Genomic DNA, 136,853 nt, shown 5'->3' on the forward strand with positions numbered 1-136,853 from the left:
TAACTGACCTTGATTACTCACTTCATTCACCTGCAGTTCCCTCCCCGGTCTCTAATTGTCAATCATCTTATTCACCTGCTCCCTCTGCTATATATACCCTTCAGACCAGCTATCAGGGCCAGATCGTTGTTTGATGTTCGTTCGTTTGTTTTGTTAATTTGAGTTACTCAATGAGTAACTGTTCCGTTCCTGGCGGCCAGTGGGTTGAGAGGTTTTTAGTGTTTGTCTCCTGATTCGTGTCCTGTCTCCAAGGTGGGAGTGCAGTTTTAAGTCCTGTAAGCATGGCTCCAAGGTGGAGGCCAATTTAAAATTTCTGCAATTAATCCTGGTACCATGTCTTGTCTCTGTCCCTCAAGCTCTTAGCCTGCCTGTCTGCATCTGGGCATTTCTGTCTGAGCTCTTTGCTCGAGATGTGGAACTCTGAACCTGCCTTCATGTTCTGTTGTTTCCTGGAACCCTGGATTGTTCTGTTCCCGTGTGGATCAGAACACCTGAATGGGCCGTGGACTCCTGGATTCCAGAACTGCTCCTTTCTGTTCTATTCCCCTGACCTGGATCGGATCCCTGCCTGCTCATTGAGGTTGCTGCACCAGCTCTGCGCCGCAGCTCATTTGGCAGAGGATGGACTAAACTGTTTTCTTTATGTTGTTTTAATAAACGTTTCTTAGATTTTCTCAGATTTCTTCTCCAACCCTAGATAGTCTTCATACTGTCGACCTTGTAAAAGGTGAAGGAATAGGAGCTAGGAACAGGATGTTACAGCCACAATTTTATGGAATTTCTACTACCATATCTGAATTGAAAAAATGAGTGATTAACTGACTTCTGCAGCTTGTGATGATATACTGAGGAACAAACGCAATCAGTCAAAAAAGGTTTGCTGGAGCAGATACAATCTAAAAATGCATTTATTAATCTCTGTTGCTCTACCAGACGTGAATTTGTTGATCAATACCTAGACAATTAAAGCATTTCTTTGCCAAAATTGTAGTTCTTTCGTTTGCCTCTTTTTCATTCCCATGAGTGTTTTAGCATGTGAGGCTCTTCTGTGGCAGCCACGATCTTTTACTGCACCAACAACTTGATTGCATACCAATGTTTCTGTATGACGCATCCCTCTTTCCTTCTCTGTCTCCCTGCAAAACATCTTCCCATCCTTCCTTCTCCCTCCTCTCCTCCTCGCTCTCGTCTCAATTATTTTCATCTGTCTGCCTTCTTGTTTCTCATCCCCACCCACCCCCTCCCTCTCACCCACCTCGCTTCTCATATTGTGTGTGGTAGTGATGTGGCACCGAAGCTGCTGCGGTATACACAACCCACCCACCCACCACCGCTGCAGAGTCAAACGGGAATTCAATCACAGGGAGCATGAAGATGTGCGGGAAAAAGAAGAAACCATCAGGAATTTTTACATTCTGAACTTTTCACATTAAAGTTGCAGCTGCATGTGGAGGGAGGGGACTTTAAGTATGATCTCATTATTCCCTCCATTTTTTTGTTATTTGGAGGATGATTCACGCCCCACTTTTGACTTAACTTGATATGAACGAATTACCTATTTTAACGAAGCTGATAAAAGGTGATTCAACTGTTGCAGATTATACAAGAAGTTAAAGTGGAAATATTTTTTGACTTTTTGATCATGCACTGTCACAGTTTGTTAGTAAAATTAATTAGGAAGGTGGATTGTTTCATGACAGTAAGAGGCTCCCAGATCATATTTCGGTGCTTAGTAAATGTTGAACATTTTTCTTTTAGAGGAAGAGATGTCAAGAATGCAAACTCTGTGCTCTTTGTTTCTATGGTTTCTACGCATCAAAACCTTTAAAAGAGTAACTTGATTGTTTTGGTAAATTATTGATCAGCAGGAACATCTCTGCCGCTATGCATCAAAGTTCTCCACATTCTAAAGGACAGAAGTTTACTTTGGATTAACCGTTTCAGGTTTCAAATGGAGCAGCGAACACTTAGTGAGACAGTGGGATTGGCGACACTGAGAATCTGTTGCTAGGCTCACTGTGAACAAAGCAGTCAAGTCTGACATATGTTATCAAAGCAGCCCTCTTAGCAGCTTGCTGCAGTTGCCATGGAAACTCTAATGCCAATTCCCCCATTGTTTGGATCGCTCGATACTGTGAAAGCTTTTTTCTTTTTTTTTTCCAATAGTCTTGGTATATTAAAGCTTTGGAACTTGCAGTAGGAGCGGGTTTGGTGCAGTCTGCTCATGTGTGCACAATCTTTGTTCAATCATGGCTTTCTGAAACAATGTGAGTATGTGTGAAGCTCCTTCACTTGACCTTCACGGCAGATGCAGACAGCGATGATGCATGTGTCGCTCTGTGATCACAGAGCAGCTGGAAACAGCACTGATGGGCAGCAATGAATAACTAGGCTATAATTTATTTATTTATTTATTATGAAAATGGTCTTTATGTTATAAAAAAAAATCAACTTATTTGTACCACTAAGGAAATTGTATATTTCTTTATCAGAATCCACTTTTCACAAATCAGAAAGACATGCCAATTCCAATTTTTATGACTAACTACAAACAATTAACCTTACCAGAAATGTACCAAATGTATAATAAAAAATATGCCTGCTTTTTCTAAAATAATGCATCTTGAATCGTTTGTTTGCAGGTTTATTAAGTATATGTATTTTTTTGCAATGTTTTAAGCTCCTATAAAGAATTTTTAAGAATATCAAGTTGGAATAAAGCATATTCTCTCATTTTGCAATTTGCATCAGCAGTAATAATTGACTCTTCAAAAGCTTATCTTAACAAGAATCAAAGCAGTCTATTTCAAATTCTGTTCTGTTGAATGTGTAATTGAGCTATAGTGTTCTGCAAAAGTTTCCCTCAGTTCTTTCAACCACCATCCCAGGCAAACAAACTATCTTGTCATGTAGTGAAGTGGTCTCGACCAGTTGCTTTTCAGAATTTCCGAAGGTCTTGAAGAGTTTTTCTTTGGACCTGTAGTGCTTGTTTGTTCATTTTCTGTCTGGTCGCTGACAGTTTTTATTTTTTTTTTATGCAAAAAATTATAAAAACGCAAAAAATAAAACAAATGAATATAAAGTTAAATACCCAGCCCCATAGTTTCTCCTATTCTTCACAGACAACTGTTTTGGAGTGGCTCAAATTGAGAATGTCAGCACATGTTGATTTTCAGCAGAAGGCAGGCTGCTGCTTGGACACAATACGGTAGGTTGTTGTTGTTTAATAAATGAAAAACATGGAGAAGGAAGAAAAGCAGAGGATCCAGTGACTAGTAACTGCAGGGTGAGTACTTAAATAGAGCTGCAAACAAGTGCAGACAAAGGACAAATCAGTGATTGGAATCTATTCATTAACTGAAGGTTATAGCGGAGGGAGAAAGGCTTAAACAGGGATAAACAGTGAAAAACACAAGGAAAAAGTGTTTTTCCAATTACTAATAAAACACAAGAACATGAAAACACCAACAACTAAAGATAAGCGGAGACACGATTAAAAAGTGCAGGACATCTGACGTTGAGGACTAGAATTGATTAACTCTGTTGTAGAGTACTTAAGGTGAAGAGCTCTGTGGTCCTGAGAGTTTTGATTTTATAGAATCCTTAAAACGTTTCTAATTTACTGTTAGGACAAAAAATATTGATACAAAATACTTTTGCCTTCTACTTCTACTTTTTTATTTATTTCAATAGAAAAAAGTCACTGATCAGAAAAGACAAAGACATTTTCCCAAAAACACACAATGTATAATTAGTACCTGAAGAAAGCACTCACAGTCTTTATACTCTAGCTCAGGCATCTCCAAAAATCCTAATGTCTTTCAGATTTTGAATGCATCACTGCTCCAACACAGCTAAATCAAATAAATGGTTTGTTACCATCGGCGTCGCCAGACCCCATTTACTGGGGCACGTGCCCCAGTATAAATCTCATGAATATTTGCAACAGTATTACATTTTTTTAATGCATCAATTTAGATATTTCCAACGGAAGGAGACGTATATTTCTACTCAAATGTGTAGCAAGTGTGTTGGTAACTCCAAATTGAGGATGAATTAGCGCCCCCACGTCAGCGCATGTCACTGCATGAACTGCAGGTAAATTAACACGCTGCTCTCAACTGTTTTGGATGGGACACTGTGCGGCCGCGACGCATTTTTAGTTCTGGTAATGTTTCTTACCTGTCAATTGTATTATTTTCCCAGTGAAACCACATGATTTATAGGCTACTAACTGAAAATTACTGCATTGGTTTGTAGATGATATCAGGAAATTCCTCACACGAAGCAGAGACAGGGAAGCAGTAAAACAAGATGAGAGAGAGGGAGGTAAGGTCCCGTAAAGAATTAGTGATTTAATGTAAAATTGCTTTTCTTTCAGTATTTTTTCCTGAATAAATGAAACTGTCCAATACAGGGTAGCTGAAGAAGGCGCTGATCAAAATTCTTTAAAATGTAAGGACAAGAAGCAGATGATAAATTGAGCTTTGAGAAAAATAAATGTTATTTTTAAGGACCTTATAAAGACATAATATAATAAATTGATCTAGGAGCTTTGAAATTTAAAGTTTTTATCTCAGTTTGGGTTCGCTGTCTTTGTTTCTTTGGCTAAGAGGGCAATTCTAAACTCCATTTCACGGTAAAATTAAACAATTATGAAGAAGTCCTCTGAATTCTCTGTGTGCAGTTTCTTCTATATTTTTTCACTTGTCTCTGAGGAACCCTGGGATCCCGTTCCTTGAGTCGTTACCACATATCATTACTGAAGATCTACAGATCAATCACTGAACCAAACATTTCACCCTCAGGTCCTCATCTGGCCCAGTACTGCTGATGCGGCAAAATTTTCTGCAAGGCTTGTGTTCTACCTTCAGCTGTCTATGACCTGCGGTGTCAAGTCCAACATTTACATTAACTGGACATTAGACTTGCAAACCATTATTGACAATTCAGCAGAGGCGAAAGAGATTCCGTGTGATAGGTTTCCAGGTTGCTAACAGAATTACATATGAAGCATCAGCGGTAAAGCGAACCTCTGATGGACTTATAGTATAACTGTCTGCTCTAACTTTAACACCCTTAAATTAGGATACACACATATGCATGGAGAAGGTGTCATTTTCTTTAATTTACCTGCTTAGTTGAACATTCACTTCTAATGCTGTTTTTAATAGCTGCACATCATTTACGTTTCTTATGGCATAAATCTGCCCCTACTATACAATGTTTTATTCTTGCTTTCTGTTTTTATACGCCTACTTTTGAGTAAAGTTAAATGCTTTGACCCGCCTGTCATTTTTTCCTACTATACCTGAATTTCTCCACTAAGAACCAATTACGAATAATTCTATTCTCATCTTTTTTTTCATTTACAAAAACAAATTAACACCATCACTAGATGGCAGCTCTTACTGGTATGGATGAAGCAACCAGTTATCAGGTTTAGAGGGTCAGTACTTTGCAGAGGGAGAGTTTAATTTAGCTTCTTTCTTTTGATAATTTAGGTAATTATTTGAAAACTGCATTTGGACTTTTAATGATATGATTATGCAATGAATTTTATGGGACTTTTCCATAGTGTTCTACCATTTAGTATTATAGATGCAGGTTTCTAAATATGTAGTTACAGTTATGCACTGTCACATAAATATCAAAAGGGACATGGCAACAAGTTTTCGGGGAACTTTGATTCCCCCCACGATTTTTCATATGTACTATTTTGTGGAGACATGCTTGTTGAAATTAACTGCTGTACACACGTCTTCATTGGACCTATTACCGTATTTTCACGACTATAAGGCGCACTTAAACGTCTTTTTTTCCCTCAAAATGTGCGGTGCGCCCTATGGTGCGGTGCGCCTTATGTGTGTTGTAACTGCGACTTTTGAGACCACCTCATTGAGGAGATGATGAAAGAGTGGCTGAATGTAAGGAGACCAGGTGTTTTTTTTTCCACTCATCACCATCGCTGTTAATATGTAACTCCATGCGTGCCCATCTCACAGCTGATGTGAAAAACATGGGGAAACAAATTAAGGTTGTGCTCGCTGTTCAACCGCTCGACATCGGTGTGAACCGGACCCAGCAGGTGCAGCAGAAGCAGCGAGTTTACATGCAAAGTCAATGGTTGACGCGCGTATAGGCGCAGCAAAAGGTCCCGCAGCGCGTTTTGAGCTGCAGGTGCAGCACGTCGGGAGCGTTTAAGCATCATACGCACCGCCAACGCGCTGCTGCTGCTCGAGATGGAAAAATTGAAGTTTTGCTGCTGGACGCGCCGCATCAACCAATCAGAGAAGCTGATCTGGGAGCTGACAGCGAGACAGACACAGCGCTCTGATGACATATGATATTAACGCAAATGAAACGGGCTGGATGGATGAGAAGATGATGAAAGGCAGGTGTATGTGAGGAGACCAGGTGCTTTTTTCCACGGATCACCATCGCTGCGTGCCCATCTCACAGCCGATGTGAAAAAAAGGTGAATCAAATGAACGCTGTGCTCGCCGTTATCCCGGGGGTCTGACAAAGGAACTTCAACCGCTCGACACTCAGTGTGAAGCGGCCGTTCAAAGTAAGGCTGCGAGCGGCGTGGGAGCGATGGATGGCCGACAGAGACCACAGTTTCAGGATAAGTGGAAGGCAGCGCCGGGCAAGTTACGCCACCGTTTGCGGATGGATTGTTGATGCTTGGACTAATGTGTCTGCTGGCTCTGTTGTTCAAGCTTTCGCGAAAGCCGGCATTATTTCTGAGGAGCCGCGCTGCACGGAAAGTGACTGACAGCAAAGAATGGGAAACTGGCATGTCTGATTTAGCGCAGCTGTTTAATTCAGAAACAGAGGATGATGACTTTGATGGGTTTGATTAATACTTTGTAATAAATACATGAATAAAGCACAAACATACTCAGTTTTGCTCCCGCTCTATTTTTCTACCTGAAAACTTAATTCAACAGCAGCCTCTGGGCCGGTCTCCTCCTCTTCACCGCGGTGGCTGGCAGGTGTTTTTTCATCTAAATAATCTAAATCTTGCAGCTATATTTGCTGTGATCAGGGGGAATAAAGTAGTTTTAATATGTTTTTAAGTGAGAAAGGCCACCTGAAAACTTAATTGCAGTCAGTTCATCCAGATTATCTATTTCTGTCGGAGGCGCTCAGACCCCCACATACCAGCGGTACACCGACAGTAGAAATCCCTTCAACAGCAGCCTCACCGCGGCGGCTGGCAGGTGTTTTTCATCTAAATAATTTAAACTGCAGGCACCAGGATACCGGCAATAAAAGCGAACATATTCCGTCGGCAGGTTTCAGGATTTTAAGTTAATTTAGGAGTAATCACAGCGCTGTGTCATCTGCGATGTGTCTGTTTCATGGCCAGCTCGCAGGTTTGATTAATACTTTGTAATAAATACATGAATAAAGCACAGTCATACTCAGTTTTGCCCCCGCTGTATTTTTAAATACGCAGTAGAGGTATTTAAAGGTAGTAGAGGACATGTACCTGTATATAAAAAATGCGCCCTATAGTCCGGTGCGCCTTATGTGTGTGTTAAATACAGAAATGGGACACATAACTGAGACTGCGCCTTTTAGTACGGTGCGCCTTATGGTCGTGAAAATACGGTATTATGTTTGGTTGCAGTGCTTTGAATCATTTCTGCCGTGTAAGGATGCTTATTAAATGGACTTGATAATGCATCTGTGGCCCAAAAATTAAGTTTTGTTTTTCATTCAGAAATCCTAGAAGCCTTTAAATAAAAAAAAAATTAAAAAAACGTATTATTTAATGAATGGACATCACACAGTTTCTCTTGGTAAGAAAATTGTTTGGTGGATTAAATAATAATATAAAAAACATAATTATGCGTCTTTATGAACATGTTTTATGATTTGTTTTCTTCTTTTTTTCTGCCTTTGAGAATTAATGCAATGCATTTTTACAGTCTTCTGAGGTTTTTATGGATGTTGCCTTCCTCATTTTATATTGCTTTAAAGACCTTGAATTAAGTGCACCCTCTGCGCTACTTGCCAATAGATGTTTATCATTGCAAAACATAACCTCTCACTGAAAACAACCCAACTTTAATTTGACTACAGTTGTTTTGTGGTGAAAAATGTTTAGTAAAATTATTGCTTTTAACAAAATAACTTCTAAGTATTAAAAAGATAAAACCAACTCTGATATTTGTATTGATTAGGCTTCCTTATAAAGTGTAGTAAGTAGCCCATAGCGTCCCGTTTCCCCGATGTACTACATTTGAAGTGGAGAACACATTTTTTAGTGTTACTTTTCAAGCTTCATTTTTGCTGCTTGTACCAGTTAGTTCTGACGCGCGGCTGAAGCAGCTTTGCTGCTCTGGCTGCGCGGTCCAAAAGTGGGTCTGACGCGTGTTGGGTGGAGCTTCACTGTCCTTTCTTTGCCTTGCAGCTATATTTACTGTGATCAGTGGGAATAAATTAGTTTTAATATGTTTTTAAGTAAGAAAGTCCACCTGAAAACTTCATCTGTGCAGTCAGTTCATTCAGATTATCATCCTGCCTTCTAATATTATTTCTGTTGGAGCCGCTCAGACCCCCACATACCGGCGGTGCGCCGACAGTAGGAATCCCTTCATCAGCTGCCTCTGGCCGGGCCGCCTCCTCGCGGTTCACCGCGGCAGCTGGTAGGTGTTTTTCATCTAAATAATCCAAACTACAGGCAGGTGTGAACGCAGCATAAGCCTATAGCAGCATAACCACAGAGACAGCTCAGGATAACCTGAGCCACTCTAACTATAAGCTTTATCAAATAGGAAAGTTTTAAACCTATGTTAGGACTCCTGTCTGTGTGGTTTGTGATTTGTGTGTTTGCCTTCCTTCCTTCACCAGGCGGAGCTTGGTCCTGATTCCCCTCCTCACACACCTGCTAAGGGTTAGCTCATTAACGGAGTGCTCTTAAGCTGTTGACTGCCACTACCTCAACGCCAGAGTGTTTGCCAGTTTTGGGAAGTCATCCTGCAAACTGGACGTTTCGGATCTTCTCTCCCTGGAAGGATTAACTGAGCCTCAAACTGAACTGGGGATTCAAATTGTAGGTTTGGATCCACTTTCCTCCAAGGGATCGTTTAAGTTTCACACTGAGCAAGGGATTCATCTGCACCACAGTTCAAGTACCGCAGGAAATCTGAGTGGCAGTCAGTTTCTCCGTTCTCCTACAAACAACCGCATTCTGGGTAAACCCTGTCTGCCCTCCACGGAATGAGACAAACACTGGAACACCCCACACCGACTGGAGTCTAAGAGTCAACCACTTTTCTGGAAACATGAGTCTGCAAACCATTTCTCCTCTTCAAGTTCGAGAATCAATTTTCCCACTAAACCTGAACTAATCGCAGTGTCTTCCCCTCACCTTTCAGTTCCGGTTGAGTAGTGTTCAGAGCAACACTGGAATCTCCACTAGCTTCTCAATAAACCTGTTAAACTTTTTCCCTGGTCTCTCTGTTTTGGTTTCTCTGCATGTGGGTCCGAGCTCTTGATAAAAATCATGACAGCCTACCCTTAAAAAAAAAAGATCTCGGAAGGTCACCTAAAGAAGCATCTCGGCTCATCTAGTCTCCATAACAGAAAAGGATGCTGCTTAGATGATTATTTGTTTGGAAGGCATGCTTGAAGAAAAGAAAAATACAAAGATAAATTTGTGGCATTTACTAAGCTGTCATGGTAATTTTATACAATTTGCTTAGATGAGACCTTTTCCTGATCATATTTACATTTTCACATATCTTTTATTCCTCACAATGAGCTGAAAGGTCCTGGCACAGTAGGAGGGTAGAAGCCTGAAAACCAGTGTTTCACACTTGATCTACCTCAGGAAATTATCATAAATCAATAATTATTATGAGCTGCAAGGATTGTGGAAGATTTTGAAATTGTGATATATCACAAAGCAAACAGCAGGAGCAGCACAGGATGGAAAGAAAGAGGAGAAACCAAGTGATTTCCCAGTGTCCAACTGAATTTAGAGCTATATTGGTCAGGAGAAAGGACCCAGTAAGTGACTCACAATGACTTTATTAGCATTGCAATCTACTTATGCATTTAGCTGGCTTGCATGGGAATCAAAATACAAAAACCTATTCAGATATAGTCTAAATTTCCAACATTCATAACTAATATAACGCTCTGGGAAATGCAGTGTGTTGTAAGCAATGCCCATTCGGTTCCACAAACCACAGGTGTAACTTTGTGAAGGACTGGTGTGGACATGTCCCCACCAATGGCGTAACGACACAACAATAGGTCCGTAAGCAACATTATCTGGGTGGGCACCATATGATAGATCATTATTGTGGTTTGAAACATATTATATGAGTGTATTTTTTACCAACTGTCTAATGAACTATAAACAGTTATTAACATAGTAATTAAAAGTACCACTGTTTGCTTTGCTATTGGTGTCGTGTTTAATGTGGAAATCTGCCATGTGTTGGGGTATAAATAAGGTCGGGTCAGTCAAATTAGTATCACGTGGCTTTAAGATAAATTTTTCTTACCATTACATCTTCAAAGCAATGTCCTAGTCCACAATAGCGTAGGGAGTCTATCAGGTATCAGTGACTGGGCCCCCAAGGGGCCGGAGGCCCCTAAGCAACTGCAGTCTCTGCTTACAGATAGTTATGCCATTGGTCCCCACCAACTTGGCTTGGCGGGGACAGTCCCCAACAATAATTTCTGCTAAACTGTGCATTAATGCACAGCAGGAGGTCTGGCGATGCTACGTTGATGTAGCATCTAGGTCCTGAACTGAGGAGAGAGAGAGGCAGTGTCATTTATGAATAATGCACTAAAAGGAATCTGTCTAACTATATATAAATATAAATAGCTGTGTATTGTATTACTCTTGTATTCTCAACAATAGAAAAGCATTCAATAAATATATGTTTGGGTTCATTTTTGGAAAATACTAAACCTTAATGAAAGTGTTTGAGTCACGTAACTGTAGCTCCATCAGCCACCACCCTTAGAGCTTCCCCACCAACTTTCATTACAAAGCTACACCCTTGCCACAAACCTAGGTTAATGCTCTGAAATCCCGTAAACCATAATCTAAGTAGATCTGCTTGTGTGATGGAACAGCAGCAGAAATTTTGGCAGGGTCTGGTGAATATGTGGAAAAGCTCACGCCAACTGATCTTATATATTTGAGGCTGTGGATCTATGATCTTCTCCAAATGCTTTCTAGACCTTATGAGAGACCTTGTGGTTATGAACTGTTTGAATCAAGTTTTAAGATAAATATTTGCAAAGTTGTGACACATTATACAGTAGGAATACATTAAGAGGTTTCTTATTTTTGGAAAAATTTTCTCAGCCTAGGTGTGGGATTTCTGATTTTCTAGTTAAGAGTTTCTTACAACTCTTAACTGTATTTTTTAAGACTGAGAATTAATGCTTTGTTTAAAAATGACCTTTATTTTCAAGCTTTGTACGGGTCTGTACAGAGCGGGGAATCTTGGTGGAACCCACTGCATCATCATTTATTAAGGTTTATCATAAAAAAAGCTATTTATATGTTAAAAGCAGCGGAAAAAATGTGTGAACAAGCAGTTGTGAAACTATAAGGAGGTACAACAATAGCAATATTAAATACAGTATTAACGCCAGACTTTGAGGCATGCCGAATTTAGGATTAAAGATTAGAAAAAACAATCAGTTGCATTACCTTTCCTTAACATTACATTTTAAATATAGTTCAAAAGTGATTTACAGGATTTTTTCTGTATTCTTTGACCTTCCTCTGTCTTTTCACGTCCATGCATCCCCCTGTTCACAGTAATTCCAAATGGGACTCTGCTCTAGATGTTATATAACTGAAATAGGTCAGCCTGATGCCAGTAGTGTGACTTTCTGTCCCTACGGTGTGGTTTATAGTTTGTCAATGTCTAATAATTTCATCTACTTACACTGTTTCTTCTTCTAAATGTCTCATAAAAGTGATTGAATGTTATCTACTAATTACATTGTTTTGCAAGACTAGATGGAGTGCACATAAATTTAATCTGCAATGATATTTATGGTGTATTTTGGTTATTTTTCATAAGCTGCCTTATGTAAAAGGGATTTAGTTGACGGCGGGTGTGTTGCATAAACGGTCTCATTGTGCTCCACATGTCCTTGCAGAAACCTGTCGGCGTTCCACAACCTTCATTTTGACAGAAATATTCACATCCAGGTGACTCCACCCTGTTTTTAAATGTTTATTTGATAGAAACGGAACGAAAAACATTGTTATAACTACCGATTTTATGTTTATAGGCCATGTAGGTCTTTGCTAATTCTCAGATCTAAACCTGAGCCACTGATAGCTCACTCTGTTTTTACATGATGTCATGTTTTCTGAGCCATGCATGGCCAGCAGGAAGCTGTCCCTCTGAGTGATGGACACTGAAGCTGCAGTCTAAGACTGGATAATGTGTTAAACACAGGTGTAGAACTATGGTATGTGAAAATAGGACCAAATTAATTTAAACTGGGATTCTTTTCCAGAATTTTTTATTTTTTTTTGTAAATTCAATTTACCATAAAAATAATTTTCTTTTTGGGTTGTCACCTCTCATTAATGAAAATAAAGGATGCCCATATCTGTCATGATGTTTTCAGCTGCTGTAAAGTGATAAACAAGAAAGCAATTTGTCAATATTAGTTTAAATCCTTGATTAGCAATGGACAATTTATTTTAAACCATGACTGCATACAAAGGTAATTAATATATTAAACAGTTAAAGGCACGTGCTTTAGCTGTTGCAAAAAATAACTGCTTAATGAGATACTGTTCGATCTCCCACATGGCGTTAGCATTTAGGTGGTTGGTTCGTGTGATGTGTGAAATAAGGAACTTGAATGTGATTTTATTAGAACTGCTAGTGGGGTAATGTTTTCATTTTCGTCAGTTTGTACCTTTTTCGTTTGGTTTATGGGTAAGGTTATGATTTCTCTGATATTTACCTAAATTTAGAACCCATTAAAGAAGTCATAACCTGGTATTATACTTATACGACCTTCTGAACTTGTCTTTAAATTGTTTTTTTAAGTGAAAAAATGGAAAGAGAGCTTTTTCTGAGCCCCTTTCTTTCTTACAAGGGTATGCCTGATAATTTGATTTGTGTGTATAAGAGTTAATGTGAAGTAAGTAAAAAGGAGAACCAAAATCATGCTCTATGGAGAGCAATGCTTCCAGGTTTTTCTGGTTTGAAGCGCCCACATTATAAAAAAAACAACAACAACAACAACAAAATTTTTTTTTATATTTTGGATTTTCCAGTAAGTTTTAATTGAGGCCAAACACCAGCAACATGGTTTAACATGAAAAATGTCTGATGACCCCTTTGGCGGTGAGCTAGATTATGATCCAGATTTAGGACCTTTCTAAAAAATTCCTTAACACTGAGAGAAAGGAAATTAGCTGCTTGGTGAAAGTATGTGCTTTTTCTTGTATGAATGTATGATGCACTTAGTTAAAGTCAACAATGTCCGACCTTTACCTAAATCTTTAAAAACCGAAGGGTAAAGGCCCATTAATTTCTGTTTGCTGAATATAATAAAGTGCAGCTGATATTTCTATCTTTGTGAGCATAAAATGTAATTATTTGACAATATCCATCCGACTGATCATTACTAAGATCAATTAAAAGGGTCAAATAAACTGAGCGGAGATTTTAAAAGAAGAATTACACAGGCTAGGTGTTTATAAGCCCTTTCAAAACAAAAGCAGATTCTAAGACTATTATGTCATAAAGTCATGATATCCTGTCTTGTTGTCTGTCAACAATTAAGCCAGTTTTACACCTCACCAAAGACTGAGATGGTCAAAAAAGCCCCTACCTCACACTCCACAACACATCCTCAAGACTGACTGAACTGTAGCTCCACCTCCATGGACAACCTAAATACATTCCTCCTAAAGACATGTTACTTCAGCTGCTTTTCCACCTTATCAAGATGTACTTAGCATGAGACAATTTAAGGCTTGCAAGAGAACGACCTACATACTGTAAAGAACATTAAGCTGTAGGGCTGTTCATTGGTGGTGTTGGATTTCACAGTTTTCATGCAAATATTAAGAAGGGAGACTCAATAAAGATCTTATCTTAATCTGGCCATGAAATGGCCATGCACAACAATAAACCAGCATGCTAAATAGAGCAAAGTCACATTTAACTAAATCTGTCAGTTTACAATATGCATTCACTAGTTATTCCAAAAAAAAAAAAGAAAATTAAAAGCAATCCACTGAACTTTGTTACCAAGTTTGAAGACGTTTCACTTCCCATCCTGGAAGCTTTTTCAATGCAAAATGTCAGGAATAGCGTTGAGTTCGCGGATTTATGCAGTAGCCCAACTAAGCCTTGTTTTTGTTTTGAACACATGCAAATTGAAACGGACAAAGGGGTCCACCCATTTGGAATGGGGGTCCTTTGGCTTCTTTTGTTCACCTGCAATGCCCCATACCCGTCTAAGTGTCTGAAAGGTCGGTCGTTAAAGCGAATTTTTGGCCTGGCTGAATAGGCGAAGTCCTGCGCTCTCTTGTACAGAGGCTGGGGCTGTGATGATAGTGGGAAGGGAATAAAAGGAATAGTAAAAGCTTATTGGATGGGAAGTGAAACATCTTCAAACTTTGAAATAAAGTCCAGGGGATTTTTTTTTTTTTTGGAATGACTACGACCTGGCTGACTGAGAATCTTCAGCAGCATACTGAAAAGCGTATTTCTCCCTCATTTATCCTCCTCCTGCATCATCTCTTTCACTCTTCCTAATATAACCTGATTTACTTACTTTCATCTCTGCAGCATTGGGCAAGTTTTTCCCTCACACTTTTACTGAAATGGTTCACAGTTCAATTACTTCTAAACCTGACAGTTTCAACTCTCATCTCTCCCGGCCAAAAAAACAGCAGCTCACATAATTTCATCACCAATTTAATCATCTAGTTCCCTCTTCATATCTGTGTTGCATTCATTACCTTTGCTGGCTTGTTATCACATTCTATAGAAATCATTCCTATTAACATACGAGACTAATGATTACCTTGTGCTTTCTTTACTATTTATTTCCACATCAATCCAATTGAATACACGTTCTTTCTCACTTTAGGCCTTAGCTAGAAAACCACCTTCTCAGGCTTGTTTTTTTCTCTCTCTCAGTGTTAGGAGGTCTGCATAGTATCCTAACTGCTGATATTTAATTAATTTATTCCTTTTTTACATTGTCATTATTTGCTATGTTATTTATCTTTTTGTTATTTCATTAGGTATCATGTTTATGAATGGGGTTGAGGTCATGCTTGACTATAAACTCACATATCAAGGTTTGCGGTTAAGAGTACATTCGGCCATGCATACATGTTCCTCAGTTGTTGTAGCTGTTGCATCAGGTAAAGAGGAGGTTTCTTGTAAAAAAGGTAAGCTAGTTGAAGCTTTTAAGTTTCTATTGATTCGTATAATACAGCAGCTAATAAGTATTTGAATACTTGAGAAAATCAGTGTTAATATTTGGTACAGTAGCCTTTGTTTGCAATTCCAGAGGTCAAGTATTTCCTTCAGTTTTTCATTAGGTTTGCACACACTACAGGAGGGATTTTGGCCCACTGCTCCACACAGATCTTCTCTAGATCAGTCAGGTTTCTGCGTTGTCGCTGAGAAACATGGAGTTTAAGCTCCCTCTAAAGATTCTCTGTTGGGTTTAGGTTTGGAGACTGACTAGGCCACTTCAAAACCTAGATATACTACCTCCAGAGCCACTCCTTGGTTATCCTGCCTGTGTGTTTCGGGTCATTGTCATGTTGGAAGACCCAGCCTCGACCCATCTCCAATGTTCCAACTGAGGGAAGGAGGTTGTTCCCCAAAATCTTGCAATGCATGGCCTCGGTCATCCTCTCCTTGATACAGTGGAGTCATCCTGTCCCATGTGCAGAAAAACACCGGAAAGCATGATTCTACCACCCCCATGCTTCACAGTAGGGATGGTGTTCTTGGTATGGTACTCAGCATTCTTCTTCCTCCAACACAGTTAGTGGAATTATGACCAAAATTTCTATTTTGGTCTCATCTGACCACATGGCTTTCTCCCATGACTCCTCTGGATCATCCAAATGGTTATTAGCAAACTTAAGATGAGCCTTGATATTTGCCAGTTTAAGCAGGGGAACCTTCCGCGCTATGATTTCAAACCATGATGGCTTAGTGTATTACCAACAATAACCCTTGAAACGGTGGTTCCAGCTCTTTTCAGGTGATTGATCAGCTCATCTCATGTAGGTCTGACCTGATTTCTCACCTTTCTTAGAATCACTGAGACCCCACCAGGTGAAATCTTGCATGGAGCCCCAGTCAGAGGGAGACTGACTGTCATGTTTAGCTTCTTCCATTTTCTAATAATTGCTTCTACAGTGGAACTTGTTTCACCAAGCTGCTTGGCAATTTCCCCTTAGCCCTTTCCAGCCTTGTGGAGGTGTACAATTTTGTCTCTAGTGTCTTTGGACAGCTCTTTGATCTTAGCCATATTAGAATTTGGATTCTTACTGATTATATGGAGCTGACAGGTGTCTTTATGCAGCTAATGACCTCAAACAGGTGCATCTGATTTAGGATAATAAATGGACATTTTGAGGGCAGACTAACAGGTCTTTGAGGGTAGGAATTCTAGCTGATAGACAGGTGCTGAAATACGTATTTGCTGCTGTATCATACAAATAAATAGTTAAAAAAAATCATACATTGTAATCTCTGGATTTTTTTTCTCTCACAGTGGACATTCACCTACGACGACAATTTCAGAACCCTTCATGATTTCTAAATGGGAAAACTTGCAAAGTAGCAGGGTGTTCAAATACTTATTTTCCTCACTGTACTAAGAATGTATTGTTGGAGCACACCTTGATCATGAAGAGTTCCCCAATATAGTGAAATATTGGTGATTATATACTATGTGTAGTGAACCCAATAAGTTCCCCCACTTCTATCAATAGCTGTGCAACCTTTTAACCAACCTTTGTGAGTAGATGATTGATCCCATGTATTACTAAACATAGAATTTTAACTTTGAAATGCTGACCTTTCCCTAACAGGGCAGGTACCTTTCTCTTTATCCATGGCTAGTCATAACAGTACATCTCTACATTGTGACCATATAATTTCCCCAGTCTTATTGCATTTTAAATTGAACTCTTTGCATCACATCTGTCTGGCCTGGAGACATAAGAACAGCTTCATTTCATCTTCTTATTACCAAGCACTTAGCCTGATCATATTAGCATTCAGTTATTAAATGAGCAGGGATCATGATGACTTAAAAGCATTGCAAAGGAATGCAGAAAATCAAGGTTAGTTCAAGTTCACTAAACCACTAAAACTGTCTTGGATCCCACTTAGTCCTTACATTTATTAGCTTCCTGCTGCAGATCTTCCCTGTGCATTGTTATAATGAAGAAGAAGGAAAATGGGTTGGGAAATTAAATGAGAAAAGACAGGAGGGAAAAGGGCAAGAAAACATGCCTTTAGATGACAGAGAGACCCACTTAGAGCAGTAATTATACCAAAAGGTAAACTATGAAAATCAATGATGGAGAAAAATTACATTTCTAAATAGCTGAAAGTCTCCCTTAAATCCCTGGTTTTCCACATTTATATAATTTTCTAATATTTGCTCATCACTTCGAGCTCTTCAGCACCACAACTGTTATAATTGTGACTTTCACATGAATAAGAAAATTATTGAATATCATTCATTCTTGCATCCTGCAGGATTTTTTTCCTGAGTATTGCCATTTTCACGCTCTTTACCCACAACTGCCCTGCTATTCAAAAAAGATGCAAACATTTTAATTGACTATCATAAGAAGGGCTGAGCATTACTGGATTTATATTGTGATTCAAAACTAGTTCCAGTTTTATGTGTTCTCTATAATATTATGATATGGGATATGTTGATGTTGTCTTTTCTTAATTCTAAAGACTACATTTGGCTGCAGTGAACATGGTGACATTTTTTAAACTTACAAGACAAAGCAATTTAGGGCTGAATTAATCGGATTTATCATGATTAATTGATTATTGAAATAATTGTCAACTAATTTAGTAATCAATTAATCGTTAACTGGAGTGTAGAGACTTTAAAACATGCCTTTAGATGTCAGAGCGAACCACTTAAAGCAGTAATTATACCAAAAGGTAAACTATGGAAACTAATGATGGAGCAAAATGACGTTTCTAAATAGCTGAAAGCCTTCCTTAAACCCCTTTTCCCCATTTATATAATTTTCTAATGTTTGCTCATCACTAGAGCTCTTCAGCACCACAACTGTTATAGTTGTGACTCTCACATGAATAAGAATATTAAATATTCTTGCATCCTGCAGGATTTTGTCCTCAGTGTTGCCATCTTCATGCTCTTTACCCGCAAATGCCCTGCTATTCAAAAAACAGGCATAATTGTGAAGTTTGCAGAAAAAATCACCATGGTAGTGTGATGTACACAAATAAAAAACACACTATAGAGAAGAAGCATCAAAAGCATTTCTTCTAATTGTCTTTTCTCTTAGTGTGAGTATTTGAGATTGAACTGTTACTTCAAGCTAATGGCTAAAGTTAGCTTGGAGTTATCATTTTCTAAATTGTGCTGCACAAGCTACATGTTAGAAGCTCTGCTGGTTTGATTTTCATTTCACTGATTTCATTTCATAGTTCATTCAAAAGAACCACATTCTCATTATTATGAATAGGGAGTTTACTCTTGGTAACATTTCCAAATATGGGCAGAGTTATCTTACAATTTGCATCAAGTCAGTTAGCTGACATTACAGTGCCCAAGTCCTTTAAAAGTTAAGCAAGCGATAATCACTATTTAAGATGTTCACATGACAGTTTTATTCCTCACATTGCTGGGGCTTGCTGGCAAAAAGATGCATTTAGATTTTGGTTATTCAAAGGACATTGATCTAGTGGTTTTAGGTTTAACTGGAGTTCGTCTAGCTTTATTTGTTTTATATTTTCTTATAATAATCTTTAAAAGAGAACAAATTTCCATTTAAATTCTTATAGAATCCAAACCTGATCAGTCCTTTTCTAACTGTCCTCTCTGGAAAATGTTAAGAATAACACAAAACAAGCCTTTACTTTGCCTTTAAGGTCCCAGTTATATACATCTTCCCACCTGTGATGTCTACAAAAGTCCTTTCAGAAAATAGATTCAGGTTTTTGTGTTCCACATTGGATTGGGAAAATGTAGGACTTCCTTGATGTAGCCCTTGATTACAGAGAATTGACAAAAGAAAAATGTAATTTCCATATTGATTTCACCTCACTCAAGAACGGGAAGCAAAGGGGAATTTGTGGAAGAAAATATATATAATTTAACACAAAAAAAAAAATCAAAATGTTATAAAGTGAACTTTACAGAACAAAACTAACTTTTTGGAATGCTTACATTTCTTAGCAATTTATTAAAATGATGTTAGGTAGACCATAGAATCATATTTCTGGATCTTAAAAGAGAAAATTACTCAAAAGTTTTTTTTTTCCCCAGGGGTGGGAGGCCTCTTAAAACAGGTGGATGGTTGAACCTTCAGGGTAGAGACGTGTGTGGAGAGGCTCAGGCACACTGTGATTAAAAATGACTGTCTGCTGCCTGCAGGGGGGATTTGTCAGCACAGGAAGTCTGTTCTCAAACATTACATCACAATGTGTTCAGACTGTCTTTAACTTAGGTGAAAGCATCGGTCACTCTTTGCAGTTATATAAACTAAGCTCACTATACCACTACTAAAATTAATAAAAATCATCAAAACTTGGTTTGAGAAACATTTGTGATCTATTTAAGATCGAAACTGATGCTATTAGCTCTTTTTGTATGGTAATTACCTCCTCCTATGACAGTGCAGCACAACAAGTTTGATATTGTGCTGTCATTTAAACTTTTGTATCTAGTTAATTATTAAAAATAAATGTTGTATACAAGTGATTCTATCACAGTTTTTGTAGTAAGGAAGATTTTTGAGGATTGTACTGGCTGAGCTCATCTGCCTGGTGTGTGTTTCCTGGACGGGGCCGCCTTTTACAGTTGCTTTCTGTATCTCTGCTTCTGTCTCCTTGAACCCCCGTCGGCCTCGGCGGATGGCCGCTCACACTGAGCCTGGTTCTGCTGGAGGTTTCTTCCTGTTAAAGGGAGTTTTTCCTCTCCACTGTCGCTACAAGCATGCTTAGTGTGAGGGATTGCATTCGAGTCAATCAGTTGATGCAATCAACTGGTTTTCCTTAGATAAAAAACTTTGTATAATTTTGAGTGTATGATCTGGTGAACTGTAAAGTGCCTTGAGATGATGTGTTGTGTATTCGCGCTATATAAATAAATTGAATTTTATACTGTATATAAGGTCTTTTGCATAAAGGAAAACAAATTTTTTTTTAATTATCTAGTTCATTACTAATAAAATATATATATATTTTTTACAGTTTATTTCAGTAGATTGAGATTAATCTTGCTTAAATAGTAAATTACTGATAAATTACTGCATATTTCTGAAGTTTGACAGTATTTAAACAGTGTATTTACAGCCCTTCTTAATAAATTGTTCCCGTTTTTTTAAAGCAGTATTCTGAAACTTTGGAGAAATGTGTTATATAAAACAAGGGAGGGCTGTCAGCTTCTCATAAGCTGTGGAGGGACGAATGTGTCCTTGTGGATTTGTGTAATTTGCAGGGCCGGGGGGTGAAGAAAGGTCATTACTGTAAAAATAGAACAACAGCTAAAACAACAAACAGTACCATGCATGTCTTCAAACTACATCTGTGCTCTCTACCAAATATATCGGAGGATGTATAAAGGCCATTATGCAGTTTCACCAGATAGATCATATTTATCCTTCTAAGATCCCAAAAAGTAAATACTGGAATAAAATCAGAATAAACAGACATTCATTTGACAAACTAAATGATGCCTTGGAGGACGTCAAAACCAACGTCCAGATTTGTTCGGTCTGTTTTCAGCACAGTTCTGTGGCATCAATAAAAAAATGGTTGACGTAAAAAAAAGAAGCAAAATCCTTAGGTATTTTAATGAAATGTGTAATTTCTTACCAAATGAGACACTTTATTTCTGTCAGATAATAGTAATAAAATAAAGTATCAGAATGAGGTCCCCTCTGTTGTAAAATGGCCACAATTAAACCAACACTTCTTTGCTAATTTTATACATTCCTGAACTAAAATTAAACGTTTCCATTACCTTTGTAGCATCTAGTTAGGCCCCACATTTGGACTTGAATTTATTCTAATTCCACCAAGAAGTTTGTGAGGGCTGTAAGGAAATCTCTTAAAATAAAATAAAACAATGTAAATGGTGTGCTCTTTTTTTAACAAAGCAATAAAACAAAGATTTTTATGTGGTAATTTACACTTTAGCAAAAAAAAAAAAAAAAAAAAAAATCAAAAACGATTTTCCTTCTTTTCTGTATTCAGTGAGAGAAAAATCTTCAACCTATTAAAGGTCCTATAGTGCTTTTTCAAAGCCTTGAAAAAAACATCTATAGGCAAAGAAATGATTAAATAATGCCTTTAGCACTATAGAGAATTTATATTTTATGAAAGTAGTAAAACTCCTTCAAAACGAAGATGCCCCTCCCTCCCTATATGGGTTCTGCCCATTTCAAGATGTTGTAGTATCACACCACTTCTGGAGGCTGAACAAAGTCTGAGACCTTTCCTGTCCAAAAAAAAAAAGCAAAAGAACAAAACATTTTTAATTCAGAAATCCCAGGGTAAGAGAGCCAAGCCTGACCTAGAGTAACGAGTGCATCTTGGCTCCAAATGCTAAACCAGATGTCGCAGAAAAACTTGAGGACAGGTCTAAGTCTAAATGCAGGACTGCAGTTTTCCTTAAGAGACAATGAAGTAAAACACAGCAAATTAACTATTTGCCTAAATAAACTAAAATACATATTCCTAACCACTTCTGTAAACTAAATCATTTACTTTTCTCAAATGAACAATGGAAGCCAGTTTGGTAACATAGAGATCTTACAGTGTATAGATTTATGTTATTTATATCAGTCTTAGTATTCAGCCCATCAATACAGGACTTTTTAGAAAAAAGCCTTAGTATTTCTTAAATGTTATCTACCATGAAAATCTGATTTGTCACACTTTTGTGACAACATTCTCTTCCCAGAATTCACGCCAGCAGAAAATCTGACTCTTAACTTAAATAAATGGAGAACTATTTTGGAAGGAAACCAGGGATGAACAGGTCTGGAAACAGTAAGATGTGTTCAGATAATGTAATTCACCGAATAAATGTATGTATTTGATATCCTAAATGTAACTCACTCTGGAACGCTGGGATTTCCTGTTAACAAATTCACCTTCATTTGCTCCACAGGAGCCTAACATCTTAACATCTTGGCTGTGAAACCATCCTGGAGAGAAATATCAGCTGTGCTGCTGCCATCAACACCTTTGTTTATAGATGTTCGAGATCGGCCTGTTTTTCAGTGTAGTCCTGTGCTCCTCTGACACGGGAGCTGGCTCGGAGCTCGTCTTCCTGGCTGTGTGTTTCCTGTATGGGGCCTGCCTTTTACAGCTGCTTTTTGTGTCTCTGCTTCTGTCTCCTTGAACCCCAGTCGGCCTCGGCAGATGGCTGCTCACACTGAGCCTGGTTCTGCTTGAGATTCCTTCCTGTTAAAAGGGAGTTTTTCCTCTCCACTGTCGCTAAAAGCATGCTTAGTGTGAGGAGTTGCCTTTGAGTCAATGAGTCGATGCAATCAACTGGTTTTCCTTCAATAGAAACCTTGGAATCAATTTGACTGTATGATCTGATGAACTGTAAAGTGCTTTGAGGTGACATGTGTTGTGAATTGGTGCTATATAAATAAATAGAACTGAATTGAATTAATGTGTGAGCAGTCAAGCACCTTAATAACATTAGGGAATCCTGTCAGGAAAACCTGTTCCAAAGTTATGATGTGTAGCCTAATTTATGTTACATGCAATACTATAGAATCCCTCCTTGATTTAGTTCATTTTTGTGTGACTGTTATGTGAGCTGTATCTATTTAATGCCAAATTTATGCTGCTGATGGTATAGCAAAGTGTTTTTACCAAAATTTTCAGTATCTCTTACTGCGTACAGGAACATACCACTAGCAGAAAACCTGAGCCAAACACAGATCCTCTGTGTAACAGTAACAAGTTTGGCTCTGTTCTGAGCCAGCAGCCTGCACAGATAGCAGACATCATCCCAATAAAAGGAAGTAAAGCTCAAGCAGGTAATTGCAGGGAAAAAAAGATCTTATATGAACATTTCTCTGAAATAACATATGTTAGTTTTTTTCATGTAGGCTGATAACAAAATACCACAACATGGAGATGTATCAACATCACTGCAAAAACTCAGAGATTTGATAAATACAGCAATTATAGCATGTTTAGGGCAAATTGGGGCAAGAATATAAATTGTTTGTCAGATGCTCTGGCCAGCAGTCCGGCCAAAGCAGATGACGGAGAGAAGGAAGAAACTAACAAATTTATTTCTGAGCAGTGTCACTAACTGACACTGACAGAGCAGATATAGCATCCCGTATTGAGTAAGCCCTTCTATTAGCCTTGTCAGGAGAAGGCAAACTAAATGTCTGTGGTAACTTATTTGTTACTTTAGCTTCATGTGGTCAGGATTTTCAGAAAATACAAAAAATAATCCTTCATCTTGGTTTTATTCCCTATGTCAACGATCACACCTACAAGCTCCCTGGTTTTTATTGTTCAGTGCATCCCACCCTGTCCAGTTCCATGTTCTGTCATCTTCAAGTTATTTAATTTTCATATATAAATATTGCTATTTATTGCATCAGAGTGTATGGCCCATTATTCTGATAGAGCAAAGCTTTTAGCCTGCTTGGAAACTAGTAAGATCCTGGACAACATGTGGAATAGTTAGAGTGGCTCAGGTTATCCTGTGCTATCTTTATAGTTATGCTGCTATGTGCTTAGAGTGCTGGAGGACATAGGGACCCCTTTTCATCATTCTATCTCTATTCTCCCACTTTGCAGAATCTGTTAGTTCAATCTCTAACATTATGCTCTCTCTGCCTTTTCTCATAGTAGCTTCATCATGTCTGTTCCCGTTTAGCTGTGAAACCATCTTGGAGAGAAATATTAGCTGTGCTGTTGCCATCAACACCTTTGTTTATAGATGTTGCAGTTTGGCCTGTTTTTCAGTGTAGTCCTGTTTCTCTGACTGTTACTAACTGTATGTGCTCTCTTCATCCTCTGACACGGAAGCTGGCTCGGAGCTCATCTGCCTGGCTGTGTGTTTCCTGGATGGGGCCGCCTTGTACAGTTGCCTTTTGTATCTCTGCTCCTTTCTGCATGTCGGTTTCTGTCTCCTTGAACCCCAGTGGGCCTCAACAGACACCTCGGCAGAACCAGGCTGTGGGAGGTAGCTTCTTGTTAAAAAGGAGTTTTCTTCTACACTGTCACTACAAGCATGCTTGGTGTGAGAGATTGCCTTCGAGTCAATGCAATCAACTGGTTTTCCTTAGATAGAAATTTTGAACCAGTTTGACTGGATGATCTGGTTGAACTGTCTCTGTAAAGTGCATGTGATGACATGTGTTATGAATTGGTGCTATATAAATAAACTGAATTGGACAAATGTAAAAATGTAATTTTCTCTTTTTAATTAAGGATTTTTGACTACTTATTGTATGTTGTGTGTGTTAACAAATGAAGGACTTTCAAGGTTTTATTACTTTTTTCTTAATTTATCTATTTTTTTCACGCTCAATGTGACCTTAAAGTTCACTTAGCACATATCAATTAATCAATATGTAACATGGTAATACTATTATTAAATTTATACAAAAGAATTTTAATTTCTTTAAATTGTACTTTCTCTACCTTATTTAGATTAAAAGGAGACATCCCTTAAGAGGATGTTGTTATTACTGTGTGGCCATTAAGGAGCAGTGAAGAGAAGAGATGCAATGAGCAGTGCCTTTCTTCTCAGGATATCATATAATATGTATGTTATGTGGGTGCTTAGAAGTTATTTTATCATAGCAAACTGCGTAGAGTCAACTGAAACAGAATTGGTATTTACAGCATAATCCTTAACTTAGTCTTTTATAGCTATAACTTTAACTAAAACATGGGTTTGTGGTGCATCTCTGAGGTAAAATCAGAACTGATAGGAGAAGCGTAGGGAAGCTGCCTTGGCATCCACACATCTGACAGGTACTGTTTGGTTTCCACTGAGACTTCCCCCGACATAACAAAAATATCACTGTTAGCTTTACTTTCTCTTCAGTATAAGAGTGTCTTTGCATGTTTATTTGTTGTGACCTCTGGATTAGCAGATGCAGAGAATGGATGTCTTAGTAGGAGGGTCCTGCAGAGTTTACACAAAGAAGCAATCCCTAATTCCTATTCCTACATATATTTTGTTTGCAGTTAAGAATTTGGTTCTAGCTCATTACCTTGAAGTTTCATCCATATGTTATGCATAGTTTCATAGGTTTTGGAAATGACAGCTACTTAAGAAGATTAGACATTGCCTTTATAGTTAACCATGTTTTATTCATCATCAAACTCTGTAGGGTCAAAATAGCTATATTACAGTCTAGGGATTAATAGTTTTTGCTACACGACTAAGATTAGAAACAGACTCTGAACCAGACATCCAGTTTGAGAATGCATGACCAATTAATCCGTCTCATCTCCTTCACCCTTGCACCTCTGCTCTCTAAAAGCAGTATGGTTTAAAGATTACCTAAAAATGCAGCTAATATGGCTTCGTCGATGCAGACAACAGCTCTGGATGCTTCTGCCACATCGCTTCTAGATCAGATTTCTTCCTGCACTGCTGCTTTGAGGAATTTTTTGTGAATTAAAAAAAAATCTGGCAAATAGAAATGAACCTGCTGAAAACATCTTTGTAAACATCCTGGGTCTGTCTAATACGCAAAGTAAAAAAAAAGATGTTCCTAATCAGAATTAAGGTAAGCTCAGGTTTGGCTTGATAAATGACTCCATGGCTTCAGTGACTTTGTCCTTGTAGTTAGATACAAAGAAAAATCCTTAGTAGTAATGTGCTCTGCTGCTTCGGATGATGAATGTGGAAACTTCATGTGCGTAGATCTTAGATTTCATGTGTCTTCGGGATGGACCTTACCTGCAATCCAGTAACTTCCAATATTCTCTTCAACGATCACTCTAAGAAGGGGAAAAGAACAAATGACGTGCTGTGCTGTTTTAAAATCTTGTTTTACATGGAGAAAGAAAAAAAAATCACAAGGGAAGAGAAGGCAGGACTTAGTTGCATCCTGTTAGACACGTCACAACAAGCACTGTATAGCCTTCCCTTATTTTTTTTACCATAGAAAACACATTTATTAAAGCATCAAGGCCCCACAGAAAAGGAACAACAGTAACTGCAAAATTGCAGAACATATTATGTACCATAAAATTGATAAACAACTTACTGTACAAGCCAAAGTGCCTTTCATGAAATCATGCTGTTTTCACTGCAGTACTGGCACGTGTCATAAATAAAAAGCACATTCGGTAATCTTAAATATCTCCGTTAGAGGCAAAGCACAAAAAAAAAAAAAAAAAATTAAAATCGATTTAGTTTGAGTTTGAAATGTATCCAAAAATTGTAATTAATGTACAAAAAACCTTTTTACTCCTGATAGGACAAGATAAGTACGAGGATCAACATCTTATTCATGTGTTCATATACTGTATGTGTATCATAGTAAAGCCTGTTAAAAAGGAGAACAGCCCCATCCAGAACAGTCGTTGTATTCACACTCCTGCAAAGCACAGCCAATGTTAACTCAAATTGCAGAATTTTTCTATATTTTACCACAATATGAAAGCATTAAATTTGATTTATGTGTTTTCTTTTATTTTGTAACACCCCCAATCCTCAATTTACTATAAAATAGAATAAAATATTTTGTTAAGAAGCTTTATCTTCTATGTGTTTATCTTGATAAAGACAAAAGATGAGAAAAAAATACCATAATATAAGATTTTTGTTTTGACTATATTATTAGTTTAATGAAAGTATTTTTATAGTACAATTGTAGTAATAAAAATGGTGTCTTCCTGCACTTCCTAATAAAATCAGAGTAAATCTAGTTTTGATTGCTTTCATATTTTTTTTAGCTTTTCTTTTTTTTATTGAGCAGATCCCAGTGATTTGTTACCAGATTTTCTAAACAGAAAAATAAAAGGCTTTTTATTTTAAGGCACCAATACATCAAATGCATTGCACTTTTTCTATCCGTAAGCATGTTTTAAGCTGAAAATAATCTTTTAATATGATCAACATATTTCCTCTGACTGAATTTTTTTAAGTGACCCAGCCAGATTAACCTAAAAGACTTTTTTACCAAAAAACATATAAAAACATGCCAACAGAAACATACAGGGAGCTGATCAGTCTTAAGAAAAGCAAATCGATCGCTTTAATTCCAAAGAAAAACGGTATTATTACTATTTGAGATGCTATTCTTCAATAAAATATAAATATATCACATTTTCCTTTAGAATTTGCACTCCTTTAACCTTGTTCTATAATCTTAATAGAGATTACTTTCTCATCAGAAACAAAGACGAATCATTTAAAGCCTAAGTATAAGAGGAGCATTTCTCCTCAGGTTGTAAACCTGTTTATCTTCAGGTTACCTGCGATCTTTGATGTTTCTTCTTTTTTCAGACCCAGTTTTGTTTTCTGCAATTGTTAACCTACCAAACATGTTACTGTAAATCCAGTAAACAAAACAAAAAAACAGGAATAATGTGATTAAAAAAATGAGCCGTGACTCTTAACATCCAATGCTGGCAAAAACAGATTCCCTGCATTTAGAGTCGCTGCAGGAAGATGGTCCTAATTCATCTTCGAACCCACTTCTAGACGACTTCAGAGGAATCAACCTGGGAATTTCAGGGCATGGCTCCTCTGGGATGTGCTGGCATTTATTTTTAGAATTTAATTGAATGAAGGAACTGGTAGGAAAGTAAGAAGGGCAAAAGAAGAGGAAAGAAAAATCCATATGCTGCCTCCTTAGAGTAGAGGTGAGCTATCAGCGCTAGTACAGCTTTGTTAATGCTGACAGAGACAGATTATCTGCAAGCATTAGCTTGTAGAGATGGAGAGTACCAGTTAAGGAGCAAAGACGTTTCTTTGGTAGGATGGTTAACTTTCAAATGATTTTTACTATCTGTAGCGGCAATTAGACCCTGTTTCTCCTTACGCTATAACTTTAGAGTACATGAAGCTGGTGGGAGGCAGCAGCAGAAGTGACATCCCAGTGCCCTAGTTTCAAGCTTTCAGGCTGTGCTCTGCATGTTGGTCGCAGTCCTATAGAAATACAGATAGTTCATCAAAAAATCTGTCTGACTGGCCCCTCTGGGGCCCACACAGCCGCTTTATCTGTACAAACTTCAGTCCTCTGCAGAAAAAGTAGGGCAGCTGAGACGAATATATTCCAGAGCAACCCCCCCAACCCCCTCCCAAAAAAAGAAAACTTCAAGAATTATTTGACACTTAACAATAAATATAAAGATGGAGATTGTTGTGATTTTAACCTGCAGCGAGTAACTTACCTCTGGCTTCCTTTAAAAACCTCTGTGGTTTTTACACCACCTACAAGCTCCCTGGGAGTTGATCTAAGGCACAGTATCGTCCATCACAAAGCTTTTCTACATCCATTCAGATGAGTAGAAAAGAACATTTACATTTATGTCTGTCCACATGCTAAGAGTGAATAGAAATTAAATTTTCTAAATAATTAGTTGGAGAAAGAACTGCTTAGGAGTTTGGGAAAATATAAAGTTCTGCTAGACTCAATATGAGCCAAAACATAGGAGGTTCTTTTGCTTGTAGCCTCTGTTTTACACACAAATATAAGTATCAAATATTAATGATTTTCACTTTTATTCTGTAATTCTATTAATACATTAATCTTATGAAATTGATAGATGATTTAAATATCTAACAATAATTTATCTATAAGCTGGTTATGGTCAGACTTTTATTTTCTAATCTATTACGGTAGTCAAGCTTTTTAGATCAGCCCTGGTTCTAAAGCAACGTAACATACTGGGTCAGTATTATCATATTCAAAACGGTTAGAAGGATGCAAAATGTTTAATTCTCAGCTAAAAATTGGTAATAATGCAGCAAGCAAGAGAAAATGTATCTATGAACCACATTATTATTATTGTTTGATGACGAATAGTTGCAGAACAAGCTTTAAGTTTTGCACTTTGATGTATTCCCACTTTTTAAAAACACTTTGGCGTCTGTGACATGCTATTGTTTTTAGACCTTTATATCGTTTACAAGACAGATAAATAAGCCCATTATCAGTTTCAAGTTTTAAAATAATTTTTTCTTTAAGTTTATCAAAGGAAAATACTTCAATAAAATTTGTTTTCTTAATAATTTGACTGATTTACTTATAAAGATTTTTTTTTTAAAGGTAGACAATCCAAGTAACAAACATCATCAAGGGCCTATGGTCAGTTCTGTTAATCACAGATTTACCTCTGAAGGTCTGGTGTTGTGGGCAAGGTGTACATAATCTGTCTGGTTGCATTCAATTTGTCTTTTTCATATATATTTAGAATATTTGTTCTAATTATTCTGTGTCCTTGAACTCGGTCTCACCAAATGGCTGATCACACCTAGCCTGGTTCTGCTGGAGTTTTTCCTCTCAGCTGTCGCTTTTAGTATGCTCAGTGTGAGGAATTGCATTCAAGTCAATGAGTCGATGCAATCAACTGGTTTTCCTTAGATAGAAAACTTTGAATCTGCGTTATATAAATATACCAAATTGAATTATTCTCTTTTTTCGGATTAAAAGTAACTAGTAAAAATAACTGTTTAGAATGTTTCAAACAACTTTTTTGTTTTTATGGTATTTTTTAATGAAATTTCTCATCTCCTCAGAGCTGCTCACCTAGGGATGGTCGCATTGATGTTACAGAAAAAGTTAATTCATTGTGTTGACATTTGGCTCCCAGCAGTTCACCCTCCAAGAAACGGTGAAATAATTAAATGAGTAAAGAGAATTGTAAAATTTTCAGTGTGAATATAACAAAAAAAGTAACGCAACTGTTTTGATCTGTTTTCTCAAAAATCTAAAAATGAGCTAAAACATAAGGATACAGAGTGATCTTCTCGCTGGAAGCTGGAGGAACTTCTTTAAGTGGCTTATGGAGGAAGGTATGTGGGAGGAGTGTGACAAGTGGCGGTTCGTACCATGCTGTGAACTGTGACTCCATTTCCTTGGGGTGGGTGGGCTTTGCAAAAGCCGCTAGCCGCTTAGCCGATGACATGGAGAGAGTCGAATTGGCCAGAGGTCACAGGAGCTGACGGTGGAATCATGGCGGATGCAAAAGGTGCAGGTGTTGGTCGGATGACTCTGGTGCACAGGAGGATTGTGGGTAGATGGATATGTCAGAGTATAACCCTGCCCATTCTTGATCGGAGGGAAGACGATAACCGTTTTAAAAACCTGATTGTCTTCAATTTTAGTGCTGCTCTAACATGAACCCTCAGGGGAAACATTGTACCCAGGAACCATGCTGGATGAGCTTTTATTCTGAAACTTACCTCTGAATAGTTCATCTACAGATCTAAGCAAAGCAAAATATATATAAAAAAAACCCGAAACAAAACCCTGTTACTGACTTTTCAAACAAATGGGAGGATTTACTGCTTTAGACTAAAAATGTTACTTTGCTTCAATGATTTATTTTACCCATAACCATGTACAAATAAACAAAACCTTTACAGCTTTGTATGGTCACACATTTAGCATTCATTGGTCCAAAAGAACTCCTCACGGGCGACATAAAAATTTAGACACCGACTGATTCCTAGCATCAGGCATCTTAATGTTGCTCTGATGTCACAAATGTACCATCCATTCTAACAGTTTCATTGCAAATAAAATAGTCACATGCAATGATTGAAAAAAATTACATTACCTCATGTCACATAGAAAGTAAGCGAAAAGTTCCATTATTTAGAAATAAGTACTCTTTAGAGATTTGTCTCTCTCTCTCTCTCTCTCTCTTTTTTTTTTTTTTTTGAAGTCCTACACATTCTGTCAACAGCATTGTTGGTCTCATTTGGGTTGTAAACATAAGTTACAGGACCGAGCTGCATTTAGCTGGCTGCGTACCATCTCTCAAGAGAATTGGTCAATCAATACTATCAATCAGCTGATGGAGAAGATTTGGTCAGTAGTCAATCGGGGAATACAAATGATTTTCTCATATGATCGTCTTTGGGCTCAGTTTGGGGCAACAAGACACCAGTGAGAGACTGGAGAACAGACTCAACAGTTAATCTGTTTAAAACACCCTGAGAATCACAACTACATTTCTTTTATCTCTCCTCCCTTCTTCCTAATCTCTCGTTTTCTCTGTTTCTTCCTCTAAGAGCAAATCATAGGTAGGTGGGCGTGGCGTTGTCAGTTGGGAAAAATGACTGGTTGGTTGGTTTGTTGTTGTGGAAGTCAGTTGCGTGGCAACTGGCTCCTCTGTGGTTGGCATGGAAACAGGTTAAGGTGGATTCTGACCTGGTAAAGGTAGTATGCAGCACGTACAGTAGTATGAACAATAGGATGCAGTAAGCAGCTCTGGGGAAAAGGACGATCTTGATTTGAAAATTAAAGCAATGATTTTGGATGAGTGAAATGATGTAAAATAAGTGCACCTCATGAAGATCAAAGGTTCGGTTTAGTCTGAAACTGCCGAAATGCATTCTAACACATAGAGATTTGACACATCTGCCACATCCGTTTCTGTCCCCATCCGCTGAATATACAAATTACATTTTTGTTGCACAACAACTACATCTGCTTTCGTCAGAAAAAACAGTCCCAGTAAAATTGTTCTCAGAGATATACGTGATTCGCCCTGAGCAACAAAGACATGTTCTCCTTTACTGGAAGGTTCCTATTTTAAGTGTTAGTGCATTAAGCACCACCACAGAGTAAAATTTGTTCACCTCCATGGTGCTTGAGTCAGAAATCCAAAGGACAGACATGTTAAAACTGCTAAAAACATAATTAAATTAAACCTTTGGGGAATCAAACTTGAGGTGCACTTTGTCTTGAATTAGGCCAGGCTTTGTTTGGTTTTAAACCCTTGGGAAAACACTCTATGTAAGCTTTTATCCCCAGATCTGTCGGCATGTAACAGTAGATTGTGACAGTAGTATGTTATCGATGGAGAACATCACATGGGGCTGACGTGGTGTGCAGCAAAGGATGGCGCAGGGGTAGGCGGTAGTGGTGGACAGTGATTGGTTGATTTGGTTGGTCAGGTGACTGAAGGGGTTATGGACAGTCGAGTTGAGTCAGATCACATGATGAGGGTTTTCAGCTATAACGTCAGGAGGTTCCATCAGGGAGCATGGAAGCCTGACAGGTTTTAGCTTTTGGTGGACACTGGACAGAAACACCCACCCCGAACCCCACCCTCACAGAAATCACACACACAGACACCCCATGACAGACATGCATTCAAAGGCAAGTTAGCAGAGCATTCGTTTGCAGATTCATTCCAGAGACAACACACATCTCTCTCCCGACCTTGCATTCGGTCCCACCCCGGACTTGCGATGTGTTACTGTGATGATGCAGAGTGTGGTGGAAGGTGAAGAATAAGACAACGGAAGACAGGTGATGCTAAAATGAACATTTATAATGACTGCTGTTGCTGTCGCAAAATAAGAATCCTTAAAAAAAGACCTCATATATATATTAGCACTAGATTGCCCACTTCACTGGTAATCCACAAGTCAAGAAACACAACTCACTAGTTTTTTGTTTTTTTTTTGCTTTACAAACACAATGCTACAATTACATTAAATATTCAATAATCTTTAAGTCAGTTAATGAATGTTGTTAAAAGCAACCACTAAGATACTAAAAATGAAAACAAAACAATAGTATTAATTCACCTTTTTTCCAGTCATTCCCTTTTCTTGTTGCGAAGTTATTTATTAATAGTATATCAATAATAGTCTGAGAAATAAATAGCTCATGTGGTGTTCTCAGGGCGATGGGGCAGGCAGCATAAATCAAGAGTGGAGCTGAGAGCAATGCAATGAAATGGTGCAGTTGAATCTCACTCAATTTACTGCTTTTCGAAAATGTCTCGATGTAGAGGCGGAAAACATGGAGATATGATTCAAGTTTGGTTCTGCAGGCGTCCGGGTGGTTGAAGGGCACCTGCAGAGAATCTCTGGATGTAAACCACGACTGTATTGCAGAGAGCGTCAGCAGCTCAGCCTCCTCCTTTTAAACCCCAGGAGGAACTTCTTTCTGTTTCTAAAAAATTATATTTAGTTCCTGGGATTTTTTATTTTTTCTCTCCAAAACAGAGGAGCTGAGTCATTTTATATGATTCCATGATGATATGTCTCTAACACTACAACTACGGCTTGATAATGCCACTACAACTAACTGTTAGAAAAAACATCAACAAATGCACATGAACAAGCCTACATCGAGAATGGCTTGGACTCGTTCTCGTTGTTAGTAATTGCTATCTGATGAGCACAGTTTTCTAGAGAGTTTGCAAGCCAACAGGAAAGCTAACAGTGATCACAGGAGGTAAATCAACACTAATAACAACAGCACAGGGCAACACAGTAGAACTACCAGAGCCGATTATACAGGCAGACCCTAACTATGGGATTCAGGAGTGGGATGATCGCCTCCACGAGTTTCTCTCTTTATGCTGCCGGCCCCTTTCTGCTTAACACTTCTCTCTTTACAGATTGGCAAAACTCTGACAAAAATATTTACAATGAGAGAGAAAAAAATGAAATCGTGGTGAAACAGTTGCTTAGTGTTTTTATCTTTTTTTTGTTTGTCTGCGTTTCCTTTTTTGGGATCACTTTCATGTATTTTTTTTTTTCTTCTTTTATTTATTTATTTATTTTTTTAGACTTGTATCTCAGAGAAATGTCCCCAATGATGAGCAACAAACAAACAAACAAAAAAGAAAAAAATCCAATCACATCAGCTAGCATTGCACAGTCTCAAGAGAGGTTTTGGGGATGGAATGGAGAGTTATCGTCCAAACAGTTGGATGAACACAGAAGTGGGGGAGGAGGAGGAGGAAGGTCAATAAAGTTCATGAGGGGGTGAAAGTTCAAAAAGTTCGAGAAGACAGAGGATGGCTGCGCAGCTGACGGTGCGTAAACACTCCCCACACACACCACTGCACGGAGGGCGGTGCATGTGTCGGCGTGCGTGGTTTGGATGTTAAACGACAAACAGAAACAAAAAAATCATCATTAGAAAATGGAGTTTTTGAATCTTTCCCATTGAGAAAAATCAAATGGAGCGAGAGCGAGAGGAGGGGGGAGGATTACAGAAAAAGTAAGAGAAAAGAGGTGGGGACGGGGCGGAGATACAGAGAGAGGAGGGAGGTGAGGAGAGTGAAAGGTGCCCCCAACACCATGGCACACAATCAATGGAGTCCAACAGGCTGAAGAAATGACAGAATTAGGAAAGCAGCTGGCATGAGCGGTAGGGCTGTTTTTTTTTGTTTTTTTTTTTAGGTTGAGAGGCAGGACAGTAGGTAGGTAGCCAACCTGCAGAGGGGTTAATCCTTGTCGGGTTTAGCTCTGTGAGGGGGGGTGGTGAGAAGGAGGAGGAGAAGGTGGTGGTGGTAGGGGGGCAAGGTGCTGTTCAGTTGAGACGTCATGAGCGACATCATGTTATGAAGGCGGAGCATGCTGGCTTCATGGGTGCTTCCAGGATGGATGTCCAAGACACAAGAACAACTCAAAGAAACGCTTGGAATGGTAGTAGAAGTCGCTGTTGTCATTTTTGTTTTCCTCTCTGTTCTATTTTGGCACTCGAGAGAAGAGACTCGTGGGAGGCGGAGGAGGAAAGTGTGTGCAGTGAGTGTATGTTTGGGCGAGGAGGAGGAGGAGGAGGAAGAGTGGGCAGTGAAAGTGCACAAAACGAGGGCATGGAGTGTGTACTTTGTGTGTGTGTGTGGAAAACGGGTAAACAGGCTACACACAGAAATGGCATTTTGTTAAAACAGGTTCGGGTTAGAGCATACAATACAAATCAAAACCAGGGAAGTAAGTAAATTAAAAGAGCGAGAAGAAGAAACAGAAGAACAGTGATATGACAAATGCAGTCTACAGTCGCTGGTGTTTCAATGGGCAACAAGTTTTGGGAGAAGAGGAAGGGGGATAAGGAAGGGAAGTCTTTTAAAACACTGGATGTTGTTTGAAGGGGGTCAGGGTGATAAGTGTGAGTGAGAGCAGGTTCCTAGAGGTAGGTGAAGTTGGGGCGGGGGGGGGCATAGAAATAGAAGAAGCAATGAGCTCCCCTTTCAACAAGGTTAGCGGTTAAATTAGCATTTATCTACACATCACAGTCAAATTAAAACCATGGGGAAAATAATGACTTATTGGCTATCAACAAAGACACCATGAGCACAGAGCTGATCTATAGCGGACAAACCCAGAGAGAGGGACAGAAGGAGCATGCACATCTAAACACACAAAACACCTACATCAATGCTAAAAATCTACAGTAGTCTTACACTCTGACCCCCACCTCAGCTTGGCCTGCCTTGCACAGTGTCAGCAGAGAGTTTAGTGCAAACATATAACTCAGAGCAAGAAATGGGAACATTATTCCTAGGGAGTTAGGGCCAAGATCCAGTTCCGACCCAATTACAAAACTGTCTAAATTGACAAAAATAACAGAGAGGGTCGGTAGTGAAAATGAAATACCTAAAACATTCAGGCTTAAGTCAAAAAAGCTAATAGAGGTGTTGGGATTCAACATAGATTGAAACTTCCCAAAACGGTTCATTTTGGGGGGATATAACCTAGATTTAGTATTTAACGTAAACTAGAGATGCACTGATCAGGCTTTTAATGGCAGCTACTGATTTCCTTTAAGGACTGAAATGACACAAATTAATTCATATAAGCTTAGTTTAGTAGACTGAACCCCAGTTGGCCTTGGCAGATGGCCTCTCACACTTAAAACCTGGTTCTGCTGGAGGTTTCTTCCTAAGTTTTTCCTCTCCACTGTCGCTACAAGCATGCTTAATGTGAGGGATTTCATCCGAGTCAATGACTCAAAGCAATCAACTGGTTTTCCTTAGATAGAAAACTTTGAATCAATTTCCCACCATACTGTTATCACACTTTAAAGTTCTTCTGGTGAGATGACAGAATGCTTGGAGCTCTCCTCTGATTTTCCACTGCTGCACACTGCCAGTCAGATGGTTCAAATAAAGTTTTTTTCTTAACCCAGTCAATGAAATATATATTTTTCTGAATTAAAAAATAATTATCAGCAGCAATAATAAGACAATAATGGTTTGGAAGCTAGAAATACACCAGACCACAAATCCTGGCAGCCAGATTAACCCAACAGTATGTTGGGTTAATTAACTAAGTAAATTAAATACAGGAGAGGTGAAACAAATGGAGGATATTCAAAAAATTCTAACTTATGAGTAGGTATTAAAATAACTGCCAATAAATACTGTATTGGGATAGTAATTCTAGTGATTATGCTGTTAAAATGTGATATTATCCCACAACTAAATCCAAGGCTTTTATGGAAGCAAATGCAGGTTACTGTTTTGTGGCATCCAATCATACTTAAAGCATCTCTGCCATCACCTTTGAAAGGGGGATCATATAAAAAACATTAGGATCCGTTGACCGGATCAGTGCATCCCAAGTAAAAACACAAACCCTCCTGAGTTCTTCACCAGAGGAAGACCTAAACAGGTGGCAAAAAGGACGTTTTATCTCCTTCTACCTCGGCGTACCTGGATTATTTCTGAACTGGTTTAACTGGTTGGTTCAGATGCTCCAGATCAACCAAATGCATCAATGCCAAGACAAGCCAGAGATCAAGCGAGGGGGTATAAAAGAACACACGACAGAGTGCATCTACAGGTTAGTAATGTTAGAATAAAAAAACCCACAGAGAAAAACATGAAAAGCTCCTGCAGCACGAGTTGTCAAAGAAAGTGAAGTTAATGAAATGAAGAGAACATTCGTGAACAATCTCCGTCTAGATTTTACACTAAATCCTAAGAAATATATAGATTTGTTTATGTGCACTTAAAAAATGTTTTATTCCGAGCTCGCAAACGAAAAAAAAAAATAGTTCAAGAGCTTTGTTCATATCCCTCCTGCAAAGGTTTAGTCAATTTAAACAAAAAAAAAAAAAAGGCTTTTCTTTTGTAACGACAAAATCAAACCTGTAGCACAGACATTTGGCAGGTTTAACGCAACTGCATGGAATAACAACAGTTTGAACGCATGTGAAACAATATCAAAATGCTCTACCCTTATCGACATGCAGAGATTTGTTTCAGAAAATCAACAACACACACTGCCTATTTTTTTATTCATTTGTTTTTGTTAGATTTTTTTTTTACCTTTTTTTTGTTCACGCTTCACTTTGATATCATGCAATATAGACGTGCAAAAAAGATAACATCTATTTCCACAAAATACATTTAATTTTTTGATGTAACTATAAAAGGTTGTATTTAAGAATGCTATCTTAGTCACATTTTTCTTTAGCATGATGATGCTAACCTATCGCTATATTGATCAGTCGAGCCCCAGAGTTGTAGTGCTGTTGCATTCTGGGAGTGCATTTCCCAGAGGATCGGCTAACGCTGACATGGCGGCCCCTTCTTGAGCAGGAAGGACAAAATAGGACTTTAACGCAAAGATATATTGAGGTGCTTCGTCTTTACGTCTATTTCTTAAAAACGTCTACGGGAACCTCACCCTTACTATAAATATGGTTCATTTGGCACTTTTCACATTTTCTTAATATAAAAGGAGGTCTCTTCTTAGCTAATGAGTGTTTTGACTTAACATGTTAAGAGTTTTAGCTCCTTCAAGACATATTTTGGCACAAAATTAACTTATTGTCAGCATCTACCAGAGCGGTATTTAACACTGCCCCCTAAAACTAGCTGCTCCAGCTAAAGGACAGGTTCCGATATGTTTTAAACTTGTCGTCTTAGTACATCAGTTATTATTAAATAGCAGCATTTCCACGAATAAAAAAAAAAAAAGAGATGTACATCAGTAAACCTATCCAACATCTAAACCTAAAAGCTCCTACACGGCAGACAGAGGACGGGACAACACGATATGCCGAAACGAGTATTGCTTCCAGTACTTGTCACATTTTCATTTTAGTCTCCTAATGTTGAGATAGCTAAAAGAATATTTTAAAGTTTGATCAATGATATGAAATATAACTCCTTCTCACATTAATCGATGCCTTCTTAGGTCTATATACTGTTAAAGCACTTCCCTTCTTGAACAATACTATACCGTGCTGCATGCATGCTTTCTGCATATTTCACCTCTAAGTTTTACAGATGTTTTTTTTTTATTTATCTGCCTTGGACTTTTAAAAATTAGAAATATGCCTTAAAGTGACTTGATTCTACGGCGGAATAAACAAGTTCCAGCAAGCTATCTTAGCTTGACAAATGAAGCACAGTATATGTTCGATGTAGAATGGGAGCGCACATTCCACCTACGCGCTTTTTTACAATACTATTTACCATCAAAATCCAGTCAAACCCCTGACAAACTTCAAATACTACCTCTTGATATGTGTTTTAGCAATATGGGAATCCAACTTAACAATACTTGTCTTGAGAGTCACAAAGAAAAATGCGTTGATTTAAGGTGGACAGTTTTCTTGCACTGCGTCCTGCCAGCTCTCACTTCCTCCTTAGAGGTGGTCCTCTGCAGCCCACAGGAGGACAGACTCAATCTGAGGCATTTGCTGGGGCAAGCAGCAGACATGCATCGATCGAAAACACCAGACATAGTCACCCATGGAGCGATGTGTTAGGAGGAGAAGGGGGTGTAAGAATGGGAGTGCACTGGAAAACTGAGGACGAGTGGGAGGGGTGAGGAGAGTGTGGATGGTGTTAGATGGGAGTAAAGAAGCCTCCTTACCAAGTTGTGGAGATTAAACCCTCACTGGCGCTCCAACAGAGAATGACCTTCGATAGCAATATGTCTGATTCGGGATCCAATTGTTGCCTTTCTTTTTTTTTTATCTAAAAAAATGAAGTTTAATTTCCCTGACCTCGTTTTTTGGGTAAAAGAAAAATCAAACACCCCCCTCCTCATTATTAGCATTTTACATTCTGTCTGAACTCTTGTTCAGACCTTTTATTCTTCCAGGGATTAGCCTATTGGATGTATAACACTGAGCTGCATTTAAAAAAAATAAAATTTGATCCAGTCTTCTTAACCTGCTGCTGGAAACCCAACTCTTCCCCAACACCCTGCCCTCTGATCTCAAGGAGAAAGGAGCTGACCTAAACCTCAACTGATTGATCTTTTTCATCGACCTAGTCTCTTCCTACGCCTTCAGAATTCAGATACGACATGCTTTGTCATCAAGTTCTTCATATGCATTCTACATATATTTGATATATGTGGATTTTTGTTTGTTTTTTTCCCTGCCAGTCATGATGCCATCTGCAGCACACATCCCCGACCTCGTAGGTCGGGGAAACTGCTCTCTAGCTTCACAGTGCATTAAGACAAAAACAAATTCAGTGTACTCCGATTGTAAAAAAAAAAAAAAAAACACAAACAAAATATATTCAACACAATAAAACAACAGCATCTTCAGCAGCCTTGTGGGTCTACATTGGGCAGTAAACGATAAGGAGCTCTGCTCCCTGGATGTGTGTTGAAAATTTCGAATCTGCTCTTTACCTTGTGGCAGTTGGACGGTTCCTTGATAAGGGCGAGTATCGGTGGGGTTATTCATCTCTTTCACTGATATGCATGCTGCCTTTGAAGAGCAAATCTGCACGCAAGGCTGGCAGATTTAGCAGTGTACCCCAGACAAATGACGCTCCCTCGTAACATTTCAGTGTTTTTCGTTTTCTACTCATCGGTTGTGTTTTCTCAGTAGTATGCTGTTAATCTTAAGTGCTCTATCTTGATCTAGTCTGTGGGTTGGAGGTTAAACTAAGGGGGGTTGGAAGACCACAGGCTGAAAAGCAGCAGTTCAACCGAGACTGAGTCTAAAATCAACGGCTCATCTTCATTCGTTTTTAGTTGCAGTTTTGCACTGAAGGTAGCCTGCAACATTTCACTACAGCTACATACAGCAGTGATATTTCGCAGCATGAGAAGGAGTAGCTGAGCAGGATAAACAGGTATTTAGGGTTACTATAGCTGCACTGCAGTCTGTGGTGGGAGTGGTTCCTGCTAAACTAGAAATCTTACTGGCTCCAAAGATATGATGAATTCCCTTTTGTAGCACCAAATACGGCATTGTATTGTTTCCTTTCAGCGTGTGCATGCGTGTGTGCATGTGTTGGTAAGTGTGTGCATTCCCTGTTCTGCTCTTTGACTGGATATATCGCTCTAAGGATCTTACTGCCAGGGGCTGCTCCCTTACTAGACATAAATAAGACATATATTACACTATTTGACATTACTATTCCTCTTCAGTCCACTTACATGAAAACAAAAGATTTAAACCAAAACAATAGTCTCATTTACATTCATGTCAACCTGAATTCACAGATTAAAAAAGAAGACTGCGCTCTATCCGGGCGATATTATTAATAAATAGCGACAATAGTGATAATTCCTGTCGTAATAAGACAATATAATCGTTAGTATTATTACTATAGGAGACTATAGAGATGCTGACGAGCCTGTGTGTTTGCCGGAGTTGGCAGGTTAAGGCGTCGCACTACATCTTGTCAGCAGGATGTGCTGAAACACTAGCGCCACATTTGGAGGAAGGTGTGTGCCTTTACACACCTGCAGGTTGTAGGGTGCATGTGAAATAAAGAAGTGCCCTCACCCTCTTTTTCCTTCGCCGTTGTCCCAATGAGGGAGGCGAAGATATATGCAGAGTTAGGTGGGCGGATGCGAGGACATTTCTTTCCTTACACACTCGGCTAAAGTTTGCAATCTTGTTCTTTTTCAAACTGTTAAAAAGGGGAAGGGTGAAGCAAGGGGGGTGGGGGTGGGGTTCTGCTGGACGGGGGGCAAATTTCCTCCAACAAAAACGAAAAACCTGTTTGAGGGTACAGTTTGTGGGCTGGAGGGAAAGGGATAGGTAAGGTTTGGATCCCGGTGGGATTCAGGAGGGTTGTACCCTGTAAACACCAACCCTCCACCTCACCATACCTTAATCCCTCCCCCTCCCCGCACTCTGTAGCCTCTCAGGCAGTCTGCCTGTCTAAATGGCATTCAGCTCTGTCCACACAATACACAAACAGACAGCTTAATTTACTGAACAAAACAAAACAATAAAACAAAACAATAAAAATTCCCAAAAGGTCAAGACGTTAAGTAATAAAACCTTATTTACATTTTACACATTTTTTTCTTGGTTTTTCAGCGTAAGAACTCGCTCTCCTCCCTCCTCGTCTTCTCAGCACATTTTTGCTTTGAGTCAAAAAACTTTTTTTTTTTAATATAGAATACTGAAAACACGCAGAAGAAAACGGCGCAAACGATTCCTTCCAATATTCGTTCTCTCCTCTCCTTTTTCCATTCTCCCTTTCACTTTTTTTTACTCTCCTCCCCCAAGCCCCCATTCCTTTTTTTCCTCTTTTCCTCCTCATTTCTCATCGGCTGTCAGGTTTAGCCCACCTTCTGTGGGTTGGTGGCGCGTACCCCCTGCTCGTAGGTGATTCGCTGGCTGATCAGGTACTGTGCAGCCTGTGTGGCCGCCTGGGATCCCGTGATGGTCACCTTCCTGTTCCGGGTTCCTGGGATGAACTCGCCTTTCTTGGAGATCTGGATCCTGGCTCCGGTCAGCTCCTGGTACTCCACTAGTGTCTTCCCTCCTTTCCCCAAGATGGCTCCAACAAGGTTTTCTGGGACGGCAATCTCAACCACTTCCTTTGCTCCTTCTGCCATCTTCTCCGTCGCCAGAAGAGACGACGCCATAAGTGGGGATGCTGCACTCAAGTAACCATTAGTGGCTCCCGTAGCAGCAGCCAATGATCCCAGAGAGAGGCCTCCAAGACTGGCGGCGGAATGAGCTGCACTGGTAGATGCATCGCTAGCATATGATGCTAACAAATTGGCTGCAGCAGCTGCTGCCGGGTTGGCATTAGCTGCTACAGCAGCTAAAACCCCTGAAGCGGCCGCGGGATTCAGCCCCAGGCCAAGAGAGTTGGTGTTGTAACCATAACTGGCCAAGGTGTTGAGAGCGGAGGTGATGGCGAGCAAGTCGTTGCCTGAGAAGCTGGACATGGTGGTTGGGAAGGCGCCAACTCCTGCCAAGCCTGCCTGGCCAAGCAGAGAGGAGGCTGTAGCTGCTGCAGCGGCCGCTGCTGCTGGCATTACCTCGGTGGAGTTGGCGTATGGAGAGCCAGTGGGATTAGAGTTGGCCACTGGCCCTGTGATGTTTGAGTAGGAGATGTTCAGGCAGGAGGAGCTCTGTGGATCTTCCTGAATCTTCTGGATGATGATCTCCACAGCTTTACGGTTTTGCTCGGGCTCGCCACTGATGGTGACCACACGCTCCTGCAGGTTGATCCCCTCAGGTTTCTGGGATAGTTGGACCCATGCTCCAGACTGCTCCATTACTGCCTTGACTGTAGCGCCGCCTTTACCAATGATAAGCCCAGCTGTACTGTTGGGGACAATCAGCTTCGCCTGTTGGGATGGGTGGGGGGGTTTGGAGGAAAAAAGAAAAAACATTATCAGAAGCTATTGGTTAGAAGCAATATGGTCTCTGTTTAGCCTAGCACTGCTTTAGCCATGATCAGGCTGTTTGAAAAAATGTGATTGTCTCCACCTTGTGGCTTTCCATCAGTATTGCACTAATGTAAAGTGATATTTCAGCTTTTGAAAAGAAGAAATACCATCACACAAATGAGGATTAAACATCTTCAGCCATATACGAGAGGTAAAAAAAGAAAGGAGCATTCTTTAAAAGAGTGCAAATAATGTGAAAACACTGTGAAAATGAAAAACTGTGCAAAGGTTTTTTTTCTTCATTGCTTTGGTGGAAAATTAGAGAGAGAGGAGGAGAGGTAGAAAGAGGTAAACAGAGTGGGAGGGAAGGATGGATGAGACAGAGAGAGTAGAAAGAGGAATGCTAAAGAGGCTACTTCGGTGGAAAAAAATAACATCGACTCCCGGGGGTCAGCGTTGCCATGGAAACACAGCTTCCACATTCAAAGGGTAGAGAAAGGGAACAGGGCACACACAGATGCAAACACACAATTTTCACGGCCAAATGTAGTGCTGTAAATCAAATTCTACGTGTAAATACTTGTTGGGTTTTTTTTTGGCAAGAGTTCATCAGACAGGTGTCCAGATGTAAAACTGTGTTCAGCTAAGGAACGAGGTTTACGCTGCAGAAATACTCAGAGCAGTGAGTCTGGAGAATAAGAGCATTATTTAGACATCATCACAGGGAAGATATTAATCTATTTATGGAGAAGATGGTGTCATTTGCATTGGCAGCAAACCTGAAGGAGCGACTACAACTGCAAGTTAAGATCTATCTTTTTTTTTTAAACTAAATACCGGTAACATATTAAATTAAAATAAATTAAATAAATGTTTTAAAGTGGTAAAAAATCTACCAAAAGCGACAGCTTGATTGGTGGTGGTGAATCTCCGGCTGCCACTTTAACAAGTGAGTTAAAACCTTAAAGTCTTTGGTAGAAAACTGATGATTACGGATTGTTTTACAGCATCAATGTAAAAACCAACAAAACATTGATTCAAAAGTTTTCACTGTGAGAAAATTAAAATGCTTTAAAAAACCATCACAGGCTTCAGAACCAAATAGAACATCATCTCCACACAATCTAACATATTTTAGAAACATTTTCAGGCAGAGTTAGTCTGACTAAATATGACTGAACCCCAAAATCAAAACAAAACCTATTTTAACTTAATTTTTTTTTTTTTTTTTCCATTTTAGTAAAGGTTTTATTTTACATCCCAAAGACCCTAACCAAGATTTAAGTGAATAAATTAACGAATATTATAATATTTCATAGTTGGTAATAGTGATAATCCATGTGAGAGTAATGCAGCACCACTTGTTGAGTGTGGATCAAAGCAGAACACCTTTAATTTCAATGTGGAACAGAAACAAGTGCAGCTCTGACGTCTGAATGAAGCAGAACGCCATGGCTGACGTGTGCCGGTAATGACGCAGGGCTCTGCTGCAGACCTGACCTCGCATCAGAGGAACATTTCACCTTAACAAGAGAAGCCGCATCTGCTTTCAAGTTGTTTCAAAAGTCAACATCAAAACAAGAAAACTGTTTTCCGCAGTTAACAAACATCCGCCAAACATAGCTGTCAATAGACTTAGATTCATTTGTCATTTTGTAAGTGTAAAAAAACAAAACAAAAAGAAATTAAGTTTGGAACTGCTCTCTGGACAACTTCGACTTTTTAAAAGTGCAGCCTTGACAAATAGAAAAGCAAATATGTCTTGTAATAATGTTTTTAAAATTAAGTCATAAGCACAGACAGAGGCGGCGGATGGAAATGGAAATAAAAAGTTAGCTCTAAGGAAGAATAGGCAATCATTAAGATTCCTGTTCTACAAAAAAGCAAATGTATTCCAAATAAGACATAACAAATGAAAGTATAAATTAGAAAAAAGAATAGCTGATCCTCATAAGAGGAACATGTAAAGACCATGCTGGGTAGTCGTTATTTGATGCCCTTTTTTATTTCTTTCAAACCTTGTCCTGCTGCTGCAGTTGGAAGCTGCATAATGCAAGTGTGGCAGCATCCCTGATGCTGAGGTCTATTGCCACTTTGCCTCAGATGTCTCATTATCTGCACTGCAGCTTTCTCTCAGGCAGCGGCTGAATTTACATAGAAATAGAAAATTAGTAAAGGCTGCACAGGAGGGAGTCGATACCAAGAGGAGATTTAAACCCTCATGCAGCGTCTTAGTTTTACTCCTTGCTGCTTCAGCTTGAATACCAGAGAATTATCTTTTCCCTGAGGATGTTTGTTTTGGAGACGTCTGAGCTCCTCTCTGGGATTAACAGTTTTGTTTGTTGGTTTATCTTTTCTCTAAAAGCATGAATGGAAGTTGCGACGGGTTTGTATTGATCAGTTAGTTGTTGCTTTGAGTCTCAAACACAGCGAGGATTGTTCAACACGTCTGTTTACGTCCTGCTGCTACTAGAGACTCTGCGACAATCTGCTGCACATATTAATAAGAGGAGCAATGTGCTAACAAAGTGTGAATGCTACTTTCTGCTTTGAGGAATGCATGTTTCTAGGAACCTTTAAGCTGAGAGGAAATCCAATATTTAAGTGTGCAGATAAGCACATGGCCCACACTCTCTTTAAACCAATCAGAGCAGCCTCAGCCAACATTCATTTTTTCTGGCTCTGAGCATCATTCTCCATCATTGTTTGGAGCAGTTTATTTAATACCATACAAATAAGGACAAATTAACTACATAGTTTTAGTTTTATTAAGGATTTTATGGAATCCATGAAAGGAACAAAATTAACCCCTCAGCTGTTAGCTGAATACGTACATATATTTAGCTAAATATATCACTGATTGTGAAGGTTCTACATTATTGATTACTTTTGTCAAGATTGACTTAAGCTGGTTGCGATGGACTGGCGACCTGTCCAGGGTGTACCCCGCCTCTCGCCTGTAGACAGCTGGAGATAGGCACCAGCACCCCTCGCGATCCTGCTTGGGATTAAGCGTGTCAGAAAATGGATCGCTGGATGGACTTCACCTGGTGGCTTCTACTCGCGGCATTAAGCCCCTGTCACACCTTGACGATTTATGCCTGACATACGAATAATCTGACAAAAATGCTGGCATACGTTGGATAAGTTATGTATCGGTTTTGTATAACTTATGAGCATGCTGAATCACGCTGGCACACGTCGACGTACAGCAAGTACGTCAAGAGATCTCATGCTCAAAATGTATTGAAATATGACCAGGATATGATCATATGTGGCTCATAAGTTACAGGTAAGTTATGTGATCGTTGACATACGTTATGTGTAAGTTACTCATAAGCTTATCCAAAACCTATGAGAAACTTGTGCATAACTTATAAAGAACTTTTCTCCTTGTTTCCAAAGGGGGCATTGCTGCCCACCTCAGGACATTGGCTTGTTTCATGGGCATTACGCTGTCATTCCTTATGCATAAGTTAGGCTGTCGTTGGACATACACTCAGGACTCATGAATAGTCTATCTATACGCCCAAACTTGAAAAAATGCATACAAAGTTCAGCATATGCCAGCGTTTTAGAAGATTCTGGGACGCCTTGGCTAAATTGTCAAAATGCGACAGGGGCTTTAGAAGGATTTGTTTTGCTTAACTTACTGGTCACACCAGTAGACCAACCTCATATGATAAACAAGTCAGCAAAACTTAATGAAGATTCATATAAATGGGAAAAATGTTTTCAGCCATGTTTATCAAAATAAATGAATTTTCAGAAATATTCCAGGGGCAAGGAAATTTTTATACAGTATCCATCTGGAAAGGCTCCTGTGGAAAGTGTTTGCAAAAGGGAGGGACATTCAGTACAGTCTTTGAGCTGATTGGGTAAATCATCAAGCAGTACCTGTCTTCTATGTCAAGATTTTAGCCAATCGCACCAGCAGTAGCAGCTGTGATGTATCACATTCTTGATTTGTTTCCCAACCAGTGGAGTTAACATATAAATCAAACTCTTGCCAAAATATGGTCAGCAGGAAACATCTTTCCCATCCACTAAAACACATATTCAGGTTCTTTTAGTCATTTTCAGAAAATAAATATAAGGTATTCCAGCTAAAACCAGCGCAGCCATGTTTGTTGTACTTTAAAAAATACCGCTTCTGGTTTATGTCATACAGGTCCCTGCATTTCATTGGTCTAAAACATTTCTGTATTGGTGCTAATGGATCTGTTCGCTTCTGGTAAGATGTGTTTTTAGTGGTTTGAAAATTCCCAAATTGCGTGCAATTCCTCCAAAGCCAGACTGGAAATCGTAGGAGCAGTAGTGTTGCTTTCTCCAGTGAATCCAGTTTTTAGGTCAAAATTATTGCAAAAGCAGCCTGCATACTCCTAAGCACACCTGGATGATGTAGATAAGCATGAAAGGCTCATCAGCCCACCTTTTTAAAAGCAATGGTATAAAAATTTGTTTTCTGTTCTATGGCTTATAGTCATTTCAATTTTTTTTTTTTTTTTCTGAGAAAGTTTAAGAGTAACTGCAGTTTTGAGAGGTGCAAAGTATTTAAAATTCAGGAAACAAACAGCTGACCTGTAAGTGAAAGCAGTTTGTTGGGTGTTTTTGCAACTTTAACTGTAAAACGACACACTTAGAAAACACCTCTATTTTAATAACATTATTCTTGGCCTCAAATGTAATCTTTGAGAGTGATCCTGCAGTAAAATGTCATAATATGGTTTGTTTGCGAGCAGTGAGACAGTTTCTCCTGCTTGAGGACGAACAGGGTCTGGACTGATTGAAGATGAGGGATGAAATAAACGAGAAACCGTGGGAGAGCCGGGAGAGATTTCTATCCACGAACCCTTTCATCCTCTGCACATCCTTTCACCTGTTGGTGTACAGGTGGGAGGATAAACAGTGGCGTGTCTGAATCCCTCTCGGTGCTAATGATCACATCTACCGTTTCTACATCCAACTGATTCTCTGCTAATGAACCTCTCCTTTCACCTCCACTCCGGCTTCTGTCTCCTCTTCTTGCAGTCTTTTTATATTCCAGTTTTGACTCCTCTTTGTCAAGCTTTTCACATTTCTATAAGCCATTAGCATTCCAGCTTTTAGAAATCTCAGAGTGTCTTCCTCATGTGGCATCTTGTAAACATTTATAGCTATAATTTTCCAGCGCATTAGCAGTAGTTAATTTTTTTTCCCCTGATTTTATTATCTCAGACATCAACCTAACGCACACAACATGTTCCCAGCATGAAGGGCATTATATTTAGCTGACACTGTTGCCTCAACCTGCAATAATGGATTCCAGCAATAAAAGTTGGCCTCTTTCCTACAGGGATGATTCTTAACTGTCTTTTTTTGTTGTTCTTTGCATTTTCACTCCTTTTTTACATATGTTCGGCGAAACCTTTTTTTCAAAGGGCAGGGTGTGTGTTTCTGGCTTCCATCCAGCTGCTCATGAGAACGTCCTGTTGAGGCGAATGCATGACTGAGGTCATAGTTCAGAGTCAATCTCCTGTGCATGAATCCAGTCGGGAACACATTCAGAGGGGGAAGATATGGGAAGTGTTTACTTCAGCAGGGATGTGGGCTTAGCAGATGAGTTTAAATCAATGTTGAGGGCAAATGAGGAAGGATATGAGTTTGAAACTTGGAACAGGTTCAGATTTAGCTGGCTGGAGGTTTAGGAAGGTCAAAAATGGTCAAATGGATTCATCCAGATTGGATATAAGGTGATCCTTCATAAGCATTTTACCATCATACATATGACATATGGGTCATATGCATCATATGTATGTGAAGAACGCATTAGAGATGACCTAGAAATCTGGTCCTCCGACATTATGAAATGTTACAGGATCAGTAGAACAGTTGTCCTTTTAAAAAACAAAGGGGAGCCATTAAATGTTTCATGGTGAGTTTGTAACACATATAATACATACATAGTCTTTGTGCACATGTAAATAAATATTTATATACTGTAAAGCACTTCTGGATACATGCAAACTACATTTCATTACTTTGTACTATTCTATTCTATTTTGTTCTATTCTATTCTTACAAGCAATGCTGCCTTAATGGGAGATTTAATTTGCCCCCACTGAACAAACATAATCAAATTAAATGTTTATTTGTTTTCTTATATTTTCAGTGGGAGGTTGTGTGGCAACAATAAACGATAAAAAAGTATTTTTATTGGACTTTAATTAGAATGGCAATAACTCTGCATCAAACAGCGCATTAATGGACGTGTTTCCTCCTTGGAACTAAAAATTATGATCTGCTTCCAAAGCCATTTAAAACCACTTTCAGAAATAGATCACTACAGCTCACTCTAAACCTGATATTGGTAACCTCCTCCATGATAGATTGTGGATTAGTCATTTTTAGATCTGTCATGTTGATCCGTATTCTCATCCCAGCTTTATGTTGCGTTCCGTCCAGGTCATACAGCTCTGGATGCTAACACAAACACACGGCCCGGGGGCGAGGCAGACATACTGAACATGAATCTCTGGCTTTATTTGTACTTTTGGACAAACCTATGCAGGGCACAGTGATAGCTAAGTAAACAATGTCTGCATGTTGTCTGTTATCTCTGCACACAACAACATGAGCGCAGAGAACGACTGGAGGGCAGCAGAACAACTGTTGAAGCTCTAGGAGGTTGAACTTTGAAGTCTTAAGCAGGGGACTTTAGCTTAATCTGCCTCCCACTGATCCACAGGCTTAGTCGCCTCTCTCTCTCCCCACTTCTTGTCCACCTTGCTCACCCTCTGTCTCCCCTCTCTTCCCTGAGGTGTCCTTCATTTTCCATCATCCAGGAGGACAGAAAACCCCCAGCCCCCAAAACAGAACTAAAAATAAAAAGATGACAGAGGAGACAGGCTACAATGACTGACTGGGACAGATCAACATTGAATCATGATGAAAGACACATTCACCCACACTATATATATAAATTATATAAATATATTTGTGTCTGTGTGTTTTATAATCTCTATTTGTCCCTTGTGGGGTACATAAGTCTGAGGTTGTGTCTCAATGTCCGCCCTAATCACTATATAGGGCACTATATAGTGGTAACGCCATTTTCTTTCATTAAATGACTCCATCTGTAATAGAGTGACTATAGATATATAATTAGGGGGTCCCCGCTCCATCTTTCTATCAGTTTGGGGGTCGTTGGCCTGTAAAACGTTGAAGACCACTGGTCTAGTGGATAAAAAGCAGTGTACTTTAAAATTTCCAACAATGCACCTTGAAAAATTGTGATCATCTATGGTCACTAGACGAGCAGATCTATCCCAGAATGCCTGCGAGGGGATCTCTCCTTGAAAAGCAGCATGGGATTTGTTGTGACAGCGGTCGCTAGGCAAGAGTGGCGACAAATAACGAAGATGGAGCAGGCACCGTGCGGAGAGGCGGAGTCACGTGACCAATGGGGAAAGAAAAGTAGTGATCATCTGTCTGAACGGTCAGTTAACTGAGTTCACTATAAAATCCACTATGTAGTCCCTGCTCTATATAGTGATTGAGGGACAGACAATAGAGCAGACGATCGGACACAGCCTGAGATACGTTATCAATTTATGCAACTTGTTTAAATCTTAGGTAAAAGGAGCAAAAATAGATTTAAAAAGTTCCCAAAAGTCAGGAATACAAGTTTTGTTGACATTTTGGAGAACTGAAATGACCAAATGCAAATATTCCACCAAACTTGCTTCTTAAAAGCTCTCAAATTACTTCAAATGTCTGCACTTAATTGGTAATAAAATTCTTTTTTTTATGATACTTTGATTTTCTTAAAAGGTAATGATAAATGCAAACCTGGATATAATAAGATATGGTAAAAATGCAGATTCTATGAAATTATATACAGTAATTAGAAATGTTTGTTCTTGTCAAATATAAATAGGGGATTTGAAATAGCACCTCATGTTAAGCATGGTAGAGGATCTGTGATGCTATGGGTCAGATGATAAAAACCTTGATACTGTGCATAGTGACACAAACTTTTAAAAAAACCAAGAACAAAAAAAAAAAAAGATCAAAATTCTGTGGGAACAAAAAGGAAAAAAAAATCACTGGTTCATCCATCAGAATAACAATCCATGTTAACGTCAAATATAGACAGGAGTTGGTTCTATCAAGGCTAGGACTAATTTCTGCAAGGATTGACTCCCCAAACCCTTTAGAAAAGTTGTGGCATTAGCCGAAGAAAAGAAAGCATCAGAGAAGAGCCAGATCTTTAGATGATTTAGACCGTAGGAGGAAAGGAATGCCTGTACGGCAGATGACTGTGATCTGTCCTGGAAAGCAAGAAAAGAAGGATTATTTTTAGGCTTTTAAACTCTACATGGGGGTTTGGGCATTAAATAAGGAAGGGATGTAGGACCATTAATTTTAAATCTGCTGACCTTGTTTAATAAGTAGACTTCTAGCAACTAAAAACCGTAACATAAAAACTCCATCATTTCGGTTTGTCTTCATGTCTGCGTAATTAAAAGAGCTTCCAATAGTGATTCTCAGTTCACTTGCTTGAGGGCAAGTAAACAAAGTTTGCAGGAGACTTCATTGCATGAGGTAGAAAAAGAAAATGTTTTTTATAGAAATCCATGGAAAGGTACGCATCAAACAGAGAACCTCACTAAACTAATTAGAAAGTCTGACACCTGCTGTGATTAAAGTTACTGTCTGATGTCTATAAAAGCAAAGGGGTAAACACAGAAGCGCAACAATATTCACAGATAATAAAAAAGAAGCAGATGCGTCTGTGTTCGATCATTAGTTCTCCTATCATGGTTACATCCTTCCGATAATCTCTCCTGTCCAAACATTAGAGGTCATCCTTCAGAATGTGATGGCTTTTTAGATTCTGTATCATCATTAGCTACATTTACATGCGCAAAATTTCCCCGATCCGATCCAAACCTTGGTTGATCGGAAATTCAAAATCTCCGTTTACATGGACACTAAATGAAATGATCCGATCATGACGTGTGTATACATGTACCAAGCGTTGGATCAGATTAAATCTTTTAAGCATGCGCAGAACCTCCTGCCAAACTTGGCAGTTCTGTCTGCGTCTGGTTTTTCGGAGGCCTGACAAACAATGCGCTCGGAGCGAGCGGAAAGAAAAAAGGAGAGAGGAGGAAAAAAGCGCTTGGCAGCGAAATGTCCGAGAGAAAATGTAGAGAATGAGCGATTGAACCGGCGTGGGAGAGCGAGTGGGCTGTGGAGAGAGAAAAGAGGAAGAGGAGGAGGATAAATTCCTGCTTCCTGCAGCTTTAAATGAACTTGAGTGTATAAGTCGGCGTTCCTAGACTCCTCCCGCCATGTTGTTCACAGCGAGAGCGACCGGTGGTTTCCTGTTGTTGACAAGGGGGAAAAACGTCACGCTGACGTCGAACACATGCGCAGTGAAGATTATTTTACTCTTTAGATCCGAATGGGTGTTTACATGGACGCCAATCAGAATGGCGATCGGCAAAAACCACCTCTCTCTTTCGGAATTAAATTTATTTCCGATCGGACCGAATCGGATTAGAATCTTCAGTCTGACATGTTTACATGAAACATTTTTGATCTGATCAGGCCTTCAATCCGATTATTTGTGTCCATGTAAACGTAGCTAATATCAGTTTTAACATATCTAATTGTGTTCATCTGCACAATAATGTTACAACTGGACATGGATATAATGATGCTAGAGGTTGTTCCCTGCAGCATTTCAACCAGGTCAACATCTGGACTTTGATTTGACCATTTAAACCTTTGTTTATTTTATTTTATTTTACAGGCAGTCTGTGTTAGATTTTCTGCTGAGTTTGGGTTCGTTGCCCTGTTCATGAGCCAGTTTACGCCAAGCTTCAGTTGTCTAACAGATGTTTGATTTTAGAATATGTTGGTATGAAGAAGACTGCAGAGCGAGTCCAAATAAATCATCACTGCCATCCTTGATGGTGGGTTTGATGTAAACATGCAGCAATTTATTATAGCTGTGCTATATATAATGTGACCGAATACATCATTGTTTTACAGTTTGGCAGAGCAATACAAACTTTAAAAAGTGGCTGAGTGCTTTGGGACATCAGGAGTGGAGCTAACGTACATGTTTTCCACTTATGATAAGTTTCTTGTAGAATGATTGGCTTTAATAGATGTGGAATTAGTCTTAAAAATCTTTCTCAGATTGAAAGGCTTCTATGTTTCCCTAATATCTTTGTTGATGTCTTTTCATCTGAACCTTTTACCTGCTTCCCTACAACCAGCAAACTTCTAGAAACCCCCTGATTTACAGAGGTTCTCAGACAGACGATGATCAATTCATCAACTGGGCTCAATAAACCGCCTCTGGCTACAGCCTTCCTTCTTAAATCCCATAGAAGCAGAGAGAGCCTCTTTCGTTTTTCCCTGACCTGTCCTGCATAATCATTGCATTACCTTTCCAAAAGAGGGAGAAAAATAGGAAGAATGACATAAAAAGTCTGCTGCAGTTTGTCTGAGGTTCATATGTGTTCTCAGTGCTATGAAATATGAGATAGAGGAGCAGCTATAATGAAATGCAGAAACTCTTTCCTCTGAGATAAGTGGCACACAGAGATAGACAGAGAGTGCAGTTTCGCTGACTGAGCATTTTTGGAAAAGGCTGTAAATTTTAGGAGCGATGAAAGGAAAGGGATGAATAAAACGTTATGGAAAACAGCGGGAAAGCAAAACCGTATCCTTACTTTATGACTCAGCAAAGACAACTGAAAGCACAGGTGACCATGTTTCCATGTGTGTCTACTTATATCAGTTCTTTAAATGTAAACATACTGACTTCTGCAGTATAAAATGGATAGTACTATGTGGCCATCTTTACCTCATTCATCAGTTTCTAAATGTGGTTTGGTCTCCGGCATCATGTTTAAAAGGAGGAGTTGTGAGTATGTAAGACTAAAACTCCCAGATCACATCTGTCGACTCGGCCTGCTTTCATCTGATTCAGCCCTGTTTCTTCAGTTGGATTAAAGGAACATTTTAATCAGCAATGTTTAGTGTTCTCTGAATGATAATTCTCTCGAAAATGAGCCCTACTCTGTTGTTCCAAAATGTCAAACTTCCTGTGTAGGGCAACAATAACAGGAAGCAGGAAATGGGTGTCCACGCAGGAGGTGAAAGGTTACAGGAAACGGCCACAGGAAGTGGCTGGATATAAGCAAATGGGCAGCCATTAAAGTTACACAAAGCTTTCAGTCTGAACAAAAGACTCTAGAGGCTAAAAAATATCCCCTGAATCACATAATATCGAACTCCCAGGCTGATTTCAGCTGATCCCAGGTTGCTTTTCGAACCTCAAGCCTGGAGCAACAGTGTTTTACTCACTCAGCCGCTGCTGCTTCCATGTGACCAGATCATACTGGGCCTGCGGACGTCTCTAACCTTTATGCAACAATCAGTGATGTTAAAGATTTGTTCAATGGACAGAACTTGCAAGGTTTGGATAAAACGAGTCATCTTAATCCAGTCATAAACAATTGGTGCTTAAAATAAATACTTTGTAATTGAGAATAACAAAAATTGTGTAGGACTTTAGTATAATCATCATTTCCCACCATGATTCTACTGTTTGTTTTCTTTTACATGATGGTTGCCTTCCAAACACTATGCTGTGTGTTTGTTGTAAACTCTTAAGTTTTAGATCACAGTTCATGTCCGTCCTGGAGCAAAAATCCCACCCACACTGACTAACTTTTGGAGTATTTGATTGGTGGTCAGCTCCAGCTCCAACTGGCAGTAAAATGTCTTGGAAGAAATGTCCTAATAAAAATCCACTGATATTCTGAAACGGTCAAAAGCAGCAGCCTGAAAATATAATCAGGTTTGATGGATACATTTTGCTACCCTATGCTGAGCATAGGGTAGCAATGCTATGCTGAGCATGGGGCTACCCTATGCTCAGCATAGGGCTACCCTATGCTGAGCATAGGGTAGCCCTCAGGAGTGCATTAAAACCGTACGGTTTTGGAAAATGTCCAAAGCTCCTGGCTGCAGTTTTCCTCCCAAAAAGGTCCAAACGTATGTGTATTTTTCTACTTGACCTTACTTTATGGAGCCTTATTTGAACAATTAGCCCTATGCATAGGGTAGCCCTATGCTGAGCATAGGGATAATTTTTCCACTATGTCAGACGAGCACATATCACAGAACATATCACCAGGATTATTTTGATAATACACCCGGAAAAAGGAAATCTTCCTCTATAACTTAAAAAAATAAATAAATAATAAAAAAATCATCAATCCAAATGTTGTTGGATGCTAATGTACAGCAAATACATCAACATGCAGAAAATACATAAAGGTCTGCAAACAAAAAAGCAGACTAACACCAAAACAAATGCAAAGGAAAAATGCTGCCAGTATTAAAAACAGCTGGAAGTTAAGAACAGCAGCAAACTAGTTTTGCATAACTGAAGTTGTTCAGACCACCTGGAGGAGATTCATCAATTCATAATGGACCAGACCCTTAGCAAAGGTATGAGATGGAAACCGTCCCAGAGCACAATTAGAGGGAAAAAAGAAAGGTATGTTTTCCTGTAAGTCTTTTTTAGGCATTTAATCTCTCTGAGCATCCAGTTTATGTCTTTACTAAGAGTTCTCTCCCATGTGTTTTGTCTTATAACATCATTTATGTGTATTTGCAACATTTTTACACTCCTCTGCTCTCTATTTTCTGTAATTGTGATTTTACTCTTCTGCAGTGTTTTTCCTTTGCATTAGTTTAGTGTGTTGCTATAATTTTTTGCTCATAGCATTTTTCATGTGTGCTGTGCGTTTCTGCTTGCAGCACCTTTGCACAATCCTTGGCAACATCTTTGTGTTTCTAGTTTTTAGTTGTTTGGGTAAATGTATTGAATATTTATTAATATTTACCTTTTTTTTGCAAATATATGTAATAATGTGAGTTCGATATGTGAACCTATACAGCCATGTTCTAAAGACATAATAATCCTGGTTTGGTCAGATCCTGATCGTGGTTCAAAGGAGGATCAGGACCTCAATGAGTGAAATTAGGATTTAATAGCCTAAATCAATTATTAAACAATCAACTCTAACCATACACAAAAGTTCAGCATGTTCGTGTTTTATTTATTTGAGAATAAAGTAAAACAGTTAAGATTCTGTTGTTTCTAATGTCTTGTTTCCAGGAGTTACATGTCGGTAGGAAATGACATAATGTGGGAACGCTGTTATTTATGGGTTTTTTAGATTTCTAATTTAGATTTCCTTCCCTTCTAGTATTTTCAGTTTTTGTTCCTTCCCCTGCTTCCCTCCATATTGAAAAAAAAATAAATAAATTTTGGAACTGCATGACACAAACTTATAAAAAAAATCTACCCACAATGTAATGAGCAGAAAGAATTTAAAGGGGATTCCTAAAATCTAAATTATTTATTTACAACATGAGTTCTTTGAGCATTTAAATTCTTTGAATTTAGTCTACATATTTAGCAAGTAACAGATAGAGATTAATAGAAATATAGTTTGGTGCAAACTTTAAACAATAAAGTAAAACTATCTTTCCATAAATTCTTCTCCGCATCATTTCATCCCCGACCTCTTCGCAGCCACCAAAGGAATTTCTGCAGCTCATAAATCCTCTCCTGTCCTGTTACGTGGCCTTGAAGCGTGGCGTGTCGTCTGTTGGTGTCGTTGCTGCTCTGTTTTTCTTCCTATCAGCAGCTGCTTCTTCCACTGAAGCCCGCCGTCACTCTGCAGCTGTCGGCTAACAAGAGTTCAGCTCGGCGTTAAGCTTTCAGCCACCCACTCTCCTCCGCTTTCCGCCTCTGCTTGTCCTCTACCCATCTATCTTGATGTCATCGTCTCCAACGCTTTCTGCTTTTACTCCCTACCTATTGCTCCCCCTTTTCCTCAACACACACAGTCTTCTCTTATCTTTTGTTTCTCTGCTCCAGTTTTTGCCCCCCTCTGACAGTCCTGTGAGTTCACCAGAGCTTCCTGCACCACATGCCACAACAGCCGCGCTCTGCGCAACAAGGAACGGGAAGACGACATTTTATCCACAACTGTAACAGTAGACAATCAGCGGTTAAGGCCGCAGCGTGCTCACATTCATCTGTCAGAGGCGCAGATGTCGAACCGGGGCATGAGTATCAACATAAACGTTTGCTTCTGAGATCCATTCATCAGATCAAACAGAAGCTGTGTTGTCAGCAGGGCTTTAAAAAGAAGTCTGGCTCAGTATGATAAGTCTGAGAAGAAAAGTGCTGTGAGGGTACTCATCCATGCTCTGCTTTTAATTCAGCACAACTTTAATAAAGCAGTAAAATCTCTGCATTCCTCCATGTTTCAGACTTTTTTTTCCTCATTTATTTTAAGGTTTGAGGTACTTCTGGTCCAGCGATCTTGGAAAACCTCGGCGTCCGGCAGCGTTTAAGAGTTATTTTGGTGTGGGGGTGTTTCTTTCTCTGTGAGCATCTGTGTCATCAGATGCTGCACAAACCCATTTAGTTGCCTCTCTGACATGGTATAAATAGCCTAAAGAGCAACAGGGGGATTCGCCCTCTATTATAAGAGTCTAAATATCAGCAGCTATTAGCCTGCCTGTCTCCCTGCGGCTTCTCAAATCATCCAGAACCGGATTACTCAGCTGCCAGTCGTCCTCAGGCTCCAACACTCAGGGTTTATATGCAACATGAAAATACTGTTTACATATTCCGCTAAAAAGAAAGAAGAAAAAAAAAGGACTTTATAATAATTCACCTTGAACGCAGGATGCAGTGTACTACAGGTCGGACTAATGGTAACGAAATCCACCCACCAGCACTAAAGCACGCTTAATTAACACATCGTGTCTCATTTGTGTAACCTGTGCAAACACCCTGCAAATCGTGTACTGCAATATTTTTATGCTCAAACGAGACATCTCCTGTAATCATCAGCGGTTGCTTAGAAACAGGAAGCAGCGTTGTGGTTTGGAAGCGCAGGAATGACCCGTGGAGAGGCCTGGCCTCCGTCATGACCTCCAGCTATGTGCCAGGCCTTCCCCTTGACGTCAGAATTAAACTCACCAAATGTCGCAGTAATTACGCTCAGCTGTGCACACACTTAATGTCTCTCCGGTTATTATGCTCTTCTCGACATGAATGAGGTGATTTAATAAGCTCTCGAGCTTCGAAGTACAACCAGCAAATGCAGGCAACTTTAACTTTCATCATCTCTGACTATGTAAATGTAGTAATAGTTTTTCTCCAATAAAAGACACGATGAATCAATGCCTGACATGAAAACTGAATTTAGTAGACCCAGTCAGAAACTACTGTGCTCTTTAGTCTTCAAGGCATTAACTGCAGAGATTTTTGCAGCTTGTTAAAAACTCAGCAGTCAGAGATCAGAACCCAGAGAAGTGGTGATTGGATCAATGCTGGGAGGATAAAAGGTTTCCTTAATAAAAATGTTTACATTTTATGCAGAAAATATGATTTCTTATTTTGTTGACTGCATTTATGTGGTTGAATCCCTATACAGCAAAACCTTTATTAATGTCTTTTTAAAAAGAATAACCTTTGAATCGTTTGAAAAACCCACTTTCTCTTGGTATAATCTTTATGTGAGTTTCTGCAGAGGAATGGCAGATTTTTTTCTGCTCCATGTATGATCTCAATATCTAGAAATTAGGTACATGGGGGGAAATAAAGGGCTTCAGGATGTCAAATCTGCAGCTCAGCAGAGAGATCAGCATGCAGAAACTCTGTGTTTTACCTCTATTGATATTGACTCACTTTTCCGCCTAATTATTTAGGCCTCCACAGTGTTAGGATTTTGGCTTCAGCTTTCTTTCAACAATTGAATGCTTTGTTCAGTCGAGTAGCGTGAAACAATCCCAAACGTAAATAATCAATGTCAGCAATTTTTTTTAGAGAGAATGATGTAAATCATTTTCACAGTCCAGTATTATGATCAATGGCCTCACTAAAGACTGATTTATACTCAGAAACCAGGTCTCCCTTCTGCAGACACTCAGGTGCACCTCTTCAAAATTGTAGGTAACCGCAGACAGGAGGCCTCTGATTGGTCAAATCTACGCTCTACTCTATGCGTATTTCCTGTTTGGTACTTTACCAGCTTGTTTTGTTTGTATGACCGCCATTGTGGAAAATGCATTGAGAAGAACGAGCTGTGCGAGAACGCTGGGACCCTTTTTCCACCTGGATCCCCGCTCTTTTTCACCCTCATGTCCCTCTCTTATCGCACAAACTTGACCCTTGCATTTTTTCCCTTCCTTACCACCTATGTAGACCCACAGCTACTTCGTTATTATCCCTCATGCGTTGTGGCGTGTAATAACATAGCGCAGACTACGCTTCAAAATTGGGCATAAATTAAAAAATCTGCCTCATATCTGCGACAAGCTCACTGCGACACACTGCTGAGGGAGTATAACCAGCCCTTAAGGCAGCATGAAGAGACCCAAATCGGTTTTTATTTGCCTTTTTTTGACTGATACCTTATCTTTTTATGGCAGTCTAAACAACACAGATCTGATTTTTCAAAAGGTGGACCTCAGTCCAATTACCAACCTATTAAATGTTGGTGATGATCTGGATCCAGGAATTCTGTGAATTCCAGGAAGATTCTGTGAATACAGGTATTTACTTAAGGTGGAAGTCACAATATGTCAGGAGAAAGGAGAAGCGCTCTCTGAGTGCTTTCCTAGTTTTAAATAGCCATTCATCTAACCTGGACGTCACAAAGGTCACACTTCTGGGTCCTGCTAAGCGGAAGACAGAAGAGCATCAACAACCATGGCGGACGGTGATGTGGACAGCAGTCTTTTTTTAATCTTCTTGAAAAGGTTGCTTTTTAATCTAAAAGCTCTGGTTGGAAAAGTGATGAAACATCCCAAGATGGGCTCCAGCGCTACCATCCATGTTTACTTCCATAAACACAGAGCATGCTCGCTATTGTAACGTCATTGCATCCTATGCTGCACATGCAGGACACTAAAGTGTATATTGTATGAATGCAGGTCACACAGCAGATTACATAAAGGTGCACATGTTTGGAGAAAGAGAGATAAGAAATAAACCAAGCTACAGTGTTGCTTCTATGGCAGCTGCCATGTTAGTAGTTTGACAGTGAAATGGTGGTGAACAATTGCAATTAAAATGTTATTATTTCTTCCAGATGTAACACTGTTTATTCTATTCTATTCGTTGTTTTATTTTTTATTTTTCAGTTTAAGTTTAAAAAACAACTTGACAAACGCAGGCTGTAATTATTATTTTTAAATATATTTCAATAAAGAAATAAAGATAGCTTTGATTTAACCAAAGTGGATCATTTTGTTGTGAAAATGACAAGAATGATACAGTAACGTTTTTTTTTTCTTTCACACCGCAGACAGATTTAGGTCTAAAGTCATTTTTTGTTGGAAGTCCTGAGTCTGCAGATGGGGTTGCAGATGAGGCTGATGGAAAGGAGGCTTTCCAGCTTTCCAAACTTGAAGACTTGGAGCTGCCATTAAGAAGAAATCATCAGAACCTCAGTAGAAAAATGAAAAAAAAGAGCTGTGAAAGCTGTGATTTCTATTGCTTTTTTTTTTTTTTTTTTAAGGCTTAACTGAGTCCACTTCCTATTCTAATCTGCTCAATCTTCATGTTTGAGTTTGAGACACCTAAAGACTTTGAATTAAAAGGGAATTTAAACTCTAAAAGACAAGAGGGGAGTTATCAATACCAAATTTCTAAGAAGCTGAGATTTTTTTTTTCTGGAATAATCTTCCAGATATCTAATTCTACTGATTGACATTTAATATTCAGAGTTCAGTAGAACCTAAATTAAATAAGAAAACATTGTTAAACAACACGAAGCACCTTCTATCTATACCCCACTGTATCCTTGTCAGGTCTGGAGCATGACTGCGGTCCAGAGGTTAATGGAAGAGAGGAGGGTTAAGCTCAGAACTGATCACCAGACCACCACAGGTAATACAGCTAGGAATGCTCACAGACACCCCAAGGAAGTTAGAGCGCCAAGCTAACGGTCAGGGTTTGGATGCCAGAAGCTGGAACTACAGAAACCAACTCATGCAGCTTGACCCTCTTTTTGCAAAAGCGCTTACAGCTGCACCATCCTGCAGCCCATAATAAATCCTTTTACAGCTAAATTCCACCTGATTGGTTATAAAGGCAACCAAATAAATATGATGAAATATAATTATGACTGTAAATCCTTAAGTACTCAGTTCACCCACTGGTCAGAAATACCAGATTTAAAAGATTTGAAATGTCTTTCTAATTACATAAGATATGGAAAATAAATCTTTTCATTCTCACCTTTGTAATCTTAAAGACAAAAACTCAAATTGTAAACTGAGCTTTAGTGGTTTGATGGGGAATTTCTAGATTTTCCAAACAGCTTTAAGGAAAGAATCGAAAATGTGAGATTTATTTCTCCCTGAATTAAATGTATTGAAAAAAACACGGTGAAATTAAAGGAAAAAACGTTGATTGTCACTAAAACCAAGTCAATATTTATAATCTTTGTATATATTTCCAGATACATGCTTCTTTATTTCATAAAGCTGCATAAATATGAAGCGCACTCAACTTTAACATTCAGACATCAACTAACTAAAACATTTCATGCGCTGCTTTGTGTGTTGGAGAGCAACCCAAACACTTCCTCTGGAGTGGAACCATTTCCTGCAGGATGTTCAGGTTTCTGGCCTGGCCTGTGTCCCTTTTGTGTGGAGTTCATGCGACACGTCCAGTTTACATGTTCGCACCTCCAACACAACATCCTGTCTGAATGAATCTCATCTTCCTCCTCTCAGTCGACATCCTTTTTTCCTCTCTGTCTCATCTTTCTCCTTCTTTCACATGTCATTATTCATTTCATCATCTTTCCCTCATTTATATCCTTACAAGTCTGCTTGCAATCATGGAATTTCCTCCGAATTTGTTCCTCATTAAGTGTTCCAATGACAGAAGGTTTTTCCTTTTTTTTTTTTTTAAGCCACAGTCACATGGAGCAAACACCTACGTCACTGTTCCTGTGTTGCCTCTTAGGGTTTATTGTAAAACATTTAAGAGGGCTCCTAAAAGCTCCTCGTAAAACTGTGAGAATATAATCCTCAAATTAAAAGCTGTTCATCTCAACAGGGATGCTTAAAACCTACTAAACCGTATGAGACAAGGGCTAGAAATCCAGTTTTCTTTATATTTTTTGCTTCTTGTTTTTGTCTGTTGGTAAATTCAAAAGCCTCCTTCAATAATAAAAGTACATTAAGCTTGTTTTTAAGTGCAAAATTATATAATTTCACTGTATTCTGCAAATTATTGTGCAGAATCCAATAGAAATGTGATTCTACAGACTTTATCATAATAATCAGAACTTTATCTCTTCTTCTGTTATTTGGTTTAACAAAATGTATGAAACACATTTATTTGATCCCTTATAATGAGGAAAAAAGCATAAGTATCAGACGTCCCCTTAAAAAAATCTTCCCCTGTTGCCACAAACACAGACAAACAGAACAGACGGACCTGTTTGACGCGGTCCGGGTTGACGGTGGTCTGAGGCTGCAGGATGCTGACTGGTTCTGTCTTCTGGGTGCTCTGAGGCATCTCCCTCACCTTCTCAGCGATAAAGTCATGCACACCGTTCAGGGCCTCCACCGTCCCCTGAATCAGACACACCCGCTCTGTCGTGCCTGAAAACACACAGACACACACAGGCGGGTCAGGAAAGGTCCACAAAGAAAGGTTAAGACAACAAGCAGGAAAAAAACATATTTCATGAGGCACTAGTCTCCTTCTTCACAACTATAAAGACAAAAACGTACAACTATAATCCAATAATGTTGAACTTTTACTATGTTACAGCTAATATAGATCTCTACTGATTTGTAGTTCTTCTAATCCTCCTAATCTGTAGATTAGAGGGAGTTTAAAGAGATTCTAATAATTTTTCTCCAACTTTGATCAATCTTTGCCTTTTGCTTTCATCACAGAAATTATCGTAAATAAAGGGTTTTCTGAAGTAAAGCTATCAAAGGACAAATTGATTTTATATCAGCTAGCTGCAGCTGTGGAGGAAGCTTTAAATGGATGTTTAAATAAACCAATACATGTTTTGATTACGTAAAGATGGCTGCAAGCAAAAGGAATGTAAGACAAAGCAGAACCTCTCAGTCCAGCTCAACAGAAAGTCAGTGTCTCACACTTTCATCATTTATTGTCTCTGGTTTATTTCTGGTTTATTATTTCTCATTTCATTCTCCCCATCTCCCTTTCATCCCATGTATTTTGTTTGCTCTCCATCCCTTTTCCCTTGATTGGAGTATTTAGAAGGTTCTGGTTTTATCACCATCCAGCAGTGAGTCGGTCCGGGCTCCACTTCCCTTCTCTATCCTCTCCTGGGCCGCCTTAGTGTGGCTCAGCCCTCTGTGGCTCCTTCCGGAGCAGAATTGAAACGTCTCTGTTTGCTCAGTTCGTTTAGTATTGTAAGAGGTAACTGAGATGATGAAGTTCAGGACAGAAGGAGTCTGTGACAGTAGAGACTAAAATAAAGCAGCATGTTTGTCATTTGCAGATTCAGTCACATGCTCAGGCTGAATCTGTCTATGAATCCAGTTTGCATCAAACTGCCATTGCTGTGAATTGCTGTTTCTACAGGCTGATGACAGCAGAGACAGACATGATCTGTAGACAGCGGCTGAATGCCTCATTTGGTCGAGAGAGTCTGATGACAAGATTAAAAATCCAATTAAATATAGAAGTTAACAGTTAAGCCATTTGTTGCTCTACGCTTTTTTTTCTATTCTATCCATTTTTTTTTCAATCACCCTCCCTTGACCACTGAGCTGTCTGTGTGTGTGTTGACTCTGAGGAAACTGGGCCTCGCCTCTCCCTGACAGCTGGTGCCCTCTGGGTAATCTGCAGTCATCCAATCAGAGGCGAGGATTAACAGGCCATTGTCTTGGCATGAGAAAGCGAGTGTGCGTTTGTTTCGTGTGTTGCCGTGTGAACGTACGTGTGTGTAATAGTGGTAGGAAAGGCCAGTCTGTCACCGAGGATTGCATTGGGGCTGCTGTACAGCTGTGCTTTGGCAGCGAAGACCAGCTTCACCCCATCGCTAGATATTAACCCAACGCCCCAAGAGCTTCCATATGATACACAACACACCATAATCGCTTATGTGTTATACATGAATGCAGAAGTGATTTAAACCCCTGCTCCTTACAATGCTTCATTAAAGCCTTCACCATCACATACCTAAAGTAAAACTTTGTTTAATTACGTTGTCTTGCTTTTTTTTAAAGTCTCAAATAAACACACTTCAGAGCAAGTTTACTTCAGTCAGTTTGGACTGTTTGACTGCTAAAGAACAGAATGTTCTGGTCCAGATTCGGGGCTTTTTGTCTTTTTTTTTATAAGGTAATATGTTGCAACATGTCTGTAAGGCTTTACTGCTACTAGTGAGGTAGTTTAACCATTTTATTCAAATGTCTAGAGCAAAAGAATATTTAAAACTACCTCAAACCCCACTGCTCACTCCTTTTTATATCACACCTGCAAAATAAAACAGCAGAAATGATTTACTGGCTTCTGGTTTCCACTTGTAGCGCTGTTTTCAGTCTGTGGACCTCATCTGGTCAGGCCTTTAAAAACTTTCTGAAAGCTCCCCTACACTAAAAAAAACTTTGAACCTCCTTATCTTCAGTTTCTCTGATTTATTGCAACAAATTTTTGTTTTATTTCACATTAGTTTTAGTTTGCTCTTTTTAATCTGAGCTGAAAGTTGTATAAAGAGGTTACAATTGTGTGTTCTTCACAATGTAAACTGGTTCCTATCATAGCAGTGGACTGAAACAAACCTAATTGATGTGACTGGAATGTTTCTGCCAGCTTTTTAAATTAAATTAAATTCCACATAAAACCGAAATATCCTGATTTCATGCATGGCTGTGCTGCAATTTCAAATCTCTAATGAAATCAAAAGTGAAGTCATTTCAATAAGCTTTAATAAACATTGGGATGATTATGTCTCAGTAGAACCCTTTCCTGAAATATGCCCCCACACACAAACTCACCGTGGTAGACGTATAAATGCCAAAGCAGCGCCAACGCAGCAGAATTTATACATCCCTTAGTGATTTAAAGTCAGCTCAGTTGGCATTCTGTTCCGTGAGTACGTAAGTGTGAGTCTGCAAGTACATTTTAACATTTACTCTTCAAAAAAAAGAAAAAAAAAAAGAAAATCAAGTTTTGGACATTTTTGTGAGTCAGGAACTTTTTTTCAGTTTCAGAGGAAATCTCTTTGATTTGACGGATTACTGCATTTTTGAAACAAATTCTCTGCAAATCAAAACTTAAAGCAGGTTTAACAGTGAGAAAATGTACTTTGAACTGGGGTTTTCATAAGTAATGCTTTCAGTGGAGCTGATCCCGAGCTGAATATATGAAGAATTATTAGTTATTATCTGTTATATGGAGCATAGGCGGAAGTTCAACTGAATAAACTGATTACTCGCCTTCATCCACCTACGACACAGCTAATCACCTTTGAACCCCACCTCCACGAAAGCCAATCAGCATCCAAAGTTCATCTTAAAAGGCCTTCGTTCCGCAACCCGTCTGCTACCTAGTGCGCAGGCGGCGGATGCGATGTGTGACTTTATTCAGATGACACCGTTTCAGCCCATCTCCGGCCCCTCCTCCACCATTGTAGCTAAAACTTCATCAGAGTTTCATTCCTCCTGGACTCTTACTGCGTTCCACATTTCATTTAAACCGGTCCGGCAGAAGACCGCCATGTTGAGACTGGTTCTGCCAGAGGTTTGTTCCCAACAGGGAGTTTTTCCTCTCCACTGTCGCTTCATGCTTGTTCATCATAGACAGGTTCTCTCAACCTGTGTTATGCAACTGGACTTCTACCTTCCAGGTCCCTGAGTGAAGCTCTAGTATCAGATCAGTCCACTGGATCTCTCCATAAAGCTCAGCATACCGACTCGCTAACCAGCAGTCTACAGACTGACCGACTTCATCTATCTCCACTCCACCACTAGTTTCAGGCCTGGGGGGGAAAGCCCTATTCTTTGCTCCTATTCATGCATATCAATCAAAATTAAGTGCTATGTTTCCCGCCGAGGTCTGAGCACCAAAGTAAGTAATTGTATCAATATATTTCTTCTAATTGTCTTTTCTCTCAGTCTGTTTTCAGATTGAACAGTAGTAATCCAGTCCAGTTAAAAGTTCTGGAAAAAAAAAGACTGCAGAGACTCAAAGGTACAAGTCACAGATGTTAAAAGTATACAGAATCTAACTGAGCTCCAAAGTTTAGGTCAGGAGGAAACGTTTCAGAGATGAAACACCTGCAGCAGCAGTTCAGGAAAGGAATGCTGACACTAAATAATGATTCTCTGCTTAACTCACAAGTTCAAACTGGACTCAAGTCGGTTTATAAATGATCTGTTAGAGGTATATCTTTACACACACACACACACACACACACACATTGTTCAGTTGCTGCAGTCCTCTGAAGATGACATGCATTGAAGGCAAAGAGCCTTGGCCAGACATGAACTCGGTTTCCACAGTGACAAAGTGACCCGGCACCTTTTCGTTCAACACCAGAACACTCATTGTCGTCGTGAGCCAGGTTGCAGACCATGGCGCTTGTTTTTATTAAGGTCTAACTAACATGACTCACTCCTTCCTCCCCTGCACTCCTCCTCCTCCTCCTCTCCCTGATGATCAGAGAGGCAGTGGTAACAGACATTAAGCACAGAGAGCTGTTTCTCTGATTTGTGACTCACAGCAACATGAAGGATTGGTACGCCGTAGATTGTTAGGACTTCAAGATGAGCTCGACAGGAACATCCCTCTGTGGTTAAACGCGAACAGAACAGAGCACGTGTTGGAGACATAAAGTTTACTTTTTTGGAGGAAGCATCAAAACAAATAAGGAGACATTGTGGAATTTAAAAAAATGTGTTTTTATTGACCAAAGTTAGAAGAAAAGCACACTGTAAGCCAAGGATCTGGTTCTTATTCAAATGAGCGGGTTATCCTTCAAAACCTCATAATTCTACACAGGACAACCCAAAGGCAAGACTAGTCCTTTAGAGCCAGATATTTGGCTTGAACTGCTACCTCAAAGCAAGAAGGTTCTTGGCCTGAATCTCTCTATGGGAAGCTCTCTGAGTTGAATGCTTTCCACACTCTGTGGCTCCTCCCAGGGTTCGAACACATCTAGCTGAATTGTAAATAGGCACAATGGTCTCCAATGTCTCATCAGAATGGGTTTGATAAAACGTAACTGTGGGAATTTTTCTACATTTCCTGAGAACATTTCACTTTTCATTTGAAATGCTCCCAGCTTTACACTTAATAAATGTTAAGAAGTCAAGAAACAAAAATGTGAGATGCACTGATTTTCATTCTGAATCCTGAGATAAGAATCCATGCAAACATATTTGATTTTACCAAATACTACATTTCTATAGTTGGTCAATTTTCCTAGCTTAACACAGGGTGTGTATGAACCTTCCTGCTCCATTGTGTGTCCTCTTTGATTTCTTTATGAGGTCTAACAATGGTGTAGCTACAGTGGCTCATAAAGATCACTCCCTGTCTCACTGCCTGTTAATTGCATTAGTCAACCCACAATTAACAGTCATGATTCATACTTTCCATCCTCATCCGGCCAGAAGCGGGAAGACCTGGCCTCTATGGGCTTCTGTAGATGACAACCAGGGCAAAGGATATTGCACTTGTTACAATAAACTCTAATTTGGTCCAGGATTTATACAGCAGGTAGAGCTCAATTTACATTTTCAGGTCTCATAAGGATTATCTGAGCTGGAAAAAAGTTTGGATCTTAACTTGTAGAAAGACCCATTTGATCCTAGAGCGTCAGTGGGAGGAAATATTGGATTTTTATAATCAGGCTAAACTTAGAGAGAGGAAAAAGTAAGTCAAAATACTTTAACATCCTTCTCTGGTTTAAAAACATTGCAGGATTATGTTAGGCAGACCAATCAAACCTACGCAGGTTAACTCTAGGATTTTTTTTCCTTCTGTACTTTTTATAATTTCCTAAACTACAGGTTAATTTCTTAAGTTAAATCATCATCTTTAGGAATTTAGCAATAACTTTCTGAGAACTTGCAATGACTTTCTGGAAAGTTACAGGACATCTTCCTGTATTTTTATGGAGCAGATAATTTCCCTCACCCTTATTTCTGCAACTAACAGCTTCTTTCAGATCTTTCAGTTATCAGGCTCCTCTCCTGTGGAACCAACTACCAGTTTTAATCTGGGAGGCAGACACCCTGTCTACTTTTAAGGGTAGGTTTAAAAACTTTCCGTTTTGATGGAGCTTATAGTTAGAGTGGCTCAGGTTATCCTGAGCTATCTCTATAGTTATGCTGCTATAGGCTTAGACTTCTGGAGGACATAGGGACCCCTATTTCATCATTTGGCTTCATTCTATCTCTATTATCCCATTCTGCAGAATCTAACGTTATGCTCTCTCTGCTTTTTCTCATAGTAGCTTTGCCTTGTCTTTTCCTTTTTGGCTGTGACGCCATCCTACCATCAACACCTTTGTTTATAGATGTTCAAGATCGGCCTGTTTTCCAGTATAGTCCTGTTTCTCTGACTGTGACTGGGTGGATGTGCTCTCTTCATCCTCTGACATGGGAGCTGGCTCAGAGCTTGTCTGCCTGACTGTTTTTTTCCTGGACGGGGCCGCCTTTTACAGCTGCTTTTTGTATCTCTGCTTCTGTCTACTTGAATCCCAGTCGGCCTCGGCAGATGGCTGCTCACACTGAGTCTGGTTCTCCTGGAGGTTTCTTCCTGTTAAAAGGGAGTTTTTCCTCTCCACTGTCGCTACAAGCATGCTTAGTGTGAGGGATTGCATCTGAGTCAATGAGTCGATGCAATCAACTGGTTTTTCTTAGATAGAAAACTTTGAATCAATTTGAATGTATGATCTGGTGAACTGTAAAGTGCCTTGAGATGACATGTGTTGTGAATTGGAGCTATATAAATAAAGTAAATTGAATTGAATTTCCCTGATATGTACAGTTTACTTTACCCAAGCATGAGAGCTACTGCCCTTGCTCATATAGGTCATGTTCTAAGAATTACAACAAACTTTCCTTCATCATGATCCTTTGTGATTTACAGGTTAGTTTCTTGCTACTTTAAGGCTAGTTTGCATGTATTTTTGGAAAATAACTTTCAATTCAGATAACGTTACCTGTAGGTTCTTGTAACGTTCTAGCTATGCTAAACTTCTTCTTAATATTTCTTCTAAATAAACATCATCTTTTTTTCAATGTTACACTTATGATACATGATTTAGTGTCTTTTAAGTATTTCAGCTTACCGCCTTTATACCTGACAATTGTTACTGACATCTATGTTGGTTTAATGCAAGGAAACATCTTCAGCAACTTCTGAGTAACAGAGCACCCTTCCAAACAGACATCCTTACAACTAAAGAGGAACGAATGAGGAAATAGAGCACTGTGTAAACAGCACTGACCTTAGCAGCCAAATTCTCAATTTGCCACCAAGTAAAACTTTGTTCAGGAATATAAAAAAAAAAAAAGCTTTTTTTCTTCCTGACTTAGAAGCAACAAAAGTTGTGGACGGATTTGTCTTTTTTTCATGAACAAGAAGATAGATTCAGTTTTCAGAAAATGCTGAAAATGTTCCCTGGAGGATGTTTTCTTTGTAATCCATTTTAGACTCAAGCCATCTGGTTTCTACAGCAGGATTGCTCTAATAAGCCAAAAGCATTCTGATAAACTTCTGCAAACTTACTTCTGAAAAGCAGCTTCCTATAGTTGGGAGAGTTTCTCCAACTACTGCTACTCATTAATATTTGACGAAGATCTGCCGAAAACTACAGAGGGCAAGAAGACGAGCTGTGACAGAAACAGCAGAAGTCCCATGTTCACAGGTACATGATGTTCATCCCCTGCTGTGTGGAGATGTACAGCTTTCTCCCTTCCAGCGTGCCTCTGATGGGAATAAATAAACATCAGGAGGAGAAGGGAATGATGCTGGCTACAGATACGCTGGCTCACACACAGCTTCAGACGCATCAAGAAAAAGAAAAGAAGAGATGAAAAGGAAAAAAAAAACCTACAGAAACTCAGAGACAGAAGGAGATCGGGAGCAAAGCCAACATGGCGATGTCAAAATGGAGTGACAACAGCGACAGAGGGAGGCAAACAGAGACATGGAGAGAAACGGACAGAGCGGGAGGCTGAGAGAGAAAGCTCTGTGAAACCTGTCACAACAGAGTAGCATCAGTAAAACGGAGAGGCTGAGAGAAAAAAGAGATTCTACAGGATGCGTGTCGAATCCGAAAAACAAACACTGGGCCGCAACCTGGTTAGAGGGCTTCAAGTGACTTTAGGCAAGAGGGACACAGACTTTTAAATCGAGTAGTCAGTCATTTCATTATATGAAACAACAGGTTTTCATTGATTTCTTCATTCCTTGCCTTTATAACAATTAAGCACATAGAAAAAAAGTAAAAAAAAAAAAAAAAAAAAAACTACAGAAAAATGGAGTAAAAACTAAATCCACTTGCAAGAACCCATGCAAACTATCCACCTCTCAGTAAATAATGACTAATCAGGCTTCACTGAAGCATGGTGAGATGTTACAGTTAAGCTCATTAAATAGATCACCTTAGGCCCGGTTTAAGCTCAGGTTAAATTGAAATCCTTGATCAGATGGTCTGGATTAGCAACACGTTGAAAAGCTGTTGTGCCTTACCTTATTATGGCTGCAGAAAGGAAATGAAAATGCATGTCACTGTCCGATCCGTCCTGCACATGCGTGAACAGATATACATCCGGGTGTTCATTAAAGAATGTAATTATGGGACTAAAATTACTTTTTTCTCTCCTTAATTCACCAAAGAATGCTAATACACGTCTTTAAAAATGTTTTATGACTTTTGTGAGACAATTTTGAAGCTTTTTACTTTTTCTTCGTTGAACTGCTTCTCTGACGTCACCATCTGACAAGCTCAGAGCAGTCCGACAAAATATGATTAAACCATGTTTACCTGCATTTTAGTTGTTTCTTTTTTAATATTATGTGATATATACCATAAGTTTAAAATGAAACGAAAACAAAAAACTCAAAAAGAATAGATTTATGTTTAAATCCAAAGCTGAAAATGTTAGAAACCGGAAGTAATGAAGGAACTCATCTCTGGTGCAGATCGGGCAGAGACGACTGATAAAACAGAAAAGACTTTAAGGTCTTTATTTTCTCAGGAAATACATTATTAACCTTTAACACATTATATTTTAGTACACTTAATATTTTTGGGGGGGAAAAACATCATTTAGGTCTTTTTAACTAAGTAAAATCGAGGGCGACCCGGATGTATATCTGGATGCGCAGAACGGATCGTGCTTCCGGGACGGATCAGGTAGTGACAATGCATATAAAGACGGTAAAGGTGAAAGATAAGTCAGATTTCCAATGTTCTTGTGTTATGTCTCCAGCTCACTCACCAGACTTTCATCAGGCCTCCGCAATTTAAACTAAGCCTCAGAGGAAACAAATAGCATTTGTTTGCACAAAGTAAGTTCTATAAGTTTGACTAGGGGGATTGAATATGACCGCTAACCGACCCTCCAAGATATTTAATAAATTTTGATTCAGAAGCTGCAGAGCAAAGCTCATGAAAATTCATCCGCAATAACTGAAGCCATAAAAACAACAAAATATTCACCCCCAGAAACTGAAACAAATATGCATACCCTATAAAAAACAAAGAATCACTTTCAATAAAGAAGCATGAAAACAGTTTATTTGCTGTTTAGTTCCTCCATAGATGAGAACTCCCTGAGGGACTCCTCCTAAATCCCAAGATGTATTAACTAAATTCAAAATTTATTTTGACTCCAAGCAAAAAGGTTTCCAAGCACTACAATAAAAGATGTGCTGACAATGAGACAAACAGACATGCAGAGGAATGAATTCATCGACTGACATGTTAATAACCTTAAGGAAACGACCGCAAAGACCTCAGGAAGGTTTTATTAGGAGTGAGGGTTTGTTGGAAGAAAAACAGAGGTGAGCAACCAAACACACCCACTAGGGGACAGATGAAGTCACGCTGGGTGCAGCGAAGCACACATACTGCAAGAGGAGAGGCTTTTCAATATAATTTGAATTTATTTGTCTTGCCCCAGTCTGCATTAATAGTCCTTTTTAGTAACTCTAGTCACCCTAACTCAGAAAAAAAAGAATAATACATTCAATCCAATCTAATCCATTTATTAATACAGCTACAAAACCTTTCACTCCAAATAACACTGACCAATTGAAGTTAGCACCTTAAAAGACAGGCCATTCATTTCCCATTAATAGATTCAGTTCTTGAAAACATTGCTTGAATACAAAATATCACTTATATTCAGAAATACCCCAAATAAAACCTATTGTACACAGACAACATCTCAGAAAGAAACACAAAGCGATTGTACGAGTGGCAGGCTACACCTTACACTGCTTTTTTTTTTTTTACCACATAAACAGTGTAAATATTATACAAAAATGCCAAATTGATAAAAAAAAAATATCCCATTTACCTCATTTCAACCATCTGTGAAAAGAAACTGACCTCTTGTTCCTTATCATTACAGTCAGTCCCATTTTATTGCATTCAAATCAATAGATTGATCACGCAAACATGCTGGTGAATGTCCACTGAGTGCACTCTGTCCTGTATCTGGACAGATGTTGGTGATGTAATGAGAAGTTTGTCCAAAAAGTGAATAGCGTGAAGTGAATGAAGTGGGTGTGCGTGTGTGCAGGGCTGCATGTGCTGATGTAATCAGGCACAGTAAGGAAACTTGGACCTGTTCTCCCCTGCAGTCGACCAAGTCGTCATTAAACAGAAAACTGGACAGAGAGAGAGAGAAGGAGGAGAAGGAGGAGGAGAAGGAGGAGAGCAGGGGTGGAAATTACAGAAGAAAGAATGGAGGGGCAGGAGGAGAAAAGGTCAGAAAGGTCAGTTTTTTTAGAGGGACACATAGAGAGGCAAGAAAGAGGCCAGGAACTGGAAGACGGAGAGAATATTTAGAGAGGAAGAACCGAGGCTAATGTAGATATAAATGTGATAATGCCAAGACTTCATCTGCCCCATGAGAACTTACAGGCCTATAATTCACACTCCCCCACAGACGCTTACACTGGTTTTCACCAAACAAACACATGCTCAATTAGGAAAAAAACATAATAAACTCTGGGCTGATTGTGGAGAGCTAGCCTGAGGGAAGCTAAACTGTTTTTTTACTACTTTAGGTAAAATTACGAGAAAATAAAAAGTCTTACTCTTGTATCCTGAAAACATAACAGGAAAGCACTCAACATATTTTGGTTTTTCTTTCCAGTTTAAAGCATTTAAACTGCATGCTGAAGGCATTTTGTTTTTGTGAAACAAGCATAACTTTAGGATTACTAGAACTATGATCAGGTTTGCACATAAAGAAACTATGACTAAGGTCAAATGTTGACAGTTTGCTCATACAAACTTGTTAAAGTTGCTCACAATTTCCCAGCTCACCTTGAGCATTTTTCTAACAAATTTGATAACTTCACTTAAAGTTATTGACTATTAGGAGATACATTTGACTTCTTTGCAAATGTTTTAAATGCAAACCCTTTCTACATTATCTTCTTTCTTCATGATCCATGATGCTTGATGTTACCCCCATACCTCCACGCTGGGATGGTGTTCTTTATCTTCATCTTCATCCAACCATATGACATGTAGGGCTGCAACAACGAATCGATAAAATCGATAAAAATCGACTTTTAAAAGCGTTGGCAACGAATTTCATCATCGATTAGTTGTGTCGCGCGATTAATGCGTCATCCGCCGCCGTGGGGCGCGTCCCCCATCCCAACCCCGCTCCCGCAGGAGTCCTTCTCAGCGCTGCAGTCAGAGGATGTTTACCCTCAGCGTCCAGACTGCAAATGAAGCGCGCATGCGCCGGGATTGACGGCGCAAATTGATCACAATAATTAAAATAGCCTGCGCTTTGTAAAGTGAAAAAAGTCGTAACAGGCAACGTTTGTAAAAACAAATTAACATGGCGCAGAAACACCACTCTTATGACGCAGCACCTGAAAAGGAAACACGTTGGAGCCTTCGATGGCAGTGAAGAGATCTAATCAGCAGGGTGAGCGACCATGTTTGTTTCGTTTTAAAGTGGGGAAACGTAACGTTAGTTTCTCAGGTAGCTCATGTGATGCTTTCCTTACCTTGTTAGTAGGTTACAGACAGTGATAAGGTTGGCTACTTATCAAGTTCTTTAAACAGATAAAGATGGCACCTTCAGGCAAACTGATCCTAGGATGCACCAGACTAATATGGAGGTCCTCATTCGGATACCTTGGTTGATTTCCTTAGATTATTTTAAGGATCACCCGAAAGGAAGCACCATGTTTGTGGAGTTAATCCACATGTGTTTCTCTATTTCACTCAGATGTAATGAGTCATCAGAAACCAGGAACTTCCAAAGCCATGACATCATCAGGTAGGACCCCCCAGATTGCGTACATACATATTTAAACATGCAGGTTTCTAAAAGTAAAACAAAGAAACCCTAGAAGCTATTGACTGAAAGATATCTGATATTGATTTAAAAGTTTCAACTTTATGTAGCGTCTGTGAATAAACTAGTGTCTGTGCTTGCATAAAATACCAAACTGGTGGAACTTGTCAAAGTTTTTGCATTAAAAACTAAACATATCAGAATTTTTATAATATATGACAATGCAATCAAACAGAGGTTCCTGTCAGCCTCTTTCCTTTCTGCTCCCCCCTTACTCCCTCTGCTCCTTCATTCTCCCCCACCTCCTTCCTTCCCCCCAATCTTTTATCTGCCCAGAGGTCCGGCAGTGACGGAGACGCTGGAAGAATAAGGCGACCCGCTCTAAAGAATAACAAAAGGAGCTGGAAGAAAAGGAAGGAATTCCTCTGAACTGATGTAACTTCTTTCACTGGAGCTGCTGCTTGTCCAGCTTTCCCTCCATGTTCTCTGCTTTGCTAATAACTCTGCTGGTTATGTGAAAACTTCATAAACATCCAATTATTGTGTTTATATTTTTATGCAGTGAAGAGACACATTTAGCTTGGAAATAAGGCATTTAGCTGAAGGTTTATATTGAATTACAGAGCACTGTTTAAAGTCTTCATTTAAACAAATGACCATTATGGCTGCAGCAAAGGATTAAACTTTGTATATAACATTCAATTTAGGATATTTTTTAATTGAATTTAAGTATCTTCAGTAATTTGGTGTTGTATCCTGTGAAAATGTGAGATATGTTTTAAGGCAAAAGCTTTGAATCAACTTTCCTTGTTTTCTCTCCAAAGAGCTGTTTGCCTCTCCTCCCTTGATTCCCATCATCCTCCCCCCCCTCCTTCCCCTCTTGACGTCACTTCCTTGGCAGCGCAGCCCTTGTTGCCCAAGTGACCCGGCCCATGCCGAGCAAACAGCTGAAAAGATGCCATGACCGGCCTCTCCTCCGATTTTTCCTCACATGACTTTCCCCTTTTTACGGCCTCCCCCCTGCCTCTCACCTCCTTTCTCTCCTTGTTTTCTGACTCTTTCTCCCTCCATTTATCCACTTTCTCTTCCTTGCCTCTTATCACAGAGTAAAGTTTTTTAAAAATGTGTGGAAACCAGTGTTTATCTTATATCATAGTTAAATGGGTGGAGTAGACTTAAGAAACATTCAAATGAAGAATGTGGCTGAAAGGCAGGAACAAGCAACAGCCTAGTGTAGCATTAGTATAAACGTAAATTATCATCTTTAATCTCACAAAGGAGGAAGTTGCCTTTGTTAGTTAAGAAAAAAAAAGAGCATATCGTCAAACCAAACAATAATGTCAGCCAAACACTATATTTTCCAGTGTGTGGGCCCTTTTGCAGGGGAGTTTAATAATTGTTTCAGATGATATATCAAAACTATGGCTACTATACATGATAGTAAACTGATTCATTAGACTATTTCCCTCAGAAATCAGTTGATCTGACTTCTAAATCAGGAAAAATCTGCTAGAATACAACCTGAAATTAGAAACAAGTCCAATTCAAATCAAATATGGCAGCTTTGATTATCCTCCTGTATAAGAGCCTCAAACTAAACGCTATTTCTGATATTTTGAATTGAAAAAGTTTCCTGGATTGGAAGCGAAACATCTTCAAACTTGGAAACAAAGTCCAGTGGATTGCTTTATAACTTTTTTGAGCTCCCTATATCCTAAAAAAAAAATAAAATACAGCTGTAGAATTTATATTAATATTTGTTAGAGGGCTTTAGTCAATATGCTAATCCTTCCAGGAGTAAAAAAAGTATTTGATAAAAAGGATTCTCCTTGTGTATACTTGGGATAAGCGTGATGGAAATGTATGTATGTATCTATGTATGTATGTATGTATGTATGTATGTATGTATGTATGTATGTATGTATGTATGTATGTATGTATGTATGTATGTATGTATGTATGTATGTATGTATGTATGTATGTATGTATGTATGTATGTATGTATGTATGTATGTATGTATGTATGTATGTATGTATGTATGTATGTATGTATGTTTGTATGTATGTATGTATGTATGTATGTATGTATGTATGTATGTATGTATGTATGTATGTATGTATGTATGTATGTATGTATGTATGTATGTATGTATGTATGTATGTATGTATGTATGTATGTATGTATGTATGTATGTATGTATGTATGTATGTATGTATGTATGTATGTATTGATGGATGGATGCATGGATGGATGGATGGATGGATGGATGGAGTTGCAAGGTGCTATAACAAAATGCCAATACTTGAGCAAAAAAAGGTTAGTGCTATTCTATTTTTCTTGCACAACATACAACTAATATTATGATTTAAAGAAGTTTGAAATCATTGAGAATGCTCTTATTTTGCAAAATCCCCCAAACGTTGAATTTCAACAAAGGTCTGAACATTTGAGAGCTTCTATTTCAGCACTGGAAGAAGAGCATAAACACATGAGCATACTCCTTCATCTCCCACTGTGGCAAAACACACCCGTCGGCCTGCGGATATCAGTTACATTCACTACATGATGAAAACATGGTGTTTACTTGCACAGGTGAACAGGTGCTCCCTGAAATGGTACTAAATGGGAGGTTTAGACAGGAAGACTCTGGAAAGGCTAACGGCTGGACCAACATGGAGCGTTCAGGTCTTTCCTGGGGATTAAACACACAGTCATGCTAAATGCCATTAAACAGCAGCATTGCAGGAACCCTTTTAAACACTCACACACCTATGGAAAGAATGCAGATATAATCACACACTCGTTCCGCTCAGCCATCCCGCTCTTCAGAAAGTTGTACATCTAACCGTGTCACTACAGTCAACTATATATACACACACCTAATCAGAACCCTACTTGTCTCTCCTCCACACACACACACAGCTCGCTCGTGTCCTCTGAGAACTGGCGAAAGTAACTGGATCTCGTGTGAATTCCTCCTCAAGCCAAACGAGTTCAGCACTGTCCTGATTTCACCAACACCCTCACACATGCTCGGATGCAGACACCGCGAAGGCGGACATCTTTCTCAAATGCCCAAAGAGTGATAGTGGCAGCCTAATAAAGTGGTGCAGAGAAGGAGGAAAGAGGGCAGGAGCGTTCCTGACTTTGACCTCATTTGGGTACACTTCTTACTCTGTTATCTTTTCTTCCATCTTACGTCCATCCTCTCATATGCTTAAAAACAATGTGCCCTATAGAGGAGCAGGAATTCTGCCGCTTTAACAGTGATGTAGTGAGTGATAATATTCTGACCTTGTACATACTCCGTCATTCTGTCCCTTTTTAATGCTGCTGCTGGTTTTCTAGTGTCACACAGCTGCTTTGATGGAGCCACACCTGTCTCCTGACCCATTACACGCCTCCTGCTTGCCCTTCTACCCACAATGCTTTGTGCTTCTCTGTCTAAAAGTTATCTAAACAGTCCCATTCCGCCTCTCCTATACTAAATGCTATCATTTGAATGAATGCCTTTAAAACCTGATCAAACCTGACACCTTTCTGGTCTATTTCCAAATATTTGAGTGTTTTTTTGTGTTTTTTCCATCTTTGGTTGTTGTTTGTGAATGAATGTGTGTGGGTGTGTTGTGAGAACAGAGTCAGCTGGTCTAAGCCTCCTTGTCCCCTCGCTATAGCCTAAAATCCCCCCCCCAAATCCAGCTCTGCTCCCCCGGGTGACTCCAACCGTGCTGTTACCCCGTCAGCTGCCCCATTTCTGCTGTCACCATCTCCCTCCATCCGACTGTTTGTCCTTCATGAACAGTAAACAGTTTGTAGGAAGTGGAAAATACGTCCATTCAACATGGACTACTTAAACCAAACTTGAACCTCACTTTGATTCACAATGTAAGCCCAGAAAAGAAAAAAGAAAAACATTTTTTGGTTTATTTTATCGTGCGTCTGTCCTTCTGAGACCATTTTGCGTGTAGGATTTGTGCAGAGGAGATACAGACCTATTAGTTTATACATTAAGTTGTCTTATTGCTCATCTGATAGGCAACTGTTCTGTCTGATGTTACATGCTTTATACAACACTAATACTTCCAGTGGCTGTGGACCCTCTCAGTTTAAGATCATTACCCTCCTGATGACCCAGTTTGAGGCAAGCAACTGTCAAACAGATGGTCTCATATTTGACTGCAGAATCCTCTGGTGTACAGCAGCGTTCTTGGTCCACTTAATTTCAAAACAAACCCATATTATCACCCCTCCACTGTCATGCTTGGCAGTTGGTTAAAACTTTTTGTGCTTATAAGGTTGAGCACTGTGGTCAAAGATACTTTGGTACTATCTGTCAAAAATTCAGCTTTCCATACCAAAGTCAGTATTCTTAATGGAGAGAAGCATTGCTTTCAAAAGGAGTGGTTAGCTGCTCGGTTATTTAAAACCTCAGGCTTAAGGAGTCCTACAGAGTCCAGGATGGACCTTTTGGGGTTTTGGGGAATTTCTTGGAGCATTGCACCACCTGACATTGGGGTTAATTTGCTGGGACAGGCAGTGCTGGTAAAATTGGCTGTGGACATTTGTTGAAAGTCTTTCTTTTTGTAAAGTATTGGATTTTAAAAATACTTGAAACTAGTATCATAATCCCTGTCAGAATAAATGACAGTAATTGCCACTTCTCAGTTTTCATTGCTACCGTCTGTCTGCTCTGCTATGAATTAAAGCAAAACTGCATCCTTAGCAGAGGTGGGTAGTAATTACTTACATTTACTCCGTTACATTTACTTGAGTAAGAATTTGAAAAAAAATACTTTTAGGAGTAGGTTTACAGTGCCATACTTCTTACTTTTACTTGAGTTATATTCTTGTAAAGTATCGCTACTCGTACTTGTACTCGTACTCTGGCTACTCTGTGCTTTCTGAGTAATTTAAATTATTCCAAAATCAGGTAAATATACTGTAAATAGTAGATATTAACAGTGATATTAACAGATATTTATTACCCTGTCCTAACATATATACAGTTCTCATTGTAAGGATTGGTTTCCAAAGTTTTATGCCAAAAAAAAATAAAAAATAGTATTTCTTCTGCACGAATTTGTTCTTTTATATTCATGACATATGTTTGTATTCTTTAAGCATTTGAGCTCTTAAAATGTCAGATACTTAGTGCTCAAGTAGCCTCTTTACCAAATACTTTGTTACTTTTACTTAATTTCTTGGATGACTACTTTTTACTTTTACTTAGTTAAAAAAATGTTAAATTAGTGTTACTTTATGACGAGTAACAAAAACTCTGAGCTGCTTAAACTCATTATTAAGTGCTGCTTAAAGAAAAGCAAAAAAAAAAAAAAAGAAGCATGAAGTGATAAAAAATCTAATGATATAATAAAAAATATACAATAATAAACACTCAACCCTAAAACATAAAATAGAGGATCAGAGTATGATTAGTATCTTCATGTCAGGTTATAATAAATAAATCTTCTATGTGTTATATCCTTAAAAAAACGACACGTTTCTGTTTCCCTATCCCCTTTATAAGTTTACATTCTTTAAACTTTCTCTCATTTTCGTCCATTCTCTGTCAGCCGAACGCGCCTTCATCCTGTGACACAAACACAGAGCTGCGGTAGACGTCTGTCAGCATCCGTGGAGTCTAGCTGAGCCACATGGTAACAAATACCTGTCTTATTTTAAGGAGGTTTTCACAAATTAGCAAAGCACCAGATGTTTGAAGTCTAGTAGAGCTCAATCCTCTCTCCCCTTAACGCCAAACGCTCACCTCATGACATCATGTAGCCTGTAGCTTCAGCTACGCTCTGTTAGAGTTTTACTCAGCTGCAAAATAATGAAGAAAAAAAAAATCTGGCTGCTGTTACATGAAGCAACGCACACATCTCCTTTTATGATGCTGCAAGGAATCAACTTTGAGAGTTACAGAGGACCTATCAGCAACTGTGCCTGGAGCCTGCTTTAAACTCTCACTGTTCTTTCAAACATATGAGAAATATGGAGGGAGGTTTGTTGAAAACGTTTTTCCAAAAATTTCCAACCATTATCCCAGCTAAAACCGGACCCAAAATTCTAATAAATCTAATCTACACCAAATGACAGACTGCGTCTCTAAAAACTGGCACAATCAAATCATTAAGTTGTGGCTCATATATCAGAGAATGACCCCAAACACACAGATTTGAGTGCACTCACATCATCGCAGCACTCTGAACATTTACTCAACAAACTTGTCATCCATGGAGACCAGCATGCCTGGTCTTTTACATCATCATCATCATACAAAATCTGCTCCCCATTTGTTACAGCTGGGACTGCCGTGTGTATATGTGTGTGTGTGTGCAAGGGCATGTTTCTTGTCTTTTTTGCACCTCTGAGCTCATGTTTGCTCAGGCTTATGCGAACCTGGTTTTGCCGTGAAGACATGCAGCACTTAAAACTGAAACAGTGCAGCGAAAAATCCACCATAACATCCTTAACTATTCCTGAACTGCCAGCTCTGCGGCTCATTTTTGCATGCGCTGACAGTAAAACCGCCTGAGATTCTCCTCCAACATGACATAAATCAACATTGGAAAGAAATAAAACTCTGGCTCCAGAAGACGCCTATTACTGTAATTCAAACTAAACGTTGTTGCAGTTAGAAACGAGATCTAAAAACAGAGGTCAGTCTGCTCTTTGTTATCCTGTAAGATCTAATGTCACAGTGTAGTCCCACAATAGGTTTTCTAAGACAGATTAAAACACAAAAAAGGGTTTATTGTCAGGTAATAACTATTAGTAAGAACTAAAAGATACGAGCGTTACAAGTAAAAAATCTATATTCAACGATGTTTCTTACCTGAAATATGACAAATATCCCAAAATTATAGAGAAAAAAAAAGTGAGGAAACATTATTTTTACTCCAAAATATATTCTGAGTGTTTTAAGACTTTCTCTGCAACAGGAATTCAATAGAATTGAATGTTTGAATTGACTTCAGAGAAACTGAAAATCCAGTTTTTCTTCTGCATTACTCTGAGATAATTGAGATTGAAGCCAAATAAAACCTCACTCCGCCTGGGAACTGCCTGCACTCTCCAAGATTTGGAATAGTACACACTGCTGTGGGTTTAAAAAAAAAAAAAAACAGGCAAACCACATGAACAACTCACATAGGCCTACCTGAAATGTAAGAAAAATTCCAAAAAACATAAATATTTGGAGCAAATTATGCAACTTTTTAAATATATATGCAGACTTGCACAGTTTCAGTTTTTAAACATAAAGTTTGTCTAAATGTAAGGGCGTTTAGAAAAGTCTGAGAGGCTGAGATTGTACCTTTTTTTTCATAATTGCATTTTTATATCTGTAAATTGTGGCTTTATTGACAAACTGTAATTATTTAAACCCTTTTTTTGTATATACTGGGTTCCTAATTCTAATCTGACTGATGATTTGATGAGCTGCATGAATATTGTACAGGAAAATAAAAGTTAAATATCTAAGAAACAATATCTGTTTCCTAACCCAGATAATTCACAAACATGCTGTAAAAGTGAATAACCTAATGAAACATATTTTTCTTCTGAGAATACCTTTTTTGATCCAATCTGATGCTGGCAGGACATCAGAATCCTCTCTCTTGGGAATGTTTTAAGTGTGCAGATGTTGTAAAAACAAAAAGATGGATATGTATAATTAGGTAGAAATTAAACAAGTTTCCAAGATTTCTAAGGAGCAGGAGGAGCAGACTGCTAGTTTATCTCCATGTTTTCCCTAGTTCTCTGTAAGTAGCTGGAAGAAGGGGGCAATTAGCAATCATCTAAAACACCAATTAACTCCCTGTCTTCTATCTGTATGCCTCCCTCCTTGCAATGAAATAGGGCCAGAGCTTTAGAATATATCTATGCATGTATGTGCAAACTGTCCACATTCACCTCCTTCTGAGGCCCAGTATCCCTATGTGATATGTGTCACCTTGGACATGCATGTGAGCACAAAGGGTGGGATCTGACTGGAAGTGTGACCTCATCTGTATTAATGACAAACACATGGAAGCTGCTTGTATGATTTACGGCAACAGACGGCTGCAAGCTGTAGGCAGATGAAAGCAGAGTTAGAGAGGAAGAGGCTCAAATTCAGTGATGAGATGAATCACATGGAATAACTGATAAAGTATCTGCTGAGAGGGAACAATGCTGCAGAGGGGAGTTAATTAAGGGGGAAAAAAACAAAAAAAAATGTATGTTGTTTATTCTCCTGAAGTAATTGTTGTTTATCAAAGTTTGTCCTCTTTAATTCAAGACTTTAGCTTAAATCTGAGTAGCAAAAATTAACACAATAAAAACAAAAATTGGAATATTTCTATTTTATTAAGTCCTGACTTAATAAAATAATAGAAACTTATACATCCAGCCTTTTTACAGTCAAACACACGATACATAGAGCCACAAGCTGACCCACTGTTCACGAATCAATGCTATTACTAATAGACAAAGTTTTAAACTTATTGAGAAACTCATCCTTTGTCATTCAGGCTGTGAGACGGCGAGAGAGAGCAAGGCTTGGAGGTGAGCTAAAGCTTATATTTTATTCTTTTCAGTCTTCAACCTTCAATTGGTCAAAACTTGGATTTTGAAGATGGAGTATTCTCTAAAATAAACAGATTGAAATGCATTACTTTTAAATCTATTTGATTTAATCATGCTAAATGCTAACATAGATGCAAATGATAGTTCAAAACATTAAACATCCAGAATCAATTTATCCTTCTTTTTCGATTATTGGTAAAATCGTGTTTTGCAGCAGCTGCTCCCACACACAGTGATCTCAGCTCTTCTGCTTCTAATAAAAATAATTACTGACCGCCGATGGCAGGAAGAGTTGAAAAATAATTCAAGTAGTTATTTTCCTCATCTGGATTCAGCTTAAATCACTACTGGCAGTTAAAATGTTTGCATTGATGCATCTGTATCTGCAGCCCACCCCAGCAGAAGGAAATCTCTGCTGAAATGATGGAGCCAGACTCTACATTATTCACTGGTCACATGACCAAAACTAAATCCTGTCTGGTTGTCCAACCCCCTGACCAGAAACACAGCAGTCACATCTGTACCCTACATGTAATTACACCCTCTGGTCCCTGGGAAGGCGGCGTGTTCACTTGCCAGGGTGAGATCTTCATAATTAAAGTCCAGCCCAGTGTCAGAGAGAAGATATAACAGCTGACGGCTTTGTGGAACCACAGACTGAGGGGTGAGGGGGGTTGACTGTGGGGTCGAAGGGGGTGACGATTGTGCTTTGGAGTGTATATGGTGAGTATGAACTGGGTGTGGGGGGGGGGGGGTGTATGGAGAGCATGAGAGTTGAAAGGAGGGGGAGAAACCAAGGCAGCTTTCACTGGAGGGATTAAAAATAATGGAACAGGGGAGGGATGGGGGTGACTGGAGGCAGCTGTGGAACCAGCTCTATTGTGAAGAGGGGAGTGGGGGTGTCTATGTATGTGTGTATGTTCTGTAACAGAGGGGTTAAGGGGTCCCAAAGGGCTACCTTTGTCCCTCTGCCAGAGATTGGGGGTCTGTAAAAAAAAAGAAAGTAATTTCACAACTGGTTCTCACCAGCCTTTTATGAGGTTCTTTGTTTGCAGCGTTTACCTCGTGGCAAAGAAAGCACAACTCCAGATTAGACGAACCTTGAAGAACATGCAGCTGTGTTACCATGCAAGACTCTTTAGATCTAATCCCCTTTGACCTCACTCATGCAAAGTTTTATTGTTGCAAAGGTCCAATCAGAACCGTGCAGATTTGCTCCTATGGTCTGAACTGTTTTGGTTTGATGTAAAAAAAGGTTGCAATCATTGCTTTATTTTTTGCTAAATGCGTTCCTCTCTGGCATGATGTCACACATATCTCAAATAGTGTCTTACTTGCACCTCTCTGAAGAAAAAAAACCTCCCTCACCGTACTAATTTATGACGTTATTAAAAGCTGACACAGAAATTACAGCCTCAACTTCCTACCGCTGCTGCTTTTTTCAGCGATTCTCAAGGACAGAAGGCGAGAAGATCTGGAAGCTGACCAAAAACGGGGAAGAAAGACGTCTCTCTCCGTCTCTCACACTCTTACACCTGCTAGGGAGAAGAGGAGGGAGACGGGGGGATGGGGTGGGGGTCCTCCTCCTAAAGGAGAGCTGTCACTTTGATTCTCATCACCAAGGCAACGGGTGTACAGTCCTACAATCCTCCGCTTTGTCCGACAGGGGGTTGGGTCGGGGTGTGTGTGTGGGGGGGTGTCGTGTGGTGCTTGCTTTGCTCTACCTCTGCAAACCTACATTAAACGGACAAACACCAAGGGCCGGCGCTATCGTCACGGCAGCCTGTGAAAGAAAAATCCCCATGGTGACACGCAGACAAATCCAGCTATGTCTGTTATTTATAGGAAAACAGAGACCAGGCAATATTCTGCAACCAAACTAGCTGAAACAGCCCTGTTTGGATGTGCGTGCGTGTGTGTCGTCTCCACATGATAACAAGGTTTTTTGAAGAGCCTCGATGCTTAGCCAAGCTCCTCAATGTCTCACTGCGAGAAGGTTTGTCATAAGAACTGACAGTTAGGGGAAGCTGGATGACAGGAAGGTAAAATAAAAGAGACACCCATCAGTTAATGTCTGCTGACTTGATTTTAGCCTTGGGCATTGTTTTCCAAAGACAGGGCTGCAAACCCAGCATTAGATTGTATTTAGGGTGTTCTGCAGTTGGAATGGGGTCAAAAGAAAAAAAAAAAACCTGAATCAAACACCTTTGTTTCTCATAACAGCTTCTGATTTTTATTGTTTAGGATATAAAATACATAGAAAGAACACTGGTTTTTAATTAGCAAAATAGTTTGGAATGATGTTTTGCACTAAACAGAAAAAACATATTCTAGTAGCTAATAAATGATTAATAGATTTAATGAGAATGTGAAATTGAAATGCATTAGCCTATTTTAAAAGTAATTCAAAGCAACTGAAGATCCCAAGATCCTTAAAAAAACACTACAATCATATAAGATCTGTGTTTTACAGTTCTGTTAGTTTTGAATGCATTAAGAGAGATTGAATACAGACACCTAAAGCTTGATTAAATAAAGTACTGAAGTCCACTCAAGGCACCCAAATGCCTTTTGACAAGGAGACAAACCTAATACAATGTACTACCCAAGCATGGCGGTAACGGTATCATTCTGAGGGGCTGTTTAGTTCTCCTTTAGTAACAATACCTCAGATCAATGCCTATATCAGTTTTTGTCATTTTAGCCAAAATCATCGGTTGACTAGTACTAATGGGTCCAAAAAAATAAATATACAGAGATGGTGCTACATAGATAAAATGAATAAAACTCAATACATTTTCGGGAGCCAATCAAAATCAGTCCATAGATGCCTTTCCTCAACCAATAACCAGTTAGTGCACAAGACAAGCATCAAGAAAACACTCTAAACTGGTTTTGGAAGGAAAGAGCTCCCTATCACCCAGATTTTAAAATGCTCTTAAAATAAACACTAATTGAACTCTAAATATTCCAACTGGGCTTTTATATTAGCTGTATGAAGTGTCAGTGGGCCAAAAACAGAATAATGAGGGGAAATAGGGCCAGTTGCTCACAGTTTTAAAAGTTGACTCAAGTTTTATTTCAGCTGCATTTTTGCAAAAAGACTCACAACACAGATTATGATTTACAACAAGTATACAGAAGTGTGTGGTTACAAAATAAGAGGAGAAAATACATTTTGAGTTGAGTCAAAAGCTAAGATAACAGTATCGGCTACACTGAATTAAATTTCATAAATGCACTTTTATGTTAATAGATTGTTGTCTGATATTTAACTGTGACATTTTATGCACAATATAGAATAAATTATACATTTTAAAAATAAAAATATGTTGGGTTTGTAGCTCCAAACCTTTTACATCAGGTGAGCGCAGAAAGGATCAAAGTTGTGCACAAACAGTTTAGGTAGAAACAGTTCCTGCATTGGGTGAAATGCTCAGCCAGTTAGAGTCCAGATGTATTCACGCTTTCTCTGGTTAGACAGATGGGGACACCCTCAGTCCCCCTCCTCCTTGCCTGTTCTCCCTCCTGCTAGCTTGACCGGGGTCAAAGAGCCTATTGTCACACACAGCGCCTAGCTTTGCCTATTGTCTGCGACAGTTGGAATCCTTTAGAGCTCAAGCAAACCTCTGCACACTGAACTGTTCCTCCTCCTCCTTTCTTCCTTTATTTTACTCTCCCTTTGGGTTGTTCCTTCCCCCCTCAGCCTACCTTATGTGCTGACTGGATTTATATCTGTCACACACATACACAAACACACACTGACACAGCTGGATCAGCACAAACAGAACAGCGTTGCTTTGTTTACTCATTTGCAGAATATTTTCCCGATTTCCAAACATGAAAACCTGCACAGCTTTTGGATTCATATTGAACTGTCAAATAAATCCAAAGATTTATGTAAAACTGTATAATCCTTAATCTGATGATCTACAAATTCTATTCTGACAATCTGATGGACTTTAAAGCCCAGAGAGATCATATGGAAACATTATGGAAGCGAATGCAGCGATGCACTGTGCAGATTAGCTGTGACGTTCCCATCTCGGAAATGACTTTTCCATATCCTAAACAGATCTGGATGGGAATCAAGTGCATCGCTGCTGAATGTATTTAGCATCTTAAGGTTGGAGTGCAGCGGTTTATAGAGCAGAATTTCTTTATCAGCCTGCTAGACAGCAGGCCGGAGCAGAGCCTGAGAGCAGCAGTGTCTCCCTCTCCAACAGAGGTGCACCTCTGCTGGGCTTAGAGCTGTGAAAGGCGGCGCCTTTAGGGTGACGCTGCAGTTTGAGTGGCTGCAGGGCGCCATGATGCAGAGAAGGACAGGCAGGTGAAATCTCTCCAGCTCATGCACATGCGCACAGTGTTGATCTCTCCTTTTAGCACTGCACTGCGAGGCTCCACATCACTTTCCTACTCCTTATAAAAACGAGGAAACAGCAGAGGCTCTATGACACAACATCAATTGAAAGGTATCCTCATTTCCCCATCAGTGTTTCGAGCTTCTGTTAGAGGGCTAACTGTGTGGCTGCAAGGTGGGAAAATAACAACAAACAAAATCTTCATTTAAATTCTGCCAAAATACTTCAAATGCCATGGGTCTGCTAGAAAGCAAAGTGCATATTTTGTTTACCAATATAAATTTATGATTCAAGCCTTTTCAAGTGTGTGTTTGTTAAAAATAAATGACTGTGACTGCACCCTGCAGATCGCCACTCTTCTGTCTGTTTGTATCCAATATGAAAGAATCAAGCTCACTGATGTGGATCCAAGTGTATCCCATTCATTACAGCAGCTCTAGGGCGGAAGGTGTGCATTTGATTTATGGACCAGAGGAATACACAATAAATCAGATGGCTCATGGTAGCTGCTTTATGTTTATCTACAAAGGCGCTCCAGTGTAAGTCTTTAATCTTGTAATAACTGATTGTCTGATATGCGAGGCACAGGATTAACATATTAGTAAAGCATTTTGTTGTGGAAGAAACTGCTTTCATAAGTATGGAAGCCCGTTCTATGGAAGCCCGTTTCTATGGAAGCCCGTTTCCGCCACTCTGTAAAAAAAAAAAAAAAAAAAAAAAGAAATTATCTCATTATAATGAGGTATCTCCTTTTAATGAGATAGTAACTCAATATAATGAGATAGTGTCTCATTAAATTGAGATTTTTTTTTTTTTTTTTACAGAGTAGTGGAAACAGGCTTCCGTAGGCTTCCATACTAAAGTGAACTGCAAGGTTGCTGGATTTATTGACCAAGGAGTGGCACCAAAACGGAAACCGTCTGATTTCTCATCAAAACCTTCAGACATAGATAAAAAGATTCAACAAACTGAGCCAAGTCAGAAGATATGGGTCAAGAGTTCAAAGCTCAGGACATTGATATTATATTCATGTAGAGTTTTGATTAAATAAATTTAATGAAGCATTTCAGATTCATCTTGATGCTTCATTTTGTAGAGATGATCAGTCTGGCACCAGCAGGCTTTAGAATACAGTATAGAGAAGATGCAACAGAAAAGGACACGTATCGGAATCAATAAGCTTTCTCACTATAGGTGTGAATTAAAGCTACAGTGTGTAATAATTACAGGGATATACAGTCAGAAATGTAATATATTATACATAACTATGTTATTTATCATCATCTATGAGCTCAGCCTCTTAACCTTAATATTTGCGTTGCCTTAGAATTCGTTATTTATAATTATATAGGAGCGGGTCTCGCAGCCATGGAGGCAGACATCTTTGCGCTACGGCAGCGCAGAGCCAACAAACTAGCGATTGCTAGATCGCCCATTACGCTCGAAAGTAACTACGGCAAGTTGAGAGAGATGAACTGAGACGGTACTGAACAACAGATGGCAGTATTAAAATTATCTACCGTATGTAAACAAACCTCATCACTTGAGAAGGTAGGTGATGCGGACGTCGTGGAAGACATTTTGTCCCGTAACGCTCGCCGTACTGTTGGGGGGGAGAAGCGGTGGGGGGGAGATGTTCATGTTGTTGCGGTCTGCAGTCTGAACGTTAGATGTCGCTGAAAATTACACACTGTAGCTTTAAATAAGAAGATAAATATCTAAAGACATCATTCAAAAATGTTCTTAAGGTGGTAAACTATGATTTAACTCACTGTGGATTAGTGGCACTTATTAAAAATGTTGGATCAGATTTCAAATTAGAGAGAAGCCTTGAAATGATTTTCCGACACTTCACAAAAGCCAATCTTTACTTCGAGCAAAAAAAAGTGTCAGATGACAGAAAACATAGAAATAGTTGTTTTTATCAAAATCTTTGTTGCCAGGGACCTCTAATAACTTTAGGTTTTCCTGGTTTTCCTAAGGTAGAAAACTCTGAACCAATCTGACTGTATGATCTGGTTAAATTGTCTTGAAATAAACTGAATTGAACTGAATTAACAGCTTCTATGATCAAAGTGACCAAAGTAATTTATATATTCTGCTTTATTTTTTCAATATCTTTTGATTTGCTGTTCAAGTAATGCCGATAAAACTAACCTATATTAGCCACTCTTAAAAATGGTATAGATAAAGATAAAATGCAATTCATGGCACTTAGCAGATGAATAAATTATAAGGGTACCAGAATAATAACTACTTGTCTAACTTCTCCAACCTTGCAACCTACCACCACCCCAAAAAACAAAACTGCAAAAATACCTGAAGACACAGTTAGGCATTAAAGAGTGGTCCATTTTCCTGAATGTATTTCAGGTCAGAAGTTCCTGCGCTGTTCAGTGAATGTGATGTCAAGTGTGTCCTTGTTAAATAGACATGTTTGATTGTTTGCAACCCAGTGAACAATCAAAGCGGTTCATTGAAGATGGAATTTGTGGATATTATGAAGCAAAAGGGATCCAGTTTGACTCATGCTGCGTTCACACTGCAAGCAGCAGGAGCAGCCAGAACGCGCATGCTGCTTCACAGAACAAGTTTAGTTCTGACGTACAGCTGAAGCATCATTACTGCTCCAGCGGCGCGGTCGAAAAGTGGGTCTGATGTGCGTTGGGCGGAGCTACCTTATCCTGTCTTTGCCTGCCACAATGGCAGCTATATTTGCTGTAATCAGTAGGTAAAAAACTGTTTTAATGTTTTCAAGTGAAAACATTAAAACATTGATGAACTGATTTAAAAACAAATCAGTTCATTAAGATTACGATCCTGCCTTCAAATATTATTGCGCTGTCGGAACCACTGTCAATAAAAATCCCATTCAACAGCAGCCTCTAGCCCAGTCTCCTCTTTGCGGTTTGCCACTACTGTTCACAGCTGTATATGTTAGCGTTTTGCAGGTACGTAAACCAATTGCAGGCACCAGGATAATAAAAGCGAACATGTTTTGCATTTTCAGTTAATTTAGACGTGAATAAACTGTTTCAGAGGAGTGATCTGCATCAGCAGCAATGTGTCTGTCTCCCTGCCAGCTCCCAGATCAGCTTCTCCGATTGGTTGATGTGGCGCGTCGAGCAGCAAAAGTTCAATTTTTCCAGCTCCAGCAGCTGCTGCTTTCGCAGCGCGTCCCGTGCATCAGATGCTCTGAAGCTCATGAGGGGCTGCTTTAGCTGCTGAGATGCGTCAAGAGGTGCTACTCCTGCTGCTCAAAATGCGCTGCAGGTCCTTTTGTGCCTTGATGCGGGTCAACCATTAACTTTGCATGTAAACTAGCTGCTTCTGCTGCCTCTGCTGCTTTAGGTGTGAATGTAGCATCAGGCCCCAATGGCAACTCCAGGTAAGGTGGAAAACAAAAAAATAACGAAATAAAAAAAAACCCTGTCATCGAGCAAAAGAGTGCTGCAGTTTTGTGCTTTGGCCACCGGTGGCAGTAAAATTAGAAAAGGCCTCTTTGAGTTAAGCTTTTAAATATTTGCTGCTGTTTTGCTGCTTGATGGCTGATGGGAAATAAAGAGGGAGCTGGATGCTGGTTTGCTTCATAAAGGACATGTTATGTTACCTTTGGTGCCATCTTGGTATGAGAACCCCAACCGAATTGAGGTGGATTTTATATAGGAAAACCACCTGAACCTTGTAGAGTCAAGTAGAGCCATGTGGGGCTGAGCTGAGCCGGTACTAATAGAAAAGACTCATGTAGCTTTTCAGCAACAAATACTGTGGTAAGGGAAAGCATGAAACGAACATCTGTGATCAAATTCCTGCTGTTATGTACGGCGGAAGTAGTGTGATTCCATGGGGCCAATTTCTTTCTTAAAGGTTCTGTAACCTTTGTGCATGGCACTACAAGAAAACTCATCTGTCTCAATCCACCGACTGATGTGGCACTGGAGATTTTGTGTAACCCACATTTTGGTGTGAGATCATGCAGCTGCAATAAAAAAAGGAATGTGATGTATGGCTTTTTACACATCTTTACCAGTGGGACCAGTATGCATGATGGATGCTGTAGCCTTTATTTAATTTATTTTTTTATCTGCATGTCTCAGGCTGGACTAAAGGGAATACCGGGCTGCACACATACACAGATGCTCAAAGATCTGCAGAGTTTATCTGTGGTGATCATCTCAAGGACAAGTGTGTGTGTATGTGTGTGTGCACTCTGCAGTAATGAGAGTTAGCGAAAGTGTTTGAGAGGCTTTATGACCGTCATATTTCACTGACAGGCAGCATTAAAGCACCACTTCCCAAGGGCACACATCGTCTGTCACACCCACGGACAACACAAACACCAACACACACTTACTTTAAAAGCGGTCAGAAGTATGAGAGTAAGAGCGGAGATAAATAAATAAATAAAAACACAAATGCACACTCAGCTCAGCATTGATCTGTGGTTAAGTCCGCCATATTCCTGCAGTTCTGTTTACAGTTTGGCCTCCCTGGGACCCTAAGCCCTTCCTTATTAAAAGACCAAACACAAAAGGCAGCAAAGGAAGAGACAGAAAGCTCTGCGGCGAGGAAAAAAAGAAAAAAAGAAGCCTGTATCGACCCCTGATGTTTCTAATGATCGGTTTTACCCCTACGTGGTCTGGCTAACCAAGAACAGACAAATTTAACTCAATTTATTTCAAAAATACTTTATTAATCCTAAATGGAACTAAAGTAAGAACGATAAGAAAATTTTAAGATTTGAAGTCAAATGTGAGTGAGGGAAATGCTACAGAAAATAGTATTTAATAGTTATCGAATTAGTATAGATTTTAAAGGGGTCATAGAATGCAAAACCAAGTTTACCTTTTAATAGATGAATAAGGATAGTGGGTGAAATGGACGTACAGAGAAGTTGAAACCCCATCGATACCACCTTTCTTTGCAAATCTCACAATTCTAAACTTCCACCATAAAACGGGCGAATCCAAAAGAAGCCCCGAGCTGACGTAAAGTCGGGGATGTTGATTATTTGGTTCAGGCCTGTACTTTTGTCACGCCCCGAAATTGACATACAGACCAGCCCACTGGTTCACTGGCCTAAGGGACGGGAGGGGTATGGAGTGTCGACTGCGGGGCTGCTGACTGGAGCGCACGGGACCTCAGCAGAGAGCCATGAGCTGCCCTTCCTCAGCTGGAGGAGGGGGGGCTGGGGGTCGGTAAGGCAGGCGGGGAAGCACGGGGCCGCCGGTGTCCAGGCTACCGTCTCCAGGTCTGGTTTGGTCGCACCGTCCCCCGCTGGCTCCCTCCCCCCGGTGTGTGTTTCACCTACATGCTGCACTGTAGTCAACCAAGTTCCCCGACTATTTTGAAATTCCCCCCGGACAGTTTTTTAGGTATGAAAAGTAGGACATGTCCTGGGAAAGGAGGACATCTGGTCACCCTACCAAATCAACAATTTGATGTTTAAGTAAGTAAGTGCTTGTTGCTATGGTGCGTCTTTGCTCAGCAGCTTCGCTCGTTTTAAACCAACCAATCAGCGCACATCTAATTATTCATGAGCATACCATAAGAGGAAGAAAACCGGTCGTTTCATTCAAGGGTTTTTAACCAGGCTTGCATTAGGGCTCACAGAACAGCAAATATGCCATTTTCAGCCCAACCAATGTTACACACCCTATTCAGAGACCTTAAGGACCAACACTTAATACCCTATAGAATCCTTCTATGACTCCTTTAAAACAAACAGGGTTTGAACTGCAGGACCAGAATAAAACCGTTCCCTTTGTTCAAAAGTTCACTAAAGCTTAAGCATATTTCCTCCTTCCAAATTCAAAAGGACATTTTTCCATGCACATGAATATAGAATTATTGCTCTAGGACTGGTTAGTGTTCTGCACCTATGGTTTCTACTGGCAAAGACTTTCACAGCTTAAATTGGGTTTAACTTTAAGTTTGGAGCTTCTGCTTTTAGGTTGAATATTTAAGATAAAAGGTGACGGTTAAGAGCTCATTTAGTTTAGATAGCTGCCAAATATCAACTGAAAACTGGCTCCCACTGAGGGAAGACTTGAGCTGACTGTGATGTGGTTGTCAGGGCTGTATGTCTGTGGCGGAATCGACGGAGCTCTGCCTGACGGGTCTCATTCTGCATGAGTTCATGTTCAATCTGCCAGAGTTCAGGGTTCAGGTCCCAGCGGAGCATCAGAACACAGAAACACACTCAGGAAGGCACTTAAGAGGGAAGCAATAAGCTTCTGTCACTTATAACTTGACCTTTGCAGCAACAACGGTTTCTGTCTGATGGAAAAGAAATGCAAACACTGAAGCCTGACTTTTAATATTTTGAGGTTTTCACCAAATATCTTTTCTTAAGAGTAAGAAAAGTTCGCCAGAAGTTGATCCTTAAATAGATCTGTACTAAATCTGTGTTTTTGGCGGTTATTTGGACATTAATGATTAGGAAAGATGGCTTCATATTTAATCAGGAAATCAACCCATTTTTCCTTCTAGTACCCTCAACATTATGACTTGAGCTAAGCTGTGCAATATTTCTTCTACGATGCTACTGTTCATTATTTCAGGCATCTCTATTCAAAGTAAACTGTTCCAGAAGCCTTTTTGATGCAAGTTTGCAAACCTAAGTCATGCTGCAATATTATATTAACGAAAAAAAAAGGCGTCTCTTCAAGACTGTCTCAACAAAAGTTTTCAGTCTTTTTAACGTCTAATAAAGTTTATAACTTTAAGATTCACTTTACTGATTTAGTCCTTATGAGGCAGAGACCAGGTGTTTGAAATTATTTTATTCTTTTTTAAGTATTGCAAGGCTTTAATTTTTAGTTAAAATGTTCATCCTGAAAAGCTTCACTGCTCTCTAAAATTTTCCCCACTTCTTAATCAAATTTTCCTTGATGTTTAGCTGGTGTCTCTCTTCCCCGTCATTGTGGTCGCACAAACATCTGTCCTCCAGAGCTGCAAACTACCCAAAACTCCTGCTTTCGTCCAAGGTGCCACGTTGAAGATGATCAGTTAATTAATTATAATCATTTGGACAGCATTAAACCTCATAGAAGCAGCAAGGATATCATTTTATTTCCCACACACTCAAGAAGATGTGAAATCTGCTGTTTTATTAAAAATAAGATAGGAGACACCTTTTTTATGCGATTTTGTGACATTGACAAGAGAAATAAAAAATATATAAATGTATTACAGTAGGAGAAAAGGCAACACCTCTAAGAGGAAAAAATGCTCTGCAGTTATGAATAAGAAAAGGCAGACAGAGGTGCAGAAAAAGTAGTATTTAAAAACATGGAACAACAGCAGCCACTTTTATAAGGTGTGGATGTATAAAAGCATTTCAAATATTCACAGGAGATTGCTGCTGAAGGCTTTAGTCTGCGTCTCTTGGAGCGGCTCTGAAACATGATGGTCTGTCAGTCAGCCTGCATGGCTCTGACTGGTACAGACACATTACTCACATTCTCTGCTCACTGGCTGATGTCAAATGCAAACAAACAGCTTTAGATGATTGTAAAATTCTCAGAGAAAAGCAAAAAAATTAAAATAAAAAAAAAGTGGGAATTTTCAAATTGAAAAAGTAACCAAGAAGCCTTCATAAACCTAGTTTCTAAAGTCCCGTCACTATGTCGTTAATTCTGCTCTGGCTCTGATCGTTGTGACGCTCAGGCTCGGACCACAGGCTCTTCAACTGGCAGCAATTTTTCTCCATTAATTTGACAAATTCAGAGTCAAAGTATGAATTTAATTTAGTGGAAATCATCCCAACATAACTGATAAACTGTAGACAACTGTAATGAATAAGTCTTTTAATGAAGAGGGGAAACGGCTAACAAACAGGAAATTCATTACTGACTCAGATGTGTGTTTTTGTGTGCGATATGAACAATATTGCAGTTTTCCATCTCTGACTCTGAGAGCTTAGAGCTGCATAAGAGGCTTTGAGTGCTGAAACGAGGATGTAACGTGGATCGAGGCTGGGCGGGGTGCGTGCATGTGTTTGTCAGGTGTTTAGCCTGTTTCTGTGGCCTTTTGCAACAGATGTGTGCAGGTTTTCTGTATGTGTGTATGTGCGTGTGTGCTGAAAGGATATTAAATACTGAAAACTGCAATTATAGCATGGGATTAAATGCTGAGCTCTGGAATGGTGGCAGAGGATGGATGGAGGAGATTCGGATGTTAAACTTAAACTTCCTCACATGTGAGTCATTTATTTTAATGTTTATTTAAATTTTTTGTTCTTATTCTTTATGTTTCCAAATCACATTCCCCTTTATTTTTGTTCTTGAGCTTTGCGCAGGTGTTCTCCAGGATCACAGAGACCTGGATGAAGACATCTTTAAAACGCAACAACATAGTGTGTCTCCCTAAAAGCCAAATCCAAAGAAATAATTGTCTGTAGGGACATGATGTCTGCCCAATTTCGGTCCAAGGGGCTTGCTGCTTTCACGCCTGATTCTGACGAGCTGCAGGTTTATCTCGGATTTAATGAGCAAGTAATCGGCTCTGTCTCCTCTGCAGCTGTGCGAACGTCGAATCGGACCATGTGGTCGCCGTCCTTCAGGGTGTCTCATTAAGCATCGTTTTCGGTGCAGATCACACTCATTAAAGTGGCTTATCCGTGGTGATGTAGACGCCGCAGCAGGAATGTGTTCTGCTCTAGGAGGATGCTGACACTGTGTCGCTTCAACTCAGGCTGTGATGACATCTCCTTTTAGTTACATTTCTGAGTTTGGTTTGCTTAAGCTTAATGCTAGAGAGCCTAGAGGTGGACTATCGTCATGTTCTAGTAACTTCTCATACATTAGACTTTTATTGTTACACAGAGGAGTCAATGTAAACCAGTTTGGATATTTTCAAGGCAAATTAGTTGGAAAATTCAATATTTATTTGCTATCGTACATGAAAGGATAACTTAAATGAGGTTTTTGTTTTGTTGAAGTTTTTTTTTTTTTATCAGTTTTTTTAATGCTGAATTAAATCTATTTTGTTTCCAGTGAGCTGAATCACAGCATGCAGTTCATGAGATGCAGCTAAACCTCCTTCAAAGCTATCAGCTCCAAACAGTCTGTATCTTCGTCTCTGAGATAAAAAGCATTACATTTCTCCCTCATTTCTCCGGTGCCTTTTGGTTTTTTGCAGCTATAAAACTCAAACAAACACTGCTTACTTTGTAAGCAGTGATAGAAACTCATTTCTAACATTGAATCGGTTGTGGTTTAAACAACACGTCTGACCGCACGTCAACAGCTCAGCAGACAGGAGGAGAAGAGCATAGATGAAGGTTGATTCTAATTATGAAACTAATATATTATAATAAAACAAGTTTCCTTCAAGTGATATTTGAGGTTCTGTGATCAAAGGGATCCATTACTGTATGTAGATTTAACCTTAAAAATACTTTATTTTTGTTTCATTTAAAAGGCTGCACTCAACACCTTTTGGCCCCTCCTAATAAATCTTATCAAAAATGCCGGCTAGACAAAGAACCAAACTTATCTTGCTCCCACACCCAGTGAGCAGGATGGGAAGGGACCACCAACAAAAATAGGCCAGAGGTCAGCATTATAAGTCTATTTAACAACCATAAGATGGTGCAGTAGCAGCCATTCAAAATGGCCCTTCCCAGTCAAAAGCCAGCCGAATGGCAGAAAAATACCCTCCAACTTCCAGCCTTCTCCTGGACGTGCATATTTTTTCACTCCACCCTTCCACTGAATTACAGGGTCTGACCAGGAGATACTGCTTCTTTTTAGATGTCAATATCCACAAATCATGACAAAAAGAATATTTTTGTACAAAGATTGATGTTTAAAAAGGAATTGTAGGGGACTAGCCAAGGGCTGGGGGAAAGTTTCAATAGCTACTAGGTATCTCCATGCTGGAAGGTTCTTTAGGACTCATAAATGGATATGAATGTTGAGTTTACTGGGACTCCAACAGGAATCAAGTACTTTGTTTAGTGGAAGTTTTCAGCAATACACACTTAAGGTGGATCTTAACTAAGCACCCCAGACTGAGTATCTGTCATGCTGTGGGCCTGTTTCGCTTCCAGTGAGGCAACATAAACCAAAGCAAATGATTTGGAAAATGTTTTCAGTGTAATTGCTGCCTTTGATGATGCAGCTGATGATCCCTGCTGCTAGAACTGGTAACTGGTGACTCTTAAGTAATGAATCTACATTTAGGAGAAACCAGACAGAAACTCATCTGCAATTCTTGGTGAAACTTTGGATGCTGCTCAGGTAAAACTGACTGCAATGTCCTTCTGTTTTTTTTTTTGTTCCAGAGAGAGTGAGAGCCAGACAGATAGAAGCTATATTTAGAGGCGGCACTGCCTTGTACTGTATGGGTGTGTAATAAATCTGTTGTGCCATAATAGCGACCCGTCTGTGTGTGTGTGTGCTTTAAGGATGAATGGTGGCCTGTCTGACCCCCCCTCTCCCCCACCTCCACGATGCTGCGGCTCTCAGCTAATTGGTCGTCTCCTTAAGTGCTGCTGCTGCACTATTCTCCAGATGGGATGGAGAGGAGAGACAGAGGAAGAGGAGGGGATGAGGAGAGAGGAAGTGCTCGGAGAGAGCAGAGTGATTGATGGCAGAGGAGAAGAAGCTGCATCGATAGGATGCTGGAATAAAAAGGGGAAGGAAGGATGAAGGGTGAAATAAACGAGTGAAGGAATGTAAGCTAAAGGGGTCATGGGCTTTAAAAGCAGAGCCAACATGGCTCTGTGCCAACATATGTTATATATGCTGCAGTTTATTTAAAGTTTCTCTCCTAGATCCAAGACTTTTAATAGGAAGTCTTGGATCTACATCAATAATTGACTGATGCACTAATTTAGTTAAACACTAGTTTATTTTCCTGGTCTACATTTATAAAAACTTGTCTAATCTGATGTCCTCATCTAATTCTTGATGCCTCCTGAGCTAAAAGAAAACAAAACTTATGTTTAATTTAACCCCTTCCTGCATTGGCTTTAAAAAGCCTTTTTTTCCCCCTTACTATGTGTTTTAGGTTTTGAAATTTTTATCTCCCTTAAACTAATAAGCATTTTCATCCAAAAAATTTAAGACGGGGACTGAAAGCAAAATGGCTGCCAAACACAACACTTTTTTTTTTTTTCTCAAACCTGTGGGAGGTTTTCGGTTATAGGAGAATAACAATGCACTGCTGGCTGTTTGATTAAAGCAGTGTTTTCAAATCCAACAGATTGAATTGGAAAAACCAGCCCCAATTTATGCCTTGAAGTAAACATCACTAATGCAGGGAGTAAAAAGTACATGAGAAATGTGATTTTTTTTTTTAGAAGGAAAGCAGTGGAAATCAGTAACGGACAGCAATTAGGGATTAGTTATCAACCAGAGGCTCTTTTTTAAACTTGTTGTGTGATGCAAAAAAAAACACCACATGCAAGCCTATTTGTTCTTCCGTAAAATCAACCAGAATTAATCAAAGTAGCGTTGAACTGTCTTAGCTAGTTTTCATATTTATTGCAATTGTTTTTTAGTGTATTTTGTTTTATTTGAAATAAAGTCCATCCTCTATAGGAAGGATCCCAACTATTAACATGCCTGTTGGATAATGTCTCCCACCCCATGCATGAAGCTGCTGCAGAACTGGAGTGCTCCTTCAGTGACAGACTGCTGCACCCTAAATGCACCAGGGAGCGTTATCACAGATCCCTCCTCCCAGCAGCTGTAAGACTCTATAACCACCACTATTCCCAACAACCTCAATAAGTTGTTACATTCATGCTGATTTTGCAAAGTTCAGTTAAAAAAAACATGCTGCTGTATTTTTGCAGATCCCTGATGTGGCTGCTATTTTCAAATATCCATTACTATAAATGTCCATAGCTGTTTATTGGTTATTTATTCTCCATGTGCACAGTTTATATTGTTAAAACACTTTATAGTTCAGTATTTTATTGTTTATCTTTTAACTCTTCACTATTGTTATTCTTGTACATTTTTCTACGGTCAACATTTGTGAGACCATTTTTTTGGAAAATATTTTTGCTGCTGTAAACACCAGAATTTCCCCATTGTGGGACAATAAATTGATTTTTTATTTTATTCTATTCTGTTGTATTCTATTCTGTTCTTAGAAACAGGCTTCCACATGCAGGTTAGAGACTGAGTTGTTCTTTTGAGAACCTAAAATAGTTTTTGTTGTTTTGATAACCTCCTCTAAATGTTTTCTCTTGTTCTTCTGTCTAAATTGCAATATAAGTTAGATCTATGTAATAAAAATTGATGGATTTATGGAAAATATGGTCCTTAAAAAAAAAGGTGAAGTTGGTGAAGATGACCAGCTTAATACTGGCACCTTGTGTGCTTTCAATGACCCAAATACACACACACAAAAAAAAAAATAATTAATAAAGTTTTTCTTTCCTCAAAATTCATTTTTTGGGGGAAATTCCTCCATTGAACCTTAAATCTCATTTTATTTCTCCATTTGTACTTTTCCTAGTAAAAAATCAGTATATATACCTGTAGCATCTCAAACTCTAAATGTTTTAGATTTCTAGATGAAATGAAGGTAATACTGAGTGAACGATGTTTGATTGTGAGTAAAACCACAAGGATGAGGAAGAGGAGGAATAATCGATGTCATCTGTGGTGAATGAAGCGCTTCAGGCCAAGACGCAGCAGTAACCCGCGACTCTTTTCATCAGACAGCCTCTGTTATTTCCCACACACACTCACAGACGAACCCTTGCAGCAGGTGGGCCTTTTGATTTTTTACCCAGGAAGAACCGTGTCTCATTTGCATACAGATGCCCCCTTCAGAGCAGAGGAAGGGTTTATGTACACGCACACACACAGCCCCTTCTGTTCCATCCCTGCAGACCGACCCCCAGACAACACTCTCCTTCTTTTTCTTTCCTGCACTCGTCTCCCTTCCTCCCATCCTTCTCCTCTCATCGCTTCTTCTGGGTTTCACCCAAACAGATCACAATCCACGTCTGTGTGCCTACAAATACGAGGTTTAGATCCTCTACTTAAGTGTGAAGGCATTCTTTGGATTTATATATTCTAGGAAGTTTTCTCCTCTCTCTTATCTGTGCAGTAGGGGATTTGTTTGCCGGTGGAGTTGCATGTATGTGCATCGATGCATGCGTCTGAGTCTGTGTGCATCTTGGAGGCTCTTGAACCCTGCATCTGCTCTGGCTGGCAGAGCTTTCAGGAGTCTAATGCGCCGATGTCAAACAACAGCCGCTTGTTTGCAGACCTCCACACTGAAGTGATGCACAAATTCAAACACTCTTAAACACACACAAACAAAAAGAAAAACGGATTTAAAGCTTAATAAATTCTTGGAGACAACGGCATAAAGCAGGAGCATGAGCGCAGCTGGGCTGAGCAGATGATGTGTAATGACACAATATCTTCACTTCCTTCATGTTTTTACCACGATGCATCAAACTAAATTCCTGTTTTTGCCAAAAATGCAACACATCTCTTTAAAGTTAAAGTAAAAAGCCAGAAACCAAAACTGTGAAAACCCCTCAAAGCTCAAGGGTCAGAAGCTGCAATTTACCCGGACCAAAAAAAAAAACCCAATACATATGAAAAGTTGGAATAAATATTAGCTGAGTTTCTGATATTACCACTTTACATTTAGGGCAATTCTGTGTGGTTTATACCTCAAACTGAAACCTTCTTCAAAAACTTACATGAAAATATAAATTTGGGTTAAATAGTTTACTTTATGTTACTATTTTCCTGACCTTTTTGCCACAGACACTAAAATATAAACAATTCCCGTATTTCACAGGATGTTTGTTAGCAACAAGCAATAAAATATCCCTTAAATCTGCATCAGTAAAAGCTTTTTTCTAATTTGTTTTCAAACCAAGTCAGCTTTTGGCTGCTGATTGTGACTTAATTTGTTGCAGCTGTCTTCAGGCATCTCTGAGCTTTTAAGGAAAAATTGTGCGTTTATAGTTTCAAATGTAACCAAAAACCTATTTAACTGAATCCTCTATTAGCAACACTTCACTGAATCTGAGGGACGCCTTCCATAAGCATGTAAGTGCATGGATATTACAGCACATGGATTTAGTTTAGAAACTTTCATTTGTTGTCTTATGGATTGAAGAAACATTCGGCTCAGCCCAACATTTTAAGGAAAAAATGCAAAAACATTTTGCATTACTCATCCGTCCAGCCAGCTGAGGCCTCCCCCCCCCCCCCCCTCCCCTCCTAATCCAAATGTCACATCAGGGCAGCATTCAGAGTTTAGACAAACACAACGTCTGATCCAGTAATCCTGATCTCTGCCGGTGTGTGTGTGTGTGTGTGTGTCTGCATGTTTTAATGTCCCAGAGGATTTAAAAATTCCCAAACTACAAATCACTCTAACAGCGTAGAAATTCACCAAATTGCTCCAGATTTGTCTCAGAGAAAATGAGGCTTTGTCCTCATGTGGAGTTTTTGGGTCTATGGACTATCATCATTTACAGGAGCCAACAGCAGAGAGAATTAAGACAAAGTTAAACAAAACACCTTAAAAGTCCACAGCAGCATCCATCCATCCATCCATCCATCCATCCATCCATCCATCCATCCATCCATCCATCCATCCATCCATCCATCCATCCTATCCTATCCTTACCAGGGTAGAAGTCTTTGGATTTTGACAGTTTGATGGTGGCTCCAGTCTCTTTCTGTAGCTGAACGATGGTCTGGCCTCCCTTCCCGATGATGGAACCAGCAGCATAGCTGGGAATCAAAACCTTCAGGAAGTACTCGCCTTCCTCTGCAGCAGGAAACAGGAAATAGGAAGTCAGAGAGAAAGAACTTCTGCATTGCAATGTTGGTTTTGTCACAAGTAGAGCTAAAAACATATCCATGCTTTCTAAAACCTTTGTCCTCATGCATGCCTTCAGTTTGAAAAACATTCCTTAAGATTTCCGACCGTCCAGGTCCTCCCAAAGCTGCACAAATCCAACCAGTTACATCAAATGATGACTGTTATCTATGGCAACTAATTATTTCCATAACCGGATGATTCCTCGCCATCGTTATCTTCCCTCTTCCTCAGCCCAACCATTTGAGCAAACCTCTAAACGCTCTCTGCAGATTGGTCTGATCTAATTTCAGTGTGGGATTTCAGGAATCTGGTGCTCGTCATCATCTTGGCACGTGGCGAGGAACACGCTGTACGGCGGTTTTACTATTAAAGCTAATCAGATTCAAATGGAGCGCACGCATGGTTTGAGTGTGGGGCGCATCACACTGTATACCTGTCATGACATGCACTGTAAATCAGTCGGTAAAAAGAGGTCAAGGAAAGCAGATTTAAATATTTCACTGGAAAGATATTTCCAATTCCGTATACTGTGCTCCTTTCCTATTGGACTGTTCTAGTCAGGCCTGATTTCAGTAAGATCAGTCTGATTTATGAGGGAAAACCAACCTGTTCTATCTAGCAGAGTGTTGTAAACAGGACAAGAGATTCTCAGTCACTGCAGCGTTCAAAGTATCCTCAGTTAGTCCCAAACAGATCGCATTGGTGGCTGATTCCTTGGTTCCTGCTTTGGTTTCATTTCAGTTTGCTCACCTCAGGCAATATTGACAAATCCTCTTTCATGCTTCTATCCATCTAAAGATGAAAAATCTGGATGCTATAGACTGGAATTTACCACAAACAGAGTGTGTTCTTTCTTTAAATGAGATTCAAATTAATACTCTTTTTTTAATATTAACACAATTTGTCCTATTTGTTCAGTAAACATCTAAATGGATTTAAATGTGACTCCTTATCATCATTATTGTGCACTTAAATTTAAAGTATACATGGCCATAAAGTGCAGATTACTTACTATCCACACCAAACTGACTTTATTACCTTAATTTTTTTTCTTAGATGTTCCTTTTGTAGTAACTGCTTTAGTTATTCACCCCTCCCAACCAAAGAATAAATAAATATACAAAAACAGCTGTGTATGAGGACATCCTGATTTAAGATTTATTTTTCCCACAGAAAAACAAAAAGTTTTTTTTTATAATGAAATAACAAAATTCCATCAAGAAAAATGGCCCATTTCATCCTGTCTACAGTTTCATTCCCATCTTTTTGTCATCCAGGGGGTGTATTTGTACCTGGCTGTATGTATTTACCTGTCATGACATTTCAACCCATTTTGACCAGTTTTTCTTGAGTCTACTCTTAATTAAGCATCAGAATTGAACTTAATTTGCGAAAATAAATTAGCCCAAATATAAGATTTTGAAAATATATATAAAAAAGGCTGATCTGTACTTAATAATGTTATTAGGAATAAAAACTATAACTCAGAACAGATTGAATTGCATTTTTTATGAGCCAGAGCTAACTAACAGGAATACTTAGGTTTTGATTTTGAAATTCCTATAACTGAAACATTTTCTCTTTTTTTAAGTAAACCTGTAATCCACAAATTCAAGGTTTCTGGTTTTGATTATTTAAAAAAAAAGCAGCAGAATTTGTCCTTCAGATTCTTTAAAAAATCAAAAACTAAAACAGAATCCAAACAATTCAAACAAATATAATCCTTGATAGGTTTGGGCTTATTCATCGGCCTTTGGATAAATAAATTGCATATTCCTATAGAAAAAAAAAATTTATAATAAAAAGAAATCAGTCTTTGGTCATAATTTCAGAGCACTTTACAGCTAAAACCAAGCAGCAGCTCTTCAAAATGGTTCCTTATTGTTAAAAAAAATATGAACGGAATAAAATATATTATCTTTTGAACCTCCAAGATGAACTGTGCAGCATTTTATGCTTTTAACTGTCCACAGGTTAGAAATCAAATCATCAATAAATCTTAAAAACAAATTAAATTCTAGTCTTTTACTCAGGGATGCAAAACAAAATGTAAACAAATTCAAATATATCAATTCTGCAGTACCGTAAGAAAACTATAAACTAACACAAAAATATTTCATAAAAGAAATAGGATCATGCATCACTAAAATAATTGTCTTAGACATAATTCAATATCTGCTCTATCTTGTCTCGTGTATAATACATGATGTATGATTTGGTGATACTTAATGTGGCGTTTTTTTAACTGATAGTAGTTCTGTGTATTTTAGCCTTGTAGCATTTATTATATCCAACCAATCCAGGACACATAACCTCTGGGAATATATAAAAATAGGATTACATTTTCTCACTGCTGTTTCCCTGTCTGTTATCCACCAAGAAGTCACTGGAGCACTCTGCTTTGACTTCAGGTCCGTAACAAGGAGCCAGTGACGGAGGACGTTCTGTTTAAATATATTTTCTAATGACTTTCTAACAGATCATATGTTTTGCTTTAGTACATGTATAACTGTATCTAGCTGAATGTGTAATCGGGGTTGTCATTCTTGCAGCTGATGTGTCGGATAAAGAAACTAAAGTCTATAAAAGATCTGGACCTAAAAGAGAAGAGATAGAAGGTGCAACGGAAATTTCAGGAGAAAAAGGTGAATAAAGCTCGAAAAAGACTTTCATGTAAGGTCTGTACAGGGAGTTCAGCACACATGTTGCACTTGCAAATGTGTTTCCACTTCCACTACTTAAGCTAATTAGCCTGCATCTCCTGTCAAAGCTCCATAGCTCTGGAAAATGTACATTTCCACTTTTAAAGGTAAAGTTCATAGGAGCTGTATACATGTTTATGTAGACTACCTTGAGATGACGTGTTGTGACTTTGCGCTATATAAATAAAATAAATTGACATTCCACATTAAAACATTAATACTTACATAACCTAAAGAAAAAGCTGCTAAGTAACTCATTATTAAAGCTGCATAAAAAAAAAAATCCAGCATCTTAAACTTCAAGATTTTCTTTGCTCCACTAAGTTTATAAATAGGGAAATGTACACATTTTGAACCAAAAGATTGAAGCTTTTTCCTTTAAAATAAAACATTAAGGAGATTTCCCATTCCACTTTGTATTACTGTGGACGTTGGTGAGGGATCACCACAGAGTAGTTGGATGGGGTCTTTTTGTGTTCAGCCAAGTCAAAGCTGACACCAACAGGAAATCTGACACTCCCCTGCCCTTCCTCAGCCCTGCGAGTGATGAAATACAAACTGCAGGATGATGAAGAGGAAAGAACAACTATGCAAACCTCAGTTTACCCAGAGGGAATGCCCCCTCCCCGTACTAAAAAACGTTTTTATTTCTGATTCTAAGAGCTCTTACAAACTGGAGCAATAATATAAACATAAAAACACACATGGTGATGACTTTCTGAAACCTCTGCATCTTGTTCTCTATAACAACATCCACCAGATTATTGCTTATCTTTCTTTTTTCTTTTATTCCAACAGACATTTTAAACCAGCTCTATTCCATATAACCAAACTGATCATACACACTTCTTTCTATATTTTTATTTGGTTAAAAAAACAAAAAAACAACCCAATTTTATTAAAACATAAAACAGACTATCATGAAATTTGGACTGATTGTAATAATTTTGTGCTACACAGCTTTGATTTTTGAAACAGAAGGTAAACCTTACCACCTCCTGAGATTACTGATCCAATGATGATGTAATGTTATAATGCCAAAAGCATCTCATAGATTCTGACAGCAGCACTTTGCTTTGAAGCTTAAAGATGTGTCGCATTGTGTCTGCTTTATTTCTCTTCTCTTTCTGCTCTGGTTTTTCCTAATTTTTCCTTGCTTAAGCCACCCTGCAGGTTCCTCTACAGTTCTCTAAAACCCAATCCCATCTCCTCTCCCCTCTGCAGTGACCCACTTTGGTTAAGAAGCCTCAAACTGACCTGCTTTAGATAGAGCTGGCTAATTATAACAGCCCCATATTAATAAGGCTGGGGAATTGGTAAATACCAAACACGCATGTACACACTCTCCTATCTAGACGCAAATGGAAAAGTGTGTGTGCATCAGCGAGCATGTAAAGGAACACGTTCTCCCCAGCAAACAGATCGTTTCCGGCATTTCATAAACAGGCCTTCTACACCTCGGCATCATGAGTAATATAAGATGTAATACATGAATCACATTCATCGTTTTCACTCGCATGGTGACATTGGTACGTGCATTCATTAAACAAGTAGTTATGCCCAGTAAAAGTAATTTAGAAAGAGGATTTATAATATAGCATTCCATCTGTCAGTTGCAAATTCTAATCGTGGGACAGTTTTACTCTAAAAGCAAACGATTAGAGGATGTCTCCTCAACAAACCACATGACAGAAGGGCAGTTTGGGGGGTTTCTTAGGAGACACAGATGGGGGATGTACTGCGGTGATGTCAGTGGAAAGCTGAGAGCTATTACACAACCTATGAAAACATTAGTGTAAAAAAATATACAACCGGTCAGGGTTCAGCCACATCAAACGGCAACTGAACAGATGTCTAGAGGTCTGATTTTACACATTTTTTAATTAATTGCATAAATCCCTTTCCTTTATCGTTATTAGACGCTAGAATATTGAAAGAGTGAGAACTTCAAAGTTTAATGATGGCTACTCAAAGCAAGATAAAATCTAATGGAGTAATTTGGAGAATCAGATAAGAAATGATTATAGAAATTCTAAGGCACTGCTAGCCTAAAAATGGCTAAAGTACATCAGACGACTTGAGGTTATCTTGAACTATCTCTGTAGTTATGCTTCTATAGGCTTAGACTTCTGGAGGACATAGAGACCCCTATTTCATCATTCATCATTTTGCTTCATTCAATCTATTCCTCCACTCTGCAGAATCTATTTCAATCTCTAACATCATGCTCCCTTGCTTTTTCTCATAGTAGCTTCGCCTCATCTGTTCCTGTTTGGCTGTGAGACCACCCTGGAGAGAAATATCAGCTGTGGGCCGCCTATTACAGTCGCTTTTTGTATCTCTGCTTCTGTCTCCTTAAACCCCAGTCGGCCTCGGCAGATGGCCGCTCACACCGAGCCTTGTTCTGATGGAGGTTTCATCCCTTCAAAAGGGAGTTTTTCCTCTCCACTGTTGCTACAAGGATGCTTAGTGTGAGGGATTGCATCTGAGTCAATGAGTGGATGCAATCAACTGGTTTTCCTTAGATAGAAAACTTGGAATCAATTTGACTGGATGATCTGGTGAACTGTAAAGTGCCTTGAGATGATGTGTTGTGAATTGGTGCTATATAAATAAACTGATTTGAATTGATCAAACCTTAAATCTTCTTCTTTGTAAAGCTAATTTAGTACTTTTTTAATTCTTAGATTGTTGAGTATGTATGGGGAGAAAAACAAAATCATCAGAGAAACAATTTGGTTTTATTATTGCTGGATTGGTATAAATCACTTTTTCAAGCGAAGCAGATGTTCTCTGCATTCCAGAAAAAGGTGACTTCTAACATAAGATGCCCCCGTCTGATTTAAAAAGCAAGAATCATTATAGAATATTAAAGCCGACGCATTTAGGTTAGCATCTGAAGATTATTATAAAAGGGTTTAGAAATGCTTATGCTGTCTGAGTTTTTCAAAAGGATTTCAGTAAATAATTGTTTCTAACAAAATACGACCACAAAACACGTATAAAATAATTCCTCTTTTTATGATAAAAAGCAACATTTGGATTTAGTTTGAGCTCAGCACTTGCCCTTCAACATTTTAAAGAGCTCTTTTTTTTTAACCATAGCTAGGTCAAGGAAACAGTTTATAGGACAAGGATTGGTATGCTAATCAGTGAAGCTAGTATTAGCAATTCAGACAGCTAGTTCTTAAGGTTAGCCTGCTACGAAGCAAAAACGAAAACTATTTTTATTTATTATTAAATTTTAAAAAAAATACTTTGTATGGTAGCCAAGGCAAGTTAATGATTAAAACAGGTGGGCTGTAAGCTAATACAGTTAGACAAGATAGGCATGATTAGCAGCAAAATAATTTACTGAGGTACAAACTGATGTATGGTTGAATTTTTGTAAAAGTGCAGCGAAGTTTGAGTACAGTATTTAGCTTTTATAAATAATCTGCTTTAAGCGTTTTCAGATTATTTAAATTAGTTAATCCATCCTGTCATTTAGCGTATGTCATTCTTGTAACAACCTTTTTTGCCTTTTTTAGATTTTTTTAGAAGACTTACATGCAAACTAAGGGATGAACAACAAAAAAATTTGACGAAAAATATGTTACTAATAAAGACCAAGTCTATAGTTAATTTATTTCCAGTGAGCAAACAGAAACTGAATCAAATAGGCTATAATATAATTAAAAACTGACAAATCATGCTGCTCTTTTACGCTTTCAAATTCTTTGTGTGAATGCATATTGTAGCCTGTTTCACAATTTTAACCAATTATTGCAGCTGGTTTTGGTTATTGCTTTATTGAAAAGAGATTTGCTAAAAGGCCAGAGAATAAATCAGACTTTCAGACCCACAAGTTGATAATAGCTACACAGTTACTTACATTCTTCACAGCAGTATTAGGTCTATAAAGGCTTTCATGTAAAACACCTTAAAATGATTTACACTGTGGACAAAACAGCTAAACAGAACGCTTGCCTGAAAACACATGTCGATGTAACAGCATGGTTTTATTCCCTTTGCTTATTCTTTTGATACTAGGTTTTCTAAACTTATTGATATCATGTGGCCTAATCAAAACTCAAGCACAAGTACTCTGGTGTGAAAATAAAGTAAAAGCACTTTTTTCCCATAAAAGGTCTGTTACAAACGAATATCTGTGTATGTGTAAGTGTATATGTGGTGTCTGCAGTTGAGTGACTTCAGGCGGCCCCACTGGCTGCTGTGATACGGCTCTTTGTTTTCACTCCTCCGAGCATCTCCAAGACACAGACATATCCCTGCAGTTACACGATACGCTGGAAGCGCCCACACTTCTTTACTAGAAGGGAAATCACAATAGGACTTTTCTTTGAGAAATAACAAAAAGGCCACAAGCTCATTATGAATGGAACAACCAACATGGATCTGTTGAGCTTACAGTATGATCTCAAAGCGTGTCCAGAGAGACTGCACTCCGCCTTGCTATGTGTGTTTTGACAAACCCATCAAAGTAATCCATGAAACTGCACCAAAAAACAACAACTGTGTGTGTGTGTTCAGTTAGCCTTGGTGGGCAGTTAGACCAAAAAAAGGTCCTGGAGCTGCAGCTTTTGTTTACAGTAAATCATAAATCGTTCTCCAGCCCAACCTAACTGGATGTGTAAACAGTCCAATCTGTTGCTAAGGCCTTCACAGACCCACCAGGCCCAGAATAGGCCTCCAACATTAGGGGGGATTGAAAGCTCAAATCCTGGGATCTGGTGTCCTCGGGGCAGCAGAGACCAAGAAGGGCGGTAGAAGATCACTTCTATCCTCCCAGAAGATTTCTTATGTTTTGGATTTCTTGCAATAAAAAAGTTACTTGATGAGCTTTTTTTTTCATTTATCCAAATTGTTAAAAAAAAAAATTCTCTTCCTTCTAATGTATTATTTTAGCATTTTATTTCCATGACGGATGCCTATGCTGAAGCCATTTCATTTATCTTTATCATATTTTTACAGCTATAAACAAACACATGTTTGGCTTTAAAAATGATTTAATTAAATTAAAATTAATAAAATCCAGAAAACTGACAAGGCCTGGATGAAAACCAATCTTATTCTAATCCATTCTAGTTCTATGAACAGATGATGCTTTGGGCCAGCAAGTTGACAGATGGCACTTTAATTGTTTGATAAATAATCGGCATACAAATTTGTTTAAAAATTATGCATGAATTACATACAATTTCTTGAACAGCTGTTTATGAAGCTGTTAATAATTAATTTGCACACGCTGGTTTATCAAGATTAAATACAAATAGTTTTGCAAATGCAACACTAGTCTTGCTTATTAGATGTAATTAAAAATATGCATGGAAAACCTAAAGGTGGTAAAATGTAGATTCAACAAATGTCATAATTTGGTTATTAACAAAAAATGGAAGAAGTGTAAATTAAAAACCCCTGATGGGAGGTAAAAAGACTGTTTAACAATGTGAGCCTCGTTTGGGGTGCAGGAATGGAGGCCTAAAGCTCTAAGGACTTGGAAAATATTCATCTCTCCTAGGCAGGGAGAGTTAAGGGGGTGTGCAGGCTTTGTCTAACACCCCCTCCACCCCCTGGTCTTTTGTTGGAAGGTAGCACACAAACACACACTGAAACACACACAAGGGTCCATGTAAAGCTCTCCAACAGGGAGGCTCTGACCAGCTGTCTGCGTTTTAAAAGATGGCCTTCGTCACTCAAAACCAACTAGAGCTAGCAGAGGGAAGCAGGCAGCCGCAAATGTTTCTGTTTTATTCCTTTTTACCGCTCTGTTGTCCCACTATCAATTCACTTTAGCTATGTATTGGAGTTAAAGGGAGCAAGAATCTGAAAATCTTTAGATAATATAACCACCCAGGTACATTTTGCCATTCTTAGGGTTAAAGATTAGAGGGGAAAAAATAGTTTATTGAAAATGAATCTTTAACCCAATGTTTTTGTAAGGGAACCAATGCTTTGTTCATATTTATATTACATCAGTGCCATTTCTAACTCCTCATTGAAATTGGATTGTATACAAATCCTTCAACTATCTGTTTCCAAAATCAAAAATGATTTAAAAAACTAAAAATTACAACATCCTGCAGAAGAATTTTGGTTCAAACAAAGGCTGAGCGGGAGCCAATCAGATTCGCCTGAGGGTGTCTACACAGAAAATCAGGCATGGAAGCTGAAATGAGAGCTAAATTGGTCACTTTCTTTCCATCCTGTATGTGTGAGCACGTAAATCCGGTATTGTTCACCGACTATTTTAAAGGTGGGGGCCCCTTCAGTCACCCTGTCTCCGTCGGCCCTTTCAGCACCGTCTCATCCATATTCATCACCACTCTGCTCTGCTATCCTATCAGGCTCCAGTTAGCTGTGAGCGACTGGTAGCTCAGCCAATAGCGTGCTTGGCTTTATGGTAACATCACCAACCACCCTGCATTTTCGCCCCACCCTGTACCATGCTTTCTTTTTTTGCAATTTGACGCATTGGCTTAAAAAACAGAGATAGACAGTAGGGTGTAGGAAGACGAAGAAAGGGAAAGATGCAGCTAGTGCTGCTCATGGCGGCTTCGCATCGATCAGCCTAGGAAACAGTTGCCGGGTGAGCGTTGTCAAAGGCAGCAATTGATGGGAACAAAAGGATGGAAGGACGATGTTGAAGGAGGGCGCAGACAGAAGCGTGTTTAGAATGGATGGAAAAAACAAGGGCGGCTGAACGAATGAAACAAGAAGAAGGGAGAGGCGCCAGGCGAGGAAGCCTAAGATTGAACAAAACAGGAGTGTGAGGGAGGCAAAACAAAGCATTTGGCTCTGCGTTCATTATGCATAATAATCAGCTCCATATATTCAGTAAAAATGCAATTCAGGCAATCTAAAATAAATTTGAATTAATATCAATTATTAGGAGAGATGTAATTACAGTTTAACATCATGTAATTACTACAATTTAAACCATTAATACCTGGTAGGAGCTGTTGGTAATAAATCCAAAACTATCTAACATTGGATAGCTGAGTAACTACTTATTCATTATAAATATCTTATTTTAATGTGTGAGCAGGTAATATGCTCACACCAATGTTACATTAATCATATGAAATCTGTCATATTTTTGTTTTCATTTTGTTTGCTGTACTAAAAGTGAAAAAACTTATAGGGCCTAAAATCCCTGATTCTTAAACATTTTTTTTTTGTTTTTTAAATCCTGTAGAACTTCATTATATTATGATGTAATAAAATAGGTTGGAAGGATAATAGAGAGCCCATTTTGTTTTATTTATGGCTCTATCGTAGTAAACCAAAGTCTAAGAGGAATAAAGAAGAGAATATAAAACATTTCCGCTGCAGCTCCACATTTCTGCCATACCATCCTCAGTAAATAACATTGGCTTTTATTGGTTAACTGATTTCAAACTGTAGTGTCAGAACCACTGGTGGTACTTGAGCTGCCTTTAGTGACTAGGAAGTGATTTGTGTAACAGCTTTAACAAGACAAATAAGCCGACTGACCCTGTAGGCTGAACAATAATGGAGTTACTGACCTAAACAGCCAATAACATCAGTTATCATGCACTCTGATAATGGCTGATGAATTACGGTGCTAAATATTTCGAGAGCTCCAAGTAAAAACAGAAATGAACTAAAGTGAAGTAGGAAGAAGTACTGGTAGCTTTGCTTCATCTTACCAAAATTTCCCATCTAACAATTCTTTAATGGAAAACCAGTGACATTTTCTATTTATTCACCCAAGGTATTAAGCAAACTGTCAGAAATGTAAGCCATACCTGCAGTCGTTCTCTCCACGAGAATGTAAAGCTTGTATGAACAATCTCCATATTTATTGTTACCAGGGAAAAGCAAGAATCGAGATAAGAGATAATAATCCTGCACCTACTACCAACTCTAGCTAAATATGTTTGCTAACCTAAAAAAAAAACGACAATAGGGTTGTGATTGATGGTTTAATTTGTTATGCTTTCATTGAAAATTTTGCGAAAATATTAATAAATGATGCAATGATAACAAAAATGATTTAATACAATTAAATGGTGTCCTGTTTTAGCAGATCAAAGTGAAGTATGGAATCTTTATTTGTTGCAGTACAGCCGCAAGTCAGATTTTTTTTAGTTCATGTCACCAATATCTGTTGGATAGTCTGAAAACTGCTGACTGATTTATTGATATTAAAGCGACAGATGTACAAATTGACTGTTTATGACAACAGATATGATTAATAGTTAAATGTGCTGCAGCCATATTGGATTTTAACTTTGCAGTTTTCCAAATTGAAAACAAACATAGCTATCTTATCTCTTGCAATTGGAGGGGTTATCAGACACAATAAAAATATGTCATGGTTTTGGTTCTAATATTCTCTTTGAGTTTTCATTGTGTGTTATTCTAGTTTTTTTATTTATTTATTGTATTTGAGTCTTGTGTCAGTCTCCTTTCCCCTAGCTCCCTTCTAGATTCCTCTGTCCACACCTGCTCCCAATCTGCTGATTGATTCCCATAGTCTTAAATAAGCATTTTCCTTTATTTCATCCCCATTAATATTACTCCTGTTATTGTGAGAATATAATATCATATCATCTGTTTTCTTTTTAAAATATTGGCAATTAACATTTGTTTTTATACCTTTAACTTTTAAAGTTTTTTCTTCTATTTGCCTTGGTGATATATGTATTTCTTTGTACTTTACCCCATAATAACCATTGTGAGGATTTAATGTAACTGTTAAGAAGGTATTACTTTGCTTTTAGTTACAGTTTCAAATAAGACACGCTCTCTCACACAGCTACGGTTTGTCTCCTCCAGAGATTCGATCGATGTAAAGATGGCCGCCCTTCTCTGAAGATAAGACCCCAAAAGAAAAGATGTCTACCTCATCTGCAGGAACATCAGAAAAAAATAATAATAAGATCGATATCTTCAAAGACCAGGGGTCATCCATCCAGGACACGATGCACAACATGTATGTTTGTTGTGTGTGTGTGTTCGTAATGCAATCCATCATTTCCACACCCCCCTTCATCTCTCTCATTAAGCTTCAGCTCTGCTTTTTGCAGGTAGTCAGACATAAAACACAGCGACAGCTACACACAACACACACATGCAGAAACTCTCCAGTCTGTCACTTGGCAAGGACGTACCCCCCACCCCCACCTCTTTCTTCCCAGCGACAGCCAACCCATCCATTTACTAAATGAATGTATTACATCTTAGAGGCAATACAGAAGATCCACTGACCAAAAAAAGATGATATGAAATAATAAAAGTGTAGCATCACCAATATGTTCATATATTGGAAAACGAATTAAAAATCATTCAGTTTATTTTTTTTTTCTTACATAAGATTATTAATGGCTTATATAGGCTGCATTTTTTTTCTCTCTGAAGCCTGCATTTGTTTTCAAGCTGAAAGACTGCTGGGGTGGGGGGGTTAAAGCTCTGCAAGCAGAAGAGCAATTTTAATGTGTTTCTGAAAAATGGATACTGTTGAGGATTAAAATGGTGGCTTTTTGCAAACTCTTAGTGTCTTCTGGGTGAGACTGTGTCCTAACCATAAGGGAAATAGGTCAGAGCATTTATTTTTTAAGCAGACAAGAAGCTAAAATTTTAATTCAAGTAATATGTATTCATGAAACAGACTCAATGATTTTATGACTCTATCATTTTCTCCACAAGTTCCAGCAAAAATAAATATATATTAATAGTAAAATCATGGGAAGATCTTGATGTTATGTAGCTCATTCAGTTCAAACAAGGGAAACTGGATCAAATATTAACGCTGAGCTGATTAAACGTCTCGGATCACACGTGCGGGCTCCATGATGAGAGGGAAATCTGAATTCCTTTAATAGCGGGGGGACGCCCGCTGTGTCCTGCTGTATGGGTGAGGGGCAGCGAGGGGCTGCAGACACATATGAATGGCTAAGAGTTGGCGGATTAGCTGGGCTTGGTGAGAGTGGGGGGATGTGAAGCCAACGCCGGACACAGCAGCAACTCATTGATCTATTCCGTCTTTAAGATCAGCTTCAGCCTTTTTTTTTTTTTTTTTTTTTTTTTTTTTTGCTAAGCAAGTGGGATTTATGACCTTTAGGGGGGGGGGGGTTGCTGCAGAGGTCCCATGTCTCTACTCCCTGACAACTGACTAGCTTTTTTTATAAACTGTTTCTCAGGTATGCACATCTTTGATTAGGCTTTGACACAAACCATTGCGAAGCTTTAAGGAAAACCAGGAAGAAACAAAATAAGTATTTTTGTCATCTGGAAATTTTGTTAATATAGAATGAATGAAATGAACAAAAATATACTGCCTACAGCTGAATAACAGATTGATCTTTTTTTGCATATTCATTTTATTTTCTATTTTTATTTCCCTGTTTTAACTATGGAAACAACCAGTTTTAGTAAACATGGAAAAAACTTATTTGCAAAAGATCATTTGCCCTTAATTGGCTCTAATCAGTGACACAGAAGTTTAATTAAAATAATAAATAAATCAAAAAATCTTAATGATTAAATTAACCATAACAAGGAATTTTTTTACAGCTTTTGGTCCATAAACACCTCAGCAGGAAACCAAAGATACTCAAATGTTCTTTTTCCAATTTAATCAGATGAAGGATAGGCAAATGTACTTGGGTGGATAAAATGAGATAATAATTTACTTCTACATATGTAAAGCAAAGTACGTCACGTTTTTTTTTTTTTATGTAGTTAATGGAACAAGAAACTCCTCAAAATGGACACTTTCAAGAAAACCAGAAATCGGTATCAGCAGATAAAGGCCTGATTGGTGGATACCTTTGAATATCTCCGAATAAATGTTTTACTTTCCTCCAAAGAAGGAACGTTTCGGCAAAATAAAACAGCAAAGAAGAACAGCCGTGTGACCGACTGCTAGACGGAGCATATTTATCCCGCTTTGATCCTATAACGTAAGGACGATGAACGTTTCAACAATGCATCAGCAGATGATATGGCCAGCATGAGGTCAAAGGTCATCAGCAGTCATCTGTGCAGTTATGTTGAACATTGTGAAATAAAACAAACACTGGATCTGCATAAAAAAGCATGGTAATGGATGTCATGGAAATAAAAACATACGATAGAAGCAATATCATCATGCATTAGTCTGAATAATGAAAAGAATGAAGGTGTTCAATATAACCTTAAATCCTATTTAAAAGTCAGACTGCGTTAAAAAAAAAGATCCTACACTTGTCTCAGTTATTGCTGAAATCTGCCTTCAGACACTGCAGTGTTAACATTAATGACTAAAAAAAGAGGTAGAAGATCAAAATCAAAGTCTGTCTTACCATGAGTCTCAGTTTCTTGTTCAGGGTATACAATCCCTTCAGTTTCAAATATGGGCTGCAGGAAGGCCACTACAGAGAGAGGAAGCACAGGGGTGGGGAGTGTGTGGCGTAAACTAATCATTCAGAGAAACAACCAGAATTATGAGCTCTAACTTTAGATCTGCAACCTGAGTGCATCTTAAGGAATATAGATTTTTTTAAAAACACTGCTTGGTGAGTTTGTTTCCCTCAAATAGGGGATAAACAATAAAAACAGTAGCAAAATCATATTTAATTTCACATTATGCACTTTATTAAGGCTTATTTCAGTATTATAACCAAGGTTGTAATAAGTAATTAGTGATAATAAAGACATAAATCATTAATTTATATTAGAACATAATACATTTATAAAACAGATGAAAAAAAGACCCCAAGCCAAGATCTGTTTGTTTGTTTCCTTCTGGACTTAAGCATGCGGTTTCAGGGGAAGAGCTAAACTAACTGCGGTACAGTCTATGTCTGAGTAAAAGTCATCATCATCATCTAGGCTTTTCATTTGTCTAAATGCACAAGCTGGCTGAGATTTACGCAGGCAGCGAGAACGTCCCCCGAGGGCCCGGGCTGTGGGTTTTTACATAGAGCCTAGAGGAGGCTTTAGTGCTCTGAGTGCTGCATTGATCTGCAGTTAAACACTGCCGGCTAACCTGCAGCTCAACCCATCCTTGGCTGGACCCTCTCAGACTGTCGCTAACAAAGATGGTGGTCGGTGTAGTTGTAGGCATGGGCCGGTTATCCATAAAAGGACTTTATAAACGTACTCTTTCTTCCTACAAATCTAAAGTCCTTTAAATGAGAAGCGAAACAAAGAACTGAGACAAAGAACCAAAGTGAATTGCAGAGCTGCACACTGCTGCCCAGCTGGCTCCAGCAAGGCTCCTACAATTTAGACCCAGTGAGACTATTTACTGCTAACAGCTCCTTATTCTTGTGTTCCACTATTAAGACCAGAGCAGCAGTAAGGTATTCTGCACATAAAGCATTTTTACTTACAGTTTTTGTTTAGTTTTTTTTGCTACCTACAGTTAAAATATCACTATTAGACCGACAGTTTTAATTAATGAGCTGTTTTTTAAAGCAGGAGTCAGAATCATTTGTTTGTTTTCTTTTTTAACAGCTCATCAGATAAACTATCCTTCTCTAGGTCTTCTGTTATCATTATGAAACCAGAATCTGACACCGGCCCATGCCTAGCTTTTTCAAACTGCTTAAAAGTTTTTAGAGTCAGCAGGAGAGATTCTTCCTTGATTATCATAATTCTTCTTCCTCAGATTCCATAAAGATTCAGAATCTCCCAAAATCCTCAATCCGTTTTATTATGTCTCAGAGTTCATTTTGAAATCTCCATAAAAACAGAAATGATTAGAATTATCCTGCATGCATAGAGTAGACCTTCACTGGTTGAAGCTTATGCCAGGTGTGTTAAAGGGATAGCTCATGATGTTTAAAGGTGGCATTCCTGTCAAAACTTTATTAGCAGTTAAGATCTTTGCAACGTACAAACTCTGATTTAATCGCAACAAATGAGTTTATCTTGCAGGATAAAGTTAGGCTAGCGGCTGATGAGAGAGGGACTAAAAAAATCACGCAAAAAAAAAGTTCTTAAATCTCTAAAATGTAAATATTTGTCTCTTAGTATGTCTGCAAATAACAGCCATTTATAAAACTAATTTTTTTTTTTCCAAAAAGGAGGAGGTGCACCTCTGATACTCTTCCTGTATGAAACAAGTAACATTTAAAGAAAATTTCATTCAGATGGTAATAAAATATGTAAAAAAAAAAAAAAAAAAGATTAAATAGTGTTCAATTAAACAATTATAATAAAGTTACTTTTTAAGCTGCTTTACTAATTCGACTATTGTTACACTGCAAGTTCGAGGTACACAGGAAGTCAAATAATGGGGCACAGTCTCCTACCCTTTATGCTAATGCCTACTTTGTAAGTCACTTTGAATAAAATCGTCTGCTAATGCATAAACATAAACCTCAGTTCCCTGTAAAAAAATAACATGAACTTCTGGGTAAGAAAAAGCCAGATGTAAACATGTCAATGGTCTTAATGTTCGTATGGAATTGTGACGATTTTAAAACTGGAAGAAAGAACCTTCTTTGGTCCAGCCATTAGCATTAGGCCAAACAGATTTATATCAAATAAAGACACCAAGATGATTATTTTCCGTAGCTACAAGCTCCTTATTACTGGAGTTGCAATAAATAAATAAAACTGACCAAATATTGGTTGACCATTTTCTTTTACATGGTTTTGAATGGGAATCTGCAGGTAAAACACTAAAAACTCTAAATTTGTTCTTAAAATTAATTTAATTCATCAATGAAACTTCCATTTTTGGTTACATATGCATCAGCTTATGTAACATCTCCTATCTATTCAAAAGATGCATCAAAACAAAGCTGATTTAAGTGATAAAAATTTGTTTTGAAGGATAAATTGAACTTTGATTTCCTTATTTGTTGGTTGAATTTCAAACTACAACTTCTATGTATATATATAAAAAAACTGCAGGACATATTTTAGCTTTGTTTGAAAAAAGAAAGAAAGTCAGAATGGGCCAAACACAACATAAAAGACATAACCTTAGGTTTTTACAGAGCCACTTTTTAAAATAGCAGAACTACCCCTTTAACTCTTTCTCACATTAGCAGACTGTATTTAAAGGAACGTTTCTCTGGCATTAGGGAACCAGATCTCTTTATACCAGTATTGCATTACACCTGTGCGGTGTGTAGAGCAGTCTATTAAAAGTGCATTGTGATGGAGGGGGGGTGCATGGCCAGTTTATGCTATGGTTGTAATGCCAGGTGATGGAGGGGGGGATGCTTGGCGCATGACAGCATGTAAACAAAAAACCAAATGTGGTGATTACCATGGTGACATATTCCATCCAGCTTGTAGAAATAAAGAAACATCATCTGATTAAGAAACGGCAGCGAAAATCCCAAACACCTTTAAAAAAAGGCACTAAAAAGAGCGAGGCTGTCGCAGTGTGAGCAGAGCTCCTCTTGTTTTTCACAGACTCGCCACAGGCCTGAAGCTGCTGCTATGAATCCGCTTGTATAATTGCACACACAGCGCGGTGATGGTGGCTGATGTTAGACATTACCACAAGGTCATCCTTCGAAGGGACCCTGCGATCGCGCATAGGGGCCAAACCGCCTGACCTGCCTTTGACTTGTTTACATCCTTTGTATTGGCTCAAGCATGGCCGCCGGATTTCTTCAGACGCAGTAATAAATAATATGGTGTTAATAAAGTCGGAATGGTGCAAAAAAAAAGAAAAGGATAAATCATTCTGGGTGTGCGTGGAGGTAAACAGAAGCGCGCTTCCCCTCATTGTTCCCATCAGAAGCGGCGAGCCATGATTATTTTAATGCTGATGGAAAATGATTGCCGCTCATAAGGGCTTCAATAAAAAAGAAAAACATCCCCTCTGGATTTAAAGCGCCAGGTTAAAAAAAAAACAGATTTCTGTTCATATTCCCACCCGCTAAGTTTTTCTTTATTATTATTATTTCTAAAGCTGAGGATCAACCTGCTTCCCTATGTTCCCACATTCACTCAGGTTTGTGCGTCTTTCCTGCATCCCCATCTCTTACCTCCCGTGTTTGTGCGCTTGGTGCTGCTGGCCTCCGTCGGGGTCTCCAGTGGTCTTTTACGCGAATCCGGTGGGTCGGACTCCATGTGGGGTTGTTGATTGTGATTGTGAGGATTTGTGAAAATGCCGTTTTGCTGTACAGCTCCGCCGGCCATCATTTTCGAGATCGCTCTTGGATGCTTAAGCTGCGTCTGCGCTTAAATCCCCGTGTTTTTTTTGTTTTTTTTTTTTTCCTTTTCTTTACGCAGCGCAGCCGTGCGGATGAGCCCTGAGTGAAAGCGAGAGCGCTTTAAGAATGGGGAAATACGCCTTTTTTCTTACGGACGGGAGCAGGTTGAGCTGCGCGTTTTCTCTGCGCTACAGAGAGATGCTGCGCAGCGAAGGAAAGATGGTCTCAGAAACGGAGAGGAAGAAAAAAAATCCCAAAGCTCCGCAGATTAGCTGTCCTGCGGGAAAATGTAGAAAAAAAAAATATTTTTTTTTATCTTCCAACAACCTTCAGATATGCGGGTTGGATAAGTGAATCATTCCGCTGTAAGCAGCTCTCATGTCCGGCAGAACAGGATGGTGGCGCTCCTGGCGAACAATGAAGAAAAACAACAAAAAGAGAAACAACAAAGAGGAAAAAATCAACTGAAGACTGGGAAATAAAAAAAAGAAAAACTGCCGGAGTGATGATAAAATATATTTTTTAAAAATCCTGTGTTGTTTTTTTTTTTAGTGCAATATGTCTCTCCTTGTCCTGTCCTGGCTCCAGGCGTTTAATAGAGACACCCCGGGGTGTCGCTGGGCGGTGAGGGTCCGGAGACGCGGAGCTGGAAGCAGACGCGGAGAAAGAGACGTTTTGTTCAGTCGGTGAAGATGCTGCAGTCCTGCGTTCAGAGCATCCCTCCTCTGACTGGCTGCTGGAGGAGGCGCAGGGAAACGGCTGACGACACAGGGCCTGGTGATGCGTTCACGTCTGCTCAGAAAATCTGCCTTCTTAACCTCCTAAACCTTCATTAGGACCTATACTGTCCTGTTTTAGAAATATGCACGAGTTTGATACCAATAAATTACATGTAAAAAAAAATATTTTGTGTGTTTAAAAAGAAACAAACAAAACAATAAACATCTGCTCCATGCTTTAATAAGAACCACATACAGCTGCATATCAACCAAAATGTTTATTAACTTCAGCATTTAAACTCAGACAGTAAATTCCTATTACATTTAGTCACCAAACTCCATTTTGAACCAACAAACAAACAAATTATATGAAAAGTCAAGCTCAGTCAAGAGTCCCAATACCAATAAATGATCTCTAATATATAAAGTTGTTATTTAATGGCTAACTGGGAATTGTCCAGCCGACAGTCGGTGACAAGAATAGTAAGTTACAAAAGATTGGTTGGGACATTGAGTGAAAGGAAAACGTGTTGCATGAAAAAGCATGACTTGCATATTAAAGGTGGAAAAGCAGACTTTTGTGTTTCAAAAGCACTGATTAAAATACCAATTTCCAGAAGTTTTTTTTTTATTGCTTGTTTTGTTATTTTATCCAGAGAAAAAAAAACTTTGGAACTATAGGTCCCAGAATCTGTAGGAACACAGTAAATGTTGCAGTGTTAAAGTAACACTTTGAGAATACATTTGGTCCCACACTAACTCAGAGTGTGACCAATGTACTCTTTACTTTACTGTGAAGGGTGGAGAGCAAATTAATTCAAGCTGCTTGATATTCATGGAAACCCAGTGTGGTTGATTTCCAAAGTCAGCTAAATGATCTATATGGAAACTTTAGAGCACCTACTTTCTTCTGGTCATACATTTTATTTGCATGTTTATTGTATCTTCCAACAGGACTAGACAATTGCATACACTGCCAAAGATTGCAATTTCTGCTTCTAGGGATTAAAAAGACACAAACATCAACCCCTTAGAGTAGGGTTAATGTTGATGTTGACCTTTTTCAACATTACATTTTCTGCAGAAACCTAAGGCTCAAATGAATTGATGCAGATGAAAGAAGAAACCAACCCTTCTGATTAACTATTTTAAAAATGGGTCTCCCCCCCCCCCCCCCCCCCATCTGGATTAACAAAGTTCACTGTTGCAGTAATTCATGCAAAATGAGAATATGTAAAACTGCGTAAAAAGTTACATTTGCGGGTATCTTAATAAGTGTCTTATTTTCTATTACACGTGAACGCATCCTGAGCGAAACCTTAAGAACACAGCGACGCCTCCTGTGGGACGCGATTGGCTGATGCCGCGTTTCTCCGATGAAAATATCAGAGTGACATATTCGTCCGACAGAGGTCACGTGACAGAGAGGTTTGGAGTTTGCAACAGTAGCGCCAAAATGCGATCACTCAGACTAATGTTGGATTTAGGAAGATCTGCAGCAGCTACCTGCCAGGAAACAACTTCAGGCGCACTTGTAAAATTGCACGATTAAAAGCAGGTTTTAATGCGAGATTTCAGAAATAGGGCTTAACCTGTTGAAAATAAAGACAATGAATCATTTAATGAGCAATGGAGAAAAATCAAAGCCAGACACCTGATGTTTGTTGTTGATTGATCATGTCCTCTGGCAATGCCAAAACCTCTGACCCTCATGTCAGGGTGCAAACAGCACGGTCATGCATATGCATAAACAAAATAATGAAATCTTTGAATGTGATGGCTTTTTTTTTTTCTTTTTTTTTTTGCATTGGTTTGATGCTCAGAAGCGAATGAAACGGCGCTCATCCTGCATGCATCACCTGTCCCCCGGCTGCTGTATGACCGACCTGTGTGCGCCGCTCCTGACATCTCTGCGTCGCTCTGCAGAGGGATCCCCCGGCACTGTGTGCTGTCTCAGAGAGCTATACCCGCCTCAGAGTTTCTCCCTCTCTCTCACACACATTTCACATATTCCCTCCCGCGCACACACACAAATACACTCGGGTCCCCAGCTCTTCCCTGTCTGTATCCGGCGCTATACAGATGCTCTATAGAACCTCTCAGCCTCAGTGATGCCTCGTGTTCATTGCAGTCAAGGTGACATTGTCCTGCCTGTGCACGCGCGCACACTCACACTTACACACCCCAGTCGGGTACAAAGAGCATTTATTCTCACACCATTTCGCATCGCCATGAGAAACACACTGTTGAGTCTCTCTCCTCAATACGTGGCAAATCCAAGGCAGATGGATTCTGCAGTGCGTAAAAACGCAGCCCAGACTCAGAGAGTCACCTGGCTGCAGGAGTGCAGCATGCACTTTCAGTTTGACACGTGCAAAAATACATTTGGCGCTAGGTTCAAAATCTCCTGGAAGCTCGGAGATTTTAGGTCCCACATGGCGGGTTCATCCACATGGAAAAAGTGAAGTAAGCTTGTGAGCTGTAAAGCACACAGAGCTGCGGCATTCTTGAGTTTTTATTGGGCTGGAGCAAGCAGATGTTAGTGAGAGATTTGCTTTTTTGGCCATGGACACTGAATACCCCTAAATATGTTTAAAACTTTGAAGGGTTGCACTGAAAAAAAAAAGATATTATGCAAACAGTAAAAGGCCAGTTTACAGTGATAAGTCAGTTTTCCCACTATGTCATAATTTGCATGCAAAAAGCTTCAGTTTGGCTAAAAGCAAATGTTTTCAGGGCTTCACATAAATTTCCTCCCCATGGAAACAGTCAGAAGGAGGACACTCCTCAAATGATGGATCTTGCATTTTGGAAGCTAATGCTGGAATTCCCAGTCCAAGTCACCAGACTGTTATAAAGAGATGAAACACCAGGCAGGAAAAGAAGAGTGATATTCAAATGAATAAAAAAAAAACACTGGAGCAGATTTAAGAAGCCACCTTATCTGACCCTCTTGTGTCTATAGTTTCCACTTTATAGTTTAAATCGAAAATAATGTCAAATGTTGAATAAATGCTTCCAAACAGCAGTACCATGTCCCATTTGCTCCCCTGTGGAATCGGATAACATGAAGGTTCACTCTAGATTCGCAGCAGCTAAATGGATATTCAGGGTGTAAACAAAAGTCAGCTGTTATGACTGAAAACAGAGGCTTCTGGCGCCATCTGGTGGTAGTCTGCTGGAATCGTAGCGACTGAAACAGACATTTCTGGATAAATTTCCCATTTGATCTCTTAGAAGTAAATAGAGTAGGGCATAGTTGTAGCTTATGAACCCAAACAAGTCCTGTGTAGCAGCAATCTCCAGCCTATGGATGGGACCTATCCTATACGATCATGTTAAAAATAATCTTGCAAATCATTGGTCTACCCAGAGAGTTCTCCCTGTTTGGCAGTTCTACAAAACAAAGTCTCTTAAGACAGGGGGCTTCAAAGTGTTAACCTAACTGATGGAGACATGGAGCAGGGACCCCCTAATTATATGTATTGTATGAAATTGCGTTATATCAAACTGGTGCTATAGTCACTCTATTACAGATGGAGTTATGTAACGAAAGTAATTTCTCCCTGGGATTATTAAAGTATTTCTGATTCTGATTCCTGGTTGATGGGACAGGTGTTGTGAACGAAACGGTGTCAAGCTTGAAAGAGCTGCTATGTGTCACTGAATGTGTTCATTGATGACTGAAAGACATCTTCTGCCTCCATTTATCTGTTTACTACAGTGTGTTGAATTCATGTTAATGTGGATTTAAAGACATTTCAATTAGTGGAAAAAATTGCAGAAGGGATTATAAAAAAAGTCTCATCAGCCAAAACATTTGCAACCCCCATGCATTAATCAATCCTGTTGAAGACCTCCATCTTAAGACCATCCACTCAGAAAAGTTGGTTCATTTCCTCTGCTAGCTTGTTGGATGTCCTTAAGTGGCCCTATATAAACTACTATGAACATCAGACACGTTTGAATAAAGCTGTTAGATCTTTTGAACCTAACTGATTGTCAGCAGGTTCCCCTTTTTGGCTCAGATCCTTCTTCAACATGACACCCTGTATCTGTTGGAAGCTGGAGAAGTACCTCTCTTCTCCAGCAGAGTCCGCCGTGGATCCTCCTGAGCAGAGCCCTCTGCACAGCTGCTGCTCGTTACCATCATCAGGAGGACCCTCTACTTAAGCTGTCTTCAGACCTTGCCTCAACGCCGCAGTGTTGAGCCAGTTGGTTAGAACCTAAACCTAGAACCTCTGAGAACTTAGTTTGCTCTGAATCCTGACAGGATCCTAATCTTGTCTCTGTCTTTCCAGGAAAACCTGATCTTCCCTTGCGAAGCTCTGGAAGAGCTTAACCTGCCGAGCCTGCCCTCTGAGCCAAACCTGAAGATTACCTCTGGATTCACATGCAGCTCTGGACCAAGAGCTGGAAACCCAAAGTCAAGGTCTGCTACCTTCCTAGAAGCAAGACGCTGAAGCAGCTAACGGACTCTGCTAACCAGACTCTCTCCAGTTCCAACAATCTTCCTCTCCAAGTGCTATTCAAGGACCCTCAAGGTACAAACCAGAAACTATCTAAGGACAGTCCTCTAAGAACCCAACTAACTAAACTGTCTTCCTCACAGACTCCGGTGAACCCGTTTTTCCCAGGACCAGAACCTGAACACATTACCTCTGAAATTGTATTCAATAAACTCTGTGAACTTTTTCCTGCCTCGTGGTGTTCTGCATAATTGGGTCACATTCGTGTACCGATCATGACAGAACACTGCGGCCAAACACAGGACCCAGCAGAGCACCTCCGGAGGAGGCTTGAAGTACTAGAAGCTCAAGTCCATGGTCAAGCCAAAACCCTCCGTGAGTTGAATGCTTTTGTTGAACACCATAACCAGACTTTACAGTCTTTCGCCGGCTATTTTGGAAGCGCTAATGCCGTTCCGGCAGCGCAACCACTTCCGGGTCCAATTCCCCCTCAGAGGTCACCAGAAGTGACGTCATCAGAGTTCCGCCCAAGCCTTCCTGAGAAATTCTCCGGCAATATGAAGGATTGCAGAGGATTTTTATTTCTGTGCAGATTATTGTTTCAGAACTCTCCCAACAGTTTTTCGACGGACTTTAAGAAAGTAACCTTTATTCTCTCTCAACTAACAGGAAGAGCTTTGGAGTGGGCCCAGGCCAGATTTCCCTCAGATGAAAGTCTCAACTGCCGATACTCTGATTTCATTTCTGAGTTCTCCCAGGTTTTTAATCAAGAAACTGATCAAACAATTGACTCTCGTGCTCTTTTCAGTATTAAGCAGGGAAATTCATCTGTGGCTGATTTTTCGATCAACTTCCGGGTTAAGGCAGCAGCTTCCGGATGGAATCAAAGTGCTCTGAAGGGAGCTTATTTCATGGCCTTAAATGAGAATATTAAAGACGAACTGGCAACTCTCGACGAGCCAGCCTCCCTTGAGGATCTAATCAAACTAACAATTAGATTGGACAACAGAATTAGAGCCAGAAACAGCTCCAAGATAAGAGATTCTGGGTCTCACGCCCCTACATCTGCCTCAAATATCGTAACTGTTTCTTCTCCTCCCACAGAGCGACCAAAGGCCCAGTCCCTCCCTCTGCCTGTTCAGGCTTCACATTCAGGTGGTATGGAGGTCGAACCTATGCAGGTGGGACACACTCGGCTTACTCCTGAGGAGAGACAAAGACGTTTTTTGAGCAGACTTTGCATCTATTGTGGTGAAAGTGGACATTTCATTGCTTCCTGCCCGGCTAAATTAAAAGGCAGGGCCCGCCAGAGGATCTGAGGAGTCTGGCGGGCCAAACCAACTCTAAGAAATCTCCTCGATTGATGCTTCCTGCCACTTTGTTTTGTGATAATCAGAACCTCTCCTTTTCTGCCTTTATTGACTCAGGCTGTGAACGGAACCTCATAGACTCTAACCTTGTTCAACAGTTGATGATTGAAACTGTTCCCCTTTCTCAACCTCTCCGTGTCTCTGCCATTGATGGGAAAAATCTCCACCAAGTTACTCATCAAACTCAACCCCTCGAGCTCCTCCTCTCAGGTAACCATCGTGAAACTATCACATTTTTTGTCATTCCTTCCGCATGTTCCCCGTTGGTGCTCGGATTCGAATGGCTGGAGAAACACAATCCACGCATTAATTGGACTGAACGTCACGTGGAAGCATGGTCTTCGTTATGTCATGAAACTTGTCTTCGGTCGGCAGCCCCCGTGGTGGGGCCTCCTAGAGGGGGGGGAGAGATGGACTCTCCTGACCTATCTTCAGTTCCCTTTGAGTACCATGACTTGGCCCCGGTCTTCAGTAAGGTCAGTGCTACGTCCCTTCCACCACATAGACCATATGACTGTGCAATTGAGTTGTTACCTGGAGCACCGTTACCCAGCAGCCGTTTATATAACATCTCCAAACCAGAACGAGAGACAATGGAGAGGTATATTAACGAGTCTTTAGCTGCTGGAATTATTCGCCCGTCCTCTTCTCCTTTGGGTGCTGGTTTCTTTTTTGTTGGCAAGAAGGATGGTTCATTAAGACCATGCATTGACTACAGAGGGTTGAACCAAATCACTATAAAGAATAAGTACCCTCTACCTCTCCTAGCCTCAGCTTTTGAACCTGTTCAGGGGGCAACAGTCTTCACCAAACTGGATCTGAGAAACGCATATCATCTCCTCAGAATCAGAGAAGGAGATGAATGGAAGACTGCTTTCAAGACACCATTAGGTCAGTTCGAGTACCTGGTGATGCCTTTTGGTTTAACAAACGCCCCCGCCTGCTTTCAAGCACTAGTGAATGATGTTCTCAGAGACTTTTTAAATGTGTTTGTCTTTGTCTATATAGACGACATACTCATTTATTCACGGAACTTAACTGATCACAAGAAACATGTCCGCCTGGTGTTACAGAGGCTACTGGAGAACAAGTTATTCGTCAAGGCAGAAAAATGTGAGTTCCACCAACCATCAGTGACCTTTTTGGGGTTTGTGCTCGAGGGCGGGCAGGTTAAGCCTGCTGAGGACAAGATAAAGGCGGTATTGGACTGGCCGATTCCTGAAACTCGAAAACAGCTTCAAAGGTTTTTGGGGTTCGCCAATTTTTACCGTCGTTTCATTAGAAATTATAGCCAGACGGCTCAACCTCTGACCTCTTTAACTTCGGTTAAGAGGAATTTTCAATGGACTCCCGAAGCTCAGTCTGCTTTTGACAAACTGAAATCTTTGTTTTCCAGAGCACCGGTGTTAATTCAGCCTGACCCTTCCAAACAGTTCATCCTGGAGGTCGATGCTTCGGATTCTGGCGTTGGAGCCGTCCTTTCCCAGAGACTCGACTCAGATCAAAAGATTCATCCAAGTGCTTTTTTTTCTCGCAGACTCTCATCAGCAGAACAGAACTACGGCGTTGGAGATCGAGAACTATTAGCCATCAAATTGGCGTTGGAGGAGTGGAGACACTGGCTAGAGGGAGCTGAGCACCCGGTTCTAGTCTGGACTGATCACAAGAACCTTGCTAGCATCCAGTCTGCCAAACAGGCCAACCCTCGTCAATCCAGGTGGTCCATTTTCTTCTCCAGATTTAATCTCGTTATCTCCTACAGACCCGGATCAAAGAATGTGAAACCAGACTCCCTCTCGCGCCTATACTCCGTCGATCAACCCGAGACACCAGAGCCAGTCCTCCCGGCCTCTTGTACTGTGGGAGTCGTGAACTGGGAGATATCCGATCTCATTAACTCCGCCCTGGCCACGGAACCCGACCCAGGTAACGGTCCGGCTAACAGAACTTATGTTCCGTCTTCCGTCAGGTCCAGGCTCATTCAATGGATGCACACTGCCAAATTCTCTGCCCACCCTGGAGTCAGTAGAACTATCGCTCTCATCACCAGACGCTTCTGGTGGCCCACTCTCCACAGGGAGGTAAAGGAATATGTGCTGGCCTGCCCCATTTGTGCTAGAAACAAGGCCTCGCATCAGCCACCTTCTGGTCTGCTACAAACTCTTCCGATCCCTTCACGTCCATGGTCCCACATTGCCATAGATTTCGTCACTAGTCTCCCCGCCTCTCGAGGTATGTCCACAATACTCACCATCGTTGACCGTTTTTCCAAGTCCTGTCATTTAGTCCCTCTCAGGAAGCTCCCCTCGGCGTTCCAGACTGCTCAGCTTCTCGTGAAACACGTCTTCAGATTACATGGCATTCCCCAGGAAATCCTATCAGACCATGGTCCTCAATTTATCTCTCAAGTTTGGAAAGCCTTCTGTTCAGCTCTGGGCTGTAAGTCTGCTTTAACTTCAGGTTATCATCCACAATCCAACGGTCAGACCGAGCGCATGAATCAGCACCTTGAATCCACCCTCCGCTGCCTAACGTCCAACAACCCCACCGACTGGAGCCAGTATCTTCCTTGGATCGAGTACGCCCATAACTCCCAGAGATCAGCATCCACCGGCCAGTCACCATTTCAGGTCAGTCATGGATACCAACCACCACTTTTCCCCGCAGATGAAAGGGAGATAGCAGTCAAGACCATCAACCAACACATCCGTCGCTGTCAAAGAATTTGGAAGGAAACCATCACCACCCTAAACAAATCATCAGAGACCACCAAACGTTTTGCCGACTCCAAGAGACGTCCCGCTCCCGAGTACGCCATCGGACAGGAGGTATGGCTGTCTACCCGAGACATTCCCTTGATGTCTCCCAGATTCATCGGTCCATTTAAGATTTCCCAGGTTATCAGTCCCTCCGCAGTCCGTCTCCAGTTACCTCCGAGTCTACGCATCCACCCCACCTTTCATGTCTCTCAGGTCAAGCCCGTAGTCTCTAGCCCTCTGTGCCCGCCATCCGACTCCCCACCACCCGCCCTGGAAGTCGATGGCCACCCTGCGTTCACCGTCCGTCGCATCGTGGACTCCCGTCGGCGAGGTCGCGGCTGGCAGTACCTCGTCGACTGGGAGGGCTACGGGCCTGAAGACCGTCAGTGGGTTCCCGGCTCTTACATCCTCGATCCTTCCCTGATCGAGGAGTACGAGCGTTCCTGCCCATCTACTTCCTCCGGACCGCCAAGGGGCGGTCGTTGAGGGGGGGGGTACTGTTGGAAGCTGGAGAAGTACCTCTCTTCTCCAGCAGAGTCCGCCGTGGATCCTCCTGAGCAGAGCCCTCTGCACAGCTGCTACTCGTTACCATCATCAGGAGGACCCTCTACTTAAGCTGTCTTCAGACCTTGCCTCAACGCCGCAGTGTTGAGCCAGTTGGTTAGAACCTAAACCTAGAACCTCTGAGAACTTAGTTTGCTCTGAATCCTGACAGGATCCTAATCTTGTCTCTGTCTTTCCAGGAAAACCTGATCTTCCCTTGCGAAGCTCTGGAAGAGCTTAACTTGCCGAGCCTGCCCTCTGAGCCAAACCTGAAGATTACCTCTGGATTCACATGCAGCTCTGGACCAAGAGCTGGAAACCCAAAGTCAAGGTCTGCTACCTTCCTAGAAGCAAGACGCTGAAGCAGCTAACGGACTCTGCTAACCAGACTCTCTCCAGTTCCAACAACCTTCCTCTCCAAGTGCTATTCAAGGACCCTCAAGGTACAAACCAGAAACTATCTAAGGACAGTCCTCTAAGAACCCAACTAACTAAACTGTCTTCCTCACAGACTCCGGTGAACCCGTTTTTCCCAGGACCAGAACCTGAACACATTACCTCTAAAATTGTATTCAATAAACTCTGTGAACTTTTTCCTGCCTCGTGGTGTTCTGCATAATTGGGTCACATTCGTGTACCGATCATGACAGTATCGATCCAAAAGGTAAAAGAGTAAGCCTGTGATTCCTCAGTAACTCCAAGCGTACTTAGAGCTCCAACTAAGCCTGGAAATGAGGCCATGAGAACCACACACAAGAACGCAGAGTGGAGGGCAACTCATCCTGAGAAAAACCTGACTTTGTAATGAGAACCAGGAAACAGCTCCTGCTTTAGCGATGCTGCAACAGCTCTTAAAACCTCAAGATCTAATAGTCCCACAGAGAACTTGACAGAAGTCCTCCACAGATTCACCACAGTGTCATTTATCCAACTTTTAAGCTTCTCCCCCCTTTTATATCTTTCTCACACTGTAGCTTTATTATTATTTTTATAGATTTTTTTGTGTTAAAGGCTGCACAGTCACTGCTATTGTTATAGTCCTGGGTTAATTTGGTAAACAATACTTTTTTTTTAACCTGGAGTTACTCAAAAGGAGACTATTAGTGAGTTTATTGACATAAATTAATATAAATATTTAGACGCTCATACACCAGAAAAGGACGTATAGTTGGGCATTACTTATGATGAAAAAAATGGGATTTCTATTTATGGAGATTTCTTCCCCCTTGGCCCTGGATAGCAGTTGGGGAATGAAAACTCAAAACAAATGCGTGTCGGAGTAAAATCTGCTGCAACTACTTACATAGCCATCAGTAGATTGTAATTAGACAACACTTTCTGCTATTTGGGTATAACTTGTGCGCCCCTCCAAAGTCATCAAATTCTACATAATCGTTCCTCAACCAGGAACTCATTAAATTATAAGGCAAAAATCAATAAAGGGAAAAAAAATCAATGCAAAGTAGTAGGCTTGGCCACTCAGTGAGATTGAAAACAGAGCGATGTGATGCGCGTCTCCTTTTTTAGGCATTGCCAGATTCGCTCGTACCACCTTATGGAAGATTTGTGTGAGAAATAAAGACAACCTGAAGGCAAGCAAGAAAAATAGATTGCAGTCCTGCCTTTTTATAGAACTTCATTGCTTTCAGAGTCGGCACACGGTTATTTTTAGAAAGGACCCCTGTAGTCTGCCAGCTGACTGTAGAAAATCAATTTTGTGATTTGTGACTGAGATATTTTCTAAGACAGACACAAAATGTAGTATCTGAATTATTTAGTGCTATATTAGAGCTATACAGTCCTGTTAAATTCTTATAAAAATCAATATTTCATTCTGCTCTGTTGTCATTTAGGCTGTAACAGCCTAGGCTCAAAAATTTGTGAATCGGCCATTACTTTAGTAATATAGAGCAAGAAAGTAAAGCTTTATTTATTTAGCACCTTTTAAGGTGAACGGAATAACAAAGTGCTTGACCAAAAAAACTGTGAAAGGCCAACAGCAAACTATGCATTACCAATTAGAGGAACTAAAAAAGAAATATAAGTTTTTTTTTACTGACTTTTAAAGGAGACACCAATTTCAGCTCACTGGATGAGAGTTCCATAAACTGGGGGCCGCAAACTAGAATTTGGCACCATCAGAAGCCCCTGGTCACAGCACCTCATCCCAGGATGCAAAATCCCTCTGATATAACCATGTGTGTTTCCCTAAAGAGCTCAGCAAGTCAGTACAAAAAAAGTAAAAATAAAGTCAGTGAAGACGTATCAAGATCGGAGTTACATGTGTGAAAACTTGGAGGATTTTTCTCAGAAGCCTGGCTGCACCATAGCTAAAAGCTTGTATCTGTTGTAGGGAGGTTCTGTTGCCAAGAAGTGTGCATATGGCATAGTATTAATCCACACAGGAGAAAGTGAAAGCAAGAAGATTCAGTTTCAATTCAGAATGTAAGAGAAAATGAGCTTCGTTTAGTAATATTTCCAAGTATTAATTTAAAGTTACAGTAGCAGCCATTTAAAATTGCTCTTCCCAGTCAAAAGCCAGCCGATTGCCAGCCGCTGGATCGACCCCCTTCTTCTCCTGGGCGTGCATATTATTTTACTCTGACTCCACCCTTTCACTGAATCACAGGGTCTGACCAGGAGAAGGAGCTTCTCTTTAGATCTTAATAACATGTTCATTCAAACTAATGCTTTTCACTCTAAACTAGATACAATTATTGATTTGATTGTGTAATTCATTCTTCTTGGATTTTGAGGCAGCAAGTTTGATTAACCTAAACTAAATACACGTAGAAAGGACCCGAAACAAGGTTTTTTTAATTTCTCTCAATATGTATATATTTATTCATGGCCTGCAGGTAATTTTTTTTGCTTGATTCAAATGTGAACTGCGCTTTACATGCAGTCAGAGCATGTGATCAAGTCCAGGTCCCCGATCATCACATAGTGGCTCACTGGTGTAGTAGCTAGCTCTGCTGCCTTGCAGCAAGAAGGTTGAGGGTTTGAATCCCAGCCTGGGATCTTTCTGCATGGAGTTTGCATGTTCTCCCTGTGAGTGTAGGTTATCTAAATTATACTTAGGTGTGTGTGTGTGAATGATTGTGTGTCAATCGTTGTATTGTGCTGTGATGGATTGGCAACATGTGCGTATAGAGTTTGTAAGATGGGAAATGGAAATTACTTTTAAAGTCAAATGATATGTGAAAAATCTAATTTGGTTATATTTAAATTTCTATAAAAACATTACTTCTTGTTAATTTAGTTAAAAGTAAGTATATTAGGTTGGTCCAATGTCAATATATTAGTTTAGTTCATCAACTGAAATGTTCAGAAAATCATTTGGAACCGGGCACAGATTTTAAGTTGTGTCAAGTGCAGTATTATTGTTGACATCAATATAATATAATCAGGTCATAAAACACAATTAAATTCAGATTTTATGAAGTCAAATATATTTAGATGTGATATCTGGACATCATTTTTTTTAGTTTGAGCAAGGTTATACTTTTTCCAGTATACAAATCATGACAGAAAGAATATTTTAGTACAAAGATGTCTAAAAAAGGAATCTTAAGGGACCAACCAAGGACCAGCCAAGGACCCATCGAGGAAAGTGGGGAAATTTTCAATGGCTGCTACCGTAAACTACAATCCAACATTATGCCAAAGTTCCTCCTTACAAAGGATTTCGCCAAAGAACCAAAGGGTCCAAGTCTCGCGTTCATCTTAGACCTACATTGTTTTCTGGTGATCACATCATTCTTTTTAGTTTTGTCTTTGTTTCATTTAGAGGTGAGCTTCCATTTGTGTAATTATCTCTGACGGAAACAAATGGGACGGCTGTAAAGATGAAAAAGAAAAAAAGGTAGGTTTATCGTAGACAGATGGCAGTGGGGGTGAGGTCAAATGGGCGAGCGCTCATCACCTCATCAAGTCTGGTGGAGCTTTGGGAGTTTGCACATAAATGTTTAGTGTTCTGTGTGTAAACTCCTGCTTTATGGGTCTGCTGGTGTGTATTTGCAAATTCCAAAGATTGATGCGTCCTCCGCTGACCTAAGACTGTTTGCTTCTACTACAGTTGCTTTAAGCCACACTGGAAAACAGCCAGCTGAGCGTGTGGATAGATGATCACAGTGTTTAGTTTTATTGGAGGTCAGAGGAGAAAAGAAAGGAGGATAATCAGCTGGAACAGGAACGGACTGATCCCATAAATCAAATGCACTTGTTAAATTGATAGTCATCAGTGTGATTGCCTCTATAAAAGAAGGGTTTTTTTGTTTTGGCAACTTGTTTCTTAAAGGTGAGTGAAGCTTAGTTCAGACAGTTTTAACAACATGTTTTTGAACAAAATAAGTCTAAGAATAAACCTGAATGGAATGCCATGAGAGAGCTGTGCAAAAAACATCTGCAAGCTTAAATGAACTAAAGAAAAATGTTGGAAATAAGGTTGGACCAAAAGTTCACAGTAATCTGGGGAACTGAATAGAGGCAAACATAAAACTACAGGAATGATTTTGTTTTGCAAAGGACCATGGGCTGGGCCTTCTCACACATCTCCCCATGTTTTTGATAATCATGTGGATAAGTTCCACTACCACCCTGGGAACACAGACATTTCTATGATCGCTTGTTTGCTGTTTTGCTTTTCTTCCACTGGATGGCGCTATTGTCCAGATTTAAATACTGGTTTCCTGAAAGTTCCTCAGCCTTTGAATGTGGTTCTTTTTTCTTCTCTGATAAATTTTAGTGTATAATTTGCTTTAGACTTGTATTGGTGATTTAAATGTTTGTAGTTTTATTTATTCTGCATAGGAATATAACACATAGGCCTTTGTTTCTTCTGAGGTGTTGAGTTTGAGTTTGTTTTTGCCTTGTTATTCATTGGGTTCCTTCAGTCTCAAATATCCAATGCTCTTTAGTTGTTGCAGTAAAATTTCAGAACATATTAAAAACCTCATGTCCAGAGGGGAACGTTTCTGTTTGTCATCTTTTTAACCCATTTCATCGTCTTCACGCTGAGTGGGCGTAAAATCCTTCTCTGGCTTTTAATAGACTAAAACAGGGAACCAACAAATTTACCATAGGAACCAGGGTTTGACCAGTGTTCTCCACTGGGGAATGGAAGAAAAGATTGAAACAAACAAACAAACAAACAACCAACAAGCAAACAAACAACTAAATAAGGCAATAGCTCTTTTAATAGCAACTCTGGCTATGCAAGCTGCAGATGAAAACTGTGAACCTATCTCTTTTTCACTAAAGCTAAAAGTGCAACATCTTATTTCTTAGACAGAGGATGTAAAAGGTTGAATTTGTGCAAGGGACCAATCTGTTGCAGTCTCTGTGCCAACACATATCATCATACAAAATTGATTTAGAATGATGTCTTCAGTAAAGGACAAGTTCTACAGGGACACTTGCCCCTGTTGGCAAATCTAGAACCACCCATGGTCACCAATCTGATGATCAGAGGCAGAAAACAAGGTCTGCATATAGCAAGGTGTGAGGTTCTGTATGGTTAATTCAGAAATGTCCTATATTACTTACTTAGAGATTCACTTCCACAAGGAAAGCCCCTTATCTTCAGCTACCACAGTATACATGTCAGATTAAATAATACTACTTATACTTCAGCTATAGTATCAAGGTTACTTTTTTGTATCTCTTATACTATATCTGTTGGTTGTGCTGTTCTTTTTACATCTCTTTGCAGGTGATGAAGCAGACTGAAGATGTTTTATTGTCTCCTCTTTCTTTTATCATTTCTCCTTTTGTTCTGTTCTTCTTTTCCTGTTCTACTTACATTGCAGTGTCCATATAATCTGTAATACTGTACCTGTACTGCTCCACTTGTGAAAGCAAAATCTGTTGGGCTCCTTTTGGCATCAAGACAATTATTCTTATAGCCACATCGCCAGACAGGACACTGTAAAAAAATAAAATAAAAAAGATATGTCCTATATTATTACTACTGTATGATGAAATGCAACAGAACCACATAAAAATGTCGAACTCATTCCACTGGAGAATTGTTCTGTTCTCGAAGATGCTGAGTGCCCCTCCATGGGGTCTTTGAGGGGCTTGCGTTGGCTACCCCTGCATTAGGGTCAATTAAAAATTCAACTACAAATGACGCTAAAAATGTTTTTTTTTTTTATCTATTAGAGGAGTTTTCCTCAATCAGAATCAGCTTTATTATAACTGTGTGCAAAAAAAAAAATTAGATTGAGGACAAAATTACCAGTGTGACTGAAGAGGTGGTTGTTTTTCTTTGTGCCCATTGCACTGTTGCAGTTTTAATGTTGCCTTCATATTAAAAAAAAATTAAACAACATTTTGCATTGATGTAACACAAATAGGCTTGTTTACCAGGACAATAAATCTAGGATTTCCATGTGAAGCTAAAATAGGTTTAACATTTGGATGCAGGAGCATCTATAAGCCAAAATTATATTAATATCTGTATCTAAAAATAAGAATTAGTTTTGCTTTAGTGGTTAGAGCATTCTCTACTGATAAATAAACCAATGCAATAATTACTGGTCAGCACATATTTTAAAGGCTGCAGAACAGAATTAGGAGAAATGTTGTTTATAACTAATAAGACATTTATTTCTGTCTGTCTCACATATGATAGGATCTGTTTGTTGGTTCAAGCTCATGCTGTTTTCTTTGGACGTTCTACCCTGTGCCTACCAGTTTATACTGTCCCACCCCAGTCTGAGGATCGGATGGAGCAGAGCTTCTATTTCCTAGAAAAAAACACAGATCCGCTGAATATGAATATAGATCCTTAGTCCTGAACTAACGTCCATTTGATGCAGACCAACCTAAATAATAAATTATGTTTATGGAGCGGTCGTCTGTACACACACTTTCAGACTCCTTTACATGTCATTAGCATTTTTTTATGGCTGAACAAGATTCAAAATATGATGACAGTGTGGTTTGAACATGTTTCTAAATCATGCTCTATCTATCTATCT

The 136,853-nt window shown here is 39.4% G+C and overlaps 1 protein-coding gene across 2 annotated transcripts; it reads right to left on the bottom strand.

Annotated features, from left to right (window-relative positions):
• Positions 1 to 33,952: 33,952 nt before the first annotated feature.
• On the bottom strand, positions 33,953 to 120,750 carry nova2 (NOVA alternative splicing regulator 2). 2 transcript variants are annotated; one of them, XM_038285959.1, is made up of 5 exons: positions 119,840 to 120,750; positions 116,186 to 116,254; positions 101,974 to 102,117; positions 62,348 to 62,514; positions 33,953 to 42,747 (listed from the first exon to the last, which is right to left on the bottom strand). In XM_038285959.1, the coding sequence occupies exons 1-5, from the start codon at positions 119,994 to 119,996 to the stop codon at positions 41,725 to 41,727; spliced, it is 1,560 nt and encodes a 519-aa protein (XP_038141887.1). In that variant the 5' UTR covers positions 119,997 to 120,750; the 3' UTR covers positions 33,953 to 41,724. The 2 variants fall into 2 exon arrangements, with proteins under 2 accessions (XP_038141887.1, XP_038141888.1); XM_038285960.1 differs by lacking the exon at positions 116,186 to 116,254 and having other exon boundaries at positions 34,599 to 42,747.
• Between the last annotated feature and the right edge of the window lie 16,103 nt (positions 120,751 to 136,853).

Source organism: Cyprinodon tularosa, unplaced genomic scaffold (genome assembly GCF_016077235.1).
Source record: "Cyprinodon tularosa strain WSP-4 unplaced genomic scaffold, ASM1607723v1 ctg218, whole genome shotgun sequence".
Taxonomy (NCBI): domain Eukaryota; kingdom Metazoa; phylum Chordata; class Actinopteri; order Cyprinodontiformes; family Cyprinodontidae; genus Cyprinodon; species Cyprinodon tularosa.

Bases quoted from the DNA above. Each gene is read 5' to 3' on its own strand.
- nova2 (XM_038285959.1), bottom strand. From the start codon at position 119,996: ATGATGGCCGGCGGAGCTGTACAGCAAAACGGCATTTTCACAAATCCT. The intron at 116,255-119,839 runs GTAAGAGATGGG...CTCTCTCTGTAG, and splicing joins CAAGCGCACAAACACGGGAG to TGGCCTTCCTGCAGCCCATA. The intron at 62,515-101,973 runs GTAAGGATAGGA...GTGTGTTTTCAG, and splicing joins ATCCAAAGACTTCTACCCTG to GCACGACAGAGCGGGTGTGT.